Source organism: Gordionus sp. m RMFG-2023, chromosome 3, assembly GCF_954871325.1.
Source record: "Gordionus sp. m RMFG-2023 chromosome 3, tfGorSpeb1-WG-v2, whole genome shotgun sequence".
NCBI classification, from domain to species: domain Eukaryota; kingdom Metazoa; phylum Nematomorpha; class Gordioida; order Chordodea; family Parachordodidae; genus Gordionus; species Gordionus sp. m RMFG-2023.
In genome coordinates, this window is record NC_088777.1 from 37,376,814 (window position 1) to 37,497,815 (window position 121,002).

Sequence of the window (121,002 nt, forward strand, 5' to 3'; positions counted from 1 at the left end):
TAAAAATGAACGGACTGGGTTAATTTTGGGACGGACATTATTTCTAAAAGCAAATAAAGTAAATTTTTATTAATTATTAACAACAAATATTGTAAAATTGAAATTGATAATACTGCCAAGTTGTAAAGCCAAATTATATGGATATTATTACTTAAAAATTCACTATTCCTCTAAGAAAACTAATGCTTTAAAATATACTCAAATGCCAAAATTTTATAAATAATATATAAAATTAAAACATTATAAGTAATTTTGAAATTTAAATAATAGCCTACTATCATATTCAAGGGTGGGTGGTGATATTATAATTAATTAAATAAATGCAACTAAATAAAATCGGCTATTTTGATATTTTGCATACTAAAACATAAAAAATAGGAATATGGTTCTATTACTATAAGAAATAAATACAAAAAATGAGGTCAGACAAATATAATATATTAAAATTATTTGATAAACTAAATAGAATTTATAATGTAACACAAATTTATTATTTATAATAAAGGCCTGATATTATACTTAAATTAATTTAATAAATACAACTAAATCAAAAATCTACAAATTGTTTATTTAGATATTTTGCATAATTAAAGGATTGTGGATAAATTTAAGTAATAGTTAAAAAATTAATACATACTTTATTAAGGGTATAAGGATATCAGATTACACATATATTTTGATCATTTAATAATTAAAATTATAAATAACGAGGGAAATACGGTTAAATATATAATTACACCACAAGGAAAATAATGTAAAAAATTAGAATTATAAATTTTATTTTAACCGGTTTAACGTTTTTTTATGAAGGTTCTTTTCACTCTTTTAAAAAATAATTATATCGGTTCGGTTACGGTTAAGGTTCAGATATTTATTAGGGTTTATAACGGTTTCGCGGTTCGTTACGGTTCGCTCCGGGTCCCTGCTTTTAACAATATACAAGTTAATTTACAGGCAAAGAATAATTAGTAACAAAACATAAACTATTTAGTACCATTAGTATATATGCTCTATTGTAGAATATGATGTATATAAATCATGATATTCATTTAATTTAATATATTTGTTTATGCACTAACTTTAAAAAATATTCTCTTTGGCAGGTTAGATTCTGAAATGATTTAACTATTTGGATTTAATTTAACATTTAAATATTTTATCATTGGTTAACAAAGAGTATATACACATAAACAATAAAAACCTAGGAAATAGTTTTGTGTACGAATAAAAAATGAATAAATTCTGGCACTTTTTGAATTGTTTATATTTATTTGCTAATAATAAAAAGATAGTAAATAATTTCTAAGGGTCCAAACCAAACCGAACTAAGATCCAATTGTGAAATAGAATCGAACCATGAAACCGATTTTAAAATACGGCGTGATTCGGTCAAAAGAACCCGGACCGTTTTATTAGCAGAAAATAATTTTAGTGATCACCTTTTATCCAAGTTGATGACTGGAAATGAAAAAGATACGAAAGTTTCTACACTCAATCCAAATTCTTTGAACTTGTCAAATTCCTTTTCATATTTAATGCTTTTTTTAATTCGCGTTATAATTTTATACCTTTAAAGTTATTAGTTAAAAAAATCTTGTAATTGAAATAACATTATAAATTGTTTTATGATTTTGATTTGCAATGGTCAAAATACCATAAATGGCACAGATGTTAACTTAAAAATCTCTTAAGATATCGGGCTAATAAAATCAAATTTTTTTATAAAGCAGCCACCATAATGGCCTAATAAAAATATTTTATAAAACGTTATTATAACATTTAGAATTTAATTTATATTTCTTAATCCGAACATGAACCAGTTTTTGCTAAACTCCTTAAACTAACTGGGTTTAAAATTTTTATCTTTAAGAAAGTCCAAAGTGGAGACCGGTATGGGTTCGCACTGGTCGGTGAAAATTTTTGAAAAGGTTCTTGGCCTTGCTAGCAAAATAATTTTGTACTAATTGTCTATTCCAGCTCGTAATAATTTTTTTATAAGAGAAAAGACATAAATTGCCTAATTATAAGTCTTATAAAAAATTGCACAATTTAGAGCCCAAAAAATATTTTGCACAAATTACTCTGTCTGGGCTAGGCTTCGGTAGGCCCACCCCTAGTCCGATGTCCTAATTTACAATTATTTCTCCGACTAATAAGTGGCTATTTTTATATAGTGCTAGATTTATAAAAATAAGAATCGAAGTTCCTTGTTAGTTTTCATACGAGTAATATACTCAAAATCTCTGTATTTTATAAAAATTAGTTAAAATGAGTTATTAAAAAATTCTTAAAATCATTTAAATTAATTTTGAGATTTTATGTATTTTAATTTATGATGGCATGCCAATTAAAAATATATTTAAACTTGATATAATTGTTATATTCTAATAAATTAATGGTCATTAGATTATATTTATAAGTTATATTTTATTTTGTTGATTCACCTTATCCAGTAGCGTACGCAGGAATTTGGTGTGGGGGGGGGGGATAATTAAAATTTTTTAAAATAAAATTATTGTTATTTAAAAATATCAAGCATAAATTAATTAGGACTAATAACTATTTCTAATATACAAATTTAAATTAATATAAAATTAAATATATAAACCGATATATAAAAATAAATTTGATTTAAAAAATATTAAACGAATATAACCGGCGGCATATAAATACTTTAAATAAATTTGAATTATAAAATATTAAGTGGAAATAACCAGGATATGATGACTATAAAATAAATAATCCATAATAGAAATTTAAATTTTTTTGAGCTTTTAAAATTTATATATAAAGTATAAAAAATCTAAATGTTGGAAATATGAATAATTATATTTTTTATGTAAAAGAAAAATATATAAGACATTAAAAAATGATAGCACAAAAAATATTATAGAAACATTATATTTTTATAATGTAAAATCCAATCTTCGTTGGGAGGGAGCTAATTTTTCAATTATCTCATCCGTGTTTGGCGTCAAATGCCTATGAATATTCAAAAGGGCCAGACCATTCAACCTACTTTCAGAAGTTGTACTTCTTAGGTACGTTTTTAATCTTCTTAAAGAAGAGAATGTTCTCTCATTAGTTGCAGTACTAATGGGAAGAGTTGCTAATATATATAATAATTTCAATATATTGGGAAAATAATCTAAAAGATGTTTGAAATGATGCAAAGCATCATAGCATTTTTTAGGACTATATCAACCATAGTTAATCTTTTATACCATAGTTGGCATTCAGCTAATAAAGCATCATGAGATACATTAATGTCTTCATGATAAAAATCTTCCAAATATTTTATTTTTTTTCTATCACCATCTGAAAAAGGTTCAGAGGGCTTTTGCGGAAGTAATATCTGCAGATTGATAAGTGTTTCTTGATAAATTAAAAACCTTTCATTTACTTGGGTTATAAATGTATCCAAAAGAGGTATAAAGACATTTATTTTATAATAATCTTCTATTGACCCTATATTAATATTTGGACGATAAGTTTGCCTTTCTGTAAGTCGAGGGAGACAAATATTGAACTCGTATAGCTCTGCTTTTGATTCAACATTAACATATAAAATATGAAATTCCTCATCAGCACAAGCTCTAATTTCTTTGAGTTCTAATAAAATTGTCTCTGCTATTCTCATCATTTCAATCAAATCAATATCAGGTTTTTGAAAAGTATTACATAAAATAGTTGTATAATTAAATAATTTATTATTACATTCTAATGCGAAAAAAAAATTTGGTACAAGTATTGAATCCAGTAACTTGCTTGCTTCTGAAGAAATATCTTTTTCAGACATTGTGATATTTCTATAAGAGCATTAATAATCGGCTCTTCTAACTCGATAAAAGCTGTTACTGCTTGATGTCGAAGACTCCATCTTGTTGGACAAGCTTTTTTATCTTGATTCTATCTCATTTATTTTATTGTAATTTTGGTACGCTATCTCCGGCTGTACCCTATTATTTTTTCCACAAAAATAACTAGTTCCCGGAACTTCATCTGTTTCACTAAGATGATTCTTGTGTTCCTGATTTTGTAGCACATGAGTCGGAATATTGCAGTCCTTTATTTGATGTCCAAAACTTTGACAGCGACAGCATTTTTTGAATACATCAGATTTCGGTTTTTTTTTCCCAATTTTTTTATTATTATTATTCTAACATAGATTATTTGTTCGTGCGTCTCAATTTTGTAACTCATCACAAGTTATGGATATTTCTTTTTATTTTAAATACTCAAATTTATTTTATTTTAATATAATTAATTAATTTTCTCTTTTAAAATAAAATTAATACTTATTAATTATTTATTTTCTTTTAAAAATTTTATTTTAAATACATAATTCCCTTGAACCTTTTCAAATTCAATTTATTTGGAATATGAATCCACAACCAAAAAATATGATTTTTTATCCAATTCAAAAAAATCAATGTGGAGACGATCCCATGGTTTCTTTGATTTGGGCCACACTTGCTTGTCCCATCTCTTTACGGGGCATAACGGCACAAGTATTACATGGAACACATTCCTTTGTAATTTTTTCTATATCATTACCCATCCCAGGCCACCATACATATTCACGAGCCCAAGATTTCATTTTAACTTGACCCTGGTGTCCTGCATGTAACAAATTAATTATTTTAGCACGTAATTTCAAAGGAATTACTGTCCTATTTCCTCTCATTAAACAATCATCTACCGCGGATAATTCTTTTTCGAATTTTTGATAAATTTTACAATTATTTTTTCATGGTTTTTTTCCCGTTAAAAATAATTTTATTTGTCTCATTACTTTATCTTTTAAAGTATATGATTTGAGATCTTCCCAAGTTGTAGGACCTCCCTTTAACATATATGATAGAGTACGCACTAATGCATCTTCTCTATCAATAATCATGTTATCAATTATTTCAGGAGTAGCACAACCTGCCCCTAATCTCGATAATATATCTGGCAAATGATTTTTTGTACCTCGCCGATATTTTATATCTACGTTAAAACTTCCCACAAGTAACAACCACCGTTGTAACCTCGGGGACATCATTAATTCTTTGTTATCTTTCTTGAACAAATGAATTAATGGCTTGTGATCTGTAAAAATCACAAATCTTTTCCCGATTAAATACTTGCGACATTTGGTCAATCCAAAAATAATCGCTAAGGCCTCCTGTTCTATAACAGAGTACCTGGTTTCAACTTCATGAAATATTCTCGAAAAAAAAATAATTGGTCTCTCTAAACCATCAATGACATGTAATAATGCGCCTCCTACACCTTTATTGGATGCATCAACCGCAAGAATTATCTCCAAATCATTGTTAAAACACACTAAATTGGTTCCTCACCAATTTTTCTCTTTAAATTTTCAAAAGCATATCTTTGTTCAATTTTCCATTCAAAATTAACGCCTTTTTTAATAAGTCATATAATGGAGCTGCTATTTTTGCAAAATTATCCACAAATCTATGATAATAATTTATCATGCCCATAAAAGACTGCACTTCAGCTTTATTACTAGGCTGATTTATGTTTAAAATATTTTTTAAATTTTTATCAAGCGGCTTCACTTCAATTCCATTAATTTGATGACCCAAATACACTATTTCAGTGACACCAAGAATACTTTTCTCTTTACTGGCTTTTAAACCTTTATCTTGAATTCTCTTGAAAACCTCTTCAAGACGTTGATTATGTTCTGCCGTCACTCCAGTTATCAACACATCATCCATATAATAAAATACGCCTTCCAAACCCTGGAAAACTGATGCCATTGTTCTCTGAAAAATCGATGCAGATACACTTAATCCAAAAGGTAATCTACAAAATGCAAATAATCCTTTAGGCGTTGTTATTGTTAACAATTTACGAATTTCTTCTTTCAAAGACAATTGTAAATATGCTGATGAAAAGTCAACTTTTGAAAAATATTTGGCTCCCTTAAAATTTGCCAAAATTTCTTCAATTCGAGATAATGGATATTTCACTTCCACAACCCATTTGTTAAGTGTTACTCGAAAATCTGCACGTAATCTAAGTTTTCCATTAGATTTTTTAACAGGTACTAATGGTGTAGCCCATTCACTATATTCCACAGGAATAATAATACCATCATTAACCCATTTATCTAATTCTTCGTTGATCTCCTTTTTCCACTCAAAAGGAACTCTACGACAGGCTAAGAAAATAGATGAAAATCCCTCTTTTAATTTTAAATCTACTTGATAATCATTTAGACATCCCAAAGTGTCTTCAAAAATTATACCATATTTTTCCACTAAAATAGGTATAGCATTTTTAACTCTATTTAATTCATTAATTTCATTATTAATTTTTTTATCATTATCAATTTCACTATTGATCTTATATTGATTTGAATCTATCATGGATTTTGCAGGATATTCACAAATATTCTTATTAACGATAGATTTTTTTGCTTCACCCATTAATTTATTCATTTCCCTTTCTTTAAGCTTTTCCCTGACTTCATTAACCATTATTTTTCTTTCGGCATTATCTCTAGCCAATTCTTTATCAATGATAAATAAATCCCAATAATTATTTCTAGGTCCAAGTTTGCTAATCCAATCCCAACCCATAATTGTTTCAACATTTTTTTCCACTATCCATAAATCCAAAATTATACGAATATCATGGAAAAGAACATCCCATTGAGTTCTACCCAAAACTTTGATTTCAGATCTCAAATTGTTTTATACACATATTTATTTTTTCAATAATATCATTAGGCCAATATTTATAAAAATTTTCACAAGACATGATTGAAATACTTGTCCTGGTATCAAATAACATTTCAACCATTTGTCCACCAAATTTTAAATTAATATGAGGACATGAACTCTGTTCCTTTGCTCCCTCAGTTATTAAATTTTTAGGCAATTTAATCGGTTGAATGGTATTTATTTTAATCTCTTTTTCAATACAATTAATATTCATACCTAAATTCATCTCAGAATTTAAATGTCTCTGAATCTTATTTATGTTTTTATTAAAAATCTCCCATGGATATTTCCCACTTGTTTGATTATAATAATCCTTTTTATTCAGATTATTGGTTAATTTAAAATTTTTTTTTCATCAGAATGACAATAAAAATTTCCCACATTCCAACTCTTTTTATTCGAGTTAAATTTCAATGTATAATCATCATTCCCATGATGATTATCTATTTTATTATATACATCCACAAAATTTTTAATAAAACTATATATATCAAAATATTTATTATTCTCTAAATTTTTTTATTTTTATATGACTCTCTTTCAAATCATATAGTCACTGTGACCCACTCACACTTTGGATACAATGTTTGGCAATGTGTCCCATTTCTTCACATTTGAAACACATTCTATCATGGTCTGTATTGTAAGTTTTAATTTCATCCACATTTATAATCTGAGGATTTTGTATACTTCGAACCACTGGATTTATCACTACCTGTTCGTTGCGGAAATCCACTTTTGAAATTGGTTTCTTTCACCATGCAATTTCTTTTTATATGTCCTACAAAACCACATCTATGACACACTATGTCATTTTTTTCACTTGGTTTTGCAGTCACATTCTCATTAGTTTTTCGGTCTCTTGAATAACAATTTTTACCGATATATCCTTTTCTTCCACAAAGTTCACAACTTTCAATCGCATTATTACTTTTGATTTTTAAGTTGGAAACTTCTCAGGACAAATTTTTCATATTTTCTCTCATTTCTCTAATTTCACATAAAATTAGAGATTCCTCTGTACTTTGTCTCAAAGTATTATTGGTATTATTCTCTTTCAAAATTTCTACTGGTTTCTCGATTAAAACCTCAGAAATTTGCTTTTTAAATTCTATCACAATTGAATTTAATTTTTTATTTATATCCTCCGATATGTCAATATTTTGATGAAAATTAAATACGTCACCCGTATCTAATATTTTCTCGGATTTTTCTTCCAGTATAACATTTTTTTTACCATTTAAATTTTTTAATTCTAACAAAATTAAATGTAAACTATTTTTGATATCTTCAGAAATATCTGGAGATTTCACCAAAACTTTAGGAATTAAATTTTCAATATTTGTATTTTTTATATCATTTTCTCTATTTTTAAGAGATCTTCTTTTTATTTTCCTTATTACTTGTTTCATTATAATTAAGATTACATAAAACACAAAAAAAATTAATGCAGTAATGACATTATTGGTCACATCCACTTTATTAAAGTTTGAATTAAAAATTTTATTAAAATTATTCTTAAAATTTGACATTTTATTAATATTATGCTTATTATAATTATCATTAAAATAAAAAGCCATTTTTTTCATTAATTACCCAAAATTTAAAATTTTATCTTATATATTTCTAATTTTAATCCAAAAAATCTTACTATTGCGTTGTGTAATTTATAATACAAAAAAAATTTCTTACCTTTATATATCCGGAATCCACTATTATTTTGAGGAACCCGGTCTTAGAAATTGTTTTTCTTGATTAATAACGTCTGAAATTTATTTTTATAAAACACTCTAGTTTTATTTTTTTCTCTAAATATTTCAATATTTATATTTTTCTCTAACTTATTTTTTCCCTAATAAGTGTTCACGAATCCTGGTCTGTCGGCACCAATAAAATATTTCTCAATTTATATACTAAATTTATTTAATTTCCAAATTTCTATTATAAAATATATTGTATTTATCAAATATAACAATATTTTTTATGAAATCTACATCATTTAAAATATCTCTTTTTCAAAGTAAAACATCAATTTATAATTTCATAAAAGTCAAAAGTTTTTGTGTTTTTCAAAATAAAATATTTATTAATCATCTCATATAATATAATATATTTAATATATATTATTTTTTTTTAATACAAATTATTTTATTGATTGACATTAAATTTTTCAATAATTATTTAAATTTATCAATAATTATTTAAATTTATCAATAATTATTTACAAAGAAAATTAAATATATATAAGATATACATCAGATAGCGCGCTACTTTTAAAAGTAGCATACAACACTGGTAGCTTTCATATGTATTCAAAAGATATTTATAAAATTTAAAGAAGATTTATAATATCCAAACATTTTCCATGGCAGTTAAAATGTTTAAGTTTCTTGTTTGTAAATATCCTGATAAAGGCCTAATTATTTCAAAAAAATTTGTGCTGTTAACTTTTAAAGGATATCTATATATTTTTTTTTTATATTTAAATGTAATGTTTAAATGAAAAGATCATTAATAATCAATCTATTGTATAAGGATTAATGGATAAATAAAGTAATAGAGTTCCCAATCTCCCTATTCTAGCATGGGAAAATCCCTGAACATTTTCGTTGGGTTATGTTATATGAATTTAACAAATATGGTCCATTTTAGATGAGAGGGGTTATAAATTTTCTTAATAATTAGTGCATATGCAAAAATAATCCAACCAATCAGTATTTTAAATCAGGAACAGAGATAAATTTTCAGGGGTAGACTAGGTAATTTTTTAATTAAAATAAATGTGCAAAATTAAAAAATATTTTATTTTTATGGCAAAAGTATATGAAAGAAACTTCATTTTTTAAATTAAAAATCTATCTTATTTTATATATATCATACATATATATATTTAATATTAAAGAGGGTTTGGTTTTGTTTGTGTTGCAATTATTTTCATTTCGGTCTATTCCCATTAAATATTTATATATGTATAATAAAATTTTATTTCCTATATTAACTATAAATGTTGCATGTATATATATTAGCGGCAATGTGTTTTTTTTTCGTCAATGAATTTTTACAACTTTAAATCGTGGAGTGCGTTTTTTTAAATGTAAAATTCTGATTTTACCGGAAATTCAAACATGTTTAGAATAAGCTATCTTATGAGTTGCAGATAATTTTATAGTTAACTTTTGAGTTTATAATTTTTTGAAAAATCTATGGAAAACTAATATAAATTATATTTCAAAAGTCCATGGCAAAATTGTCTGATATTCAAAAGAATAGAATAATATTCATTTAGAACAAAATTAAATGCGACTAAAATATTACAACTTAAAAAATTATGAATATGTTTTTCTGCATTCAAAAATCATCAAAAAATTTTAAAATAAATTAGACATAACGAAACTATCAAATGTTTTAATTTATTTTTGATAATTGATTTATATTATAAAACTCAAAATTAGTATTTTATAGGTATATATAATAAGCTATATAAATATAATTCCATATTAATAAATCTTATTTCAATCTAAGAACATAGTCAAATACTAATATTTCATTAATTAAATATTTTAGATCATTCATTCGTTTTATCATTTTCATTGCCGTCTGCTTCGTCCCTTCTTCTTTTGACTCCCTTAATTATAGAAATATATATAAATCAGTGAATTTAGCATATTTAAATAGAATCTAGTAAAATATTTAGCCTATGTGAAAGATGGGCATAGTGGAAAAAAATTAATTACAATGTAGTAGGATTTGATAAAAATTATGATTTTTTTAAAATACTTACAAAGTTAAATTTTATCATAAAATAAGAGACCCTTAGGCCCGAACTAAAAAGGACCCGGTATATGGGCCTGGTAGTAAAATTTAAAAAAAAATTCAGGCCGGTTTAAAATTTTTTTTTATAAAAATTCGGGCCGAGCAGATTTTTATATAATAAATTTAAATTAGATCTTATTAATCAGTTGGAAAATCATATAATTAAACGTTTAAATTACCTTTTGAAAAAATATGTAAAATATAGCCAAAATTATTCAAAATAATTACAATTCAGTGCCAGGGATGAAACATAAAAATTGAAAAGTTTTATAACATTTTTTTATATAAAAATTATTTTGAAGATCAAAAAATCAATAAATGAAAGATTTTACCACGAAAGATTTTTTTACAACGAAAATTACAAAAGATTTCTTGATGAAAATCTTATGAATTATGATTAACTCATCAAAAACGATTATATAATATCGTATTGGAATATGAAATTCGCGGGGTTGGAATCTTTTAATTCTAAATCATTTATAGAGTGATTTGGAAACATATGATTTGACGACAAATGTATTCCATCATGTATAGAGTACCTACTTATGAATTTCAGACAATTTTTCATGAACCTTTAAAGTATTTCTATAATTTATAAAAATATTCTATATAAATATTAACATAAATTAAGAGTAGTTCAAAAGTTGATGACAATAGTATCTGAAATGTATTGGTACTCTCTACAAACTGGAATACAATTTCGGTCAAATCAGATATTTCATTCAAAAATGCCCTCAGTAAATGATTTAAAATTTAGAGATTTCAAATCCCCATGAATTCCATATTCCAATCAATGGCATAAAATAATACATAGACTAACGAGGCATTCATCAAAAGTGCACATCAATAAAAAAAAAGCTGAGGACGACAATTACGCGTAGCATATTCATTTTTTTTAAAATTTAATGTAGGCGAAGTAAAATAATATCCTACCTCACAATTATTCCAAGGTTATTCTCACAAGAAAATATGTTTTTAGCCGACCAAATTAAAAAATTTTAGAGTATTCTGAATCCTATATAGGTTATCAAAATGGTGTGTCACGTGGTCCACAGCTGATTTGCATTCAACAACGCTTTAAAGGGCATTATTATGAATGAATCGTCAGTCTATATTATATATTATTAATCCCAACACTACATAAATATATATCTCAATAAAAATGTTTACGAAAAGATTTCATTTTTGCTAATCTTCAAAAATCTTTGAAGATGTTTTATTTTGAGAAGTTTATGAAGTCCCTGGTTAATAAAATGAAAAAAAAACCTTATGAAATCATTTTTATTATTAAGCGCATGCAGTGGTGTCAATAGCCTTTACAATCACTTCAATTATTTTAAGGGGCTCAAGCCCTTGCGTCCTCTCCCCGTGACACTACTGAATCTGCATGGCTAATAATGCCTAAAGATGTGATAGATACTGAAATTTTCCCTATTATGTAATTATATAAAGTGATCAAAGTAGATAATTGCTACATAATCAAATATTGGTGTTCTATCTAGTTGTTAATAATAACATACCTTTTTTGCATATATTATTTTAAATTAATTTAATTTTTTTAAATTGAGTGTATAAGAGTTCATTGGATAGGCCGTGTCTTGGTTCGACTTAATTTTGATATTTACGTTAAACAGCTTTTGAACTAGGACATTGTTATAAGTGTTTTGTGGTCATTTTACTTTGCTTTTTTCGATTATTTTAATCTTATAAAATTATTTTTTCTTTTACTTTTTAAGCTATTTAGTCGAAGCTAAATGGCCAGCTAAACAGCAGCACCACATGGTCAGAGAGCTGACTTACAATGTAAAATAAATAAGATAAGCCATAATAAATACTGTCAAAATATACGAAAATTGGCAAATTGACTATTATTTTTTTTTAAATTTAGGGTATCGCGACCCCCCCCCCTTTCATCCCCCCTATAGGAAATACATTTCATTTTACATTAGAATCAATCCAATTTTTTTATCCTACAGCGGTTTGTCTTGAATGGCCTGTATCAAATCCCGATTTAAATCCAATAAAGAATTGCCCAAGCTTTTAAGTTATTGGCAAACATGAACATAAAAAAATGCGATTTGATAAATAGGGTGAAGAATTTGCAGAATTATTTTTAGAAAAAATATTAGACCTTGATATGGACTCTGCCTAAATAAATTAAGGGCCGTCATTAGCAATTAAAGGCGACGTAGCCAAGTATTATAGCTAAAATGCGGCTATTTTGATTCCTAAAGCGTTATAATGGCGTTTATTTTGATTTGAATTCTACCTTTTTAATATATCATATCTCATAATTTTTTTATCAATATTAATAAAACCAACATTTTCAGTTATGTAGCCACGGGAGGCACACTCCAAATCAAAAAAAATATTCGGTCCCCAAATTCATTTCTGTAACTTTTTGCCCCTCCCCAACCAAAGCTTCCTGGGTAGTGTGCATATCATTTAAATATGATATATTGTTTTCAAATATTTGCCAAATATTTTTAATAACGAAGTTCTAATAAAATATAATTTTGGGGATAGTATATCGCATGCTGGGCTTTGGTCCAGGACTCTGAAATATTTATCAAGCGAATAAATTATTAATACAATCAATTCATTCAATAAAAATTCTGCATTCGGACTTGATAAACTTAGATCATCCCTTTTACAATAACATTTTAAAGATTATCAGATAGCCCGATAAAAAATGGTAGATGAATCATAAATTTCTCTTTTATTTAATGACTGGTGAATAATAAATTTCCCCTATTTTTATGAGGTATTAATCAGAAATGTACCTAAATTATGATGAGATATTTAAGAAATTTTTCTTTATTTTGATAAACTATTCTAGTTGAAATTATATATTTAGTACTTTTAAATTACAAATTTTGTAATATTTATTTGAATTATATTATTTTTAAAATATTAACAGTTTTTACAAATCTGTATTATTATTTAGGGCTAAGAATAAAATTAGAGATCAAAAGTGTGGCCCATCAAGATATTTAAAAAGGTATTTTGGCCCAGCTCGTCCCAAAAAACTCATACAATCTTACCAGTCCTGCCATAATAATTTATATAAAGGACAAACGTCTAACCAGAATAAATTTTGCACAACTTTTCTAACCTAGCCTGGGTTCTTTTTGCAAAGATTGCGTGGCAGATTCGCGGCCTAGCCCATGGAAATTTTCTATGGAGCTTTTCGGGCCAACTGGTAATTAATTTTTATGAAGAAAATGACAAATTTGTCTATCAGCTCGCCAAGTTCATAAAAATATTTTGAATATGTCCAGGGCATAAAAAATTTTTTGACAGATGGAATTTGGTCTGGGTTGTGCCGAACTCTCTAGCCTATGGAGCTTTGGGCCATGTTAATCTCGGATAAAAATTATATATTAAATGTATTGTATCCCTAAAAAGATATTTAAATTATTTAATAAATATAAATATATAAGGATTAAAACATTCACAATTAGATGCTGCATTGATCAAAATATAAGATGGCGCCAAAAATGTTTCCTTTAGTAAAAAATTTTTTTTGAATCCTTAATATTTAAAACTCACACCACTAATAAAAGAACCATTGTTCTTAAAGATAAAGTTTTCTCTGATTAATATTTGAAGAAGCAATTGTGATAGATAATAAAGGTCTGCAATGCACAACCCGGTATTGGGCAGTCTGAAAAAAGTATTTGGGCAGTGCGAGACAAAAAAATTATTGATGAATTCTGATATTTGATAGAAGTGATAATCCATAAAGTTTAGTATTCCAAGACAAATCAACCAGGATTCGGCCGACCCCCTTCGCTTTTTAAAAAATTTGGTAAACAAGGAAAGGTATTGTAATTAAAAAATAGCCAAAATTTTTGACTCCTATCATTTTTATTTTTTGGAGATATTAGAATTCAAAATGGCAAAAATGACGTATTTTTACCATTATCTGCCCTCATTAAATTAAGCATATCTTAAAAACTACATAATTGTAAAAACAAATTTAATATAAAATATAAAAATTTCATATAAAGATTATATTTTTAGATAAAAATTTTTTTTTTGATTTTCCCAATTTCCGACCATTTTATTTTATATATAAGAACTAAAAACGATTTATTGGAAATAATACGACCTTTAAATTTATTTTAAAAATTTAGCAGACAATTACTAAACTCTTTTTTTATATTTATAAAAAAAAATTGGTCTGGGAAGCGGCCAGCTTCATTCTCAAAAAAATGATTAGAAAAGTGTATAAATATTTTCCCGAAAGAGTCTTTGTATAAAATTATATATGAAACATTTAATGGTTTTTCTTGAACTTCAATTTATTATAAAATTATTGCCCATATAACATATACCAAGTTTAGAGTTCTTGAATATATGAATCAGAATCTTGTACATTTCATATATAGCGCCCTAAATATTACACAATAATTGATAGTGCAAATTTAAAAATCGAATATATAACTGACTTTTAAAAGATTCTAATTTTTCGGTAGCGCATTTACTTTCTTTTGATGACTAAGTATAACTACGGCTAGTAGCAGTTAACTGTGAAACTAATGTTAAGATATGTTTTGTCAAGTAATGTCGTCTATACTTGGAAATGTAAAGAAATTAGAAAGGCCCGGATGAGTGTAAAAACTTTATTATATTTCTTCCGCTTTTGATTTTTCCCTAAAACAAAGGCTTACCACCAAATCCAGATATTTCTCCCAAGATTATATTTTCATCATGATATGATAAATATTCTATAGTGCTTCTATTGAATTCGAATACATATTACTTCTAAACTGTCGGAATCACTGTGTGAATTTTTTGTGTTCCAGGTATCGGTCTAGTTTCTGAAAATATTTCTCTGAGTAATAGCTTTGTCATCATTATTTTTTTGAATTATATATTAAAAATATATGCCATTAATATTATCTTTAGCTTCGTACAATTCATATGATGTTGCTATGAGTAATGTCTTGAATTAATATAGTGAGTGTGTGTTATTGAATGATTAATCAATTTTAAATTTTTATTTATTTTATTGATTGAAACTATCAATTTACTTATTTTTATTTACAAGTAAGGCAATGCCGATATTAAGTAAAAAATCGGCTTTAGAAATCCGATACAATATTTTTATTGTTTTGGATTATTTTATGATAATATTTTATTTTGTAATTAAATTAATATTTATAATGTTTTAAAAATAGGTAAATAAAATTTGATATTATTTTTGACGCCATATATGAAATATACAAGAATTCAGAATTCAAGTTAATATTCATTAAATATATGTTATATGGGCAAATAATTTTATAATAAATTGTAAATAATCAGAGTTGTTAAACGCTATTTTTAAAAGTAGCGCGCTACCGTAATAGCTATTTGTCAAAAAAAGTAGCGCGCTACCGCTTTCGCTATTTGTGAAAAAAAGTAGCGCGCTATTAGCTACTTTTTTCTAAAAGTAGCTTTAGCTACTTTTAAGCTACTTTTTATAAAAAAAAATTTAGAAACAAATGAAACAAATTTTTTTTATTTTTTTTTTGCTTATAATGTAAATGTATAATAAATAATATATAAAAATCAACATTTATAAATATAAAAATATAGTTAGTTTAGATTATAAAAAAATAAGCAATATAAATAAATATTTATTTTAATTTGTTGCATTTTAATAATAATATCATTTCAATATTATCATCCCCAAGTCTAGAACGACGATCAGAAAGTATAAGCTTTGCTTTACTAAATAATCTCTCGACACTAGCACTTGAGGGCAAGGGGGTATTAAATTTTATATATAAATTTTTAATATATGAAAAATTATCAAAAATATTCATTTCAATATTTTTTGTTTGAAAAAAAAGATCAATTGGATTTTCTATTAAATCATCTTTAATTTCAAAAAAATTATTTGAGGATATCTTCGTGGTAGATACTCGGCAATCTATGTTTGTTGGAGTAAGATTATTCAGCTTAGCCATTAGCCTATCGCGTTGATGTTTTTATCCATATACTCCTAATATAAGCTATATTTAAAACAACACAGAAAATAACCTGCAAATTCTAATAAATCATTTGATTTAATTTTTTTTCTTATTTGCACATTTTTAACTTCAATTAAATATACTACTGTCCCTTCCCTGTTTAAGCTATTAAAGGGCAAAAATTAATATTATTAATCCCTGGTTATTATGATTAATTCATCAATAAATATTTTATTAATTATTGCAAATATTCATTCTTATATGTGTATGCTATGTTCTTCACAAATAAATAATGAAAACTGTATTTTATAAACTACTCTAATTTAATTGGTAATGATAATTTAAAAGTATCTTGTATTTAAGTTACTCTAATTTAGTAAAAGATACAAGAATCTTTTATCTTGTATCTTTTTGATTATTTGAAAAAGATACTAGTATCGTATTTAAGATTCATTTTTTTAAAAAGAATCTGTATCTGTATCTAGATTCTTTTTCTGGAGGACCTGCCCAACTCTGTCAATAACCATATCTTATTAAATGTTAGATACTTTACAATAAAAATTAATGAAATAATCCACCTCTGTTTTATATTTTATTAGTTAATTTCACTAATTTTATTTATAATTTGATATAAATTATGATAATCATAATATTACTAAAATATGTGTGTATTTAGTTAATAAAAATTCTGTAAATAATGTGAAATATTAAAATACTAAATATTTTATAGATTAAATAATAACCATTCCATTCTGATAAAAATCATAACTTAAAATAAATATTATAAATAAATTTGTGATATAACCTAAATGCCTTCAGGTAGTTAGACCCATATCAGTAACCATCAGAGTTGTTAAAAGATACTTTTTAAATGGATCTAGATACAGATACATAGTCTCAAAAGTTATCTAGATACAGATACAGCGTCTAAAAAGTTATCAAGATACAGATACAATTTTTAAATGTATCTGTATACAGATACATTTTTTTAGGCTCTTATAGGTTTGCATAAACCTAAATTAATATTATATTGTGAAAATTCATGAAATGAGCTAAAAATTTATTGACGCGATATAACATTTATCAGAATATAACTAATTTTAATATAATATATGAAAATATATGATTAAATAATTATTAGATTTCAGTAATAAAATATTTCCAAAATTTTGATCATTTAGGCATCCTCGTTTATCTGTGAAGACATTTTTAGCAACACTAAATAGTCTTTCCACAGGGGCGCTTGAAGGAATTGTAGTGTTATATTTAATAAATAACAATTTTATATCAGTTCTTTAAAAATGCTAAAATCTCTACATTTATTTTTGAAAAAGTTATTTAAAATTTGTTGATTATCAAAATTTAAATCATTATTAGAAATTATATCTGTAGGGTACTGAAAAAAATCTGAAATTAAATTATTTGTTTTTTTTGGCAGGTTATTTGCTTGCAGTCAGTTGATGACTTTGATAATTCACCAGCTAATCTTTGTATCAATTGTTTTCTTTTATAATGGCTGCATGCCATCTATAATAAAAGCAATAATTAAATCATCTAAAGTGCCTTGAGTTAAAGTCAAAGGTCTTTTAGCAAAAATATTATTGGAGGATGAGCCTTGCCAATATTTTCTTTAGTATTTTATTTTCCTTCCCCTTTTTTATTTTTGTTAACAAGGTTGGATATTTTCTCTTAAAATTTTAATTAGAATTTTAAATATATAATATCTATACCCTTATGTGCTTCACGATATTGAACGTTGAAGTCATACTGACGGATATTTTTGTATTTTTAAGTAGACACGGCAAACCTTTTACCATCAGAGAATTAATTGTTTTCTTTGTTTTGAGATATTATTTTAAAATATGCTCAATTTGGCCATGGTAAAGCAATAGAACTTGTTGCTTCCTCTTCTTCATCGATATAGATCTAAATAAATATATAAACTTAAAAATTTAGTTATAAAATAAAATTTACCATTTCGATAATGTAATATTAAAATTTGTATGGTTTATTGATAAACTCGGACATAATATTTAAATTAATGAATATTTATATATATTTTTTATATATAAGTTTTAATATTTTATGTATATATAATTCTTTATTATAGTATTAATAAATATTAATATATAATATATATATATTTATTTATTTCATAAGCTCATATGAAATAAAATAAATTTTACAGTCTAATATTTTTATTTAAAATAAAAAAAAGGGGTATATAAAATGTATCTTAAAAAGTATCTAAAAACAGATACAGATACCTCTAAAAAAATATCTAGATACAGATACCTTTCTAAAAAATCTATCTTGATACAGATACAGATACTACATTTTTATATCTAGATACAGTATCTAGATACTTGTATCTAAACAACTCTGGTAACCATCTTGCAAACTTTATTATGAATCCTAAAAGACTTGTGGATGTCAATAATTTTATTTGCAAGTACGTCATATGTCTGGCATCCTATAATCCTTTTAAGGGCTAAGGCTACAGATCTTCTTTTTAAAGTCCTAGGGTCTAACCAATGGCCTATGATTCCCAAATAAGCTCTAAAAATATTTAATCAGATCAATTTATAAATATAAATAAGTTTTTACCTTCTGTTATGTATCCAACTATCTGCCGTGGTACATACATAAGATATATCTGATAACTCTACTATTAGAGCATCTTTCATCACTTTGAAGTTGTCGGCTATTTTATTCATAAGTGTCTGGCGACATAAAACTGTTGTGCCAGGGGATAAAGTTTTAATCATCAGAGTAAATGATGGATTATCAACCAAAGACACTGGCTGAACTGTGTCAATAATAAAATCAACAATAACTTTATCAGCCAATTTTTGTGAAATATTGGCATGTTTATTATCAGTTAATTTGGTTTGGATAGTATTTGTCTTTTTGAATGAAGATTCTCCTATACCAAAATTTTTTATATGTTTCTCTATTTCCTTATAGCAATTGGCGTGAACAGTCTAATAAAATAAATAATATTATAATTTAAAAATAACAATTTACCTTTAGGTGTTTCTTCAGGTTATAGCTACTCGATTGATTTGATGATATATTTTTTTTACATTTTAAGCACATGAATTTGAATCCAGATTTTGTTTTAATATTTATTTAAAAAAATTTTTCAAATTTAGGGAATGGAAACGTTATTAGAGCTATTAAGTACATTTTCTTCCATTGAATCTTCCATATCTGAATCACTTTCAAGGATTTGGATATCCATGGACGATGCCATTTTAGATTATTAACACAGATTGAAAATATAAATTAAAAATTGAAAACATATTTAAATTTCAAAATTAAATAATAAATTATAAAAATTATAATTAATTATGATATTATATTTAAATTTTCATGTTTATACTTACATTCATTATATTTTTAAAAGTAGCGAAGTAGCGCGCTACTTAACTACTTTTAAAAAAAGTAGCGCGCTAAAAAATTAAATAATTTTAAAAAAGTAGCGGCTATTAGCTATAGCTACCAAAAAAGATAGCGCGCTAAGTAGCGCGCTACTTTAACAACTCTGTAAATAATGTTATAAATTGAATTTCTTTTGTAGATAAACAATTTCTATAATTCATTGAAACTCTTATTTATTGTTACTTTAACTTACAAGATGAATAATCCTTTATTACCATTAAAAACTGATTAATATATATTTTTATACAAAGAGGCCCTCTTTCGGGAAAATATTTATACACTACACTAATATCAATTTTGAAGCGTCTCAGACCGATTTTTTTTATAAATATAAAAAAATAGTTTAGAAATATCTAAATTTTTTATAAAAATTAAAGTTCATATTATTTCCAAAAAATTGTTTTTATTATATATTAAATAAAATGGCAAGAAATTGGAAAAATCAAAAATCTTTTTTATCTAAAAGTATAATCTTAGTACGTAATTTTGATACTAAATTAGTTTTTAAAATATGCCTAATTGAATGAAGGCAGATAATTGTAAAAATACATCATTTTGCCATTTTGAACCCTAATATCTCCAAAAAATATAAATGCAACGAGGCTAAAATTTTAACTATTTAATTCCACTAACCTTTCGTTACTTAAAAATTTTTAAAAAATTGAAGGGGATAGGCCGAAAATCTCATTTTGCTCATTTGACATGAAATGACCTTATTTTTAATTTAACCACTCTTATAAGTAGTTGTTTGTTCTAGTAACTATATATATTTTGGGTTAGGCCTTGTATTTGAAAAAACCAGGCAGGGTCGGGAAACCTTAAAAATTAGAAACGGGCTGGGCCGGATACAAAATTGGCCGGGCAAAGTTAAAACTGGGCCAAACTTAAAAATTAGTTCAAAACCTCTAATAGATAATGATGTTGAATATAATCATATAAAATTCCGTCTGTGTTTAACATTCGATCTTGAAAAATTTATAATAATTTTTGTCTATCATAGCCTCATCTTCGAATACATTTCTGGGTATTATTAATTACAACCATCTTTTTTCTTTAATCCTTAAAAAAATTGGATGAATTTTAAAAAAAAGTAAATATAATAAACATGGCATTCTTAGCCTTCATCATGACAAAGTTATAGAATATAGGGTTAACTGAAGTATCGTAGGTTCACTAAAAATGTAGTGTGAATTGAAAATAACCAAACATTGTTAACATAGAGAGAAAGATGAGTATCAATTTTTTTAAAAAATATTAAAATGAATAGAAAAGTTAACAGATTTAAATATTCATTTTACAAAAAAATTGATACACGTTCAGTGTTCACAAAAATATTGCATAATAATTCAGTAAAAACATTAAACTTTATTTCTAAAAAAAATGGATAATGTACTCCCATTATAATGTTACGATATCTGGAATTTCTATTTATAGAATATTCTAATTTAATAAATCTTTCGCTAGCACTATTAACATATTTCTAAATATATATACTTTTGGTAAAAAAAAGGCTTTAATGTCTAAAAAAATACTAAACATGTATAATTTTAAAAAATTCAATTACTTTATCATCAGGACTATTATCAAAAACGATTAAATCTTGTTCATCGTTGTCTTCGTAAGTTGTAAGATTTTCATAATTTTTTAAGGCGGTGCCAATATGATCATTTTCAAGTGGCCTCTTATTTTGGGGTATTTTGTGGTCATTTTGCGATTCAGTACGGGCCATTTCGTTGATGCGAGAATTGAGGGCAGACGTAAGTATTTCTATGTCATTTGTATTGTTAGCCTAAAAAAAAGTTTGATATTATGTTTTAAAAAAATTGTATCCTCATTTTCATAGACAAACAACGTTATGTATAAATTTGATTGAGCAACTAGCCTCAAGTTAAGCCCTTAGCTTATAATAAGATTCTAGCATATTATCTCTGAAAAATTATTAGATATTAAAATAAATATTATTTAACATGTATTTGGTATAATTTATAGTTTAGAAATACTAATAAATAATATATATTATGTTTTGAACATGGAATAGAATTTTTTTTATTCATCGTCAAGCATTTAAAAAATACAGAATGTGTTTATTACATGCCTGTCTAATTTGAGAAACACTTAATTTAATATCATAAACAAATCAAACTAACTTTGAATAAATAGGCCTTTAATCCTTTCTTCTCCTCTGTCAAAATATTTATATCGGACTCGTTGGTGGGATTAGTAGGATTATTTGGATTATTGAATACATCACTGATTGCCAAAAACCTTAATGTTTTTCTGTTTGGGTTTTCGGCTGTGGTTTTAGAAAATATTTTCGAATTTAGGATGAGCCGCAAATTTCCATGGTTCCTCATTACTTAAAAAAATAAATTTTGAAATATATGAAAAACTTAAATTATTTGTTATTGAATAATCAATTTAAAACTATTTTTCTATCTTTTTTTTAAAATTTACCATTCCTTTAAAATTAAGAAATGATTGAAATAAATATAAATTAAAAAAATTTTTAAATTAAATTTCACTTAGTCTGGATTTGAGACCGTCAGAATTATCTTTAGAATCGTTTAGTTTCAAGTACCCACTGCCCTTTTCGGTCCATGTACTTTGCTCTGAATGAAATTCGTAAAGTTTTCCATATGCCTGTTGTGTTTATAAAGATTTTGGAAAAATGATATGTTTACAATTTTTCCATGGCTAGAAGGTTGGCACAATTAGATCAAATTAATTTAAATTGATATTTTTTTTAAATAAAAAATTTTATTTTATAAACTAATACTATTTTTTATTTGTATTTTAATGATTAGTTTTTATTTTTATTTTATTATAAAATGTAATTTAAATAAAAAATCAAAATCAATTTTTTGATTTTTATAAAAAATGGTTATTCCATGATAAATCTAAATTTTGATATTTATAAAAAAATAATGATTTTTATTGCCAACCCTGATGGCTAGTTAACAAATGGTGAATGGCCAAATCCTTTCATACTTAATCCAAACATGTTTGACCCATCCAAAATCAGACTTGGTGGATAAGATCTGATTTTTTTCCAATACCAATGAATATTTAGGATGGCTTAAAATAGGCTTTTCTAATTGAGTATCGAAGCTTTTAAATCATACGTGGTACAATAAACTTCATTTTGATAAAAATATTTCACTTATAATCTCATAAATCAGCCTCATGTGAATTATTTATTTATGAAAAAGGCCTTAATATCTTGATGCATTCTTAGATTATTTAAGTTCATGCATTTTTTAAAGCAATTAGTATATTTCTGTTTAATTTAACTTTACAAATATTATAATATATTTAAATTACTATTTTTAATTAAAAATTAAAGGCTGGCTAATAAAAAATTGGGTTAGGCTTGGAATTAGTATAAAATTCAAAATGGGCCAGGCTCCGATCAAAAATTAGTGTTGTTAAATGGCTCATTTTGATTCGATTTAAAATGGCTAACTCAATATTTAATCAGAAAAAATATTGTCTAAGCCTCGACATTTCGATAATATATGTCTAGACCTTTGTTCCTTCTGTGAGCAAAATCTTCAGGCTGTTACTATATTATCATTTTTAAGGTTGATTTCTAATTCTTTATAAATATTATAAAAAACATTATAATATTTTATGTTAATAATCAAAATTATCCAACAAGGTTTCTTGAGTGAGAATTAAAAAATATCAATTATTTCATATATCAAAATTTGAACTTAAAAAATGTAAATGGTAACAATTCACTAACTTGAAAAACTGTAATTTCATTTTCTTCTCCTGTTGGTTCATTTCCATCATGTAAGTTTTGTACCTTGTTAAGTTCCTTCAAATGTTCAAAATGTTGTCTTGCTGATTCATTAATTTCTTTATACTTTATACCATGTTCAAAGGTATTTTCTTTTAAATCAGATGGACAAGAATTGGAAGTTGATAATGCATGATTTTCTTTACTCTCTATATAATTATATACTAACATTATTTAATTTCCAAAAAATATAAATAATTTTTTATGTAATAAATAAGTTAAAAATATAGGTGAGAGAGAATCCATTAAAACTGTAGGGTATATTTAAATTATTAAATGAATGTACAATTTTTTTACCTTTATTTATTTGACCAAAAGTTAAATTTTCAACTTTATTGTCATCATTGTTATTATCTTTTTTCTTTATATTTTCTTTATTTATAGATTTTCCATAATTCAGTTCTTTAGTTTTATATTCATCTTGTAATTTAGGATCTATGTTCTAAATTTATTTGTTAGGGAATTAATTTTTTCTAAAGTACTTCAGCTCTATCTTGTAAATTTTGGCCAAATATAAAAAGGTTAGCAGTGGTTTTTTCATCATCTGCCTTTTTACTTTAAAAAACCCATTATTTTTCCTAATTTTTTATATTACTCTTTTGGTTGGTCTTTATATTCTGCTTCTTCTATGCTGCTATGATCTTTTTTATCATTTTTAACTGGACTTAATTCTATATAATGTATATAGATTTATTATTATCAATTTAAATGACTTGTTTTTGTTAAATTAGCAAAATTATCTGATAAGGCTAAATTTGAAGTAATATTTTTGTTTGACAATACAAAAGGTAATTCTTCTAAAAATGAGATAAAAATTTTATTTACATAAAAGAAATATACGCGAAGTCAATGAGCAAGAGGATTTTTGATTGTTTAAAGCTGAAGGTTTGAAAAACAATTTACTATTTTGAAACATTCAATTTTTTCTGTTATTAAATTGAAAATTGACTGGTAAAATGAGAATTGACAGGCATTGAAGTTTGACAGGTAAGCTGATGATGGATTAGTAGACCTAATTCATAGCCAAATTTGGTTTAATTATTAGATTATAGAATTCGAAGCTATATCTCTCATTCTTAAAGGGGGGGGGTATCTCAGTTGTCAATTGTATGTCATCAATCTAAGAAATAAAATCTCATGAAAATAGGATTAGTGACTAATTATCACAATTATAATTAATTAAGGATAATCTTTCATATTTAAATCTTATAATGACTTAATATAATTTTAAATATTACTAATTTGTATCATATATTTCCATTTTTTGTCATATCAATTATATTTAATTCATCATTAATTTTTTATTAAATCTTAATGACCTTTTTTTACTCTATTATTGATAATATTTTAATTATATTTTATTTAAGTTTAAAAATTTTGATTTCCCTGATAAAGATGAAAAAAATAATGTTTATTTTATTATCAAACATTTTCCCCTAAGATTATAAAAATAACAGTGACAGCGAAAAGAAAATAATAAGTTATATAATTTTATTTTTATTAATATCAAAATTCAAGTAAACAAATTAAATCAGTAAATAAGTAGATATTAAGGTAAGTTATATATTATATATTTTTATGCTGTTTTCTTTAGATATACCAACCAAACACTTGGAATATAGAAATTTTGTTAGGTTAAAAAGTTTAAAATAACTTCATTAAATTTGTATTAAGTAAATCTTGTCGCAAAAATAATAAATATACAGTCACTACCGTTTAAATACATATTGCTTAAGTGCATATACAAATGTGAAAAACCCCAGCGATTTTGAAAAAAATTGCTCTGGCATAATGTTTAAAAACATTTTATAATATCCAATCGGTTAATTGCGAAATATCGATAAATGAGATTTCAGGTCACATTTATATGACAATAATGTTAATTTAATCGGATAAGAGTTTAAATGAAAACTTTAGTAGGAAATAATTATTCGTGATTATTTTTAAATGACTGCATCTTTAACTATATTTTAATGCAAAAATGGTAATTTTATTATACATGATAATCTTGTTAAAATTATTTATATAATAAAACATTATACCAACGACCCTCAAGCAAAAGGGAGAAATCATTGAAAAATTAAGCACAAACAAAATTTACGTTGTTACAAATATTATGTTTCAACAATTTACAAAATGGAAGCTAAAAAAGCAGGTATGCTCACAATTTCTAAGGAATAAATCTCCTGTAAAAAAAAGTTAGAATATCTTCAAAGACAGAATTAGCTTTATTTGTTTAGTTTACTTTTTAGAGTCAAAACAATAGATTCTTTATTATAAAATTGTTTCCTATATATATATGTCAATTAACTTCTACTAATATGCAATTACATTGACCTCCATAAGATAATATTAAATGTAAGAAAGTTATAATAATATATAATTCAAATAGCGTAACCTTTTAAAATATATATAAACATTCAAATATAACATATCCCACCAATTTAAGATCATCTATCAATCTTTTTATTACCAAGTTCAAGTTCATCAATTAATCTTTTTGTTGGCTTTTGTTCCCTTGTTGGATAACGCGGTTGCCTTCCTTTTTGACTTGGTTCAATTTGTATTATTGATTTTGTTTTGTCTGGTTCTTTCCTTATTCATAGTTGATCTGCGTGTTTTCGTACTATTTTATCTTTTTCTTCTACGTTATACGAGAATTTTGCTTGTTGATTTATTATTTTTCCTTCATGCCATCCTTTTTCAAGTGGATTTTTTATCCAAACTAATTCATTTTTTCCAAAATCTCTATGTATGCCTTTGTTTAACTGGTCGTGTTTTACTACAGAGGTTTCTAATTTTTCAGTAATTGATGGTTTCACCCAGTCTAATAAAGTATTTAGTCTTCTCCCCATAAATAGTTTGTCAGGTATTTGACCCGTTGAGGAGTGTTCGGAATTTCTCTATGTAATTAATACTTCATTTAGGCATTTTTCCCCATCATTTGTTTGTTCTTTATTAGCAAAATACCGATTTTTTATAGTTTGTATGCATCTTTTCTACTAATCCGTTACTTCTCGGATGGTATGGTGTAGTTTTTATATGTTGTATATTCTTATTTTTGCACCATTTATAAAATTCATTTGAAATGAATTGTGAACCATTGTCTGTGACAATTTGACGTGAAACACCATATCGTGTAAGCCATTTTTCTAAACTATTTATTAAATTTTTACTTGTGGTATCTTTGATTCTATCGATCTCTATCCATTTTGAATATGCATTGATTCCTACCAGCCAATAAAATTCGTCTAGTGGTCCGGCAAATTCTAAATGTACTCTTTCCCAGAGTTGTGCTGGCGGATACCATGGGTATATGCCAACTTCTGGTATATCTCTGCGATGTATTTGACACCCAATACAGCTGTTGACTAATTTTTCCCACCATATATAATGTTTCGTAATGGATTTCATTGATGTAATACCGGGATGACCTGTATGTAATATCTGTAAAACTCGTTTTTGTAGTGAATAGGGAATTATTAAGCGACCATCCCAAAATAGGATACCGTTATCATTTTCTATTTCATCTATTCTTGTTCTAAAAGCTTGTAATTCTGGTGCTTGATTTTGTATATTTGTACCATTTAATTATATTTTTACTCTTCTTAAAATTGGATCTTTCGCAGTTTCATCTCTAAGTTCTTTTCTTGATAGAGTTAATGTGTCATAAGTAAGATTTCGTATATATTTCACTGTTTTATTTTCACTTGTTATTTTATTATCATTTTTCTCTATTGGGTTTCCCGATAAAGCATCTGCAATTATATTATTTGCGCCATTCTTATACATTATTTCATAATCATATGCAGATAATTTATAAGCCCAACGTAATAATCTTTGGTTTGTTAAGGAGTTTAAATCTCTGTTATACCAATATATTTTTATTAAAGGTTTGTGGTCCGTTGGTATTTTAAATTTTCGTCCTACAAATAGTTATGAAATTTTTCTACGCCGTTTACTATGGATTTGGCTTCTTTGTAGATTGTCGAATAATTCTTTTCAGCATCTTGTAAAGTTCTCGAGGTGTAAGCTATAGGGTATTCGTTACTATTATCATATTTTTGCAAAAGTACATCTCCAAATCCTTGGTTTGATGCATCTGTTTCTAGTATTAACTCAAGATCCGGTTTATAAAATTGTATAGTATTGTGTTCTGTTACTATTCCTTTTGCTTTTTCAAATAATGCATCATCCTTTTTAGTCCAATTCTATTTAACATTTTTACTAGTTTAATTATGTAATTCGGCTATGATTCCATGTAAGTTTGGTATAAACTGTGTATAATAGTTTAATATACGTAAAAATGATTTTATGTCATGTCTATCTTTTGGCGTTGGATATTTTTGTATTGCCATTATTTTATTTTTATCAGAGTGTATTCCATTTTGATCTATTATGTATCCTAAATATGTTATTTTTTCTTTCATAAAATTTATTTTGCTTGTTTTGACTTTTAATCCCGCATTTTGTAATTTTTTAAGGACTTGTTTTATATTCTCTATGTGTTCAGTATCATGTTTCCCTGTGATTATAACATCATCTAAATAAACTGCTGTATCTTTACAATCAGCCAGTAAATCTTCCATATATCGTCGAAATATTATTGGTGCTGTAGCTATACCAAAAGGTAATCGTAAATAGCGGTAGTATCTGTAACATTTCGAAGAATTTAGAAAGATTGGGAGATTAGAACCGTTGTCAAATAAAGAAAGGTTAGAACTAAAATGATACTAAATCAGACTAATATCCTCGATTATATATACTTTTCTATAATATTCGTCAAATAAAGAAAAGTTAGAACTAAAATGATACGAAATCTTTATTAAATAATAAGATAAAAACATAATCAAAATAAATTAATATAAATTAAAATTAAAAATTAAAGATTAAAAAAATTAAAATTAAAAATTAAGTTCGTAAAATCATAATTTAATCATCATTTTTCGCATCATAATTTCTCCTTATATATCCTTTTTCTTTAATCAACATTTGCATAGTCTCAATTTGTACCGAGATTTAATTCTTGTAGATTTGAATATCTTTGGGCTTCGTAATTTTGTTTAAAAGTAATTTGCCTGTCTGGCGTTTTTCTTAATCTAGTAAATTTGCATGTTACCAGAATTACAACACCTTTCCACTTAAATTAGTCCCACCATTCTGCGAATGATCTCCCTTCTTCCAATTTTGACTTTACTGATCTACTTTCTCCACCAAATCTATTAATCTTAATCTTTAATGTCTTCTAGTTTCTAACGACGGCGGTTTATTGTCTAATATTCTTCACTTCTAAGGACTGTTTGTACGATTACACTCTGAAATTCTTGATTCCTTCTGTTTCTTGTCAACCCCTTGTAAACGATTATCTCTTGATCTCTATAGGCCATTGACGAATCTGTTACCATGATTCCCGATACATTCTTCTAGCTCTTTTAATTATATTTCGTGTTAATCCCAAATTATCCTAGTCTTTGCTTGTTTCTAACGGTTTCTAGTAACTAATGACGGTAAACGACTGCCGATAATTTGTCTGCGAGTAACGATGGTTTCCACGACTTCTTGTTTCTAAGATCATCGATTTTTTATCCTATACTAAAGTTTTGATAAGCAACTGGCGATAATTTGTCAACGATTAACCATAGCATCCTGGTCTTGACTACTTGTTCTACCTAGTCGCTTGTCAAGATATCCACGTTGTCATAAGATCTCTTATACGATAATGATTTCTTGTATCTTTTGATCCAAAATAAAAAATCTGATCTCTAATTGAGCTCGATTGCGGCATAAATTTTCTCATGACGAAAAGCCGTTTCTCTTTATGAAGATTTTGGTTAATCAACAACCTGATATTTTGCTAAATATTATCAACTTAAATAACAGTTAACCGTATATCTTTAATAAAAATTTATAACGAATTTCTTTTAGCTACATCGATCACTTGTACGTATAACGATCTCTTGTGACGAATTCCTTTTAATTAAACGACTAATTCTATTCTTTTTCGAATTACGACCATTGATATTGACACCATGTTTCATTGACCTCATTCTTTGTCTTTGTGTCGATAGTCATTTCATTACATCCCCTTCCCCCTTTATTTAGAATCTCTTTTCAGAGTTAATTAGACTGAATTATTGTAATGGCCCGGTCTCCTCCGCTCTCCAACACCAATGTAACATTTCGAGAATTTAAAAGGATTGGGAGATCAGAACCGTTGTCAAATAAAGAAAGGTTAGAACTAAAATGATACTAAATCAGACTAATATCCTCGATTATATATACTTTTCTATAATATTCGTCAAATAAAGAAAAGTTAGAACTAAAATGATACGAAATCTTTATTAAATAATAAGATAAAAACATAATCAAAATAAATTAATATAAATTAAAATTAAAAATTAAAGATTAAAAATTAAAATTAAAAATTAAGTTCGTAAAATCATAATTTATCATTTTTCGCATCATAATTTCTCCTTATATATCCTTTTTCTTTAATCAACATTTGCATAGTCTCAATTTGTACCGAGATTTAATTCTTGTAGATTTGAATATCTTTGGGCTTCGTAATTTTGGTTAAAAGTAATTTGCCTGTCTGGCGTTTTTCTTAATCTAGTAAATTTGCATGTTACCACAATTACAACAGTATCCATTTGGTGTTACCATTGTTAATAATTCTTGCGATTCATCGTCAATGCTCATTTGTAGGTATGCATCTTTGAGATCTAATGTTGTATATTTATTTCCATTCGCTATTTTTGCTATTAATTCTTCAAACGTTAGTAAAATGTGATAGTCTTTTAGTAGGAATTTATTTAATGTTACTTTGAAATCTTCACATAATCGTAGTTCACCTGAAGTTTTACGTACCACTACCATTGGAGTACTCCAGGTTACTCTTGTTGTTGATGGATCTATTTTCTTGATTATATTATTTTCTTCCAAACGTTTCAGTTCATTTTCAATTTCTAATTTTAAAGGCAACGGTACTCTTCTAGCTGGCAGTGCAATTAATTTTGTATTTTCTTCCAATTGTAGTTTTACCGGTTCGACATTTTTTATTAATCCCAATTTATTATCAAACACCGTAGTAAATTCTTTATATAGTTTGTCAATATTTACGTTGCCATTACCATTATCATTGTATTTATATCTATTGTTGATTATATTGATTTTTACATTTTTTGGTAACGGTAAGTCAAATTCGATAATCCATGGAAATCCAAATAGAGCTGCATCATTTGTTTGTGTGACTAGTAATGGAAGCCATTTTATGTTATTATTTAATTGTACTTTTACATCAGCTTCACCCATAATTTTTATTCTATTATTTCCATATGAAGTTGGTGCTTTAGCTCTTCTAAGTTTTGGCCATCCGATTTTATTCCATATTATTTCATTAATAATGGTTACTGCCGAGCCAGTATCATATTCCATTTTAATTTTTTGGTTGTTTATTAATACCTCAATTGTTGAATGATGTATATTTTTCTTATTGAGACATCCGAATCGTCTTCTTTATTATTGTAATTTGTTCCTTAAATCTTTTCTTTAGTTTTACAACATACGGCAAAGTGGTTTGGTTTCCTACATTTGCTGCACAATTTTTCGTAGGCGGGACAATTTCTAATAGCATGAAACCTATTACAGAAATAGCATGGTTTTCTGTGTGGTAGTTATTATACCCGGGCACTAGTTCTCTTTTTACATATGCTTTATTATCCTTTTGATACTGCCTTTATCATTATCATTATTATTATACTGCCGATTATTTTTATCATGTTGATTTATCCGATTATTATAATCATGTTTATTCGGCTCTTTGATTTTATATTCCATTTTAGCAGATTTCTAAGTCAGCTCGTTCCATCGCTAAAGCCAATTCTACAACTTTGTTTAAGCTTAACGGTTGGTCTTCGTCTTTAGTATCTGGATATCTTAATCGTAGATCTTTATCCAGTTGTGACATTTTTAGTCCGGCGATTAATTGATCTCGAATTCTCAGCTTTACATTGTCTTCAAATACGCATCTTCGGGCTAGCTCCTTTATATTTTTTAAATAGCTCATTATGGATTCAGTAGGCCCGCGACTTAATCTAATGAAATCAATTCTTGATGCCAAAATAGTTCTTTCATCTTTATATCGTTGTTTTGCAATTCTGTATATGTCAATCCATCCTACCTTCTCTATATTTCTAGGATAGAGTATTTTTTTTGATATCAGTTATAATGTTTATTCCTCAAGCTATAAATAATTTTTTTAAAGTGGCGTCAGTTTGAGGAATATTTTTCACATTTAGATATCCCATCCCTGATTAAGGATTATAAATGGAATAATATTTACAATTGTGATGAGGCTCTACTACTGAGCATTACCAAAAGGCACAATGGAATTCAATAGAACTCAACCACTGGGTTTCAGTCCAGACAAGGAAATACTCTGTTCTATTTATCATAAATGAGGAAGAATCAGAAAAAAGGTTATATGTTGTAGGGAAATTTAAAAACCATAGGTGTTATAAAAATAATATAATACCAGTGAAATACTCTAATAAAATCAGTTGGATGACAATTTGAAGATATCCTAAGAGAATGAAATTCCTCAGTGAGAATATATATTGTGATGTGTGTATTATTCTATTAAACTACATAATAAGATATTTATTTTTTTAAATATTAATACAGATATAATAAAATTAAATGAATTATAATCTTAATACCAATATTTAAAATACTTACAATATAGTTTTGATATAAAATATTATGGATTAAATTTTATAAGTTCTTCAAATTTTTAAACATCTATATTTATAATAAAATATGAAATAAAAAACATAAATAGTTTGTTATAAAACAACAAAATTGATAAGCTAATATTGACCAACTATTGATATTTACTGGAATAATTAATAAGATTACTGCGAGAGAATAGTACGTAGCCATAATTTCCAAATCGAGGATAAGGGATGTTAAAAATTTATGAGATATTTTATAAGAAAATGAGTAAATCTTTTTCCTCTATTCCTTTCTTATCTTATTTCCCTTCACCCCCTCCTCCCTTTCACTCAATATTCCTTTATTTCCCTATTCCTTTCATTTTCCCTATTTCTATTTTCTATCTTGGCACTAATTTTCATTCTTAGAATAAATTTAATTCTGGCTTGCCATTTTCTTTTAGGAGCCAGAAATTTCCCATTAGACCTGTTTTTTAATAACAATTACTTAAGATCTGATGCAAACGTTGAACAAAGTTGGCATCCACTTACCTCAACCTGTCTTTTCTTATTAAAACATATATCTCGAGTGTCCCATAATCTAAAGATTATGAACAATGATAAAACTACAATGTGTTAGCATCTGATTAATTTCCTATCTAACATAATTGACTTCGACAGAATCACTGGAACAAGATTAGCCCGATATGACACTGCACATTCAACAATGATCTGGCGAAAGGACATTAGATAGTAATCTATTTTTATTATTTATATAAGTTTTAATATAAAATCTTAAAGATCCTATCTTTTTAAAGCTTGAATTGGTCTCAACAATCCATACTATTTATGGATTATTTTGTAAAATTCACTTTAAAACGATATATGATCCGCTATTTTATTATTTAAATCTAATTTTATATCTATTTCAAAATTTTTATAAATAAGATTCTATACCTATTCTTAAGAATCCTACATCATAAAAAACTTGCATAATTGATTCCCAGAATAGTATTCGTCTTTATTCGCGATATACTTATTATTTTGAATAATATTAGTAAATATTTGTATAATTTTTATTACTCATTGTTCCTGAGCGATAAAATTTGCTACTGAAAATTATTAAGGCGACATATATTAAATATTTTTTTAAATTTACCTCCTCATCAGCCCTATGCCTATATTATATTTTCTTATTTTAAACTCTGATATCTCATCTCATGATCCATGGCTATTTGTGATTCCCAGGCTACCCCCATCTCCCCCCCCCCCCTGGCCAAAGATCGAGATAGAGCTAAGCCCTAGTGTGTAATAAGTATTATAGTAAAATCAGTGTCTACATGACCGGGAGGGGTAGGAACAGTTTGCATCCTATTTTTTGAGGGGGTATGGGGTAAGCTTCTTTAATGGGGGTAAGATAAATTTTTTGGGGGGTTATCTATTAAATTTTTAGATGAAATAGGACAAAATTTATTGCTGTAAAAATTAGTACTTTTATTATAGTATTATTATAATACAATTCATCGACCAAATCTATATATTGCAAACAATCATACACATTGTTTTCCAAATAAACTATCCCTTTAAATGTAATTTAAAAGATTTAGATATTTCAGCAAGCTCATAATGCTATGATAATAAATTCATTGTAAATAATGGAGGTTTTAATCTAAAAAATTAATTCTTTATATTCATAAAATATCGATAGTTGATAGTAGAGATAGATTAATTTAAGTTATCCTTTATAAATTCTTTGAAAAGAGTATCAATAAATAAATAGGTGAAAATAATGATAAAGAGACACCGCCGCCGATGGCGGCTAGAATTTTTTAGGGGGGTAGGCAAAGGTTTTTGAAGGGGGTTTGCATCCAGTGAAAATCCTGTCATGTAGACGCTGAGTAAAATTAACCAAATTTTAGTGCTCTGTTCAATTAAAATCGAACAAAATAAAATGCTAAAGCTCTACCTTGTAATGATTCCCGGATGTATGTTATAAAGCATCTAAAATTGTGCTGTTGTTTTTCTGGTAATATTTCTCCTAAATAATTAAATTTCTCCTCATATAGACTATGAAATGTATTTTTAAACTTTAATTCATCAAGACAGACTTGAGCTTGGTCTGAAAAAAGAGAATCAATGCATGGCTCTAGCTTAGTATATAAATATAATGAGTGCTAAGTTCCATACAAACAGATAATCACAAATGAATAATAACATGAAATAAAAAAAAATTTATTTCATTATCCTTTACAACTATTTAAATATATTAACGTACTTATATATTTTATTATAATAAACATGATTTAATTAAGACTAGATAATGTGGTTTATAAACATAATGCAAAATTTAACTGGGTGTTAAATATAATGTATATATTTTTTAATTATACTTGAGTTGATCAAAATAAAAGTAATAAAATACTTGTATAGTAATATATATAAATTAACACATTTATCATGTAAACAAGTATCATCAGAGGAATTTTAATACACTAAACAATAATAGCAAAGTATTTCATTTTTATCAACCAAATCAGAATTTTAAAACCGACAATTAAATCAGATTTGATATTTAAAATAAATGAGCAAAATGCATATTATTTGAATTTTGTCTTTACCAAAGAGTAAAAGCCAAAGCCTCGCTATATGAAAATATATTTCGTGTTTCAATATAATTAAAAGTTAAATTTTAACTCATGTGAAAACAGTGGAAGGAGCCAAACCCTCCTTAGATAACATTTGTGGTAACATTCTTGTTTCCACTGATAAGAAATGAAGCGGTGTCTGAACTACATGTCCTCTAACATTTTTAAGCTTTTCTCTAGCTAGATCTGGGTTAGATTTGGCCAAAGGAATGTTAGACAAATTTTCATCCTTGCTCTCGTTACTGGAAGAATTCGCGATTCCTGCAGAAGCTTTCAAATTGGTTTCGTTTGCTTGAGAATTGAACGATTTTGATGGGTGGGATATTTGTTCAAGTTCATCGGCCGTGAGCAAACGCTGGTTATCAGTATTTGATTGGTAAATCATGTCAGTATCGTTTTTACTCTTCGGAGAAAGGGTTTCTACACCATACTTTTGATATGCGTTAAGCTCGGCAAAATTGGTGGCTTTATCTGTGGGGATACACCTGAAAACCTGTAATATGATAATATTTGGTTTAATATTATATATATTTTTTTAAATATTATATAAAAAAAATGAATTCAAACAAATAAGATTTTTTTTTGGATTCTGTAACATTTCAATGTAATTCAAATTTCCATTATTACAAATGCAATTTATTTAGTTTAATAAAATTTAAAATAATAGAATGAATATATCTAGATATCTTATGAAGGTTATCTTTACTCTATCTATATACTGTTGCATTTTTGAGATCAAATCCTTTTTGAGAATTTAAAAAAAAATAAATAGAGTGATTCCATTTGACTAACCATTCCGAATCAGATCTATTATTTTTAAAAATCACATATTCGACTTTAAATAAGTTGAAGTTTCGTCGGACATAGACATATTGGAAGTCAAAGATTAAAAAAACAAATTTTAAATTTATTCAAAAAAATATTATTATAAATGATTTAATTTGGAGGGAGACCAAAATTTTTATATAAATAACCTCTTCGAAGATCGATGTATTTTGAGAGGCAGTTTGGTTCCAAAGTTTGTAAAATTTGTCTGAAGATGGATCGGAAAAGTCTATTTGACTGTCCTTATCAAGAATTGTCAAGTGTTCCCTTAAAATAAATATTAAAAAAGAGTATATTTAACATTGCTATCAAATATCTTCATGTGCCTATTATATTTTCTAGCTGGCCTGGATTAAAAAATTTTTTTTAATGGGCTTGAGCTGGGCTTAAGCCTAAAATTTAGATTTAGCTTTTTTAAAACAGCTATTAACTTAAAGAATTATTACCATTTTTTTCTTTTAATAATAATGAGTTTTAATATTGTAAACAAAATGATTGCCTAAATACAGTTAAATATTATTTTTTTTTAATACAATAAATTAAATTTTTGGTTTTAAGTTTGATCTGGGCTTGGGAAAATTTTTTGAAACATATTATGGACTTGAGATTATTTTTAATATTAGATATGGGCCGGGTTTAGTAAAAAATCGAGGCCAATGAAGGTTTCTCATTGCTATACGCTATAATCTCCACCATTTTGCTTCTTTTTTTTCAAAAAAAAGTTGAATGTTTTTGGTAAAATAAATAAACTATCATTCTCTTACAAGTAGTGTTTTGTTTGACAAATAAATTAAAATGTTTTAAAATAAATATCAAATAATAATTTTATTTAAGAAAAATCTATACATCTATAAAACAAATAAATAGAAAATAAATCTATAAGGATCATAACTCATGAACTCTAAATAATAGTACAAAACGGTAACAAAATTTATATATTATTTAGAAAAGTAATATTAGAGTTAGAGTGTACAATCAACAATTCTATAAAATTAAAATAATATAACAAGTGGTGTATAATTAAATTCTAATTTTGTTTTTATTCTGGTATGGTAGTAACTTAAATTTTAGTATTAAATTTGGTTTTGGTTTATTTTCAAATTTAATTTGATTTCTATTTAAAAATAAATGCAATTTTCGTTTTATTTTCACCCATCAATTGATTTATTTGTTGGCTGAACCATCCATTCATTTTTGGTTTCATCGCGTTATCTCTTTAAAAAATATTTTGGTACTCTCGTGCTATTATTTAAAATAATAAAATGCCCGTGAACTTCACCCATGTTTCCTCTCTTTCCTTATTGTAGGGGCTGCCTATAACTTTTGTTAGCTTTAAGACTTAGATAAAAGATCGATTTACTTATATTTTTAATCACTGATTTATTCCTTGAAGCTGAAAGACAAAAAAAGAGATACCTCCTATGGCTAGTCCGAGACCTACAAATAATACCCCCTCGTATATAACTAATAATGATATACTTAATAGTCCTAGAGAATCAAGAGATATAACATAAGGTAAGCTCAAACACTCTGAAAGTTACTCTCAAACTTCCATAATATATTATCGGTAGTGATCCTAATTTTATTCACAATTAAAAACTTGTTAAGATGAGCACTTGTATAAATTGATTATAATATATGGCAGAGACCTGCAACAGGCCCAGCCTGTCTTTATTTTAAAATATACCTGGACCTGACATGAAATTTTTCATTTTTAAATACCCGGGCCGGGTTTAAAAAAATACCTGGACCAGGTCCAGGTATTAAAACTAGGGATTTGGGGGGAACGTAAGTAGGGTTTAGCTTGTAGAACCAGAATATTCGACAGTGATTTTATTTATGGTAGTAAATTTTAAAGTAAAATAATATTTCTTAAAACTATAAAGTCAAAATCTAAAATGCTATCAATATTATTGATCCATATATAAGTAATTTTGTTTTTTCTTGTTAATATGAAAGTAAATTGTATGTTTTTTATATATAACGATATATCGCTTTAGAACAGTAAAAAATATAAATTGAACATATTATAATAAGTAAATATCGCCTCAACAGCAAAAAATTAAATATTTTAAATATAAAACATATTATATCACATTATTAGCTATAAAAATTAAAAATAAATTTAAAAATAATCCGGGCCAGGCCGAAATGGTACACCCAGGTCTCTGATATATGGTCGTGTTAAAATTTGGCGATAAGAAAAATGAATGTTATCTCACGAGTTTTATATTTTCAAATAATAATATATCTTTCTAGGAGTTAATTATCAATAGAAAAAGAAAATTATATTTTGTGCTTTAAAGGAAAACTGAAAAACAAAAAAAAAATTTATTCCTTTCCTAAAATTATTTTTAAATATATAAAAAATATTATTTTGAAAAAAGTCTACCTGAAAAGTCTTTTTCTCAAACTCCCGCAAAACAACCCTGTGTGTACAACCTGACCATTTTCGATATTTTCCATTGTCAAAAAATTAGTGTCCTTAAAAATGGCAGCCAATTCAGAGTCCCTGTACCCTAGCATACTTCTATCGTTAATGTTAGCAGATCCAATAATACAATACTCGTCGTCGACTATCATCAATTTGCTGTGGATATATATCAGTTCAGTGACCTAATATCATGCATTAAAAAAAGTGAGCTAAAGGGAATTAAAGAAATGAGAAAAGCTAAGAATGATATTATTAAATAAACAATAGAAAGAGAGCAATAAAGATGAAATAAAAAATTTTTAAATATAGAAAGTAACATAAACATTTTTTGGTAAATTATTTAAAAAAAAAATACAATTAAAAACCCGATCCCATTTTATAATCGTATGCAGTGCTCTTAATAAGTGTTTGATATATTTTAAATATAATTTTATTATTCGAATAGTAAAAATTTTGTAGTTTATAGTTATTTAATTTTTAAAATTCTCGCCATTTGTGAATTTTTTTTCTCACTAAATTACTAATCCTCATTTTTCATTTTTTTATATGAAGTGTAGTTTAATTCTCCAAACTGCAATGCTTTCATTGTAAACATAATATTTTAATTGCATTATTAATGTTTCATATTTGTTTGTGACAGATAAAACACTAGCCTTAATATTTATGGATTATATAATAGTTATTTTACCCTAAATTTTATGAACTATATTAAACGGAAGGTCCTTCAAAATCAATAATAAAGTAAAAACACAATGAATTAATTGAAATTCTTTCATATTATATTAAATAATGTATTAAAATAATAATTCTAGAATATATGATATAATTCGAAAATAAAAATATCTGCAAATTCTTTGATATAAATATTTTTTAGATAAGTTAATGGCCAATAAAATATGAGTTAAAAAATTATTATTAGTACAATAAAAATCTATTTCTAAAAATATTATGTTATATATTTAAATAAGATTTTGAAAATTTGCACAACACTGAATATAGATAATAAATATAGTATAAGTAAAAAATGAAATATAAACGTTGTATTGTGTAAAAAGAAGATACATATAGAGAGAGAGAACAAAAAAAAACCAAGAATATTGTAACTTATTTTACTAGATTTCCGTTCAATTCCGCATAATTTCGGAGGCTACAAAAGCTTATGTATTCGAAGGGATTGTCGACTATATGGAAATAATATATTAAAATTAAAAAAGATACAAAATTTATTTTAATTTAAATAACTATACTCATTCCTCATTCAATAATATTTTTTAATTTCTTCTTATCATATTTTTAGTTCCCTTTATTGACATGATTAATTTACCCAATTTCTTGAGCCTTCCAACCAGTGAATTTTCTCCGTGGGCCATAGAACAATTGTTCCAATGTATGATGGTTTGTATGCATGCTCCAGTTTGTCCTCCTATTTCACCTTCGAAACCTGGGAGCAAGGGGGTCATTATGTAAACCTTGAATCTCTCGTTCGATCTTTAAAAAAAATATTTCGTAATTATTACTGAGAAAGGTACATTGCATACTTTTTATGTAATTTTTAAAATTTTATTGGGTTATATGAATGAAAAATTTTATCGAAAACTCTTTTAAAATGACCGCTAAAGTTTTTATATTAGTTGCATAAAATTAGAATGCTCAATACAATGCTACTATTCAAGATAATAAAATTTGAAGGAAAAAAAATTATTTAATTCACTTACTTTATAGCTTGAGCTATTCTATCATATAGGGCATCGGATATTTTGTTTTTGATGATGGGATTATCGTGGAGCGTTATAAAAAATTGATTCTGATAAAATTAATGAAAAAAAATAGAAGCTCTGAAAAAAAGAGATTTTTTTAATGCAGCGGGATAAATTATATTTTTTTTTTCAATTTCAGCTGATTAAAAATTAAATAAAATTTCAATACTCTTCTTATGTTAAAGGAGTAAAAAGCTAACAAGGAATAAAACCCCATTATCTCATAATTGTTGTAAAAGGAGTGAATCAAAACATTTTAATTTTTTGGGGATATAAAAGAGGTTTGTAAAAATATTTAAATGTAAATTAAGACCTTTCAAATAATTTGACTTTAATTTGTTTGTGGAGTTAATTAATGTGAACGACTATTTCCTTATTTTCAGACAGTCAAAATAGGGATTAACCTGCTTGTCAATTTTATAATTTTTTTCTGTTTATAATTAATGTTAATTTCTCTTCGTTATATTATCATTTTATTAATTTTAACATTTGCCATCGCCAATTCAAATTGAATTGACTTCGGCGATAAATTATTTAATTAAAATAAAATTTAACAGGAACGAGCACTCAAAACATAACCAAACCGTAATCCATTTTAGAAACCAAAGCGTTTTTTGGATAACTCTATTAATTAGCGCGTATATTTTCAATACGTTTTTTTTACCAATACAAGATATACAACTTATATCTAAAGTAAATGAGAATATGCTTTTTTTTCAAAAAACAACAAACTTCTATGTATATGAAACGTTTTGCCTCGGTTATGAGTTGAACGTAAGCCCTTTGAATAGAATCCTCCGTGTCCTTAATCCCAGCGGACCACGTTGTGCTACTCCTTGTAATCTGTAAATAAATTATTTTTAAGTGGTAAGGTAGAAAGTTTATTTAAGATCATGATTACAAACCATTGCAAATTTTTAATATTAGAGGACGGGTAGGCAAATATAAATTTCATTCAATATCCCCTCATCAATCTCCTTCAAAATACCCCTCGCTCTTGACTCAGATATCTAATATATTATAGGCCATTATTAGTGTTAATCTGAAACCTACAGGTCTGGACCGAGAGTCGTAAATTGTATTTGTAAAAAAATTGGGACAGGGCCGATTTAAAAATGATTCGATTAGTTAGAAAATCATATAATAAATATAATGTTTAATATTCATTTACTGCTCTTCAATCTCCACTTAATTTTTTCTATAAAATCTCAAAATTATTCAAATAACGATAAAAAAAATTCGAGCCAGGCTTTATTAAAATTATAAAAAATGTCAGGCTTGAAAATGAATTTCCAGGTACGCCTAAAATGTCGACCTCTGCAGGTTGATGGTCGCTTTTTTATATATTTTTTTGGAAATTTTTTTTTTTTAGCTTTTACTATGTTACTCTTAACTTTTTTCTTAGATTGGCATAAGACATGTCTCATTTCTTGTCTTTTGGAGAATATAGCTAGCTAAATCTATATTCATCTACTTACTTTATCTTGGTCATAATCTCATATAAGCACTTTTCTCAACATATTTGTTAGTTATATCTCTCATGATGAATTAACAATTCTTAAGTAAGCATTAGAGTCCTCAGGGCTCGCCGGTCAGTTGGATAGCGACATATCATCAATAAATATAGCCCGGCATGGCCAGAAAAATATTAATATTTTCTTCTTTGCCAGATTGCATATCAAAATTATAAAAATTTGAAAAATAAAAAAGGTTTAAAAAAATTAGCAAGTGAGAAATATATTCTATTCATTTTTATATCATATTTTGTAATATAAATAGAATAAATGAAAGATCATTAAATTATCAAAGTTATTGGATAACATTAGAGAATAAATTTGATGAGTTTCAGATTTCTTTCCTATACGATTTTTTCTAAATTTGAGCCATGCGCCAATATAGTAAAAAATAATTCTATGATACCACGGACGGGCAGGTCCAAAAAAATCAATTTAGCAAGTCACTAGTAAGCATTTACATCTCAACACAAAATAGATAAAAATAATATTTTTAAAATTAAATATTGATATATCTTCTTCTCTTAATAATGATTATTAACAATTAATATTACTTGTATTTCACAATTGAAGGCTCGGTTAGCTAATTCTTGAGGTACTGTTAGATCTTTAAATGTTTTTGGAAGTAAAAGCGATATGTAAGGGTCTTCTTTGTACTTGTCAATCTTTTATATATAAAATGATTATACCTACAATTAATTAAGTTTAAAAACGTCAAAAAATAAAGGTATATATGATGCCCATTTTATTCATTTTACTTCTTCCTTCATAGAAAAGAATTTTTAGACCTTAATGGAATTATTAAAGGTTTCTTTTAACTTTATTAGTTAGTGATAAATGCAAATTTTTAGAGGAAGAGAAGTTAACCAAAATTATTATATCAAAATTTAAAATTACAAGGTAAAATATTTTTAAACATTATATCTTGTAACATGAACAAGAATTCAACACTTCTACTAGAAATAATAAAAAAATGATAAAGGAATTCCAAATTATGCATTTACCACAGCGTAATTCCACCTTTCTATGAAATGCAAGGCACAATCTGTAGCGGGAAGTCCATAAACAACGCAGCCTATATCGTGCCATGGCATGCGGGGTATACTATGCCTGTCAATCAAATCTGAAAAAGGTTATATGTCTTATTTACAAAAGACTGTTTGTAAGGATATTTTTTTTAAAATGCGAATAACTAAACTACAAGAATAAAGAAGTATATTTTATAATATCTTAAAATCTCATATTTTTTCTAGAAGGAATGATGTAAAAAAAAAGAAGCTCTCAATGGTAATTGTCAAAAAAATAACGATCTTTACTCAACTAGTGTTGTTAAAGACTAATTAAAAATAACTGTAAATCGTTATATTTTTTGGAATGCAACAAAAGTAACTTTTCAATTCACTTTTTAAAATTTATTATTATATTTCACTTAATCTTTTTATCTTTATATGCTGATTTCCCAACCATATAATTATTGTTTATTAAATATAAGGTCTAATTTATAATAAAGCGTTTGCGTAGAACTATTTTGTTTAGTTTAGGGAAATTATTTTAGAAGATAAACTAGCCTACCTTTAGACAAAATTTTTTTTTAAGTAAAATTAAAATTTATTAATCTCAAGTTTTATGAAAAATAAATATTATATTATGTGATTTATATAACGTATATTAAAATGGTGGGTTAGATTTATTTTTATAAGCAACTTGCAATGAAATGAGTTATTTTTGAAATTTAACTATAACTAATTACTTTTGAAATAATGGAACTAAACTATAACTAGTTACCTTTTTTAGGGTGTAACTAGCACTAAAGTGACTTTTAATATTTACGAAACTTTAAAAATATGCCAGAGTGAAACCCATCCTTAGTACCTATGACAAGATTTAAGAATAATATAAAATCAAGTATGCTAAAGATGATCATTATTATTCAATAGTTCACTTTATTTATCTTCTTCATAGAGATTTTCCAAGATTACTTATAATAAATAAAACTAAAAAAAATATATTTATATTATTTTGAAAACCTACGTAAGGCAGGTCGACATGGGCAAAATCTTTGTATATAAAATTGCTGTAATCTTTTCCTATCCAATACTTGCCAGAACCTATCAATAAATAAGATAAAGAAGTTTATATAACATCATAATTATATCGTTAAATAGATGACTACTAGGTGATAAAGCTTATTTAAAAAGGCGTAAAATAATAATGTTATAGTATAATTATTTAATTATACCGATTAAATCTATGTTTAAGGTTAGATCAGATTTGGCATAATAGCAACTATCGTCTGCTATATCGATATCACAAACCCCTCCTTCTCCTACTACTTCTGCTTTTCCATCTCTTTCTTTTTTGTTGTGTACTAAGGAGAGCCGCTTTTGTCGTTTGTAGACTCGCATTTCGTAGTCCGACCTATTTTTTTCGGCAGTCGCTGACACCTTAGTATTAGTGATCTAAATATATTTGCTGACATATAAATTTCAAACCGTCGGGCCATTTTGTTTAGAAAAACATACACACTATAATATGGAAAAATGACAATATTTATTAATCACGAGAAAACCCTATGGAAGAATAAACTGAAGGAGAAAAAATAGGAAAAAACACTCCAATTAAATAAAAACATCGAGATTTATATAGATAAAAGATGCGAATTTAAAGTTGAAGCAAGATTTTATATATTTTTCCTTTTGAAAATTCGAGCATCATTAATTATTTTTAAAATATAACATTCATATAATTAGAAAAAATAATGAGTGAAAGGGATGCTCTTTTATATATTAGAATGTAATGGGCAATTAAATATTTATAATTATTTTTTTAGTTAATTCGATATCTCTCTAGCTATAGTTTATTCATAAATTTCAAAGGAAAATAGATGATTAATGTAATTAGTATGTTCAATTAATAATCTTATATCGAGGGTTATTATATTCCTCCATGGCATATATAATAAAATTATTTTAATTTTACTATTAATTTAAATCAAGAAATAGATTTTTATTTATTTATTTAAAAAAACCATCGCATCGACCTTAGAAAAGTTAATAATTACTCTATAAACAAACAACCACTAAATTGGAAAAGGAAAAAACAATATTAATAGCGATCAGTAATATTGATTATATATATATTCTTCTTGATTCTAACACCTACATAGTTCACAATTTCATTATAGAGAATAGTATTTAAAAAAACGTATGTGCTTATAATTTTTTTTTAAAAATCTTAATAATCTACCCCCCCCCCCTCTTCATCTACCGTGCAGGATCATTGGGTCCTTGTGGTAAGTCATTGATTAACATTTTCGATTATAGGCACAGCACAAACTTATATATATATTTATTTTGTTATAAAGTATTTATTTATTTACAAAATCGCCTGCCGTTGATTCTGTGACAGGATGAATCGGAGGTGAGATCACACGAGGGAAAAATCGTCTACCTTTGAAAGGGCTAGGAAAATTATGTATATGGTGTCTTTCAATATTCATCTCAGGAGGTACGAGTATGTTCTTGCTACTTCTATCGTTTTCAATGATAGGTGAATTATTTAGATCTATTATAAATTATTATTAAAGATATCAAGGGGTTAATTTGAAAAACAGTTTTTATATTTAAGTAACCCATTAATGGGTAATGTTACATATATAGCAAGTTTCTATTTATTGATTTTTTACATATTATTTTTTGGAGCTATAATTTAAAAAGTGCTTTTTTAAGGCTAACATATACTTCTATATAATGTAGCAATTTATTTTTCAGTATGCCAGGTGCCAGTGAATTTCAAATTTTTTTCTCCGATTTAAAACGAATTATATGATGAAGCCCTATTATGCTTATCTAGAAAGGCCATAGTGTAGAGAGAAAACGTAATGTAATAATTATACTTTCTATCATAATGCAGCTGTAAACTGTTATCTTATGTAAAACACCTTAGATTTTTCATAACTTGGACTATAAAAGAAAATTTTTGAATCATCTAGAAACAAAATTAAAGTTATGAAGAAAATGGAAGGGGCCAACTTAATTATCGATTTGAAATGGCAAGTAAAATATTAGTTAGTCTATGTCCTTAACCTTTCTAGGTAATGTTTTCAGATTTAATCGTAAGATTCCACTTTTATCATACATAATCTGATGAATTAATATAATTCCCATAGTGGAGTTACTATAGTATCAAATATGATATAAAATATGGTGCTCCACTTTAAGTCATTTTATTAATGTCACAGTCATAAATCCTTGAAAATAATTAAAGAATACTTACATTTCTAGTGAGATAACTAAAACACTTATAAAAATCCTTTAATAAGAGAAGAACAGTGTACACGCAAAGGAGACCTCCTTTCTTACTAACTAAAACACATTAAATTGATTTTGGACATAATATAACGATAATTATTAGAGAGGCGATGTTATAAAGTTTGTCATAGTCAGAAATATGCAAATACTTAAATCTAAAGATTTATGTCACACGTGTCATCCATATTGGTTGTTTTAAAAAATTATATAATATAAAAAATGTCAATAATATATCTAATAAATGTAATATATCAATATATTTTGAAATTATATATCGTTTTTTAATTTTTTTTCCTATATATATTATAAATTATATTATTTTATATTATGCCCTTACCTTATGTTCAACAGTTCAGATTTCCTATCTGAGATGCCTTTTTCGTGCAGATTCTTTTAGGATTTCTTAATTAGACAATAATTAATAATATCTAAAAAAAATTAGGAACTTTCATTTGATGAAAAAAGTATGATCATTAATGAGTTAAGACATTTTGGATATGGGTATAATGCAGTGGGGGGTGGTTTTCGGGTTTGGACCCCTCCCAGAGCAAAATTTTTTTTTAGATTATACGTTCAAAAGACTTAAAAGTGATTTTATATGAATTATATTTTTCCGGTTTTGATGTTTGTGGAAGGATATTATATTACTATTGAAATTATTCTGGATAGTATTATTATAAAGTCATTGAGAATAATCTACTAAATTATAATAACATATTATTGATGCATTTAAAAAATATATTTAATTATATATTATCGAAGATATGGTTATGATTTGTAAGATGGACCCCCTCTAAGGAAAATTCTTAGCTACGCCACTGGTATAATGTATTTAGATAAAATGGAGTAGTGTTAGAACTACCGATAGTAATGTTAAAAAGTGGATTTCTTATGATTGAACTGGAATCGTAAAAATTGGATCGATGGGTTGTTTCAATGACAATTTTATTTTGGCATTAGCCAATTACTTTCATAGATATCTACATGCTTATGTAGGCTTTTGAATAAAAATTAGTATTTCTGTTATCTAATATTTTTTTCAGTAACAGAATTAATTTAAAAAAAAAAAATTTAACTGTCATTTAAGTCTAGAAAGAAAAATATTTACCCGTCATTTATAATTTTTCCAATGTTTTTTTTAATTAACGTCTTGACTTTTGTTATACACCCGTTTATGAAATAATTTTTAACAAACTTAAAATTTGAAATTGTAAAAAAAAATTTACACAATCGATCCACCGGAAAAAATATTTTTCCGATCCAATCCACTCCATAAACAAAAAATAATCACATTCCATTCCAAAGTTTTCGGAGTTTGCAGACCTCAACTTTAAAGTCTCTAAATGATTCTCTAGTCTAAAATTCTGACTCCAATCTTTAACACATACTAAAACTGTTGTTGAAATAATAGTTAGAATAAGCTTAATATCAAAAACTGATTGAAAAGCAAAAATAGCCATAAACCTTTAAATAAAATAAAAGTTTAAATTTATTTTTATAATTCAATGTGAACTTTTGGAAAATACCTACGCCTTTCGAAAATATTTATAATCAATTTCCTTAAAAAAAATAAATACGCTGGCCTCGCCAACACTATGTTCATTCCTATCGTTACCAATACCCTAGGCATGTTTGGAAACGAGACCCTCAATTTCATTAAAATCATAGGAAAAAAAATGTGACAGATCTCAGGGGACCCCAATGAAGAATTTTACCTTCGCCAGCAGATTTCCCTGGGAATTTGCCGGTCTAATTTTTTAAGTATTCACTCTTCTCTTGGATGATATATACCCCCCTTTTTTTTAAAAAATATATATTTTTTTTTATAGTCCTTTTTAATGTCTACATAGATTATATATATATTATATATTTATTTTTTTTATATTTAATTTTTAATATATCCATTTTAATATATATTTTTTAATCCTATGTAATTTAATGATTATGAATAAATAATAAAGTTATAAAAAAAAAATTAATTAACCTAAATCTAGAAATTGTTTGATATTTTAAAAAATTGTGTTAAAAGAATGAGAAATGATTTTTAAGGTTTAAAGCAGAAGCTGAAATCAGGGTTTTCTAATCGGAAGGAGATATGACGTAAGATCGACACTGAAATTGGATGGAGGGAGGTAGTTATGAAGACATTATTAAAAATGAAGCTGATTAGTTTTGATTTGGATTTAACTGGGATATCATCCTCTCCTCCTTTGGCTAATTTGATTTGGTGGTCGAGATAATATTTTATCTTTCGCGTAGGAGCCCTGAGATCTTGTGCTACGCTTCAGAATTTAGGTCTAATATTGAATTCAATATAATGCTTGTTCTGCGAAACATGCCAGCCCATTGGGCCATATAGAGTAGCTCGAGCTGTTTTATCGGCTTCTTATTCGGCTGAACAATTTAATAACACCAGTCCTCAATATACTCAATATGGGATTTATAAGAATTTAGTACATTTTATTTACATGAACCAACATAATTAGATCATAAAATTTAGGGATTTTCGACTCTTGAAAGCGTAATACAAATTTCTATTGGTGGTTAAAAGTGGTCCAAGTTAATATAATAATAATTGATGATAAAAATGTATCGATATCGAAAATTATTAAAAAGATGTGTTCATATTATTGGAGATTTTTAAGGGAAACTTAGAAATACTTAAAAAATAAAGATTTGTAAATAATGCGTTAAGAATTAGTAAAATAATTTCTAAAATGCTATTCAATGAAGGATATTGGATTTTAATTATTGGCCAAAAACTGTATGATTTGGCACATTATATAATAAGCTTTTGTAAATATATTTTTTTCTCTTTCTTTCCATATCCATCCACTATCTAAAATAAGTAGAATTTTTTAAATTTTATTACCATGTTGTATATCGGCCCTTTCTTTTGTTTGAACGCTACTGGAACCACTCCCTAGCGAAACTCTAGGGGAAGGTTTTCGAGACGGCGCAATGCCGCCTCCTCCGGCTTTCTTGATCTTGCCTGCTATACCCGTCATTTTCATTTTGTTAACCTATGATATAATTCATAAGTAGTATTAACTAACAAAATTTATTTTAATAGATCTTGACTTTCAAATAAAACAGTTGCTATTATTGAATCATTTGTTAATTACTAATAATTTTATATTTATGCTACCTATTAGAATGAAGCCTAATAATTTATTTATATAAAGTATAATCATTTATTTATCTATTAATATTTAGTCCGATTATTAAGTATATTAATTTTTTAATCGATTGTATTTGATAAATTTTGTGAGTTTTAAAAATAATTTTGATAATTTACAATTCTTAGTAGCAGTAGTAGTAGAAATATTAATTAAAAACGATCTTCGGTAAAAAATTATAAGCATACCAATTTTTGAGGAGTAGACTCGGTCATCGGAATAACTTTTCTTTCTTGAATAATATTAGATTCGGGGTTTAACAATCCCCTTTTCGCGTTCAACATATAGTTTTTCTTTAAATTAAAAAAAATAAATAATATACTAGTTGAATAAAGGTTACTAATCAATCAATAATATGAAGTATAAGGGTATAATCCTTGCCTATCTTCGGGCCGGGCCTAATTCTATTTAAAATAATCGAGCCGGGCCTAATATTTTTTTTTAAAAAATCGGGCCGGGTCAGGTCGGACCTTGGAAATATTTTTAAATATATCTAAATTTATCAATTTTATATTGAATTTTTTATGTAAAATAAAAATATTTGATTTTATTTATTGAAACTAAACGACATATAACATATGTCTTTTATTTTGAGTAATTATAAAGATTAATTTCTATATTTAAATAAGGCTGGGTCGGTATATTTTTTTAAAAAAAATTTCGGGTTCAAGCCGGACCGACAAAACTTTTTAAAAAAAATTCGGGCCGGGCCGGGCTTGAAAAATTAGGCCCGATGCAGATCACTACTATAAATATCTAAAATATGAGAAAAAGAAAACAAATATGAAGAAGTGAACATTTATCAAAGATTATTATAAACTTGGCTCAATATAAATTTATTGGTAGTTATTTATAAATTTTCTCAAAATAAAAGTGTGAAAAAGTTTTATACCTCTTCATTAATAGCATCGCAAGCTCCTTCATCACCTAAATCAGTTAATCTTAATTTTAAAGAAAATATTTATATTATACCCATAATTGTTATATATATCAGAGACCTGCAGAGGTACCATTTGAACGGCCCAACATGGATTTTTTTAAAATATGTTACATTAATTTTTATAGCTAATAGTGGCGATTTTAAATATTCGGTTTTAAAATATACAGTCTGCCGGGTATTTTTTAAAAAAATATATAGGCCCGGGTATCAATATAAAAAAATTTTATAGACCAGGCCCGTGTATATTTATAAAAATCAACCCGGGCTGGGCCTATAGGTCTCTGATATATATTATATAATAGGGAATATAAATATTGGAGAATATACTCAACTTTACGATAATAAATTTTAAATCCTTACCACTAGTTAATAAAAAAAAGAAGTCAACCAGAGTATGAATCCTAAACTAAGGTCCAGGTCTTATCCGGTTTCTGAAAAATTAAAAAAAATTCTAGTTCCAGCTTAAAAAGATTTGCCACGGGTTGTGGTTTTTAGGTTTGTCCTGGTTACGACCAAACTCTGAGCTTTATCGTCTGCTAATCATAATGCGTGTTGAGACATTGTACTCTCATTTTTATTGAATATCATTTATATAAAAATGGAAGATCTTAAATTATACACCTTAATTTTCTCATACCTTATCAGGAAAATAAGAAATGATTTTGTAATAGGTTAATTTCAGAGTTCGATTATACTCATCTATCCGTGAAACCTAAATTAAAGATCAATATACTTTAAATAACGATAATCATAAGACAACAAAACACTTATCTAGTGTTGTTAAACGGCTTAATTTGAGCTGATTTTAAAAACGGCTAACTCAATATTTTATCCAGAAAAATATTGTGCAAGCCTAGAGATTTTTCTTATATATGACACATAGGATTGAACATCTATTGGCGAAATCTCGGCGCTTAGGTTATATTTTCCTGGCTATAATGTTTAGCTAACCCTTTTTAAAAATAGGCTCAAATCGAGCCCTTTAACAACTCTACCCTTCCTTGTCAAATGAAAAAACTGTTCATTCTGTTATTGATCAAATTATACTAAAAATAAGAATCTCTTTTTAAAACCGTCTCAGTTGTTATGTGCCCAGCCAAATTTAAAGATCAAAATGTACAAAACAATAACTCCTAATTACAATGATATAATTTTTACAAGACCCTTATCAAATGGAAAAACTGTTCATACGGTTACATACTAAAAATAATAATCTCATTAAACTCTATGCTATGTGCCCGTGTATCAATAAACCTCCTGTTACCTTATTGGAACAATTAAATCTTAACATTATACCAAGCACCTCTTTTGATTTCAATTCCAAAAGACATTTCATGCTCAACAAGTGTATAATACTTCACTTGGAATTAATCTGCATTAAAAATTTAGCCTACTCCAGATTTAAATTATCTCAAATAACATCCAACATTGGATCTATGATAATCCTTGTCTACATCATACTTAATTTATATATTTATCTACCTTTGATACCTCTCCTTATACAATATATATATCCTGCATAAGTTATCATCTAAATTTTAAATTTATGTCAAATTTTATCTCCCATTTTGATGACCCAAAAATTTTCCTATGTTTTGATAAGAGGATGGCAAATAAAAATCCAAATAAATGCTATATGTCCCTTATGCAATAAATCTACAAACATAACCAAAGCTAGGAAGTTTCAAATTCATGGTCCCCCATCCTCTAGATGTCGAGGTTCAGGGTTACCAAGTATAACATCTACTGTTCCTCCTTCATTCAGTTTATTAAATTTAGCAAGCCCCTCCCCCTTACCTTATTGTTGCTAAACTTCTAACCCACAATCATGGCTAATGATTTTTTATCACTACCCAACTATCCCATCATATCCCGTATACCACGGGGTGCTCGTAATTCTTTCGCAGAATCCTTAACAAATTAATCCACTTAACAGTAAACAATCCTGGAAACCTTTTAAATTAGAAAAATTTACTAAGCTACACCAATTTCACCCTTAAAATTCCCGATAATAAAAATATCTTTTTATCAACATCAATTTCCCTCTTCAATCCTGATTCTATATGCCCCTCTACTCCCCATACTTACCAATCTAATCCACTCCCCGTGGCTCGTAAGGGCAAAATAGTTTCAAATAAAATAAATATCCTCAACATAAACTAAGTCCTTCGCGCCATGAGTTCTGAAGACTCTCTAGCTCCCTACAACGAGTTCATTCTAGAATTTCTAAAACACCCTACATGTGAATCAGAATTCGTTTACTCAAGCCAAAACAATCATTTAGCTTCTGATAACAACATCCACGAGACACTTAAAGCAGTTAGATCTTTTAAAAAAGATTCTTCTGGAGGCCTTGATGGCATTCGTGCTATCTTTATCCATGACATTTTACAACTCAACATTCCATGTAAAGCCCTTTTACAGAACCTTACCAGGTTAAATATAATTCTCAACGGGTCCTTTCGATCTCCTATCATTCCTATTCTCTTTGGCGCTCGCCTAATAGCCCTCAAAAAAGGACAGAGCTATTCGTCCAATCGCTGTTGGGTCTTTCTTTCTTCCGAAGAACCGTCTCCAAGATCATTGCTTCACGAATCAAGGAATCTCTTTCCTCATTAAGGTTCGGTGTTCCCAGAGGCGCTGAAATTTTAGTCCATCTTGCTAGTATAACTATAACTAACAGTATCACTGATCTGCTCAATCTATTAACGATAATGGATCCACTCCTTTAGATTCTGATCTTTCTCAGGCCTTCACCTTCTTCTGGGACAGCAATTGCCCATCCACCCTTTGTCGTCCTGCCTCCAGCATTTAAAAAGACTGGGATGCTCCTTTGATCGCCCGTTCCGTTGAATACCTAATTTCGAACAGGTCCTTTGAGGACAATCCCAATAATTTAGTATTATATGCAAACTCAGGTTACGAATGGTGAAAAGCCATCCCCAGTTCCAATCTTGGCCTCCTCTTGACTGGTGAACAGCTATGCATTTCCATAGCTCTCCGCCTTGGCGGTAATGCTGTAGTTCCCTCCATTTGTATCGACTGTGGCCATCCCGTTGAATCGAAAGCTTACCATACCTTGCACTGCAAGTTTTCCCATGGACGACAACGGCGTCATAAATCTATCAACAACATTCTTCTAGCTGCTCTCAAAAAAGTTAATATACCATCCACCCTCGAAACAGAGAGCCTTTTAAACAAAAACGCTATACGCCTCTATGGGATATCCCTCATTCCCTGGACTAATAGTCTCCCGCTCGCTTGGGATTATACCTGTGTCGATTTTGCAGTAAGGTCCAACCTCTCATTTTCTGCCATTGAAAAGGCTGAAATCCTAAAAAAAATAAGCTGACCTTACACCGTGTTCATACCAATCGTTACTAATACCCTAAGTATGTTTGGAAGTGATGCCCTCAATTTCATTAAAATCATAGGGAAAAAATGAGACAGATCTAGTGAAGGTCAACGGTCCGGTCCTATCGGTCTTAGACCGGGACCGGACCGATCTTTTTGTTGAGGACCGTGGTCCGGACCGGTCTTTTATTAATATTTAAGTTTACTTTACTATTCAATTAATATAATTTTTTGTATATTTTATTTTATGATATTTTTCTAGAGGAGTTATTTTAGATTTTGTTAATTTTTTTTTTACAATATGAAAACCATAAGTTTGTCCAAGAAACATTTTACTTATAGTCCTAATAAAAAACATAGAATATGTGTTCACTGTAATACCAAATTTAACATATCGTCAGCAACAAGTAACAAAATAATTGTTTATAATTTTTTAAGCAATAAATTAATCAAAATAAGCAGTATTATTATTAAAATATTTTGGTTATTATTTATATATCTATTTTTTCTTAAGAAACTGTCTGAATAATTCATTGTCAAAATAATTTAACCTTATTCTTAATAAAATAATTAGGTACCTTAAGCAGACATTTGATAAAACATAAAATTTATACTTCTAATAATGAAAATATCTCAAAAACACAATCTACTCTTAATTTAAATATGCCCCCCCACAAGTACAAAATCACTTTCTTCAATACCATTGTATAAATTCCAAACAGATCATATGAACCAACTCATTATAAAATGGGTAATAATGGACTCTCTGCAAATGAAGACTTTAGAAAGTTCAGGTCTTCATAATTTAATCAAATATTTAAACTCAACTGCTATAATTTGGTCAAAAAACAAAGTTAAAAATTTTTATACAGCTAATTTTGAGAAACTAAGAAATTCTCTAAAAGATATTTTAAATAAAAATAATTCTTTAATAAGCTTTACCACAGATATGTGGAGCAATATAAATAATATTTCATTTATAGCCATTACTGCACACTATATTGATTCTTCTTTTACATTAAAAAATATTTTACTTGATATAAATCATATCCCATTTCCTCATACTTCTGAAGAAATATCCTTAGCTATAAAAGAGGTAATTTATGTATATCAATTGGAGAAGAATATACTGGCCTGTACTACGGATAATGCCAATAACATCCTAAAAAGCATGGATATTTTGCGGAATATTTATAAGGAACAAAAATTTAAAGGCTTTAGATGCTGTGCCCATATTCTAAACCTAATATCTCAGGAAGGTTTATCATATATTACAACTATCCTAGAAAAGTGTAGAGACATAGCCTTTTCTATAAATAAATCACCCAAAATAAATCAAGCATATGTACAAATATGTGAAAATAAGGGTATTACAAAATTTAAAATCCCTTCTGATATCCCTATTAGATGGAATAGCTCCTATTTAATGATGAATACAATTTATGAGGTATTTACATTTTTATCCAATTATTTTTAAAAAATATTTAATTTTTAGAACATGGATGCTATAGAAGAAGTACTTTTTTTGAATTACAAACAATTTAAAGTGGTTTTCTTTACTGAGTGTGAAAAAAAAGACCTTAAAGAGACTGTAGATTTTCTAAGGCCCTTCTATAAAACCACACTTGATTTATCAGGATCCAAATATCCTACAGTTGGGATTTCCATGTTATATATGGAGAATATAAATAATGAAATTTAAAATAATATAAAAAAGGATAATAAAAATACAAGAAAAGAAATTCTTAATAACATGCTGGTTAAAATGTAGAAATATCTCAAAGAATTATTTTGCTATGAATCATATGTCTCAACATTATTGGATCCGAGATTAAAACAAGTTTACATGCCTAATACTCTTAATAGAATTGAGTATATGACCAAATTTTCAAAATATTTAAGGAAAATAAAAAAAATACAGGAATAACGGATTCTCAGGTATATTTTTAATATTTATTTATTAAATCCTAATTTTCAAACATTTGCGCCAGGAGGAAATCAATGAATTTAGTTTTTTAGAAAGAATTTTATCCCAAAAAAAGAAATTCAGAAGGGGATCATATATACGTAGAAATCATTGAAGAAAATATATCCTTCACACCTATTTGAATGAACCTCTTGTTTCATTAAAGGATTACATATTAGTATGGTGGAAAGCCAATAGTGAAAGGTCTTTTATATTTTTTAAATAGTCATAATAGTTTATTATATAGATTTCCAGTCCTCTCATTAGCAGCTAGAAATTTTTTAGCAATTCAAGCAACATCTGTCCCCTGTGAACAAATATTTTCGAAAGTAGGAGATCTTGTCACTAAAAAAAAGGAATAGGCTTTCAAACAAAACAATACAAGCTTTGATGTGTATGGGTTCTTGGTTAAAGAATGGAATAGATCTACCGCCTCCATTAAGTCCCTCTTCTAATTCCTTCCAAGGAAGTTCTACAAACAAAGGCATTAGCATTTATTTAAATTAAATATTTGTATTAATTATTATATTATTCATAATAATTTTATATTGTTTATATAATACTCTTATATTTAATAAAATGATAAAACAAATTAAATTAGGTTAAAAAAAATATGTTTTTTAAACAAATAAAAAGACCGGTCCTAGACAGATCTTTTTATTTAGGACCACGGTCTTGATCGATCTTTTTTTAAGGACCGTGGTCCGGTCCGGTCCGAGGGTATCGGTCCAGTCCGGACCAAAGACCGGACCGTGACCTTCACTAGACAGATCTCAGAGGACCCCGATTTTACCTTCGTCAGCAGATTTCCCTGGAAATCTGCAGGTCCAATTTTTTAAGCATTCACTCATCTCTATTAGTGTTGTGAAACGGCTCGATTTGAGCCGATTTTTAAAAACGGCTAACTCAATATCTTAGCCAGAAAAATATTGTCTAAGCCTCGAGATTTCACTAATAGATGTCCAACCTTTGTCATAGCTATGAGCTAAATCTTTAGGCTTGCATATTCTTTTTCTGAATAAAACATTGAATCAACAGTATTCTCTAGGATGATATGTACCCCTTTTTTAAAATTTTTTTTCTCAGTTCTTTTATATATATATTTTTTTAAATTCATTTTTAATATTTGCTTATTTGTTTTTTAATATATATATTTTTAATTATTTAGAGTATATATCCTATTTTAAAATAAATAAAATGATTTGACCAATAAAAAAATATTTGAGGATCAAATATAAAAATATAAAATTAATAAAAATTCTCACCTATGTTGATGATCATCCCATCTTGCGTAACATATATCCAGCCCTCCCAAAAAGCATATCCTCTGATCTATGCACACCATCTTTTCATGATGAGCCCACATATAAACTTGTGATTTGAGGTGGTCCGGGTGTCTTAATACCTTAAGATTTTATATAATAGAATATCCTTTTTAATCAAAATATATATCATTCTTTTCTTTTATCTATCTTTTTTATTATTTTCAAGAAAAATATTTTTCAAAATTAAAAAACGAACTATAATGTTGTAAGGATGCAGATTCCTGAGAGCTTGCTTGGTATAGAAACTGTTAATACCAAGGGCCAAAGCAACCTCTTTATAAATCATTATGTAGATTTTAACACCATCTTCCTAAAAATATATAAATTTATTATTTTTATATTTCTTTATAATAAACTCTATCTCCAGATTCTGTATCTTGAAATTAATGAAGTATAGTTTAAAAAATTGGAACAATAATTTGAAGAAAATTAAATAATTAATAGCAATTTTCACTAATGCCCTGATCTAAATTTTAATATTTACTTTTCATATGGTACATTTTAATTTTTTTTGAAAATGATTAGGGTAATTCAATAGTCCTAGGATGAAGTAGTATGACTTACTTATTGCTGAACCATTTTATACTAATAATAACATTCCATTTTTCCATTCAGTAATTAAGATTTTATAATTAAAGTTACCATGAGACATGTATAATTAAATATGTTATAATTACATATATATCTAGGCCTAAAAACATAATTTAAAAAAGTATGATATTACCGCTTTTTTCCTCAATATATTATCGAGTCTCCATTTTCCGCAATCCTTATCCAAAGGTCTTTTCAAATAGTATTGCGGACTTAACCTTTTCATATTACATAATTAAATAAATTTGGAATTGTAATTATGCTTAATTGTCATTTAACAAAACTATCAAAAATTAAAGATTTGGAGAGGAATTTGTTTCCAAAACATTTTCTATCATGTAGACGATGCTCCTCTGTAAAATATAACGGATTCTTAGGGGTAGTGAGCAATGCGAAGCAGTCAATAAGAATTTATTAGGCTAACGGTCAAACTAAGGCCTGATATAAAGACTATGGACCTCGTTCGAGATTAACTTTGGGCCATGCTACAAAAATAAGTGTTAGAGTTTTTATTAGAATGATAAAAAATTTTTTTATTATACAACAAACCAATAAAATCTAAATAAATCAAGGACTGTTGAAGCAAATAAGTAATTATTAGTTTCAACAGAACTACGCGGTTCAAACTAAGACCTGATATCAAGCTAATGGGCCATATTAGCCAAGGGCTAGTCTTCAAGAATAATGGCTATGGCTTATATTATATTATGAAAAATACTATAATTTATTAATCATTAAGCTCACATTCGTAGGCAAAATTTAACAGATACCTATTAGTTGTCATAGCTTATTATTTGAAAACATAATTAAAAATAAAAATTTTACAAAATATATCAATCTTCAAAAATAAATGTTATATTGTCCCCGAGTATAATTATGTTTTCAAAAAATTGCTTACAAAGCTATGACAACTAATTATTGATTGAGTATGGATAATGATTAATTTTGTATTTTATTATTATTTTTTCTCCCGTGAATTCGAGAGAAATCAATAATAATAAAGTTGTATTGTTTATTTTGTGAGTAATTAATAAATGGGTATATTTTTTTAGCTAAGGCTAAGCCATAGCCGATTTTTTTTGGCTACGTATAAGCTTTAGCCGATTTTTTAGGCTATGGTTAAACCTTAGACTTTTTTAGGCTAGGGTTAAACCATAGCTTTATTTTTGGCTACGACTCCTGAACCGATTTAATTCTGATCGGCTAATGTCCGTCGGTGTTCCGTAAGTTATGCCTAGCCTTAATTACTATTTATTTATTTATATTTTTATGATAAAAAAGATGTCAAGCGCTATTGTTTTGTTATAATGTTTTTGTTACATTTTACTAATGAATATTTCTCCCATTTAAGCGAAAAAAAGATTTTTGAGCATATATTTTGTTTTTAAGGAATTCTTTTGTGTTTTTATAAAACAATTTTGAGGTGAAATCTTTTATATTTTTTGATCATTTTTGTAAAATTATCTCTTTATTTTATGTATATTAAACGTGGTTTTTCTATATAATTTTTTTAAATATAATATCTATATATTAAACTTTTTTATGTTATTTTTTTAATATTTTTGAAATATTTTGATGTAGAGTATAATCATAGATTGTAAAGATGTTAAATTATAAATTCAATGACGATGTTTTCAGGAAAAATGACAGTTGTAATAATAGGTATTTTTAAACATGTTTGAATTTTTAGCGAACGGTTACAAACATATATTGCAAAAATGTTAAATTATAAGTAGTTGTTCTTTGGAAAAATGACAGTTGGTATTTTTAAACTTATTTAAAAATTTTTTAACGTATATAGGCAAAAATATATATTGTTAACATGTTAAATTCAAATTTCAATGAAAATCTATCAGAGAAATTGTCAATTAACATAAGTGTTATTTTTAATTTTTTTTGACACAAATGGACAAAAATATGTATTATTAACATGTTAAATTAAAATTTCATTGAAGATGTACCATAGAAAAGTGACGATTGTTATAATCATTAATTTCAAATAAATTTGATTTTTTTCGACGCAAATGGGCAAATGTGTTTGTTAACATGTTAAATTATAATTAAAATGCACCAAGGAAAGTGAAAATTGTCATAATCGTCTTTCTTAATTTCCATTTTTTTTGAGAAATTATTAAAAAAAGATATTTTGTTAAAATTTATTGAAATTATAATTCAGAAAAGTGACAATTGTCATAATCGTCTTCAGGCTTGTTAATCGATCCTTTTAAAAAGATCGAATCCCTATCACGATCTTTTGAAAAAAAGAGGATCGAAATCAAGGATCGACCTTTTTTTATTTAAATTTCTGATCGATACAAAATTAACTAATATAAAAAAAAAATATGTATAAATTTATTGTAATTGAATAATATAATATAAGTATAACAATTAGAATATATTTATTTATAATTAAATTAGCCTTTAATAATAAAATTTTTTCTAAATTATCACCATTAAAACAACCACGTTTTTCATTAAGTATATGTTTAGCTTTACTAAACAAGCGCTCCACTGGAGCGCTTGATGGTAAAGGTGTGTTATATTCAATAAATGTTTTTTTTAATTAACATAATTATTAAAAATATTCACTAAATCATCATTAGAATAAAAAAAATTATTAATGGAAAGAGCAATTTGTGACGAGTTTTTCCCAAAAAAGGTATATCCATGCATTCATTTGAAGGATCTGCATATGGTTGACCCTGTAATTTTCTAAATGGGCAATTAGCCTTTCTTTTAACAATAAATTTTGTGGCAGATTAATAAAAGGCCAATTGAGCATAAACTTTGGGTGAATTATTGATGCCAATATATTACTGTCATCATATATAGTGAAGGAAATCTATAATTTTTATTATGTGCATATTGTTATGATCTTCACAAATAATAAAAATTGTATTTTAAAAAGAATTAATCACTTCTAAATGCCTCTTTAAGTTGACTGCTAATCTTTGAAGAAGATATTTTGTTTTTGCACAAAGAGCATTTTGCATAAATCATTGTGTGGTTACTTCCATCCATTTCACATAAAGTAAAATACTTACGTAAATTATGAAATGGCAAAAGATTCTCATTCTCACTTATATCTGCTGTCACATCAATAGAAGTAGATGTATCAAATCTATAATGGAGGAAATTATTAAAACCTAGAATTTATATTATAATATAATAAATAAATATAACTTGTTCTTACAAAAAATTTGGGAAATTAATGAAATATAAAATTTGGTGGAATGGTGGTTGATAAAATATCATGTAGATAGATATTTTTTTTAAATAATATTTAAATTTAATTTTCAAAATTTTTATTATATTTATTGCTTTTTAAGTAAAAAAATAATTTTTAAAAGGATCGGGATCGAATATTTAAAAAAATGATATCGATCACGATCCACAATTTAAGGTCAGGATCTTAAATCCGAGAAAATTAACAAATTTAGGAACGAATCCAGGATCGGCGATCTTTTGATTCGATCCTTTAACAACTCTGCGTCTTTCTTAAACTTTTCCAATTTCTGTGAGAAATATGTTGGTAATATTAGCGAAAAAAATAAGGAAATTTTAATGCTCATAATCGTCGTCCCTTTTATGCTGCTTAAAGTTTCAAAAAATATGAAAAGTGGTGACTGAAGAGGGTTGAAATTCATGTATGTATACTAAGTAAAAAATAGATTATTAAAGTATAAATTAATTCCGGTGATTAATTAGAGATTTAAGTTATTATGATGATGCTCAAATTAATGGTTGTTGCTTTGTATACTTAGCCGCGAATTCGCGTTAGCTATGAAAGCAAGGTAAGATATTTAAAAGAACTTAAAATCATATGAATTTTATTTGTCAATGATATAAACAGTACAATCAACATACTATAAATTTAATGTTAAGATTGTGAATTTATAAACATATGGAAAATATAGATTTTTCCTCAAATACATGGACAAATTGGCATTTTTTAAATATCCATTCGGGACATGAATAAATGTACAAAAATAGTGATATAAATTCTAATCCTAATATAAGAACGAAGATGATTATGACAATTACCAATTTTCTGATTATAATTTCAATGAATTTTAACAATATATCTTTTTAAATAATTTCTCAAAAAAAATTGGAAAAGTTTTAAAAAATGACGTATGACAATTTTCTCTTTCCTATGGTAAATTATAATTTAACATGTTAACAATATATGTTGCTGCTCATTTGCGTCGAAAAAATTCGAATTTATTTGAAATTAATGATTAAAACAATTGTCACTTTTCTATGGTACATCTTCATTGAAATTTTAATTTTACATGTTAATAGTTCATATTATTGCCCTAAATATGTTTAAAAATAATAATTATAACAAATGTCACTTTTCTATTGTACATCTTCACTGAAGTTTAATTAAAAATGTTAACAATACATATTTTTGTTCATTTGCGTCAGAAAAATTAAAATATGTTTAGAAATAAACGATTATGAGAATTGTCATTGGCATAGAGCCATTGGAGTTTTAGTTTAACATGTTAACAATACATATTTGCCCATTTGCGTCAAAAATTCAAAAACTTTAGAATTAACAATTATGATAATTGTCAATTTCTATGGTGCATCTTCATTGAAATTTCAATTTAATAGGTTAATAATATCTATTTTTGCCGATATGCGTCAAAAAAATTCAAATATGATTAAAAATAACGATTATGACAAATGTCACTTTTCTATTGTACATCTTCATTGAGGTTTTTATTAAAAATGTTAACAATTATGACAAATGTCACTTTTCTATTGTACATCTTAACTGAAGTTTTCATTAAACATGTTAACAATACATACTTTTGTTCATTTGTGTCAAAAAATTAAAATATGTTTAGAAATAACGATTATGAGAATTGTCACATTTTTATGGTATATAACCATTGGAATTTTAGTTTAACACGTTAACTATACATAATTATGCCAATTGCTTCAAAAATTCAAAAAACTTTACAATTAACAATTATGCTAATTGTAAATTTCTATGGTGCATCTTCATTGAAATTTCAATTTAATAGGTTAACAATATCTATTTTTGCCGATTTGCGTCAAAAAAAATTAAAATATGTTTAGAAATAACGATTATGAGAATTGTCACATTTCTATAGTATATAATCATTGGAATTTTAGTTTAACACGTTAACAATACATAATTTTGCCCATTTGCGTCAAAAATTCAAAAAACTTTAGAATTAACAATTTTGATAATTTTCAATTTCTATGGTGCATCTTCATTAAATTTCAATATAATAGGTTAGCAAATATATTTTTGCCGATAGGCGTCAAAAAAATTAATTCGAATATGACAATTGTCATTTTTCCAAAGAAAATTATCATTGAATAATTTAAAATATTTTCAATAAATTTTTTTAACCGTTTGCGTCCGGAAATTTCAAAAAGTTAAAAAATGACGAATATGACAATTGTCACTTTAAAATAATCCTTAAAAAATTATAAAAAATAACACAAAAAAGTTTAATCTATAAATATATATTTAAAAAAATTATATAGAAAAAACCACCTTCATCAAAAAAGAGGTAATCTTACAAAACTGATCAAAAAATATAAAAGATTTCATCTCAAAGATTGTTTTATAAAGAAGATTTAAAATTCTAATCAAATCCAAATATATGCTCGAGCTAGGCCCACCGGTCAGAAGAGGAGAGACAGTACAGTTCCCAGATTGGCTTAAAACGATAAATGAATATCTATAGAAACTGAGGCGCCAACTGCTCTCTCCTGAAGACCCGCAAGGATATGAAGATTCAAACTAGGATAATCTTTCCATTCCTTCCTTCCCGTCAGTACCAATCGCGGACAATCTCCCGCCCGAGTGGTAGTGACTAAGGTATACAATCCGTCAACAGCATCCCTCCGTCAACAGCAGATCGGAGGACGAAACAGCGTCTATCATACGTGCCATAGGTAGGATCAGCTCTCCCAGCCATGAACGACATCCTCACAGGTATCGTGAGCCATGGAGGACGAAGGATACACAGACAGTATTTCCACCAATTACAATATAAAACACTCATACCGGACAACACCCGACGGCGACTCGCTCGTTCGAAATATTCGGCAACATTCATACCAACATCAGGCAATCGGTGGCCTGCTCGCTGCTAGAGTCTTAGGAGTCATCAACCACTTCGTGTATATCATCATGGGAATGTCCAGGCTCTTCTCGCCGTACTACAATACCATGAACAGCGCAGAGCTTACGCCATTAATAAACTCATAAATGGCCTTCCAAAAGGCGCAGATCATCGTTGACGCGCTGCAAGCACCCATCAGCATTAGATATCCCGCAAATAATGCGGTATACACGGACGCATGAAATTCACCGGAATATCCTTCTGGGGAATCAATAACCTGTCAATTGCTTACAAAGAAGCAACTCTGGTGTTTAACATTACTACTCATGATATATAGCACATAAACGCTAAGGATCCTGGCAGTAGGAATTGGAGCAATGTTGGCCATCAACAAGGTTCGAGTACCGCCAATAATCATTACAGACTCAACTGTAGCATAATACGAATTCAGGAAAGGTGGCTCCAAGTCTTCTTCGATTGAAATTGTCATCACTCAAGTGCTGAGAAAACTGGGCTTACCCGACTATACGGTAGTAAGCCAAAACATTAAGCAGATCCCCACCGATGAAAATCTAGCTGACAATCTAGCTGACAAGCCATCTAGAACTTCTAGAGGCAGATCTGCTGCAACTCTGCTCGACCTGCCGCAACAAACGGGATTAAACAAGTCATAAGAGACACTGAAGACTCGCACTCGTTATATGGGTCCGAAACTATCAATACTCCCTCGCTCATCTCTGGAATGTCCGCACCATTGACAAAAACTCTCTCGACTTAATGTAAAACGATTCAACCGCGAATATTTATTTGTATAAATACTCATACATTATTTACAATTATCCATTATCCTCGCTTTGTACAAAATATTGTTTTAAATTTATTTTTACGTTAGCTTGATTTTCTTTCGAAAAATTTAAGGATGAAGCCAAAGAAAAGCACCACCTCCGAGCTTCGCAGTTGATTTCTATTGACATCCTCTCCGTTATAAACGATAGGGATAGGATCGGAAGGGTAATAATCAAGTTAACGTAAAAATAAGTGTAAAACAATATTTTAAAGAAATGTACAAAGCGACGATAATGGATGTAAATAATGTATGAGTATTTATATAAATAAATATTCGCGGATAAATCGTTCTACATTATGTCGTTTTTTTTACGGAAAACTCTTTGATATTGCTACTTCAAATTTTAATATATGGATATTTGTTCCAAGTTGAGAGTTTCCGTCGATGATGCCGACATTCCCGAGATGAGCGGGGGAGTATTGATGGTTTCGGACGCAAATAATGAGTGCAGATCTTCAGGTCTCTTATGCCTTGTTCTAGTCTCGGTTGTTGCGGCAGGTCGAACAGAGTTGCAGCTGATCTGTTACAGTCCAGGTTCTAGATGGCTCGTCGGCTGGATTTTCATCAGTGGGATCCACTTAATTAGCTTATTGCGGTGAAGTCGGGTAAGCCCAGTTCCTCAGCAGTTGCGTGATGACAATCTCAATCAAAGGAGACTTGGAGCCACCTTTCCTGAATACTTAGTATGTTATAGTTAAGTCTGTAAAGATTACTGGCGGTACACCACAATTGTTGATGGCCAGCAGTGCTCCCATTCCTACTGCCAGGATTTCCTTTGCGTTTATGTGCGATATGGCGTATATAAATAAAAAATATTAAATCATATCATATGTTTATTTGATAATAATAAAATATATTAACAATAAGTAAAAAATATAAATAAAATAAATATATATATATTTTAATAAAAATAAATAAATAGTAATTTAGGCTAAGCATATCTTACAGAGAAGGACGTTAGCTGATCAGAATAATCGGCTCAGGCTTAGCCATAGCCAAAAAAAATTTGGCTAGGCTAAACCGATTACCCAACTAGAGTTAATAATTATTAATAAATTTGTATTTTATTTAATAATGTAATAAATTTATTTTTATTTGCAATTATAATTTTAAGAAAAAAAAGATGAATAAATTATTATTTTTTTCGTGTAATTTTTGATTTTACCTATGAATGTGAGCTTAGACTAATATGATATAGTATTTCTCATAATCTAATATAAATCGGAAACCTTATCTTTGTAGCATAGCTTAGCTAGCCTCGAAAATAGTCCACAGGCTTGGTATCAGTCCTTAGTTTGGAGTAATTCAGTAATAACTAACTTGATACTTATTGGCCCTAAGTATCTGTAAGATTTTTGCAACGAATATAGGCTTAGTGTATAATAAAATTAAGCATTTCCATAATCTAATATTAAACTTTGATTAACCCTAGCCCAAATTAGGCCTCCTTATTAACTGGGCAGAAATACTTCTAGCCAATAAAATACTTTTTCTCTAATAAGGTTACCTGTGCAGAGCAAAAAAAAAATATATCATTAAATATTATTTTAAATAAGCATTCATATAGACACTATATTAAAATATGGACTTAAGCCGGTACCTGATAAAGTTTTGATTAAATTTTATTATTTAATATTCTGCTCTCAGACTTAGCTATCTAATATCTTAAAGATCTATATATCAGCCCGAAAGATGACTGAGTAAAATTTATAAAACTAAGAGACCATAACCAAAATTTAATCTTATATAAATGATAACAATTCAAAATTTCTTCAATCTAAAAGTAATTTACAATTAATAATTATCTAAGATGTATGGAAATTATATAATAAAGATGGTATGAATTAAATTCAATTAAAAAATTTGGGCCGGAATCGGGTTTATAACTAAATAAAATTTTGGGTTAAAGAAGCTCGAACAAGAAAAAATTAAATTTGCAAGGCTCTAACTAGTGAAGTAAAAATTTATATTAATTACCACCAATCCGTGATAAAGATTTCATCCTTAGCACTATATAGAGCATCAGCAACGGCAGAAAAATAACTAGCTCCGTCTACAAACCTAATTATACATATTTAAAATAAAAAATGAATAAGGCAATAAACGAGTACATATGGATGTTGTAAATATAGATAAAAATAGACCCACTAAAAAGGGAGCATTAAAGATGCCTCTCGTGATTGTTTCTTTGAAATATCTAATACATTTCTCTGAATAGCTTGGACGAAACTATGAATTAACAAAGAGGGACCGGCTTTATAGCCTTTAGTATCGGTATGGGAGTATTAGCTAACACTAAAAATTGAAAGGTGTTATTTGCTGAGTCAACTAATGAATTCTCTGATCGATCATCTGTTTCTGTGCTACTAGTCATCGAAGTCATTTGTTGGAATAATCTCCGAAATCCTGATAATTTTTAGATTTCGGTATCAAATCTATAATTACAGGTCGTATTATAGTTCCTTCAAGGTTTGAATTTATGGATTGCATCAGATGTGTTAGATTAACAATAATATCGAGAAATTGCTTTGCAATAACCCTAACGCTTTCTTATCTAGTTACTAAAGGATTTTCAATCTTATAAAATTAAATTAAATATCACCTGATTTACTTTTTAAATATATATATGTGTTTTGGAGAACAAGATACTCTCAACTTTTATCTTGGCTATAATAAAGTTTATGACTCAAAATCAACAATTAACGAAATCACCAAGCGTTAAAACTATGGAGAAATTAATACAATTAGGTATACAATGGGCATTTTGACCCGAACGCCTCTCCGCCTATTGTATTAAAAAATTTAACCCACTCGCCCGTCTGCCTATTTATCTAAAAATTTTGTTTAACCCACCTGCCCGCTCCATGTTTAGAAATCATTTGATTAGTTGTTTTGGCTCTTTTTTATTTTATATTAATATAAATTTAAATTTATAAAATATGCAATTTTTCTAGGAAAATATTTTCAATTCACCAGTTCTGCCACCAATTGTTTTAAAAATATTTTTAGACGCCCCCCCCCCTTTACCTGTTTAAAATTTTTAACCCATAGACGTGACCACTAGTATGTATTACAATTCTAGAAACTAGGAAAACAGGAAATACCGAAATTTATGATTGTTTAATTTTCTATTATTCTAACGGATGACTTTGATAGACAGGGGCAAGGCCAGCAACTGTTTCTTTATTTTATGTTACGTGAATGTTAAGTAACATTTATTTTATATATTTAAAAATAGTCTGTTTAAAATGGACATAATTTTTATAATTAGAGAGAAAGATTATAATTATATTAAAAAGTTGAAAAAAGCCCATCAAATATTGTTTTATTTTGGATTATATTTAAAAAAAAATTATCTCAATTACTTCTTTGTCTTGTATATTTTTATACTTTAGTTTTATAATAAATGAAGACTTAATGAATGGGAAGGTAATCATTTATCAGTATTATTAATAAATAGGGCATCAATCTCTTGGCCTAAAATATATAATCAATTTGCTATACCCCCACTAAGCTCATGACATTGAGAACCCCGTAGGGGGTACCATATGATACAGGCACCCCTTCAGGGAAAAACTATGCCAAGTCTAAATATTTTAAACGGCTGTGTTTTTTAGTCTAGTAAGACTAATTTAATCTTAATCATCATCCTTTCGGCGTGCGTTAATAGGATGGTTAATTTAATTTCCATTCGGTATTCATATAAAATTAATAAATTCGGAAAGTTAGATAAATTATACAGTAAATTGTAAGGTAAAATAAATAAATGGTTAGTTAAATTTGTGGTATTGTTTTCACATTCACATACCACCAGAAGCTAAATATCGTTACAATAAATTTAAAATTCTGCAAGCATCCTGTAAATTGTTCGAAATTAAAATTTTTTTTAGAATTTCACTAAAGTTTAACAATCTGTTTGCGACACATCACTAAAATATTCTGCTAATTGCATCCTACTAAGTCTAATGCAACATAAGACACCTCCATTTAATAGCCTAAATAAAGTTAAAATCACACTAATTAATACCATGGTTTAATTAGTTTCGTAGAAATCCTTAGAATTTTACCAATATTTATATTTAGCATTGTTGTAGCATTGCTTGCCTAACGTAAACAACATTAATTAGTGTTGTTAAACTGCTCAATTTGCGACGTTAAAAATAATATTTTATCCAGAACAATATTATGCAAACCTGAAGATTTTAATAGTTGAGGAAATCGACTAAAACTTTAGCACTATTCGACTAATTTGGTCGAAATTTCGTGGATCTGCTTATAATTGAATTTGTTTATTTTTAGGGCCTGGCTGGCACCAAATCTAATATTTTGTATATTTTTTTAAATTATTACTTTATTAATAGAAAATTAGGTAGATTTTTTATGTTTTCAAAAACTTTAATAAAACAAATATAATAAAAATAAATAAAATTAATAATTATAGTCTCAGTTATTTAGTGTCTAAAGTTTTAAATCGACACTAATGATAGCACAAAGGTTTGGATATCCATTACGAATTCTCGTTAAGCCATTTTTCTGACTAAAAATTGAATTCGCCGTTTTTAAAAATCGGTTCAAACACTACCATTAATACATCTTACAAATATTTTATCAAAAACCCTTAACGTTTTTTTCTTTAAAGGATTACTGTGTATACATGAAACATGGATTGGGATGGGGGGAAGGGTAGAGGCCATTTGCCTCCATATATCATTCAGGTCGGCAGGAGGCTTCTAGGGGGTAAAGAATAAGGATTAAAATATATTTGAAGAAGAGGGGAGGGGGGTAAATATAGGTATGTGGCCTCTAATTTTTTTCTCTCATGAGGATTTTGACAGATTTTAGTAATTGAATTACTAACTGCCTTGTTCTTGACTTGTGTGCCTTTAAAACATATTTATATTTTTTTTTGGATATTTATTGGGTATAAAAGGAAATAAATTTTTTGTTATTATTTTCATCAATTTAAAAAATAGATAATTATTGCGTATAGAAAAAGTGCAAAATAAATGTTTTAATAATTAGGTATGTGGTAGGAAGAGTGAGTATAAATTTATATTCTAAAAATTCTCAAAAATAGGGGGTGGAGTACACCAAATACCATGCTATTGAGCCATACAACCCGACTCCCATAAGATTCTAATGAAGTTATTGCATCATCCTCCTCCGAGAAAGATGACCACACTGATTTCCTTATCATTCACTTCAATAGCATAAATTATAAAAAAAATATTCACTTAAAAAAAGGAAAAATATAAGATCTATAAAATCAAATGAAATTGATACATAGGCAAAACTAAATTTTTTGCGGGAATTTTAAATAAAAAATATAACATTGATTATGAAAGTATAATATTTACATTATATAATGTAAATTTCAAGTTTTAATAAAACATTGGATATATAAGGTTGTCATAAAATATCTGAAATGTAATATTGATCAAGGCCAAAATAATCTATTAGCCAATTTTACTTCCGTGTTTTAATAAAAAAAATTACTCATTTAAAAAAACGAGAAGGAAAATTTTGAATTTGAACATTGAGGTGTTAATAATATAAACATTTATTAACCAAAAGAATTCAAGGAATGTAGTTATTAATGATTATTCTATGTGATATCGACAAGTGTTTCGACCACCACTCTGAAAAATGAATGAAACTTTGTAAATTGATTAAATTTTACCAAATCTAACTTTCAGAGTTCCTGTTAAGTGCTTTTAAAATCTTGGTCAGACAAAAACTTAATTTAACGAATCTCAAATTAATTAAAAAATATTGGAAAAAAGACAAATATGTTTTTAAATTTTATTTAAGTTATTTTGAAATTTTGAGAATAAAAAAAATGCTCTATTGTTACACTCTTAATTTTATTATTCTTCAGAATTTGAAAAAAAAATATACAAAAAATTTTTGAACAAGATTTTTTTAACTTTTGATTTCATTTTGAAAGATTTTTTATGCATGAAAATTACAAAAGATTTACTTTACTTCTGTTTCAAAATTATACATTATAAATAAAAACCAAAAAGCGTGAGAATCCGGTCTAACAGGCGCGAAAGACTTGTACCTTTGTTGTTGCATCATGAGTCTAGCCACGGGTGAACATAGCAGGTCTTCATTTATATGCCTTAGCCATTCGTCGGCCTCTCTTTCGTCTTTAAATTTTATTAGGAGTTTTCTAAACAAAAAAGATTTTTTTACAATTATAAAGAGAGTCGAATGATGATCTCCACAAACATAATTATGTATATAATAATATTATTTTAAAATTTAATTTATTGATTATCAAACCGCGATCTATTTTGTATAACCAATCGGTTCATTTTGAATCTCGTTCCATGTTCAACCTCTCCCAAGTCCTTATCTCCGCCTCTTTCATCGCCATCAATGCTCGTTACATTTTCGCCTAATTTATCAAAAGTACAGCAAATATAAATTTTGTCTCTCTAATATTTTGAGCACCCTTTCATCTTTAGGGTAGAATTAAGTTTTTATTAAATGAACGAGAGATATGCCAAAAAATAAATTATATAATAACATTAATATACTTATATGATTTATTCTTTATAATTTTTTTTAAAATGAATATAAAATTAACTTTTTATATTAAATTAGTTTAATAACAAAATTTATTTTATACGAATACGAATATTAAATTATTCGATTCATAAATTCTGCATTTATACGATTATTATTTTCGTTGGCCTATTGCACTATTTGTCACAAATCTTACAGTCTATAAAAGCTAAAAACATGTTCTCGAATGAATTGAAACTGTTTCAACACCCCCCCCCCCCCCATCTTCCATAGTAAAATAATTAAATTTCAGAAGTTTAAACAAAATTAAATAAAAATATTATTTTTAAAACCTGTAAGTTTAGAATTATCAAGTTCTATCATGTGTCGCACATTATCGTTTCCATAGTTTGAATAATGGTGAGAAATAAAATTTGGATTGTGGTTGTTCTTTCTAGTCATATTGTCCAACACATTCATAAATTTACTGCCTATAGGAGGCTTTGTCTGAATATGAGCTTTTGACGTTTTCGATGCCAGAAAAAAAATTAATTTATTAATAAGAATTAAAATAATCTTATAATCCTTATAGGAAATAATCTACCAATCAGTTTTTTTCGTTTTTTTCACTGTTTTTACATCCTTAATATAAAATAGATTTGGGGTACAAAAATTACGGTTATAGGGAAACAGCGTATTTTTTTAGTTAAAGCATCTGAATCTACAATTCCGCTTTTAGAAAATTATTTCATTCTTAGTTGTTACAGAAAAAAAGGCAAATATATTTCACTTAAAAAATTGTTAAAATTAAAAACAAAATTTTAGAAGCTTGAAGTTTTATATAAAAAAATAAAATTTGTCAATTTTCTAAGCCAATTATATATGGTATATTACCTTGATAGCTAACCATCTTCAAAAAACATTAAAATAGTTAAATTACCACGTTATAATATGATGTTACCTTTGAAGGAAGGGTCTAATAACATGACGCAGCTTATATTTCTGGAATTTCTAAAGCTTTCTCCTGGTATAATATCGTCGTCGAATAAGTCGTCGCAGCAGAAAAATAGATTTTTCATGCCGTTAATGCAGCATTTTTTGTCGCAATTCGATTTGCAACATTTATTTCCGCTCCTTGTAGTGGTGGGTGAGGAACTTTGATCGGCTTCCGTTATTATTTTCATGTCAGAGTAAGCAAAGTATGTATCTTTCAGAACTACCCATCTTGAATTTTTTTTAAAAATTTTTTAAAAAAATTTCTGAACATTATTCTTTTCCTTTTATGAATTATCTTAAAATTTTTTTAAAAATGTTAGTTATATTTTACCAATATTTTCCCACATGTTTCACTTAATCGAATTATTTTATAAAATAAATCTATAAACCCCCCCCCCCCCCATTTTGAGAAAACATATTAATTTCCTTAACTTTATATGAACATTTTTCATGAAGAAGGTAAATTATTTATACCTTTTTCTCCATCTGATAAAAATTTTCTTGAATAAATTCAAAGCTTTAAGCCCGTAATAGCCTCCGGATCTTTTTTTAGCAACGTCTTCGAGTCCCTTTGAACCGTATTCAGATTTGAAAGAGAGGTAACTGACTTGGCAAAACATCAACTATATTAAAGTTTATGGGTAAAATTTATTTTCCTAAACTTTTGAAAAATTTGAAGGCCATTTTTTTGGCCTTAAATAATTGCTAATATTTGCAGATAATTTTTTTAAGATGACTACTTAAATAAATTGCGTTATAATCTGATGTTCAAATTTGATAGTTTTATATTAAATTTTAATTTCGTTGTCTACTAAAGCCGGAGACTTGCAGGCCACCTAAGACCGGCCCGGGCTGTATTTTAATTTTTTTAAATATTCCCGGGCAGGCCTGAAAATTTTTTTTTAAAAAATATCCGGGCCGGGTGATTATTTTAAAATCAAATATTTGAAATCGCCATTATTAGCTATTTAAATCAAAAATAAATATATTATATTTTAAAAAAATAGGGGCCGGACCTGAAAATATAAAACCCGGGGCCGGGCCTGAAATATAAAACCCGGGGCCGGGCCTGAAATATAAAACCCGGGGCCGGGCCTGAAATATAAAACGCGGGGCTGGGCCGAAAATTTTTTTGAACTCTGATAAAAGCTAAAGAATATACGATTATTAGACTATGTATGTGTCTAATTGATATAATCCCTACTTTAAACGAATCGATCATATTTAAAATTTGTCACAAATTAATTAAACTATTTCAGGAAAAGCATAGCTTTAGGGTAACCTCGCTTTAGAAATCGAAGTTTATTATGATTTTTTTTATAAATTACGAAAAAAAAATAAATTGTTTTTTATAAGTTTACAAAACATAAATGAGCATCTTGTTGTGCATTATTTAGACATGAATTGATCAAGTTGAATTGACAAATCGATAATAGAGACGTATTGTTTGAGGTAAATCGTTGGAGTCTCACGTTTTTAGATAAATGATTTTCAAAAAATTTCAAGGTTCAAAATTCTATAGAGTGTACAATTGAATCCGGAAGTGAGTTATTAGGCACCAAAGCGCCAATACACGTGTAATCCCAAGCAAATTCTCTGCTTTCCTTGAAGAGTATAAGAGTAATGTCTTCTGGTCGCTTTCCATCTTTTGGGTTGTGAGCCATAGGTTTTAAAGTATATGAAATCTATGTTGAATCGAAATAAATTTTTCCGGGACAAATTGTTCAAAATATTTTTAAGGGGGCTGGGTCGAAGTTTTGAAAATGTTTTTAAAGTTAATAATTAGGCAAATCATGTCGTTTGCCTTTATAAAAAATTATTACGGGGCGAGCAACGGTCGTAATAAAAAGCTACGCGGTAATTTTTAATATTAATTTATTTTTATTATAGATAGATTGAACAGAACAATTTGTTTTATGGCCATAGAACTCTCGAATATAGTAATTTATAGAAAATGTTTGCCATTAGCGTAGGCAATGGAGGGGGAAATGTACAAATTTTTTACTACATCATTGTAAACAAATAAAAATTAAATGAATATAACTTCACTTCCCCCTCTTCCCCAAAAATGAAAAATAAGTAAAATATAAAAATATATATTTAGCTAATCATTTTTAAAATATTTAATTTAATACTATAATTTAAATTTTCAGTTAAAAGCGTTTATAAATTTTAATAACTAGTAAAATTATGATTAAACTATATTATTTTAAAAGAAACCTAATAAATTAGTGTAGAATTATTTTTTGAATTAAATAAAACCTAATTTTCTTAAAAATTATTTTATTTATTAGGTTATTAAAAGTTTTTTTCCCAATTATCGAATATCATTTTCGGGGTCTTTTTGAAATTTTATAAGCGGCTCCAATTCGAAAGCGATGTAAATATGAAAATATAGAATTTATAGAGTATATATATTAAATTTATTTTAAAAAATACCGTATCTTCATGATTTCTCAAGTGCTTTGAAGTTAAAATTGTCTGTAAATAGTATTCTAGTTCTCTCTGAAAAAAAGATATAAATAAATATGAATTTATTATAAGATTTAGGTCTTAATGATTGTACAGTTATAATTTAAAATTATTATAGATTAAGAAAAATTTCTGCTCAAGACTATCATGTGAAAATATCTTTAAAAATATTAGAGTCACTAGATTATTTGATTTATTTTTATTATCAGAAAGTGGTTCAAACCCAGAAATTTATATTAATTCTTTTTTTTCAAATTCTGCTGCGTGTCATATACTTCATAGCAAGCAATAGATATAAAGAAAAACAACCGTTCAAAATTTTAAGACCACATTTGAATTAAGACATTTTATTTTGGTTATTTTCAAAGTAATCAAATTTTTTTTAATTTATGTTAAAATATAAATTAATTTGGGTCTACTATCTTTTATTAATTTATCCCGACTTGACTATATCCATTCGAAACCAATATCGAATTGAGTGATGAACGAAAGTTGTTTTAATGTCAGATAGCGAGAACCAAAAATACAATTTTAAAAATTTAATTAATTTTTAATAAAACAAATAACGCCCATAATCCGTGCTATTTGAATTTCAAGTTTTCCGTCATAATTAACATCATAATTGATATAAGCTTATTTATTTTTAAATAAAATTTACTTAAAACTCTATTTAAGTCAAGGGCCTGGAACAAAAAATGTAATAACTAGCTTATTTAATTCTCGATTTAGCACGGGTGGAGATTGATTTAAACAAGTATGCAAGCGATAGAATGAAAATTGAAAGCAAAATAAAAACATATGAGCTCAAAGTTAATAATATTTATCTTGTAATCGAATAAACTTTTAAATCTGGCTAATAAAACAAATTTCGGGCCTATCAGGCGCAGTTCACTTATAAAAAAAAATAGTAACCCAATCGTTTGCCCAAAATTCCAAGAGGGTAAGGGGCCAGATAAGGTAAACAATTAAAAATTTAGAAGCGATAACTAAATCATTATTTATGAAAAATTAAAAAATAATCAAATCATAATCAATACAATATAATTTTTTTAACGAATAATAAATTTGACATTATTTGTAATAGTGAGCAGAAATTGAGCGTTTTTTGCAGTACTTTTTAATATAAAAAACGTAAAGCATCCCTTTCCATCGAGGTTGTTTTTATTAATATAGTCGATTCAAAATTTAAACTAAGTTCTAAAAAAGAATTTGTCTTTGAAAATTATATTATCTTTTGTCTTTATTGTTATGTTCTACCTCCCCCCCCCTCTTGTCCCGTATAACTTATTTCTTTAAGTTTTTCTCCACTTGTTTCTTTTGTTTTCCCATCGTCCTTTTTTTTATATTGATATTATACCTTATTTTTATATTGTATTTGAAACTGGTTCTGACCAGTTTCAAGAATGATTGTATCGCGATATTATATAACAACATGTTATTTTTTTTTCTTTGTTTGATAAATTATAAAAGGTTGCAAAAATACCTTTATTTTGGGGATTCTTTTAATTTTTTTTTTTTGTGTTAAATAAAATTCTGAAAGTTTTATTCTTTGGTAAATTTGTGATATTTTAACAATAAATTAAATTACTAAAATTACCCGATGATGACAAAGTTAAAACTCAACGTCAACCAACCAGAAAATCCCGGTCCCTCGAATTCTGCCGATCCCTCTCCCTATCCCCCGGTAGAACAGCCCGCGGTCGTGGTCGCGAACTTATCATTTATATTTCATTAATTTCTAAATATTCTATTTTAAGGTATAGATTATTTTTTTACATTTTATATAATATTATAAAGTGGAGAGTAAAAAGTGTTGAAAAAGGTGCATTTTTTTAAATGGTTGCTAACGCCAAACTGTAATTTTATCAATTTACACATGCCATTTGAAATGCATATATTGCGTTTGCAATGTAGCGTTTAAAACGCTCAATTTGTGTGCACTATATATAAACATTGCGTACGAAAATTATCGAATATTTTATACTATAATAATTTTTTGTTTTGTAAAAAAATTTTATGTAAATTATTTTAAAATTTATGAGGTAATAGTGAACGCGATTTACTCAATCGGTGCGAAATTAAACACTGCTTTATTTACAAAAGGAAGCCAATAATAGTGTATAATTTATATATATATAGAAGCAAAACGATGAAATTCTTTAAGTAAAAATTTGAAAAACTTGTTGCGATGCGATGAAAAAAAATGTACGATTATAAAAATTATTGAGAAATTAGATAAAATATTATGTAAAATAATTATCTCTATTAGAATTATCTATCAAATTATTTCTAAAAATTGAAATCCTTTAAATAATTTAATGTGAATATACATATTATTGCTGATATGATAGCAGTTTATGCTGATAAATTCAATTGTTAATAAAATTATAACGTCGGCTTTTTTTGAATAATTTAATATAATTGATATATTAAAATAATATTTTATTTCATAGGAAAGACTATTGTTATATAATCAAATCCCATCAGAAAGCTATATATAAAAATGGTAGGAAAAAGATTAAAATAAAAGGAACTACATATATTTATTTTAATTAACTCAGTATAAATTAGAAATTTTTATTTTTTAAAAAGAAGACTGTTTTTATTATACTGACTTTATAGTATGCACGATTTGCTCAAGCAGTGGGAGATTTTATGATATCAAAATCACTTTTGACACAGCGATAATATTTTTTGCAATCGCGTTATATTTTAAAAAAGGAATTTTATCTAATACAGAATTTGTACTATTAAAATAAAAATTAACTATTTAAAATATATTTTTATATAAATCAAATCTGTAAATGAAATTAATATTTTTAATATATATACATATATACATACATACTAGCAGTGGAGTAGCCAGGATTTTCCAATGGGGGGGGGGGTGTTTTGCCCGGCCTTTGGTTGGGTCCCTTATATAAAAAAGATATATTATTGATTTTACGGTGCTCTTTATATAATCTCCGTTAAGGTTGGCTGCACAAGTTCTAACTCTAAAATATGGCCTGTTTTGTGTTTTATTAGTCTATGTAGCCAGTATAAAGGATAAATTTGTTAGTAAAAAGATTTTGGCCAACCTTAGATTAAAAAGTGATTGAAAAAATTTATTCTGTAAATTTTATCAATATTTAGAGCTTAATTGTATTAATTTAATCCCTTTGGTAGACAGTATGAAGGAAAAAGAAAATTTCCAATAGATACCATGCTAAAATGAAAAATATAAACTATATATCTGACGTAAGCTAATATAATGCCTGATTGGTAGGGGAGACTGAGGCACGTTGAGTAGAGGGGGAGGTTAGGTCACTCTAATTATAATATGAGCTATTATTTTATGACTGGAAATTTGAGCCTAACATAGATAATTAAGCCATATATGTTTGGCTAAAAAAGATTTAAAAAATATTTAATATTTTAATTTTTTACAGAAGAAAATGTGTTTTAGCATATCAAAAGTAATAAAAAATAATTGCAAACTTTATCGTAGGCTTTTAAAATCTTAATAAATAAATTTTAGCAAAATTTAAACCATATTTTTCAATCTGACAAACTTACAGGATCAATAAACATGAATGATTTTGAATGATATTTATAAATTTAGTGGGCTATGTCATAGTCAGTCATGCTGTGCTACTTCACGTAGTCAAAAAGGGCTTTATCAGACCTATCGCTGCTTCGCGAACATTATTGGAGTCAGGAAAAAATTATGCACCAATAGAAAGAGGCGCGTGCACATTTGTTTGGAATGAAAAAATTTCATACTTCCATTTTTGGACAAAATTTATATTGCGAACAGATCACTAACCTTTGAAAAAATTATTTGGTGATAAACGGGAACTACCAAAAATATCCAATAGTCGACTAACACACTGGACATGGAAAATGTCGGCATATAATTTTGAAATTGAATATCGTTCAGGAAAAGAAAACATAATGGTCCAGTAACAAGTATGGAGTCGAATAACGAACAGAAACATGCATAGATATAAATCTTGGACAAGTTGAACTCCAGAAAGAAACAAAGATAGATTGTTAAATAAAGTAATTAAAAACATCGAGCGAGAATGGGTAGGGTTTGATGGGAAAAATGATGCAGAGTTAGTTTGTTTTAATAATAGTCGGGAGGAATTATCAGCAGATCGTGATATCATTGAATGTAATGGAAAGTTGGTAATTCCGATTTGAGGAAATCAATATTATCTATCATACACAGAGGTCATCCAGTAATAAATGCTATGAAATCAATTTTAGAATGTATTTACATAATAATGATAACGCACAAAATGGTGGTCTGGATATTGGCAAAGGGTTAACCCTGGGAAAAGTGGATAAGTTTTGTTATTTTGGTAATATGCTAAACGCAGATGGTTGTGTAGATTCTGTTGTTGTAAGGATCAGGCATGCATGGAAGAAGTTTAGAAAGATGTCGTCTATTCTAACAAAGAAAAAAGTTTCTCTGAAGTTAAAGGGGAAAGTTTACGTAACTGTGTGAGGAGTTGTTTAGTTCATGGCGACGAAACATGGGCAATGAAAGCGACCCACGAAGCCAAATTAGAAAGAACTGAGATGAGGATGATTAGATGGAAATGTGGGGTATCTCTGAGAGAGAAAGAGAAACAAGCAAGGAATTGCGAGTAATATTGGGTATAGAAATGATTGGAGTGGTAATGCGACGAAATAGACTAAGATGGTTTGGGCATGTGAAACGTATGGCTAAAGATGATTGGGTAAAGAGATGCACCAAATTGTTGGTAGCCTAATTGCGATAAAGACATTGAACATGTTCGTCAATGTACCATCGAATATAATGAAGGTTCCTCTATATTAATGGAACATCTCTAATATACCATGGGAACGTATTCATTTAGATTTCGCGGGACGTATCAATTCATATTCATGGTTAGTTGGAGTTGATGCACATGCTAAATGGGTTGAGGTCGAGTTGATGAGAGAGATCACATCTACAACAATGATTAGGGCACTTAGGAAATGGTTCGCACGTTTTGGAACGTCAAGACAAATCGTGTCAACCCTCAGTTTATTCCTAGAGAATTTTGAAGATTCTGTTTAGAGAAAAATATTGAATTAATACATTAAACATCATACGATCCCAAAACAAATGGGTTAGCTGAAAGAATAATACGAACGCTTAAAAGTCGATATTTTGCCACTAGAAAAGAAATTAAGGAGCCAGAGGAAGCTATAAGAGAAGTTTTGACAGTACACAGAATGGGCGCGCCTCAATCAACTGGACTTTCACGTAATCTAAAAACTGGATTAAAAATTATCATATTATTTGTGGAAAAAATTTGATAAAAGATTTGTCTAATTAGTAACTTTTACTATGTGATATATATTTGATTGTAAAATAAATGTTATCATAATACTAAAAGTGATGCATGTACAATTTAGATATTTAATTGTAATGGATAGATGTATATGATATATGCGATATATTTGAGGTTTAATTGGAAAACAGATAAAGTATTTGATGGTGATTGATAAATATATATGTGATATTTAATTGTAATGGATAAATGTATATGGGATATATTTGAAATTTAATTTGCAATTAAATATTTAAAGTATTTAATTGTTATGGATAAATATATGTGTGATATATATTTGAATGTAAAGTTATCATTGAGATGGGTGCGAGATGATAATTGATAAATCATGTAAATTAAAATTTCTTTTCATTTTTATTAGATAGTACAATATTCCCTGTCCAACAATTGTAATTATATTTCTGTCTTTATTTTTTTTAACAATTAAATTTTTTTTTAAAAAATTAAAATATGCTATTTAGTTACCTATAATCTATATAGTTTTAATAGCAATTATGCCATTAATTATGAATACATAACAAAATTGTAGTTATACGTAATATATGCAGTTTTTATCATGATTATGACACCAAAGATCATATTTTTTTATGTTTACCAATGTTCAATGATCATCTTAAAAATAATACATCTGATGATTTTTTTTTAAATCAAAATTTTTTTTGATACAAAATATCACATTGATTCCATATATCTAAAGGAATTGTAGTTAGATGTAATATATATTTTGATTGTTAATCTTTGATAAAGAAATATATGTTTCATTTAACCCCTTATATGTTTAATTTAACCCCTGATGTGAGATGAAAAATGGTGTAGATATGGGAGTATTGATGACCAAGAGCTATTACTGAATGGAAAAGCCTGAAAAGATTATGGGAAGATGATATCAAATAACTGATGAGGAATGAAGCAAATTTTGGAAAGATTATATGAAAAATGAAGAATATCTTAGAAATTAAATGATATATTGTTTTTTTTGAGAATGTAACACGTGGCTTCTGAAGGGTCGGCGTGTTGTAGTTTTGTATTTTTGTTATGTATTTGTGACGAAGCGTCAAGTTTACTACTAGGGAAGCAATCAAAAAAAAATTTATTTTTATTTTAGTCAAACTCAAACCATAAAAACATTAAAATTTATAAATAAATGGTATTCGTCTTTGTTTTTGAGTATAATGATCAAGTACTGCATTATAAAAGTTATCGCTAGATTTTAAATATTTAAATATTTTGTTTTCAATCGATATCAAAGATAGATTCGATAATCGATTTTGGCTCTTCCTGTTTCTGCAATAAGATTTAATTCTTTATAAAGATGAAAAACTCAGTTCTGCACTTGCTGTTGTTGAAGCCAAAGTTAAGATGAATTTGCAAAACTCATTAAAACTTTTGATCAAATCAGTGCATAATAAAAATTCAAGTATTTCATTAACATTCTTTTTCTTTCTAAATTCATCGTCCCGAAACACTACCTTTAATTCGGTTTCCAGCTTGTGTAAGTCGAAAAATTGAGAATAATTGTCGTTTAAATTATCTAATAAATATTTTGGGAAATTATGATTAAATATTTGGAATTTACTAATATCTAACAATTCGACGAATTCGATATTTTTTAATGTATCCAACTGAAAATTAATTTCGTTGATTATATTATCTGTTATTTTAATTATCCAATTTTTATAAAATTCTTTTGTATTGGGCAATCCGGTTCTATTACGTTTTTTATCTAAATTGTCTTCAATATTTTCTTTTACATTTAAATTTCTCAAAAACACATCAAAGTTTTCTATGTTTGATTTAACTGAATTTCTGAAATCGTTAATACTTTTATAAGAGATATCGTTAATTTTAGTTTGAAGTATATCAAATAATAAATCAGATTCTGGAAAAATTTCTTGAATAAAATTAAAAAATTTGCATCATTTAATATATATATTTAGTAGCTGCGAGAAGTTATTAATAGAACATCATTATCCCAAACAATATCAGATTCTTCAGCAACCATACTTTCAAAAAAAACGACTAGATCCTTCAAATAATTGAAAACTGTTTGAACCAGCCGACCATTGTATTCCCATCTCGTTTGGGCTACTCGTGGTAACCTTTTTTGACATATTTATCAAATTCCGCTGTTCGCTTAGATGATGTACTAAAAAAATGGCTAAACCAGATAAAGTTGCAAAAAAACCTTACATTTTTTAATTTTGATGCAAGATTTTGATAATATAAGATTTAACTTATAGCAAAAGCAATGAATATAAAGTGCTGAAGGATTGATGTCTCTTATTTTCGTTTGTAGTCCATGTGAATCGCCTGACATAACAACTACTATTGTAACTTTGACCTATTAATTTTTTTATTCAAGAATTTAATGACAAATTTTGATAAAGAATTAGCATCTCGATGCATAGTAACATCGAAGAATTCAATAAATCTTTCATACAATGTCCCGTTATTTAAAAAATATTGAAGAACTACAGCCATTTGAGATTTATTATTGATATCTGTTGTTTCATATAATATTATTGATATAAATTCCGTTTCTTCTAATCCATTTAATTTTTTTAGAGGATTATTGTAAAAAAGAAGATCAAATGTTCTTTTGTTGATGGATTTTTGGATATTGTTGGTATATGTATATAATATATATTTTTCGAGATATATTATGATTATTTGATTTTTAATTTTTGATGATTTTATTAATTAATAAAGTGAATAAAAACTTGATTTGAAATATTCAATATTCAGTCTGCAAATATAATATTCAATATTCCTTTTGCGACAGAAGGCAGCTCGTGATAAACATATTCAAGTAAAAGAATTCGAGGTCACAACCTGTATGTGTACATAATGAAATCAATTCAGGGTGAAGAGAGGAAATTATAAAATCGAAAACTGGTAGATATTCCTATTCGGTGAAAGTAAAGATAGAACGATACAAAAGCATGCTGATCAACTGCGAAAACGGGATGTAGCGAAAGAAATGAAGAAGTCAGAGAGGAAGAGTTGGAAATAGTTGACATTTGGAAAATGTAGAAGGACCACCTATAGAGGGAGAAAATGATGAAAGAAAATTCGAGTCCACAGGATATATTTTCATTATCTCGAGAACTAGAAACAACTATGAGGCAGAAATCACAACGATCGAGGAAGCCCATACATCGTCTGATTGAGGAATTTTAAAAAGTGAGGGGAAATGTGATAAATGCTATATAAGATATTATTATATTAATCACTTTATATTAGTTTATTTGGATTGTATTATCATGATTATCGTATATATAATTGACGATTATAATGTGATTAAAGTGAATGCAACCAATAAAGTTGTATTATAATTTAGTATAATATTTAAATTAAAATAAAATCAATATTCAAAAAGCTAAATTAATAATAATTAAAATATTCATTTCACACTTAAAAATTATTAACTTGTTCATAGGATTTTTATTTTGATATTAAAAATCTCTCCTCATTTAAATTGTCATTATTTATAAACTAAATTTATAATATATTTTATAAGATACAATTTACTTGTTTATATACACTGCGAATTAATTTTATTATAATAAATTTAAAAATATTTTTTTTATACGTGGTATAGATATAGATTACTATTTTTTGAGCATACATATATGAAAAATACTAATATGATTTATCAGTATATTTAAAAGAATATTTCAAATGGTTACTTTTTATCTTAATCGTACAAGTATACAAATTCTATATTCGATTAAATTGCTTTTCGAAATAGAAGGCAATGGGGAAAAATATTATCGCTGTGACGAATCATGTTCAATAGCGTTGAATTTCGCATCATTCAGCAAAACGCAGCGTAATGTTTAAAAAATTTTTACCCGAGGTCTTAGATCTACTTATGGTATTTACATTTTTTTGTTTTTGTTAACTTCTTAAATAAAATACTATTTAATATGAAGAATTAAGGCATATAAAAAAATTATTACCATGATCTTTGGCATTTGCCTGTGGTTCAGGTAAGCGTCTATAAATGGAGGCAAATGAGGTATGACCAAGCCAGCTCTAATTTAAAAAATTATATAAAAAAATATATTAAATTCATTCAACATCAGCGCATTCATTCATTAATTTATTTATAAGATGAGGATCGTGCCTAATCTGCATAAACTTATAAATGGCTACATGCGAATTCGGCGAGGTCAATTCGGCATTTAATTAAAATTTCATATACTAATTATGTATTCTCATATTATTAATAGATTTAATATAAAAAATAATTTATTATAAATATCCTGATATTTTGGAGGACCAACCAACCAAGTTATAATGTTGGTTCAAAAATTATTTTTATATCTATTAGAGTCTCATGCCATTTGTTATTTTTATTTCGGTAAAAAGACCAACATGTTTTAGATAAAAATTTCTTTAATTATAAATTTATAGTCTTTAATGTTATTATTTAAAATTTTTACAAATTAGCAAATATAGTGTGGCCACTAATTATATAAAATCCCGCTTTTTTAAAATTAGATATCGGATAAAACATAATAAATTTAAAACGGGAGTGGAATGAAAGGTTGGCACAAAGCGTTCTATCATCGTATCATCCTTCTACTTGGAAATGTTTAGCTCTACATTTAGAGCAATCGTTTAATGAAGCAAAAATTGAACAGTATATTACTGGTGTACTCAACCCCCGAAATCAAGAAAGGTCTATCGCGATACTGCCCAAAATATTGAATTTATTGTATCTGATTATTCGAATCGCCCAATTATTGAATATTTAAGGTGAATCGCTAATTTTAGTTTACAAGAATATTAAATTATTTTAAAATATACTATGCATATTCTGGATACATTTTATAAATATTAAATAAAAATTGTGGAATAAGTTAAATTAGCTTAATAATTTCATCATTATTTACTTTTTTAAATAATTAATATTTCACTTTGTTATTTTAAATTGTAATAAAACGTGCATCTAACGCTTGGGGGAAAAATGATTGGTTAAATGATCCATATCCAACCCTCATTTAAAACTGTTATATCCTACTCTAATCCTTATACATATTCATAAGGCTATGAATCTTTTAAAAACTATGCAAGTTGATTTTTAGTAAATCTAAATAAGTGTTAGTCTTAGAGTAAAAAAATTATTTTCACGTCAAAATTTTGTTACAATCGTTGGACATACATTTTTAAATATTATTGCACTTATCGGATTGACCACTAAATGTCCGTGGTAACTAGTGTTGTTAAACAGCTCGTTTTGAGCCGATTTCTAAAAGCGGCTAACTCAATATTTCATCCAGAATAATATTACTCAAGCATGAAGATTTTGTTTGTAGGAGGAACAAAGGTTTGGACAACTATTAGCGAAATCTCGAGACTTAGGCAATATTTTTCTGGCTAAAATATTGAGTTAGCCGTTTTTAAAAATCGGCTCAAAACGAGCCGTTTAACAACACTAGTGGTAACCAGTATATATTAACGAGGTTTTGTCATTATAGTGCCATAACATGTTGAACTTTTCACCGAAAGTATTACAACTATTAATGACAGCTTCTGGCATGAGACGAAAATAAATTTTTAAAAAAAGTTTTTGGACCTAAAAAATTCAGGATGCTATATGTATATTAAATCTATTTATAATATGAGAATACATAATTAATAAATGATATTTTAATTTAATAAAAGCTGAATTTTCGCTGCGCCAAATTGACCGATAAAGATATACAACGATTAAATATATTAAGTAAAAGTACGCTCTAAAGAGTAAATGCTGCTTCGCGCTATGCAATTTGAGGTTGGCATGAAGGGCTTGGAAATCTTTGTATCTTTTGTAAACATTCCATTGATACTTAGAGTGACTAAAATTTATGACGTATCTTTGAGGGAAAAAAAGAAGAATATAATATATAGTATTAAATTTTATAGATTTTAAGAATTTTCTGGTTCTAGGTCTTGATATTTAATGCGATTTATTTTTAATTTATAATAGGTATTTTTAAATAAATGTAATAAAATCATATAAATTATTTTAAAAAAACCACATTATACATTCAATGGCATGGCCTTTCAAAGCAATATTTTAAATAATTTAGGTAATGAAATTTAAAAAACATATAACAGAAAATTTATTAATAATTTTTCTTTTCTCTTTTACATTTTATCTTGTAAGATATTACTAGCATATACAAATTAAAATTACGATTGATGTTGCTAATCATCTTTTGATAGATAAAATCTATATTTATACTGGGGAGATGTCTTAATTTTATTTTGACTAATGGGAATAAATTTATTAGTCTATTTAGTTATATAAACTAAACTATAAAAAAAATCAGAATCAGATAACTGTAAAAAGTAGAATTAATATTTCTAATCCATTGCTTAATTTCCCAATTTTATATGGTATACAATTAGGTCCGTAACGATATTAAATATCAGTATCGGATCGGCTACAATATTAGTAGGGGTGTACCGATACCAGGTTTTGGAGGCCGATCCGTTCCGATATCATTTCTTATTTTGTATTCTGTAAAGATAACAATGGTTTTAATTTTTAATTACTTTTTATTAGTATAATATCTATAATTTAACTATACCATAACTCATGTCATATTCAATTCAATTGCAATTCTAAAAGTATATAAAATAATTTTATTGTTAAATTACTTTTAAATAATAAGTAATAACATTAATCTATAAACATAATAAGTAATAAACAATTATATAAAGAAATTTGAAATTAATATTTAAAATAATATTTAACATTAATATATCGAAGATATCTTTTTAGAAATACCAATATTACAATTTATCAGAGGTCAGCCTGCGGCGATGGTAACTGTCAATATCACCGGCTTCCCTAAAAACAGATTCTGAAGAGATTATCGCGCACTTTTATAAACAGAATGCGCAAAAAAATAACAATATGGCAGAATGTTTATTAATTAATTATTATTATTAAAAAAATAAACTTAAAAATGGATTTCGATTTTATTTATAAAAATAAATGATTTTAAATGTAACTTTTTTTAAAAATTTTATTTTTGTTAAAAATGCCATTTTTTATCGAATCGGATCGGAAAATTTTATAATAGTGGCCCATAATCAATATTTTAAAATGGGTAATATATCGGCCCGATCCGATATAAAATATCGGTACATCCCTAGATATTAGACTTTAAAAGAATATCGGATAGGCCGATATTTTTTCTATTTTTATTTTTGAATTTATTTCCGTTTCTCATATTCAAAACTCTCATAAAAAGGTGTTAGGGAAGGTGGCACTCATAAAATAAAAATCATGCGAATTTAAATTTCATTAATTTAACAAGATATCAATATTTATCTCCAAATTTTAATTATTCTATATTTCATTATTTTATTTTATTAATTGATATTTTATTTGTTTTTACTTTTTATTCAAAAGATACATAGTTTGTTATACAATAAGAATATATACTATGTGCTAGCATATAAATTTATATTTTATTTGTATTATTAAAGCTAAATTAGATAAGTGAAAATTTGATCATTATTAATAAAAAGAATATGGAATTATATGTATAATTATTCTTTAAGAATTATCTTGATAAAATAAGACATTAGTTACTATTTATAAATACAAATTTAAAGATAAGACATATTTTTTAAAGTTTTAAAACTGATATTTTTTTTGATTTATAAGAGCCAGACAGATTTTTATTATATCATCTTAAAAAAATCAATGGAATTATCGGTATCGGATAAGTGCCGTTTGAAATAAATATCGGATAGGTGAAAAATTTGTGGATCGGTGCAGCCGTATATACAATTCAATATATAAAAAATTTTACACGTTAGGATTGAGTAGATTTCCTTTAGGCATGTGAATGTAATGAGATATCCGGACTTCTATGGAACAGTTAGGCAACCATACTTGCTTCCGCATGCGAAAAAACATGGGCTGACTTATCATTGCAAAAGGAAGGATAGATGGAGCTAAAAATATTTCAGATAATTTAAATGTAATACTATTCCTTTTACTAAAATTGCCTAAAATTTTTGTTGTTTGGGGATGATTTAAGCCTCTATTAGTTCCTATAACTCAATTATTTTAAAAATGTTAGGAATGAACTAAGTAACAATATAACTTAACGTAAAATTTTCGTTATTTTAATGATTTTACAGCTTAAAAAAAATTTGCTGCAAATATATATGACTTATAAAACTGGCCTCACATATAATTTTTTCAAATTTCAGCTTCAAATGCGATTAATTCTTACACGGGTGTACCCATTTTAAAATGCAACTGCCATTCACTCGAATATATCGATACTCAGTATCATTGCATTTCTGGTTTCCATAATTCATATATAGTTTTGACAATATAATTGTTATATAAATTTTATTTTCCTACGTTTTTTTGTTTTTTTTATTATAATATGGAAGATTGGGAATAAGTGGCCATGTTTTTGCTCGTGTCAGATAAAAGGTTCAAAGATTGCTTTTATTAAAAATTTAGTATTAATCTGTAGCTCAAAAATTAATCGATAAAATAAAAATTGAAATCTAAGCTCTTTGTAGTAGTTTAATTTAATTTAGACAATAATTTTTTGGCAAGTCAACCCCGTACTTAGGTTCCGCTTTTTTTAACGAATATAGCATAAAGTTGAATATAAAATATTATAAAATAATCCCTGAACAAAAATTAAAAATATATAAAACGAGATTTTTACTCAGCTATGCCATATTTTATTATATAGTGTTAATCAATCATATAAATTAGAGATCAGCAAAGCAAAGCCGAGGGCCGGGCCTGAATAGTAAAAAATTATAATGACCCGGGACGAGCTAAAGTTACAACGATCTGGGCAATTAGTACATAAAGGTTTTTCGGGCCGGAAAATTTATAACTAAAAAATCAGGCAGGCCCTCGCAATTCTGATTTATCATCAAACTTTAAAAGACCAGCCCCAGCATTAAAATATTGATATAATTTTTTTATTAAGCAGAAACCTGCAAGACCCGCCGGTATTTTGATTATTTTAAATATACCCAGGCCGGACCTGGCCTAAATTTTTTTTAAATACCCGGACAGGGTGTGAAAATTATTTTTTTAAGAAACTCGAGGTGGGCCAAAAAAAAATTGAAAAATAAATCAGCGCCGGGCCGTGCAAATGTCAGCAGGTCTCTGATTTCAAGAATAGTTTTATTTTTATTGATGCTATTGAAAATAAATTTCATTGTATTTTAAGAGATGTCTAACTAAAATATCAGAGACCTGCAGAGGTACTATTTGCACGACCCTGCCCGGTTTTTTTTTTAAAAAATTTTCAGACCCGCCCGGTTTTATTTAATATTTATTTTTGATTTTTATAGCTAATAATGGCGATTTCAAATATTTGGCTTTAAAATATCCGGCCCGGCCGGGATATTTTTTTTAAAAAATTTTCAGCCCGCCCGGGTATATTTAAAAAATTAAAATCATCGGGCCGGGCCTGCAGCTCTCTGTAAAATACTAAGTCAAAATATAGTAAATTGACAAAAGATTCAAGTTATTTAAGATATGATCTCATTACAAATACACAAAACAGATATCAAACAAAACTGATTTATAAAACGGTTATTGCAGAAAAAAAATGGATAGCCATAGAAAAAAGATATAGGAGCCTTTAATTCACATTAGGAAAAAGTTAGATATTTAACTGAAAATTCATAATTTTAACGGGTCAGGCCTGATTTTTAATAAAAATTCTACAGGGAAGACTGGACAATTTATGAAAAAATTCTTAATAGACAGAAATGGGTCCGGTCGAGCCTGGATTTGAATAATTTAATATATAAAAAGTTAAGGGGGTAGCCAGTCAACACCTCTGACCAATTAATTAAATCCCCAACATAATAACATATGATATAAAATAAATATAATTGTTTCTAGACTCCAACAAAATTGAAATAATCTTAATGAATAGAATAAATATAAGAATATTAATGTTATCAAACTATCCTAATTATATAAAAATCTAAGCCGAAATGGATTAAAAGTGGAATCTATTGTTATGATTATGAACCTAATCGTAACCGAGCCGTGATGGCTAAATTTAAACAGCCGGAAATTAATCTAACCATTGGTTTAGGTCGTCCCTTCTCAAAATAAAACATTTGTCGAGGAGATTTTTGAATAAAATTTTTTTTAAAAAAATATCTACAAGATTTTATCTTTTATAGGAAGGTTAAATTCGTTAAAAAAAATAAACTTACTAATTACTTTATAATAAATATTAGAAAATAATGTATATGCAATGATACTTATTGGAATGGCATCGATGTTAAAATCTGATGGGAGAGACAAACTTGCTTATATAAAATAATTATTTACCTTTTTGAAATAACCAAATTTTAAAGTAGGAAAAAAAATTTGGGACCAAATTTTAAAGTAAAAAAAAGAGTTTGTGATTTTTATAAACCGTCAATCTCATTAGGCTATTTTAACGATTATTTTTATCATGCGATCTATCATAGTAAATTACTCGTACGACAAAATACGCGTTTATTTTTGTGCAAGGACACTCCTATTAAAATATGTTTTTATTCGTTTCCCTTATAATAGTTTTTCAAAATTTTATATTATTTTACTTGGAGGTGTCAGATCCTCAATTTCTGCTTTACAAACTCTATCAGAATTACTGCCACTGGGAATGGTTGAGTTAATCAATTGAGAAATCGTGTTCATTAGTGTCGGAGGGAGAAAAACGTTGACTAGATATAAATGTTACATGAATCTAACATTTGAGAAATCGTGTTCATTATTTATGAATTCGTCTAAATAAAATCTTGACTAGAAGATATGGATGTGATTTTGAGGAATAAATTTTCAATACCCCTTTATTACATTCGTTTTGTTTAATTTTGAAGAACAAATTATGATCGTTAATTTATTACTAAATACATTGACAAATTAAAATAGAATAAGTGATTCTGGGAAGATTGAACGGATTTATGAATATAAAAGTATTACATGTTCCTTTTGAATAGGTAATTTTTTTTAGTTAATTCGATATTTTTTCGTAAAAATTTTTTATCTATATTTTTTTTCCATGTATTTATCGGTTTTATAGATATATATTTTAATAATTAATCAATAAAAAAAATTATTTCCATTATTGCACAATAGCGAATTTGAAAAATAAGGTTTTATAGATGACTTTTTTTTTTACTAGTAGAGAATGCTTAATTAGGTAATAAAATTTGAGAATTTTAACGATTTATTTTTTTCTAAATTAAAATAAATACTTTAAATTTTTTGCTAATAAAGCATCTTAAAATTCAACTATTTTAAAATCTGAATTATAGTATTTAATTAATATATAAATTTAATAAATTATAGGAAAAAAAATTTTAAGTGATTATTTATTTGCTTTTTCAATCTATTGAAGCACCTTGATATTATTTGTCTGATTGCACTTTGTTTATTTTAAGAAATAAAAATAATTTTAAAATATGTTTTAAAAGAATTTCATTATAGATATTATTGGAATTGTAAAGGAATGTGAAGTTCGGAATTTTGCAAGTCCCTTTTGAACACTGAGCATCTAAAATTGTAAGCAAAAATGCACAAAATATTTGTAAAATATAATTAACAAAATAAATAATATTTAAAAAATTTATATAAATATTGATATTTGTTTCAAGGGAAAATATTTTTTTATGTTTTGTTTATTATTTTCACATAATCAATATATATAAAATGCTAATTATTCAAACAAAGAATAAATAGTGTAAAGGTCACATAATTTAATTTTTATAATCATAAATTTCATATTTTTATAATTTGCTATAGTAATATAAATAAATTTATAACTTACAAAATAGGGATTAAAATAATAAAATATTTTATTTGACCTATGCTAAATTAAGGACATAATGATGGAATAGGTAATTATTTTATTTATCAAATTAATTTTATTTTAAAACATATAAACAATTGGAGAAATGAAATTTTATAATTTATACATAGATGTTTCTATTATCTGTAAATCCCACTATGCTTTATGATTTTGTAATTATTTCCTTACATTAATCTAGGACTTGCTATATAGGAAGGTTATGTAAATTATACAGAAGCCTATCTTCTGTATAATTATATTAATTTTTTGACAATGATAGAAACAAACCTCATAACCAAATAAGGAAGCATATTAGGGGTGGCACTAAAAACCTACCACAAATCATGGTTGTACTTACATCTCTAACAAAAATGACTAGTAAGTGGTTGAACATAGTTTGAAACTAGGGTTAAGTTATTCCATAATAAAGCAGAGTAATAGTTTGTTTGAAAGGGACTTATTAGTGCTTTTTTGTGTTATTTATTTTGAATAGTTTTTAAAATATTTTATTGTATTTGATAATATAAAGAATTTGGGATATTAATTTCAGCTAGTGAAGTAATAGTAGATACTTACTGTAATCGAATCTCAGGCCCTATATTATCATTCACGGTGTATTTGTAAGGTTAATAATGCTTACTACCAAGTGAATGTATGGAAATATTTTAAATACCAATCTAATTTGCTAAATACCGACCAAAATTTATTAAAATGTAATAAGACCCTTATTATTTAATATATTAATACGGAATCACGTGGTCGAGTCCGGCCTCCTATATATTATCCCCCCCAAGGATGGAACCACCAAGTTAGAATAAGAAAAAAAGATGATCATTCCCGGGATTCGAACCCGGGAGCATGAGATAATTAAGTCTTGCCTACTAAGCCATAGAGGCTTTCCAAATATCACGATTTTTCAAATATATATTATAAATATATTTGGTAGTGCCTATCCAAATGAAAAATGAACAAAATTCAAATTTGATAGATGGTACCTTAAGGTAGTAAGCATCATTAACCTATTTATAAAATTATATCATTGATTTGGTATCAAGTCAAAAGGCCTAAAATAGATTGCTGGTTAACCCAATGACATATATGTCATTGATAACTATAGATTGGCGATTCATTCACTAGAATGTATTGATATTACAAATTGAGTATCTGATTGGCACAGGTATAAATATATTATCAATTTGTTGTTAATCAGTAAATTTTAAGAGAATATTATATATTGCTAAACTAATAGACTCCTTTTACTTTTGAGAAATATGTAGAATGTTGTAAAATTTTTCAAAATATATTTAAATGATTGAGGCATTTGATCAAATGACAAGTTACAAAATGGTACTACTGCTCATTTCAATGTGAGAACGCTTTAATGAAAGAATCGCCATTCGATAGTTATAATCATTGATCACAACTCAAGATATGTTAAACTCAACAATTTATATATATATATATATATATGTATTATAAAAGTCATAACTATAAACTTCCAATTGTAAACGTCCAATTTATTCACAAAAATATCTAATTAGTATCATAAACGGGTAATATAAACATTAATATAAAAATATGTAAACCAAAAACCAATAACTATTCCATTATGATCCAAGACATCCAATATATATTCTTTGTTCTTCCCCAGCTGGCATTCCGTGATCTCCCCATTCCTCCTTCTTTCCCCAAGGGAAATTAATTGTTCATGTCATCAAAATGACTGACATTTAGTATCTATTATAATAATCTTCAAAAAACGTCAATCAAATTTAGCCAAAAGTGTTTTTTTAAAAAAAATTCGTCCAATAAAATGATTATAGGGTAATCGATCCAATAGTAATCATGTAACAACCTTAACATTCATTCAATTTTATAACACATTTTACCATCTTCACTTCATAAGGCTCATTAGTGCTTCAATCCGTATAGTAGCCGAATTTAAGCAATCCGTATAGTAGCCGAATTTAAGGAAAAAAGTTATAGGCAAAAATATAAATTTGTGCCAACTTCACGCTTAATAGTTGATTGAAAGCACTAACGATGAAACTTATATCATTCTTTAGTGCTTCGTTAGTAAAGGTTAGTGCTTGAATCAGTTTTGTTGTGGAATTTAAGAATAAAAAGTTATTGGCGAAAAAAACAAAAATAAACACATATTGGCGACGTGCCAAAACAAAAACTAGAGTAGTACTAAACATCCAGTTTTCGCCATTATTTAGTGCTTAGTTAATGTATTTAAATTCCGTTATTAATTTAGTTAACCGCCATATGGAAAAAAAGTTATTAGCTAAATAAAAATTATGACGTCACGATTTAAGCGTGAAGTTGGTCGAACTTTTTGAAGCACTAACGATGAAACTTATATCATTCTTTAGTGCTTCTTTAGTAGAGGTTAGTGCTTCAATCACTTTTGTTGCCGAATTAAAGAATAAAAAGTTATTGACGAAAAAAACAAAAATAAACAAATATTGGCGACGTGCCAAAACACTAGAGTAGTACTAAACATCCAGTTTTCCCCATTATTTAGTGATTAGTTAATGTATTTAAATTCCGTTATTATTTAGTTAACCGCCATATGGAAAAAATTTATTAGCTAAATAAAAATTATGACCTCACGATTTAAGAGTAAAGCTGGCCGAACTTTTGGAAGCACTAACGATGAAACTTATATCATTCTTTAGTGCTTCGTTAGTAGAGGTTAGTGCTTCAATCACTGTTTCATCGTTAGTGCTTCCAAAAGTAGAGGTTAGTGCTTCAATCACTTTTGTTGCTGAATTTAAGAATAAAAAGTTATTGGCGAAAAAAATAAAAATAAATTAATATTGGCGACGTGCCATAACAAAAACTAGAGTAGTATTAAACATCCAGTTTTCCCCATTTAGTGCTTAGTTAATGTATTTAAATTCCGTTATTAATTTAGTTAACCGCCATATGGAAAAAACTTATTAGCTAAATAAAAATTATAACGTGATTTAAGCGTGAAGTTGGCCGAACTTTTGGAAGCACTAACGATGAAACTTATATCATTCTTTAGTGCTTCGTTAGTAGAGGTTAGTGCTTCAACCACTTTTGTTGCCGAATTTAAGAATAAAAAGTTATTGGCGAAAAAAACAAAAATAAACAAATATTGGCGACGTGCCAAAATAAAAACTAGACTAGTACTAAACATCCAGTTTTCGCCATTATTTAATGCTTAATTAATGAATTTAAATTCCGTTATTAATTTAGTTAACCGCCATATGGAAAAAAAGTTATTAGCTAAATAAAAATTATGACGTCACGATATAAGCGTGAAGTTGGCCGAACTTTTGGAAGCACTAACGATGAAACTTATATCATTCTTTAGTGCTTTGTTAGTAGAGGTAATTGCTTCAAACACTTTTGTTGCCGAATTTAAGAATAAAAGGTTATTGGTGAAAAAAACAAAAATAAACAAATATTGGCGACGTGCCAAAACAAAAACTAGAGTAATACTAAACATCCGGTTTTCTCCATTATTTAGTGCTTAATTAATGTATTTAAATTCCGTTATTAACTTGGATAACCGTCGTATGAAAAAATCGTAATACGCTAAAGAAATATTTAGAGGTCAAATTTTGGCCAGAAAATTATGAAAGCACTAACGATGAAATTTATATCCTTCTTTAGGGCTTCCTTAGTAGAGGTTAGTGCTTTCATTACTTTTGTAGCCAAATTTAAGAATAAAAAGTTATTTGCGAAAAAAGCAAATAATGGCGACGTGCCAAAACAAAAACTATAGTAGTACTAAACATCCGGTTTTCGCCATTATTTAGTGCTTAATTAGCAAATTTGAATTCCGTAATTAATTTGGTTAACCGTCTTTATGAAAAATTGTAATACGTTAAAGAAATGTTTAGAGGTCAAATTATGGCCAGAAAATTATGAAAGCACTAACGATGAATTTTATATCCTTCTTTAGGGCTTCCATAGTAGAGGTTAGTTCAATTACTTTTGTAGCCGAATTTAAAAATAAAAAGTTATTTGCGAAAAAAACAAATAATGGCGACGTGCAAAAACAAAAACTATAGTAGTACTAAACATCCGGTTTTTGCCATTATTTAGTGCTTAATTAGCAAATTTGAATTCCGTAATTAATTTGGTTAACCGTCTATATAAAAAATTGTAATACGCTAAAGAAATGTTTAGAGGTCAAATTATGGCCAGAAAAATATGAAAGCATTAACGATGATATTTATACACTTCTTTAGGGCTTCCTTAGTAGAGGTTAGTGGTTCAAGCACTTTTGTAGCCGAATTTAAGAATAAAAAGATTTTTGCGAAAAAAACAAAAATAAACAAATAATGGCCAAAACAAAAACTATAGTACTAATAAACATCCGGTTTTGCCATTATTTAGTGCTCAATTAGTAAATTTGAATTCCGTAATTAATTTGGTTAACCGTCTTTATAAAAAATTGTAATGCGTTAAAGAAATGTTTAGAGGTCAAATTTTGGCCAGAAAATTATGAAAGCACTAACAATGAAATTTATATAATTCTTTAGAGCTTCCTTAGTAGAGGTTAGTGCTTCAATCAGTTTAATAGACTAATTTAAAATAAAAAAGTTATTAACAAAATAAACAAAAAATCTATCAACGACAAACATTTTATTTTCACCATTATTTAGTACTTATTTTGTAAAATTTAAACCCTAATTAGTTTGATTAAAAACCCCAAATAATTAAAAAATGCATATTGTCTTTTTGCACTTTACCTATCAATTGTTTCCGTAGATCATCTGTCATATTTGAGTATTATAATATTTCAGAAGCTTATATATATTAAACCAAGTCACAAAATATTATTTCCACTACTGCCTAAATGGGTCCATTGAACCCCATTCTTGTGTAATAATTATATAATTTTTATTATTTTATTGTAACAACTACATTTTTTCTCCAGCATCTATTATTCTGAGGTGTCATTGAATGATATGGTTAAAAACATTCTCAGAAATTTTTTATTCTTAATTCAAATTGTTCTTTTTACATAGTTTTATTTTATTCGAAAAAATTACGCATATATTTATATCTATCATAAATTTTAGTTAAGATCACAATATTATAAAGTACCCGTCGAACCGTGCTCAGACCTAATTTTTTTTATATAAATCGGGTTCGGGCCTAATATTTTTTAAAAAAGGGCCGGGTAGTGTTGGGCCTAGAAATTTTTTTAAATATATCTAAATTTATCAATTATATATTAAAATTTTTTTGTAAAATAAAAATATTTGATTTTATTTATAGAAACTAGACAACATATAACATATGTCTTTTATAAATTATTTTCTATATTTAAATAAATTCGGGGATGACCGGGCCGGGTCCGTAAATTTTTAAAAAAATTTCTGGTTCGGGCCAAACCGGCAAAACATTTTTAAAAAAATTTCGGACCGCACCGGGCTTGAAAAATTAGGCCCGATGCAGATCACTAATACTTATGCAGGAATTCTGAGAGTTCCTGATTCGATAAATTACTGACATATTAATCCTTCAAGTTTTCTGACACCTTTCTCGACGCCTAAGAAAATTTTAGACCAAAACATTAAAAAATTATATTCGATTCATAAATTTGACATTCGTCTTTATTAAAGTTTTATTAAAAATTTTTTTAAAAAAATTATATCAAAATCAAAATGTTTTTTACAATAATTATGGAAAGTTATTTAACTATATAAGAATGTTTCACATTATGGAAATGTGTTACATACTATAAAAATTTACAAGTAATCAAAATTTTTTGAGTAATATAAAAAATTAACCACAGAATTTCCCACATATGATTAATAAATCAACACTCCGCTCTAAACCATATAATAAATAAAAGCCTAACAGCTGCACACATTACAAACAATCTTGAACCATCAAATTTATCTCAAGTAGATGGTTTAAGACCTGATGGTATGACAACCATACCTTGGGCCCTCGGCAAATCACTCATTGGAACTACACGTGTGTCTCATCATTCCCTTCAAACATAAATTTCAATTTAATAACACAGGCAGAAATTAAAAAGACAAACAAATACAAAAATTTTAAAAACTTCATATTCACTCAAGTAGTGACTTCTACTAACGGGCATTTTTTGCCTTCAACACTTATGTTTTTAAAAAATCTGCGTAATAAAATACGACTTTTCACAAATGAACCAAGAGAATTCCTTTTTATTCGACAAAAAATTAAAATAGAAATTTTTAGACACAATTATGGTTCACTTTTGAGGACTCAATTATAGAATTTTATTTTTAATTATATAATTATAAATTATAATTTTTTAATTAGGTTTATTACATATTTTATAATTTTATATATTTTCATAATCCTTAGTGTATTACAATTTTTTATAAAGACGGTTAACCAAATTAATTACGGAATTCAAATTTACTAATTGAGCACTAAATAATGGCAAAACCGGATGTTTATTAGTACTATAGTTTTTGTTTTGGCACGTCGCCATTATTTGTTTATTTTTGTTTTTTTCGCAAAAATCTTTTTATTCTTAAATTCGGCTACAAAAGTGATTGAACCACTAACCTCTACTAAGGAAGCCCTAAAGAAGTGTATAAATATCATCGTTAATGCTTTCATATTTTTCTGGCCATATTACAATTTTTTATAAAGACGGTTAACCAAATTAATTACGGAATTCAAATTTGCTAATTAAGCACTAAATAATGGCGAAAACCGGATGTTTAGTACTACTATAGTTTTTGTTTTTGCACGTCGCCATTATTTGTTTTTTTCGCAAATAACTTTTTATTCTTAAATTCGGCTACAAAAGTAATTGAACCACTAACCTCTACTAAGGAAGCCGTAAAGAAGGATATAAATTTCATCGTTAGTGCTTTCATAATTTTCTGGCCATAATTTGACCTCTAAACATTTCTTTAGCCTATTACAATTTTTTATAAAGATGGTTAACCAAATTAATTACGGAATTCAAATTTGCTAATTAAGCACTAAATAATGACAAAAACCGGATGTTTAGTACCACTATAGTTTTTGTTTTGGCACGTCGCCATTATTTGTTTCTTTCGCAAATAACTTTTTATTCTTTAATTCAGCTACAAAAGTAATTGAACCACTAACCTCTACTAAGGAAGCCCTAAAGAAGGATATAAATTTTAACGTTACTGCTTTATTTTTTTTTCTAACCATAATTTGACCTCTAAACATTTCTTTAGCCTATTACAATTTTTTATTAAGACGGTTAACCAAATTAATTACGGAATTCAAATTTGCTAATTAAGCACTAAATAATGGCGAAAACCGGATGTTTAGTACTACTATAGTTTTTGTTTTGGCACGTCGCTATTATTTGTTTTTTTCGCAAATAACCTTTTATTCTTAAATTCGGCTACAAAAGTAATTGAAGCACTAACCTCTACTAAGGAAGCCCTAAAGAAGGATATAAATTTCATCGTTAGTGCTTTCATAATTGTCTGGCCAAAATTTGACCTCTAAATATTTCTTTAGCGTATTACGATTTTTTTATACTACAGTTATTCAAATTATTAACGGAATTTAAATACATTAATTAAGCACTAAATAATGGCGAAAACCGGATGTTTAGTACTACTCTAGTTTTTGTTTTGGCACGTCGTCAATATTTGTTTATTTTTGTTTTTTTCACCAATAACTTTTTATTCTTTAATTCGGCAACAAAAGTGATTGAAGCACTAACCTCTACTAACGAAGCACTAAAGAATGATATAAGTTTCATCGTTAGTGCTTCCAAAAGTTCGGCCAACTTCACGCTTAAATCGTTACGTCATAATTTTTATTTAGCTAATAAATTTTTTCCATTTGGCGGTTAATTTAATTAATAACGGAATTTAAATACATTAATTAAGCACTAAATAATGGCGAAAACCGGATGTTTAGTACTACTTTATTTTTTGTTTTGACGTCGCCAATATTTGTTTATTTTTGTTTTTTTCGCCAATAACTTTTTATTCTTAAATTCGGCAACAAAACTCATTGAAGAACTAACCTCTACTAACGAAGCACTAAAGAATGATATAAGTTTCATCGTTAGTGCTTTCAATCAACCTTTAAGCGTGAAGTTGGCACAAATTTTTATTTTTGCCTATAACCTTTTTTCCTTAATTCGGCTACTATACGGATTGAAGCACTAATAAGCACTAACGAACCACTAAAAAATGACATATGATTCATCGTTAGTGCTTCCAAATGTTCGGCCAACTTCACGGAGCTTATGTATAATTGTGTATGAATATTTATTATTTTTCAGTTCAGTAATTGTATATGAATATTTATTATTTTTCAGTTCAGTTTGGTTAATGAATGAATGTTTAATATGATTATGTAGTGATTTTTAAAAAGAATGTAAAAAATTTTAAAATATCAGAATACCTATTTAATAGTTTTAATTTTAAAGTAGCTACACTACACTTTGAATCGTTCTATTTGATTAATTTTGTCAGATTAAGAAAAAAAAATATTTTACCAGATTAAGAAAATAAAAGCATTTGCCGGGATTAGAACCCAAGTCCAATAATCCATCTAGATTTGTAAGCGAAGTTCTTGCCTGATTGGGCCATAGGTAGTTTTCAAAATTAACGATTTTTTGAATATATATTATAAAGTTTGACATGAAAAGTGGGACATGAGAGCGTAACGCTATTTTTGTGACAAGACTTTTATATATATTATAGATTTTGAAAACACAATCCGGACCCACATTTCAAAACGCCTTATAATCGTTATTAAAATCAAACTAGTTTAATTATCTAGATTATTTTTTTTTAAAAATATTATATTATAAAAAAAAATAAAATTCGAGAAGTTAACATTTTTTTTGGAAATAAAAATTGATTGCTGGTAACATTACCCATTAGTTCCTATAAATAAAAATGTAATTTTATAAAAATAGAAATAAATTACTTTAATTTGTGTCATCTCTTTATTGAATTAAAAATGGTAATATTACCTTTGTTTAAATTACTTAATTGAAGGTTTAATTGTATATAAATATAAAAAAATATCTGGGTTTAAAAAAAATGATTTCATTCATTCATTCATTACCACACCAGAATGAAATTGCACTTTTCATCACCCACCAGGAGTTGTAGCGTGCACCAAGTATATTCACTAGTATATAGATCCTATACATGATGTATACCAGTTTTATTATAGTGGACGGTACCACTATGTAGTCAGCTAGCATAGTAAAGAAGAGAGGAGTAAGAAAGAGGGGATCTATTAGTGTTACCAGCAAGATAGTGTTAAGAAATTGTAATCAATATCAATAATAATGTACCTGACGCCTGGTTAGATATTTAAGAGATGGAAAAAAAGTAATTCTTATGTTAGGTAAGTATATCCTTGTGAGATAACGTTATGTCTATATAGCGTGTCCGTAAGTATATCCTTGTGAGATAAAGTTATGTCTATATAGCGTGTCCTATTCCGGAGGCATCCAACTTCCCTATAATTGTAATCACAATTCCTGAAATCCACTATCCTAAAGAACTATCTTTGTCTGATATTTTCCTTCTTTTTACCTTCAATTATTTTTGTCATTCTAGAGTCAATAATGTCCCCATAAATCCTGTTTGTATTAAGCAAGCGATGCTCGGGATCCTCATTATTTACCACATTATCATTTATAGTGAACCCGGAATCGTTGTCATTATTATTCACGGTCTTGAGATCATCATTGCCTTTGTCAAAATCGTTTATCCAGTAAGTAAAGGAAAAAGACAGGGAAATGAGTTATAAAGGGGAGGGGGGGGGGTTTAATAAGATACTAATTATCATCATCCTCATCCTATTTCATTCAATCCATAATTCCAATATATCCCGTGCCGATGCATAAATTGTCATTCAACCCGCGAGAAGAGGTTGGAAATAAGACGGTGAGAGAATAGTCCAATACTTCCACGATTGCGGCTCTAGTTTAGACCATATTTAAGCATGTATTGTAGATGTTCTTTTAAATGTTTTTTGTTTTGCTGAGTGCCAAGAAATCTGTGAAAGAAAGATTGATCAAGTCCATCTCCTTCAGACATTTTGCCAGCCAATAGTATTTGGGAGTTCTCTGTCTCCCATAATCTGGGGTCCACTTCACGGACAAAAATATCATATTTTCTTGTGAATGTCATAAGCAATGACCGAGTAATTCTAATCTCCTCAGAGAAATGAGTCGATTGATAGGTAGGATGTTGCACCTATTCCAGAGAGTCGTGATTGGGTTGTTATATGAGTAGTATGTTTTAGTGATTCTTCTTAGACATTTGTTTATAAAAGTCTGGGATGTGTTGATATTGCTTTAGATGTCCTGCCATGTTTCTAATCAGTATGTTAAGATAGATAGAATTAGGGATTTGAAGAGTATCTTTTGGTTCGTAGATATCGTTGGACGACCATAATTTCGTTAGCTGATGATATCGAGATCTGGCTTTGTTTGTCCTTGACTTAGTATCCAATATTACGGTGCCTAATGACATTATCCTGGTTCCTAGGTACTTAAAATTTGAAACCGTTTCTACCATATTATCATCAAAGTTAAAGGGGTCTGTATTATATAGAAATGTATTGGACGCGATTAACTTTTTAGAGTAATTGACTTTTAATCCGTATTCATAGCAATTTTTAACAAACAATGACAGCAAGTTTCTTAATTTGTACTCAGATTTCGCTAATATGCATACATCATCGGCATAGCATAGAAAATTCAGAGAGATTATCGCCTTGTTGATTTAGATATCGAGGGTTAAGGGTATATTCTTGTTTGAAGGATTTATTCAGAACATCGTTCATTATTACATTAAATAACATAGGTGATAGAATGCAACCTTGTTTCAGCCCTCTGTTGGCCTTAAATGGTTGTGATTTTATGTTCAGATGTTGTGGTATCACGTTATGATTGTCGTACATTATTTTTATAAGCGAAATCAGATGTTTATCTATTCCTATGCCTTCCAGTAAGGGCCAGATCTTATGCTGTATAATTGAGTCAAAGGCTTGACTTAGATCAATCATTAGGGCAAATATTGGGGACTTATGCATTCTAGCTTTCTCCAGAATAATCTTAAGTGCCATGGTTAGTTCCGTCGGGTTTCTACCCTTTCTATATAATGTGATGGCGTTTGAGAGGTTCCTATCGATGATTGGTTTGATCCTGACTGCTATAATATTCGTGAACCTTTTTAGGGAAACTGAGATCAGTGCAATCCCTCTGTAGTCCTAAAAACATATGAAAATAACCTAACCAAAAAAGTGCTCAATATTTCTCAACACGATGAGCTTTTTTCCAAATACTATTAACCTTACATAAACTAGAAGATGTGGTACATAAAATAATATTTAATTATATGTATATGTTTTGAATACTTTCAACATGATAGCATGACTATTTTTTCAAACTGTACTAACATCAACACCATATATGTATAGGTTTTATGTACTTTCAACATGACAACAAGACTATTTTTTCATACTAATCTATTATCAACACCAACAGAATTTACTTAATTAACATAGACATTTAAAATTATAATAAATTCTTCCTTTACCCTATAAAATAATTAAATATATGTGTAATTTTATGGTGTAGGCTTTCTTTTTTCACAAATCTTTATAATTCAGCCTATGGACATTTAAATGATAGTCTTCGGATTGTTGAGAATACAAGTATGTACGGCTTGCTCACAAACATGTAAAGTACTCCTAAATTTTTCCCCATTTTTTTTGTCCAGTTAGATTAAAATGAGGAATACCTGGCGTATCTTTATTGAATCCACAACTAGATGGTAAAACGTTTTTTTCATGAATCACGCAAAAAAACCTGTATTTCAGAAAATTATAAAATAGATTGTTTTTTACTATTATCCCTTCTTATATAAAATTTACTTCACTGTTTCAATAGGATGTACTTTGATCAATCATAAGGATCGATAATTTAATTACTCATTTTCCTTATTTTTAATTTTCAACTTATCGTATTTTGTGCAAATAATAAATAAATGTTTGATTATAAAAGCCGGTCTTTTCGCGCGGATGAGTTGTCTTACGATGGAAGAAGTGGTCTTCGTTGGGGAAGAGGGATGATAAGGAGGATGGAATTCGTTTGAGTAGGGAAAAGAAGGTGACCATCGGCCAAGGGGAAAAAATGTGCTAATGTTATTAAACTCTACTCTATTTGTATTAGATAACATTCATGGCTTTGTATAGAACTTTAATGTATAAGTCATTTCCAGGCCTATAAAACAGATCATAAGAAAATTAAGGGTTTTTCAAATTTATTCCAACAACTATAGGAAAGCTCATGTGATTTGTTCATTGCCACCACAAAGTTGGCTTAAAAAGACATTGCAGTCCTTTTAATTGCAAGTAATATTTTGGAATTAATAAAATACCTTGAATTTTAAAAAATATCACCCTTTCATGTCTATAATGATAGTATATTAACACGTGATGTATTTTTTACTATAGAGACTTATCAATCTACTTTTTGCAACTATTCACCACTTTAAAAATCAATTAATTTCTTCCCGCTTCTTTGGTTAATTGTTTAATCCTATTTTTTATACCGAGAAAGATATTCCTTTTTATCTTTATATCTATTCTGTATTATTTTGAGAATTGGTTTAAATAAAATTTTTTACAACTTTTGAATTAATAATTCATATTTATCCCACAGAAACAAAAATTAATTCTAATTAAATCTATTTTTACTTTAAGACTAAATCATTTATTTTGACTTAATTAAATTCTTAAAAATGTTGATATAAAGAATTAATAATTCGATTTTGAATTTTTTTCGGAGTTTAGGTAAATAGAGGTGTTTTTGGTTACTTCAGCTATAATGGGAAATTGTGTAATTTGAATGGTAATATAGTAATGGAATACTTGTACAAGCATGTTTTCAGCAATCGTTGCATAACAAGTGCAAATTTTCATGTTTGAGCTCTTCTTTGTTGCAGAAACATCTTACAATCTTCCCAAAAATTATTGAATTATATAACAAGCATTCTAAATCTTAAAATAAGGAAATCTTTTCATACATAATGGGATTCTGTACAAAAAGTATAGTAATTAAAGGAAAAGGGACCTTATGATATTAAACTCAATCACTATTCTCTTTAAACTCAATCACTATTCTCTATCTCATAATTTATTAATAACACAAACATCTACATGATTTCTTTGTGTACTTAAAAATTTCCAAGTACAATGGATTTGGAAAATAAATTGACATTTTTAATTGAATCTATGGTATATGACAAATACACTTTAAATGGTTATTGATTCTCAAATATGGATAATATTTCAGATAAAATCAGCATCTATCATTACGTCATAATAAAATTCTGAGAAGTTAGTATGTAAAATATCAAATTAAAACGATTTTATATAAATTTATTGTGATGAAACCCAGAGAAGTTGAATGATATATATTAAATTTTATTTTTTTAAGAAAAATCTGAATTCATAAAGTATTATATTAAATCTTTATGAATACATCGGGAAATTTCTTATACATATAATCAATCAAATTTATAAATACACTTAATTGAAATATTAACCTTGCTAACCCATCCCCAATTAAAAACTTATTTATATGGGGCACGGGCATTTTTTTGCCTTCTTTATATTGCCAGGGGTTTTTAAGCCTGAAGTTGTTCTCTGTGCGCACAGGTAATTACCACCTGTCCAAAAATTGGTAGATGATTCCCATCATTTTAATTTTACCCCCTTAAAGTTTTACTTAGTTTGATGGGCATGAGAAGAATCAAGGGTAGCTCTATTGTTTTTAAGAACACACAAGGGTGCGTCAAAGAATGCCGAAATATTTTTGATTATATATTTCTTAAAGTGTTAACACCTAAAAACGAACCCGGAAAAATTAAAAAATAAAAACCAAAAAAATATCGTAAAATATAAAAAATAACATTGCGATTACCAACAACCATTCAAAAACTCGAAATTTAAATGAAGCTAAAAATTTTATGGCACAAATTAAATGAATAAATAAAAATCAATATTTTGGTATAGAATCAATTCTAAAAAGAAAATATCCAGACCTTGTCATTTTAAAGTTAAGCGTAGAAAATTATGTTTCCTACTTCTGGTAAGATTTTTACTCTTAATGCCTTCGCACTTAAAGGAGGTAGACATATACACATACTACTTCCATTGGTATAGATTAATCAGGATATATCAAATCTAATACTTATCTAAAAATGTGTTATGACTCAGAAGAATTATATTATAAATATTTAAACTTCTTTGAAAGAAGTTCTTTCAATAGGATCGCTTAAAAAATAATTTTAACAATTAAAATAACAATCAAATATTATAATAATAATAAAAGTAGAATGCAATTGTAAAAATTTGTATGTTAGATTCAATGTTAAAGAATTAATATGCATGAAAGTATTGTAAATAACCACTTAAGTAAATAAATATAATTAGATTGAATTTTATTCAAATTTTTCCTAGAAAAATATTTAAAAAAAATAATTGATGGTTGTGGCTGTTTAAAAATATGGAAACCTCCTATTCAAAGTACAATGATAAACAATAATTCTATCATAATAGGTAAATATATGTGTATACAATGTGTATTAAGAAGAGTCTTTGGTATAATATTTGAATCGTAGGACACATGCTTATTAATTCTATTAGAAATAGATTATCCTATAAAAAGCATTAAATAAAAATCGACTAAATAACCTAGTCTACTCATCTTACCTATTTTAAATTCTATTATCTTTCTTCTGATCAATAGTGTTTCTCGTAAAACAAATCAAACCACATATGTTATATGATACCTTTACTCTTTATAAGATTTTACCAAATATGATTGTTATCTAGTTTAGATTTGGGTCCACTTTATTCACCTTTTATCATAGGTATTTGCATCCTTCGCTAATAGGTCTATTAACTCTTTTTGTTCAGTTGGCAAAATCATATTAGTTTTTACATTATTTTTGATTGAAACCACTTTCATGCTTTTTATATATTCTATGGTAATGTTATATTACTTGATTTACCTATATACGTTTTGTTTAAGAAAACAATATAAATGTTAGTATAATAATTGTATATATAAAAAAAATTAAATATTTAAAAAGTATTTAGAAAAAAGTTATGTTAGCACCTTAGGAAGGAGGCTTCCAATGAAACTGATGTGATTGGATTTATTGGCAATGAAAAGTCTTTGCATAAGATAAAAACCTTCCATTTATTCATTAGTAATTTTACTAATATGAAAACCGAGTTCTTTGAAGAAGGTTAAAGTGCGGTTACCGAATATGGCGAATATAGAAGAGATTATAAGATAAAAATATGTTCATTATTCCAGAATATTTATTTATTTTGGATAACCTTATACAATGCCAATCTGAATTGCTATGAACAAGCTGAAATAAAATTTGGCACCGAATCCACAGAAAAATCAGCAGAGCCAGCGGCAAACCAAAAAAAGAATCGCATACGAGAGGAATTAACAGAGAAAGGACTAGACACGACAAATACTTTGTGGAAATAGATTATAATTTACCTATGATATTTATATTAATTATTTTCTAAAAATCTAATTTATTATGCAAACAATATAATCGTATTGATAAATTTTAGATTATTTTATTGCATCAGCATAGATTTCTTTTATTACACAATTTGAGCAATAAAACTAATGAAGTAAATTTGAAGAAATGAATTAATATATTAAAGAGAAATAATGTTTATATTTAGCAATTTTTAGCTGGAGTATAAAATTGAAGGAGAGGTTAATTGCTCCAACTATTATTTTGTTTATTTTAAATTAAATATTTGTTCAGTTTCACGAACGTCTTTCAGTTTAATAAAATAGAATGAAACAAATAAATCTTGTTTTTTTTCTCTTAAACTCGGATCAAAAATGAATATAAATAAATTGTGTAGGTATTTTGATTATTATAAAAACAATTATATTTGTATTTATTTGAAATTGTAATAAATACTCAATATTTTTTATTTTTTTAGGCTGCATACAAAATGTTTTGAAAAAATTCTTAAAATTTTCGCAAATTAATAACAAAACATTTTGGACACATTTAAGTTTTAAAAAAATTAAAATATTTAAAAAGCTTGATATGATTCAATTATAAATTATTTATTAAAAGATATGTAAATATTTAATATTAAAATAAAAATTACTTGTTAATATTTTATAAGTAAATAAGAAAATACAATTATCATAAAAAGTTAATATACTATGAATTAAAAGAAAAAAATTAATCATAATAACAAAAAGACAATATTGAGCATAAATAATATAATAATGTAAAATACAAAATAAATAAAAGCGAAACCAGCACAATTATTTAAAATCCTCTTCCTCTAATCATCGGGAGAGATCGAATTGATAAAACAAACATAATTAGTCTTAAGAATAGCTATTGCGATCCTCTGCCTTAAGTAAAAGCTTACTCGAGGTTCTCCAGAATTTTTCCTGATTAAGCGGCCAACGTCTTTAAAAAACTTTTTAGCCAAATCATCATATGTTGTTAAAGTGAAGCAGATGATTGGTACGAATATGTAATTTGAAGAATCAGCGCTGTATTTAGTGATAAGTTTTGGGCTCTGTCAGAGCATCCTTGTTAAGATTGGAAGGGGAGTTCGTGTCCAAACAAAAAAAATCCTATATTAGAAACTTTCCTTGTGATCATGGAATTCGTGTAACTCCATCAGGACGCCTACCATCGGGAAAAAGACCAGAGGGCTACAATGAGGTAGGAAAACTAGCTGACTTAAGTGCAAGGGATATTGCACCTCGAGTGCCGAGTTTGCCGACCGAGATTACGATTACAATGTAAAGGATGAGGCGCCATATTGTCATCATCAGTATGACATTTTTGCTGCATTTATATGGTAATAAAAAAGAAATGTTGAGCCTGTTACATAAAGCATAGCTGAGCTCGTGATTGTCCAATTAAGTTTAAGATTGCTAGATGGAATAACATCTAAAAATTCATATCCCCTATCCTTGAAAAGTTCAATGAATGTGGATCTAGCCAAAGATGAAAGACTCGAAATAAGGTAATCAACGGAGTTTTTCATAAGTGGTAGATCCCAATCTTCTGTTTTACAGAGATCGGAAATATTGTTGTGATTGTCACGGATTTTGCCCACTCTAGCAATATTCAAAAAGGGATCGTGGACTGACAGATGTTGGTCGATTAGTCTATGTATCTGAAGGTGGCTAACAATGAACGCGCATATTGAGATGGACAGTGGGGACCTTATACCAAGTCCGCCATGTTTTGAAGGAAGTGTGGCTTGATGCCAAGCAAAGTTCGTAAATTTGATATTTAAGCAGTCACCAATAATTACTCTTAATCTGGTTTCGAATCTTTCCCGATGCAATATTTATTATTTTATATTACCTTTCAGTTATTAAACATTGTATAAACCTATTATTTGATAATGGTTATATCAAAATTTTCTTTATATACTTAATAAATACATATATGTTGTAAATAATTGTATATAAAAAGTTGGAAAACTAATAATAACTTTTATTTTTGAAAGATAATTTTCTATAAAATATTTAAAAATTATTATATTTGAGTTATATAATAAAATTGTAATAGAAATAATATAATATCTTTTAAAAGTAGGAATAGGAATATTTTTATTAATTACTCTAGGGTTTTCGTTTTATTTGTTGGCATTATCTTGATATAGCTATTATTCACTAATAAATATTAAATAATAGTAATATAAAGTACAGAAATTATAGTATCATCAAAAGAATCAATAGATATATTTTGCCAATATTTATATCATTATGATGCAGCCTAATAAAATATATTTGGTAATTTCAAATTTTCTTTTAACCATATATTTGTTCAGCATATATACCTTTTTAATTAAATTATAATATAATATAATTTTTATTTTTACCAGATTTTGTTGGGTGAAAGAATAAATTCATTAAATTAAGCCTTTACAGCTAAAAATTTCTTTTTCACTAGATTATAATTCAAATTCCTATTTCCTCTCAAATTTTCCTATTTTCTACAGAATCTCTGAATTTTAAGTCATTTTTGCATCAAAAGTTCCTGTGTACTCTTATGCTTTCCATAAAATTATATTCTGACACTAAAAAATATATTAATATAAAAGGCTATAATCGTTTGGGTTAGTAAATTTATAAAAATTAACAGAATTAAAAATTGTACTTACTAATTTTTTTTATAAAAATTAACAGCATTAAAAATTGTACTTACTAACTTTTTTATAAAAATTTCACAAATAAATAAATTTTGAATAAATTTTTATAAATACCGAAAAATGAAATTGACACCATTTTATTTTTACATTTAAAAATAGCTTATATTATTTTTTTCTTCAAAATTTATTTTTTTATTTATTTATATTTTTATGATTTTGGATGCAGCCTTAAATAGTTACTAAATACTCTCTAAAAATTTTAATTAAATAATAAATAGAAATGCAGTCACAAACAAAATATACATAAAGGCATTTGTATTTGATGAAATTTAACATCATTCATTTTATATACAAGTATATTTGCGATACTACAAAAAATAATAAAAGGTTTTAAATACAATAATATGTAGAAAGAAGGAGTGACTGATCAATAAAAGTGTTTTATTCTGAAATCATTTTATGTAATTTGTCTTTTATTGCCTTGACATTTCAAATGAATAAGTGTAAAACATCAATGCACATTGTGTAGTAATGTAATGACTGAGTAAATAAAATAAAATATGTGCATTGTCAACATAGGCTTACCCAGGATTTAGCTAATAGGGGGTTGTAATATTTGGACACTCGAGTCCAACCATCGGAGTTCTGGATCCGGGATTGTCGCAGGGTACTGGCGGACCGGATTTGGCAGGCATTTTAGTCATAGAATGAAACTGGATTTTCAGAAATTCGAATATTTATTTTAAACTAAAAGTAATCGTATAAAATAGAAACTATTAAAATCAAAAAAATAAAATCGGGGGAAAAAAAAAGTCGTAAGTATTTAAATGCTATAATTCATTTTTCGGGGTCTTTATATACTAAACATTTTACAATCAAACAATAAAAAAATATATCAACCGTATTGTTATAATATTAATTTCATGTAATGGCCAATCTTGGCTAGGACCAGTTTTAAGTGAATAAAACAAAAATAAGCTTTGTATAAAATATTGTACAAAAGAAAAACATATAATAAGTGTGCCATTAAAACACAACAGGGGTAAAGCACTATTATGTGGGATTTTTCTTCATAAATTTTATCGGAGATAGGTCTACTTATTGTAAGAATTTTGTTATAATTAGATATATAAAAATAATTTTAGGGTTTTATTTATTTTTTTATTCTAAAAATTTTGAATTCAGTCATTATTTTAAAAAAATTATTAACTTTACTAATTTTTCTTCCAAATTCTTCTTTATAGTGATATATATTATATAATTTTGGAAGAAGAGGGGAGTGGGAGTGTATAGTGGGGTGGTATTTTTATTAGCTTAAAATGATATTTATGAGAACTGACAAATTTCTCAAAAGAAAGATTTCCCCTTGTCCTGCCCTCCCCTGGCTACACCTATGAATACCATACTTTATAGTGTATGTTGTTTTCTGTTAACTATTCTTCTCAAAATTTTATTTATATTTGTAAATTTACTTCATATTTAATTTATCTATGCGAAAAGGTTTAATGCAAAATTTCATAATATAATCTATATTGAATTATAAATAATTTAATTTCGATTTGTAAAAATTAGATAATGAAGACGATCGCGCAAATACTGATTATGACGAAAAACTAGAAAGTTTCTTTTTAGATTATATGGCTAAGCCAAAACAAATGCAATTTGTTGACTATAAATCCATGCTTGTTGGTTTAAATAATAATATGGGGGATAGATCAATATTAAATGATAATGAAATTATGAGTGAAATATTAAATCTCAAACTCCCAGAAAATTTTATAGACACAGTTCATAAACAAGATCACGATGAAAGTGAATCGTTTGAAAAGCTCACTAACATTCAAACAATGACAGAGTCTGATAAGGAATTGAGTGAATTTTTGATGATAGAAAGGTATATAAACTTTATGGACGGTTACAATAGATGCCTCGCCGACTTGAACGTCAAAAAATATGCCATAAATCAATTATTCACAAAGTATATGAAAATTTTTGTTGATAAAGATGCCTCGAAATCATCTCAAAATGAAGAATTAGTCAAAGTTAACAACTCGTTGGATTTGGCTACCAAAAAATATTACATGAAAAATCACACCAATTTTAGTATGACACGTGCTACAGTAGATATTGACATATTAGAAGAATTTTCAATGATTGAAAATTACTTAGGTGAGATGGAGAGATTTTTAGATAGTTGCAAATACGATAAAAACGAGCTGGGCTTTGATGGAAAATTTACATCCAACCGAGTATCATCTATAGTTTCTAAACGGAATATGCTAAAATAAACCTCCTTTCATCTAAAAAATAAAATTCTAAAATAAAAATTAATTTAAATAAAAATGTTATTCAAAATCTTCATAATATAAGATTTATTTTTAATGATTAATATATTTAATATTACAAGAATCATTGTAATCCTTATAAAATTAGTGGATGGACTCTGTGCGAATAAATTTAAACGTGTGTATATTATTATAAGAATTTATCACTTACATATCATTTTAATTATACAAAGCTTTATTAAACAATAAATATTTCTTAAAATCATTTTTTATTCTGCAAGATAAAATAGAAATACTATTATTACTACCATGCAATCTTTACATTTTAATCAAGTGTAAAATATTTATAAGAGAAAGTATACCATATATTAAATAAAATATTAAAATTTAAAACAAGGGTTCATCCAGGCCAGAAAGATTAGTGATTCTAACAATTGGGTGATGCAAGGGCCATGTTAAGATTTTTGGTGGTCCTAGGTCAAAATTAATTTGATTTTAAACCCCAATTTACCTAAGCCTTAAGAAAGGGAATCAAAATATCAAACAAAATTAGCAAAAAAAAGTTATTTAAATAGCAAAAAAATGTAACCTAAGCAATAAAATAGACCCAAGAACTAAAATTTGGCGGCCTAAAAGTAATTTAATTTTGTCGGCCCGGAACAGCTACTTCGTTAAAAAGTGTTGGGGCGATGCATCTTAAAAAATATTTGAATGATTTATTTTGGAACATTAAATAATTATTTTTACTAATCATATTTTAAAAAATGATTATTTTGAGCGCATAAATATTAAAAAACCAATATTTTTGGCTTGATATTGTCAAGTCGAAAAAATAAATTAACTTTGAGGTGCAAAAATTATTCTTTACCTCAAAAGTCGCTTAAGCCACTTATATCACATTACCCTTATATTATACATAAAATAAAGCTCTACTCTTCATAAAAAGGGAGATAGGGGGTTGTCTAGATGCGCTCCTTGGGAAGGAGACTCCATATGAAGTGTATTTGGCTTTGAGAATGTCTACTTGGTTCATAGACAAGGTTGTGTGAAAGTATTTATCTTTGAACAATAATAAAGTTAGATTCCGAAAAGTGATTAAGGTGGTAGAAATGATAGGGATAAAAATGTGGTAATCTAAGATTTCGAATTATTTGGATATTTTTTTGCTACTTTATTTTCACATGGATTTTGAGGGTTTGGTTAGAGTAGCATCTACATTAGAGAAGTGGAACTGCCTGAAATTTATTTCCATATCCTCCAAATATTTTTACACTTTACCCGTGTGGGAGCTTACTCAATATTCCTACCAGATGGAGGCAAATGGCCCTCCGTTCATGTACACACTGGGGTAAAAGAAGCCAATAGACCGAACAAAATAATTCCAGATACCAGGAATTTTTCCTTCTTCCAAGAAATAGAGATTATATAAATATTGATCAATTTTTTCTTATAATTTGATCTTTCAATTTTTTTACTATCAGATATCACTAGGCTTCCAGATGTCAAATTGAATAATAAAATATTAGTATTCGATTCGTGAATTTTAAATCAAATAATTAAGTATATTCGTTTTTGTAAGAATTAAATACTTGTATTACTCGTATGAATCGAATATTTTTTTTAAAAAAACCTTTCGTATATTTTATATAGTATACAACAAAAAAAGTCCAAGCATTTTATTTCATAACTCCTATCATTGCCATCAACTTAGCCATTCTTACAAGCATAAAATTTTACTAATTGTTTTTTCTTTTAAGAGCATGCGATTTTTGATCATCATATTTGTACCTTAAAAAAGATGCCTCGCAATAAGTAGAAGAGCTTTATTATTTCGGTTATTGCTAGCTACAACCAAAGGCAGTGTTAAACGAATCGATAATTAATTAATATTTGTTATGGATCGACACTGCCACATATGGTTATATATTTTAAAAATCTTCGTTTTCGGAAATAATGTGTGGCATAGTTGGTAAGTGCGTGGATTACTAATCCAACAGTTTTGGGTTCGAATCCAGCAAGGACCTTGTATTTCTGAAGCCAACTGATGGTCCCGTGCAACGGGAGAGGATAATAGAGTATCTAAGGCAATTGTATGATTCTATATCTTTAATATATAAAAAAAGGGTTTTTATTACATTTCAAATGATAATTAATCGTTGTTATGCAAATTGGGTTATTGTTTAGAGTTGAATTTAATAACAAATATTAACCTGCTATTTCCTATTCCTGATTACTGCATAATATTATCATTTAAAAAATATTTTAATATTTTTTAAGGAAATTCTAAACAAGATATAACAATCGAAGCATTAATATAGCAGATGCCAGGAAAAATAAATAATTTAATTATAGTGGCTTTAATTTAAAGATTAACAAATTTCGATTATTTGGTTTGTTATTCGTATTAATAACTTTAGAATTAAATGTCGAATAATTTTTGAAAGGCATATTTTATTAAACCATTTAAGAAAAAAAAATTTCTTATAGCTTAATACTAATTTCAATATTAATAATTCATTATTATCTTCCCTTTCTATAAAAAAATATATAAAATAAATTTATAAACACCTTAGACGAAAGAAATGATAATCCTTTTTTATTATAAAAAACATAGCTGGAAAATATGGATTTTCAGGTCATGAATCTTTTATACTTTTTTTAAAAAAATATATATTAAAAATTGGAAAATAAAATTGAAAAATTTTAAAAATTAAATTAAAAATCATCTAGTAAATTTAAAAAAAAATATGCTTTTCAACTATTTATAAAGTAATATTTTTTTTTTAAATCCACACTTAATATATTATTTTCCCCTAAAAAATAAATTAAAATAAGCTTGATATTGTAAAAATTTTGTAGAATTAAAGACACAAAAAAACTCTCATTATTTTATAGATCACATTTAAAAATTTTATATAGGTCGTGTCGGTTGAATTTGTTATAATAAGAGAGAAAGAAAAGAAAAAAAATAGATAAAAAGGAAGGTAATGTAATGATGAATAAATAATACTATTTTTGTATTTAAAAATAGACCAAATTTTAACAGTAATTTTATTATAAAATTTAAATATAACTACTTGATAATATTGAATAAAACGATTGAAATATAAAAAGAAAGAAAAATTAGAGATAATGAAAGCTTAGTATAAAAATTATTATTTCAATGTCAAATGATAATAAAGTTTGTTCTATATTTACTATATAGGGAAAACAAATATCAAATTTATTAAGGAAAATATTAATTTTCCTTTAAAAAATTATTTCGATATTAATTATATATATATTAATAAAATAAATATTATATTTTAAGCCACAAAGAATGATTTAATATTCCATTTTGACCTAAAGGTAAATAATAGATTTTCATTTAAGGAAGAAATCTGCAAAAGTAAAATGGCGAATAAATTCGTAATTATGTAGCATATAATATATATTAGCTAGAGTGAGGGAAAATTTAACTAATGGAAGTGCTGATCCCGGCACAATCTTCTACAATAGTATAAGAAGGTAATCGTTTGGACGAGGGAAAGCGGGGTAAATAAACATTAGCAGTTTGATTGATTTTTAAAGAAATAATATATAAATAATATTTATATATTTATAAAAATATATTGTGGTTTTTATTTGCATAATTTTCAGATACAAATGAATTTGGATGGTCCAGGGGTAATGAAAATTCGACTGCTATTCTATAAATAAATCAAAATTTCAACAAAATATATTTTATTAAAAAGGCTATTGATTTCTAAAGGCTAATTTATAATATGGATATAAAAATAATTAAAATGATAAACTATGCTCCAAAAATTATTTGTCAAGAAAATACATTGATTTGATATCGATATTTTTTTTTCGGACATGCCAAAAATATTTTAAAATATTATTTTTTCGGATAATTTATTTCTTCTTCGATTTGATGCAATCATTCCAATTGGAAAAATTATTAATTTTCTTGGTAGGAAATATCTTTCTTACCGATCGCCTCGCAAGTTAACAATTTATATAAATTTGTCTATAATATTATAGTTAAAAATTTAACATGATTTTAGGTTAATTTTTATAATATACATCGCCTTTTTTTGAAAATTATTTAGAATTTTGTTACTTAAAAAATCTCGCTTTATAACCAGGATAAATAATATACATTGGGGTGGAGGTCTCACGCCAAGAAAATTAATTGCCGGCGGGGAGGAGTGATATTGGAATTATTTCTATGATAGGGAGTACTCTATTTAATAATGAGGTAAAAAATAATATACTAAATTTATAATGTATTTTTTTAAATTTTACGGTTATTGGTAAAATTAGGGCAATAATATGTAGCGTCGGTGATCAATTTATATCTAGCTATTTAATAAACAAAACTCAAATGTTATAAAACTAATATCTAATATATAATAACCACCTAGTCCATATCTGGCTAACCTATTTACCTGGCCAAACTCTTCTCCAGGAGATTGGCTTTTCAAAAAAAGTTCCATTAAAAATCGAGACAGGGTTCTTCTAGGTAGATATCGTATCTTTTTATACACAACCATCATTTCAAAAATTGCTGCTTTTTTTATATATATAAGGATGATTTACAATGTTATACAAAACTTTTATATAAACATATAAAAAACCAATAAAGAGGAGGTTAAAATATTATTCCAGTCTGAAATTTCTTTACTCGGGTTAAAAATGATATAAATCTAAGGGCCTTTGGTATATAGTTACATGTTTGATCGTAAAAGAAATATCAATTGAGAAAATGTTAAAATCTCAGTCTTATTATTACAAATATATCATTTGTATGTTTTGCAAAAAAGGTATAGTAAAAGAATTATATATTAATAAATTTGGCTAAGATATTAAAATGTTCTAAATAATGGCAAAATAAAGAAAAATTTAATCTAAACTATACCACAATATTTTATATTTTTAAATATTATGTTCAGATATTAAACTAGTGGGCTCGCAAAGTCTGTACCACAGAAAAATAGCTTGTTACAGTTCTGGCGAGGATGACTATCATATATGCCCCATAAACGATACCAACCCTTATAGTGTTGAGATGGAGCGGGTGATGGATAATAAACCTTGCTATCTTGGAACCACATATGGCGTCATAAGATGGGATTATATTTGGGTGTCCAAGGTATAGACAAAAAATATAATTCATACTAAAACATTTCAATTTGAGGAGACTGTATTAACTGGAAGTTAAAAATTGCTATTAATTAAAAACTTCATATCAATGAATAGCCCTTTCCTTAAGCTTCAAAATTATATAATAAGTTCTATCTATAATAGTTTTTGCGATAGAGTATTTTATGTAAAGATAGTTTTCCCTACTCAGCCAATCATTACAATTATAATCTATTTTTATGCATCTCTAAACCGAAGTGAAATAGAGAAAGTGGCGCGTCAAACACTTTACTTCATTTGAAATATATTAAAGTTTAGATGGTGAAATTTAGTGTTATTAATAGATACATTTATACAGGTAGGGATACATCGTCTAAAAATGAATCTATAACAGAAACTCTTATGAGAGCACAAAATTTGTAAACATTTTTATATTTTGTTCTCATTCAATTTGAACACCAAATAAAAAAACCATTATAAAATGTCAATACCCCTATTTTCATAATTTTTTAGAACAAATTCTCATATAAAACGAGCTTATGTTAAAAAAAATTAGATTAAACTTATAATTTATTCATTAGTGGAATTCATCTATAAAATTATTTTTAAAATTCTAAATAAATTTATTCCCTTAAAATAATTTTGTGCATAAATGGTATTGCTTCTAATAATTAATAAGCTTTACGGCTAAGCGAGGATTTATATATTCCTCTAAACGAGAAAAATATCCTTCACAAGTATTTAACTGAGATCTATAGATTTAAACGAGAAAAAAATAATATTTTATGAATATTTATATATGTTTTTTTATAAAAAGTTTTAATATTTTATAATATTTGTTTTTATTATATTAGTCTTAATATTTTTTTTTATTTTATATTAATCTCAATATTTTTTAATATATATTTATTTAAATTATATGCTCATATGAAATAAAAGGAATTTTGCATTCAAATATTTATATTTTTAATGTAAAAAAGAATTAAATGAAAGTATAACAAAATATTTATTAAAAAGTATATAAAACAGACACAGCTACCTATAAAATAGTATCTAGATAAGGTTTAGATACTTTTTATAAAAGTAATCTAGATAAAGATACCACATTTTTGTATCTAGAAACTTTAACAACTCTGGTGAAATTCAATCACGATTATAATTGTGATACAAATCTGGCAAATATGTTTTCTCTATATCAGATACTTATGATTTTATTATAATTAGGGAGTGGGTCTTTATGGCAGGTATTTTGCTCTTTTGCTATTTTATTTTATAAAATTAAACTAATTATCTATGTATGGCCTCATCATTAGACTACATATAAAACCTGGGACTTTCTACTATACTGTAGCCGCTATTTAGGAATAGGTAAAATTCGCGCTTTTTACAATTTATCAACGGCCCTAAGTAAAATGGCAAGTGTCTTGGTGAGGTAAGATGGCAAATACCAAATTTAACCCATAAAACACATTATTCATTTTTATTGTTATATATAATTATAAAAAATTATTAATATTTAAAAAAATTAGTCTTTAAAGAGATACATACACATAAAATAGTTAATTCCTGGGCACAAATACGATAAGTCCCATTTAGCATTAGTGCACTATATCCAATCTTGGAGCGTTTTACTTAACGAAAATTACTTCACTGATATTTGTAATTAAATCATAAAATTTCTGTAAAATTCTTTTTCTTGTGTATTTTAAATATATTTCAAAATTTAATAATTTTTTATTTCTTTTTTTAAGCTTGTTATTAAATCAATAAATTTATGCAAATAAATTTTATAACATTAAAATTCAAATATTAAAAATATTTATTTATCACATAGAAAAGAGAGGTTGACTTTAGTCAATGTATCTATTTATGAACCTTTGAAAATCTTTTCCATTTTTCCCTGTCTCCTATATCGTATCAGATCAATTCTGCAAAACTTTTATCGCGAAACACTTTTTTGCAAAACTTTTATCGAGAACATAGTTTATTGAGATGGAATTATATATATCGCGAAACCTATTCCGCAATTTTTTTTCGGCGAAGCATTTATAGCGAAAAAAATATCGTGAAACCATTATCGCGAAATTATTTCTGCTAAACCTTAACCCCGAATTCATTAGAACCATTTTAGCGAAACTTTTATCGCGAACCCTTTACAGCGAATTGTTAGCATTCGCGAGCACATTGCCACGAAACAATAAATATATTGATAATGCATTTATTTAAAGGAAACCAACATATTGAATATTAATTTACTCACAAAAGTTCCTTAAATCATAAACGCGAAATGTTTAATGGATCTTTTGTTACCTATTATCTATAAGCATGCAACCTTTATCTGATATAATAGAAAATAAATTAATCAATATCTTTCTTGGCTCTTCTCACGAGGGGATATTTGGTTCGGGTTTTTACCCCAATATATTCACCCCCCCCCCACCTCCTCCAACATAAATTTTTAAAATGTGCTTTATTCCATTAAAATTAAATTTGAACAAATATTTTGAAATGCTTATATATTTCTCAAATCAAGATAAAAAAAAGTAAAAAAGCTAACAATTTTTTCTGATTTTCATAGATTATATTTAAAAATCATAGAAGATTTTGCTAAGTAATTTTTTTAAAATTTTCTCATAATTATTTTATTCATTTTTTTGAGTTATTAAGACACAGAATAATGATTAATTTTAAAACTCAAATCATGCTTATGCACTTAAATAAAATAAATAGATAATATTTCTGAGCAATATATTATTTTCTACGAAACTCAATTTTGAAAAAATTAAAATTTTTACTTAGCAAAATTATTTTTTGGGAATTCAGTGGAAATTACTTTAAGAGTAATAAAAAAAAATACATGCTATAGCACTACATGTATTGTTGTAGTTAAGCATTACATATTAACTTAAACTACAGAATTAGTGTAGATTAATATATAAAGCCTCAGTTCTTTTTGCGCGTTTTATAAAATAAGACTTTGAGGAAAGGAATAGAGCAGGATAGCAAAAAATATTTCATTCCAATAAATTTATAAATTTATTAAGGCTAAAAGAAAATTAAAAACTCTATCATTGAATCAACTTGTGTTTATTTTTTTCAATATCATAAAAATAAATGTTTCAAAATATAATAAGCATTATTAGTAATTAGTATTGGTCAGAGACCTGCAGACCCGACTCTAAGCCAGGCCCGGGTACACGGGCCAGGCCGTATTTTAATTTTTTAAATATATCCGGGCCGGGCCGTATATTTTAAAACCAAATATTTGAAATCACTATTATTTGCTATAAAAATCAAAAATAAATATAATATATTTTTTAAAAAATTCGGGCCGGGCCTGAAAATTTTTTTGTAAAAAAACCCAGCCGGGCCGGGCCGAAAAAAATTTTGAAAAAAATACCTCTGCAGATGACTAAATTTATTCGGTTAAAAGATGACTAACTAATAGTCATAGTCAAAAAATTAGACTAAAAATTTGAGCGATTTAATTAGTGAGATTCAATGAAGATGAACCATAGAAAAGTGATAATTGTCATATGATCTTTATATTTTTTAAATTTTTTGGACGCAAATGGATAAAAATATATATTGTAATCATGTTTAATTGAGATTTTAGGGAAGATGAACCATAGAAAGACAATTATAGTAATTTTTATTAAACTTTTTTGCAAATGGATAAAAATATAATAAACATGTTATAAGATTTCAGTAAAGATGTACAATAGAAAAGTGACAATTGTCAAAATCGATATTTTTAAACTGCAAAAGGGTAAAAATATAAAGTACAAACTTGTTAAATATTTCAACGAAGATTTTCCATGTAAAGTGACAATTGTCAGAATCGTTATTTTGAATTTTTGATTTTTTCTGAAACGAGCAACAGTAAAATAAATTTTAATAAAAATATAATTAATTGA

General features: G+C 27.1%; 2 protein-coding genes across 4 annotated transcripts; both read right to left on the bottom strand.

Annotated features, from left to right (window-relative positions):
- Nucleotides 1–10,296: 10,296 nt before the first annotated feature.
- On the bottom strand, nucleotides 10,297–24,714 carry LOC135926445 (ran-binding protein 3-like). Of its 2 annotated transcripts, none has more exons than XM_065462329.1 (10): nucleotides 24,606–24,714; nucleotides 24,479–24,562; nucleotides 24,361–24,436; nucleotides 24,248–24,320; nucleotides 24,063–24,207; nucleotides 23,709–23,914; nucleotides 22,486–22,603; nucleotides 22,111–22,319; nucleotides 21,528–21,752; nucleotides 10,297–10,368 (listed from the first exon to the last, which is right to left on the bottom strand). In XM_065462329.1, exons 1-10 carry the CDS (start codon nucleotides 24,679–24,681, stop codon nucleotides 10,309–10,311), a joined length of 1,272 nt encoding a protein of 423 aa, XP_065318401.1. In that variant the 5' UTR covers nucleotides 24,682–24,714; the 3' UTR covers nucleotides 10,297–10,308. The 2 variants fall into 2 exon arrangements, with proteins under 2 accessions (XP_065318401.1, XP_065318400.1); XM_065462328.1 differs by having other exon boundaries at nucleotides 23,709–23,929.
- A 10,086-nt stretch (nucleotides 24,715–34,800) lies between these two features.
- On the bottom strand, nucleotides 34,801–90,503 carry LOC135927412 (phospholipase D1-like). 2 transcript variants are annotated; one of them, XM_065463388.1, is made up of 29 exons: nucleotides 90,214–90,503; nucleotides 87,432–87,576; nucleotides 85,353–85,475; nucleotides 83,574–83,649; nucleotides 74,228–74,293; nucleotides 72,263–72,411; nucleotides 71,754–72,016; nucleotides 71,146–71,310; nucleotides 70,568–70,682; nucleotides 70,299–70,454; nucleotides 66,257–66,340; nucleotides 57,450–57,534; nucleotides 56,922–57,035; nucleotides 56,666–56,805; nucleotides 50,033–50,081; nucleotides 49,329–49,433; nucleotides 48,834–48,984; nucleotides 45,031–45,215; nucleotides 43,891–44,110; nucleotides 43,679–43,759; nucleotides 42,656–42,774; nucleotides 42,206–42,316; nucleotides 40,870–40,980; nucleotides 40,096–40,184; nucleotides 39,705–39,868; nucleotides 39,494–39,561; nucleotides 38,339–38,562; nucleotides 36,096–36,213; nucleotides 34,801–35,614 (listed from the first exon to the last, which is right to left on the bottom strand). In XM_065463388.1, the coding sequence occupies exons 1-29, from the start codon at nucleotides 90,308–90,310 to the stop codon at nucleotides 35,171–35,173; spliced, it is 4,017 nt and encodes a 1,338-aa protein (XP_065319460.1). In that variant the 5' UTR covers nucleotides 90,311–90,503; the 3' UTR covers nucleotides 34,801–35,170. The 2 variants fall into 2 exon arrangements, with proteins under 2 accessions (XP_065319460.1, XP_065319459.1); XM_065463387.1 differs by having other exon boundaries at nucleotides 34,803–35,614; nucleotides 43,891–44,095; nucleotides 90,214–90,502.
- Nucleotides 90,504–121,002: the final 30,499 nt, after the last annotated feature.

What these genes read in the sequence shown, in the direction of transcription:
- LOC135926445 (XM_065462328.1), bottom strand. Translation starts at nt 24,681, where the DNA reads ATGTTTCAAAATAGTAAATTGTTTTTCAAACCTTCAGCTTTAAACAAT. An exon ending in CTCTTGCTCATTGACTTCGC is followed by an intron (nt 24,563 to 24,605) that starts GTATATTTCTTT and finishes TCTCATTTTTAG; the next exon opens with AAGAATTACCTTTTGTATTG. An exon ending in ATTTACAAGATAGAGCTGAA is followed by an intron (nt 24,208 to 24,247) that starts GTACTTTAGAAA and finishes AAATAAATTTAG; the next exon opens with AACATAGATCCTAAATTACA.
- LOC135927412 (XM_065463388.1), bottom strand. Translation starts at nt 90,310, where the DNA reads ATGAACACGATTTCTCAATTGATTAACTCAACCATTCCCAGTGGCAGT. An exon ending in ATCTTTATCACGGATTGGTG is followed by an intron (nt 57,535 to 66,256) that starts GTAATTAATATA and finishes TAATATGAAAAG; the next exon opens with GTTAAGTCCGCAATACTATT. An exon ending in TGGGATGATCATCAACATAG is followed by an intron (nt 50,082 to 56,665) that starts GTGAGAATTTTT and finishes TTTAAAATTAAG; the next exon opens with ATTAACTGATTTAGGTGATG.